Source organism: Cuculus canorus, chromosome 4 (assembly GCF_017976375.1).
Source record: "Cuculus canorus isolate bCucCan1 chromosome 4, bCucCan1.pri, whole genome shotgun sequence".
Taxonomy (NCBI): Eukaryota; Metazoa; Chordata; class Aves; order Cuculiformes; family Cuculidae; genus Cuculus; species Cuculus canorus.
Window position 1 is genome coordinate 62,065,055 of NC_071404.1, and position 113,396 is coordinate 62,178,450.

The window sequence follows — 113,396 nt, forward strand, 5'->3', positions numbered from 1 at the left end:
AAGGTATCTTAATTTTTCAGGCAATGAACCTAAAATACAGCTATGGCTTATCTTTCTGAAATGCATTTTGAGATTATTTTGGATGCACCCTCCCCAGAAAACATGCAATGATTTTCAAATTTAGGGCACAAGGACTATTTTATAGCTTCCATTTTTACTGTTTAGCTACAAGCACTTCTTCCTCTCACGCTAGAAGTCAAATACTTGCTTGTGATAAGCTGTCATCAGACACAGGACACCATCAGTGCCCTGTCAAAGGCAGTACAACGTGTGCTCTTCCCAAACCTAAGATACTTAAAGACACTTTAATATGTTAAAAATGGATAAGTAACTTTTGCCATGGCCTCTCTAAGGTAGTATTACAAGTATTAAGAAATTGATCCATACTAATTACATCACTAGACTTTTTTATTACTAGTAAATGCCTTATAAACAAAGTTCAATGTGAAGTTAGATACATTCAATTCTCCCTCTATAAAATACATAATTTGTTACATTATTATTCAGAAATCTATTATTTTCATTTATAAACATCTTTTCTTCAACTTAATACTTCCTCCATCCCAAAACTATAAACACTGTTCAAGAGCAATTTCTGCATAAGGACCAAGAAGGCCCTAAAAGCAGTTACAACTTTCTAACTTTTTCACGTATTTCCATCTTATACCTAGTCAGCCTAAAAAATCTACTCTTCCTAGTTTGCTCAAAATATATTTGATATCACTTGCTCAAATAGCACAAGAAAAAACAACTTTACAAGTTGTACGTTAAAAAGAAGTGTTCAGAACTCATGGAAGCCTTTTCCAGCCTCAAGGATTTCCTGTGACTAAAGCCGCTGACTCACTTTTACACTGCCTCATTTTACTGCAATGGGAACTTCTTCGCCTGTTCCCCATTATCGGTAATGCAAATTAGTTAGCAAACCCTGAAGCCATAGCTCTGGACTCCAATATCTGTCAGATATATTGGTTTAAATAACCTTAAACTGTGATACCCGTTTTCAGAACTAGAGCAGTTTGCAGCTTGATTTTTGATATGTCTGCACACACAGATGTGCCCCACCACTCAAGGAGCAGTGCAGACTTCAGGAAAGGTTGTTGGAATACCATAATAAGTTTGGCAAACACTCTGCATCACTAAGCCATGGCCCCACATGAAGGCATACACAAAGCTACCCGTGAAGAAAAGCATGCCTGCATTGTCTACCAGCATGTAAACTGAGGTCAACTCCATTGTATCATTTTCCTGGAACAGGCGTGTCTGCTGCTCCTTCCAAAATGCACCATACAAGCTCTTTAATGCTATGAGTCAAAGAAAAGGCTAACTATTGTGCAAATGAGATAACTGACAGGGCATAAGCCAGTTGAAAACATGAATGGTTTGGAGCACTGTAGTTGTTAACCTGCAGCTGCTATTCTTATTGTTTATAGGTGTGTGAGCAGGACACACAAACAACCACAAAGCCATGGATAAAATGCAAACAAGTACATTATTTCCATTACCTCATGTACCAGGGGAACTTGGAAACAGCACCTGGGCATAGGAACCGCAAGTGGGAACACAGATACCATAGAGCTTGGTCCTGGCCAGGAAATGTGAATCCCAAATATCATCTCTCAAAGAAGAGAGCTTGACCCTCATGATCATGAGCTTTATACCGAGTATGACATATATGGCATGGAATACCTAATCTATCAGTTTTGGGTCACCTGTCCTGTCCCCTTGGTGCACGTGCATCCCACTAATTCTAGGATGGCCTTGTTTTACACAGAAATAAGTATAAGCAATGGCCTCTCTACGTACCAATGTCCCGTTACCTTGGTGATAAACATCAGGCTTATCACTTGCAGAGGCAGACACTGTCTGAAAAGCATGTTATTAATTTTCAGAAATTGAAGTTACTTAGAAGAGGCTTAGCTGAAAAGTTAGATAATTGGTTCTGCTTTAGCTCAGACTTTGCATGATCCATTTGTAGCTCAGTCATGCACACTTGGTAACAGCTGAGCTGTTCTGGTTTCGTTTCTTGAAAGTCAGTAGTTCCTGTCCAAATCATTCTTGATAAACGAGCTCACCTCACTCTGTGCCAGTACCTTTGCAGAAGCCTGTCCTTTTCATGTGAAAAGGAAACGGTGTCAGCAATCATAGCAAAAGCACAAGGTAATTTTAAACACTTCTCTATTAACTTCTTATTCTGGACCTCATACACTCACAGAGGCCTGACTGCTTCTAGACATTCTCACAATAAAAACTTCTATCGAGATTCTTTCACACAAGCTCCAAATTAAGTTGAAAATTACATACGCAATAAATCAGAACATCAAACATGTACAGCCAGATTTTATTTACATCCTGAAATCACACTGTATTTTCCCATGTACCGTCATTTAGAGACATCTGTTTCATATAAAATCTTGGTTTTGCAGCCTTAAGAGCTTGACAGAAGTTTGCTAGTACTACACAAGACCAGCAGGGCAGCTTAACTTGTTGAAGCTTCTGTGGAGGTTGAAGTCATTTAAGGGTAATCAGAACTCACATTGTATGATAATCTCATTTGTATGTTTTTAGAAACAAGAACAGTTTCACTGGCTTTTGTAAATAAACAGTATAAAGCAGCTACAGTTATCAGAAGTGTTCTCTTTCTTACAGTACTTACATTTTAGTTGGACTAAAATACCAGTATTTACAGTAATTTCAACTACCTGTCTTCTAAAGGTCCTTCTAGATTTTCTGAGTCTTTTCGTTTCCACAGATTTCCAAGCACAATCCCTATGAAAAGCAGAACTCCTACAGTACGATTTGAAGCAAATTTCTTCCAACAGTCTTCAGGTTTGTCTATGTCCAAAGTGTAAATCTGCAAAAGCACAGTGTTACATTCTAGCATTATTATTCTAGAGACTCTTAAATACTTGACACCTCACAAAAGCATTAAAACTCTGTAACTTCAAAAACTGAATCACAAATTTTAAGAACTAAGAATCTTCCCCCACAAGAAACAGGAATACTCTGTGCTCACAAAGGATCTTTTTTGTAACTGGCATCTATGCTTACTTGACAGATTTATTCAACATACAGAAGAAAAGTCAAGGATTACATCTGAAAATGACACCTGGACCCTCTTAAAGAAGGACAGTATTAACAATCAAGATCCTGATGCATCTGGCTTGATATTTAAAAATGTAAAAATATCTGGGCCCGTACTTAAGTCTTCTTTGAGAATTAGGTAACCACCTAATTCTTCAACGGGAACTTTAAATAAAAATATTCCCCCCCAAAAAAAAACCTGCCTGCACCTTTAAATGCTGCATGGTGTTGCTCCATGTGTCAGTAGAGACAAGGCACTGTAAACCCAGCAGTGACCCAGGCTAACTGCAACGTATAAAAAATGCTCAGCACTGCCTGGCCACATGGTTTAGTCCTGTCGCTTGCTCTTACCCATGTCTGTTCAACTCTAGAACAAGGACACCTGCAAAAACACCCAGAAGCAAAGCTTGCCCAGCTTGACATCTGTGTGCTATGAGTCGCAATTAAAGGTGAAAAAAACCCACACAGCATGGCAAGAGTAAAATTACTGACAAGTATTCCTGGAAACAAAACTTAGTGCAAAAGTCTTGAGAAGGATGACAAGAGGCAATTTTAAGCAAAACAATTGAAAGCATTAATACACAAGTACCCCCAAAACCTCAAGCCTTGCAATTCAGCCTCTGAAGAAGTCAAACAGATCACAGCCAACTAAAAGGAGTGAAGCCTTCCCTGGGAACCCTGTTTCTCTGCCATTTGCAGTTGTACAGAAGCGACAGGGCTTGGTTTTGATCAAAGAATCTGAAATACTGTCCACCAGCATCTAAGACATGATTTTATCCACACCCTTGAAAGACTGCCAGCCTGTCAGGCATAAGGAACTGAAAAAAATGAACTGACAAGTAGAACCCAATAACAGCCAAGCCATGAGATATACCTTCAGAAACACAAAGCAAATAAAAGATGTTATTATTCTATCAGTGAACTTTCTGAGTGGGCTAGAAATTTGACATCTTCATGATCCAAATTCCTCTGTCTTGGGCACAAATTCAATGAACTAAGGAAAACCTAGCCCTCATGCACCTCACTCAGCTTTCTAAACTCAGTTGAGCACATGTTCAGAAAGCTTAAACAAGAAGATAAGTGTGACAATGTTTAGCCAGAACTAATATAAAAATAATCACTCAAAATAAAGCTACTCTGGCACAGAAAACAATGCTACTCTTACGACTTTGGCAATTGATACCATTCTTGCGCACTCCTCACCACTTACATTCAATAGGTTTGCGTTCTCGCCTACAAAAACCCACTCTGCAGGAAAGTAACTTCCATTTGTGGCAGAACTCTAATGTAAGGCCACTCTGATAATTCACACTGTAAATGATTACGCAGTGGAACATAGAATTCTTTTCTCAGCAGATTTCTAAGCACAACTGCTATGAAAAGCAAATACTAGTCTACATCCCTGGCAGAATTCTTACCCAGACGTATGTTTAATATGCATGACCTGCATGAAATCCCCACACTGAAGTGCCACAGAAGTCTAATGTGCTTTAAAAAGTTTCATGTTAACCACAGACTTCTGATACTGTTGACAGTTTGACTACTTGCAATGCACAAACTCCTTTGCTACCACTCACCTACCAAGACCAGTAATTAATTCTCATATAGACTGACTTGTCACTACAAGACTGAAAAACCTAGTTGCTAAGATTCAGGCAGAACAGGGTAACGAGATTCTATTTGCTTCTTTCACCAACAAAGCTAAATTCTTTCTTTCTGTTATTCATTAATGTTTCTAAACTAATAGAACTAGAAGACTGAACTGGATTGTCCTCTGCTATAAAAAGAACCGTGAATTAGAACTGTCAATTACCACAAAATTATAATATTAAGATCTGCTACAGGTAGTGAACAAGTCACGGAATGTTTCGTTATACTGTCAGACTGAAGCTCCAGACCACAGCACAGAATAATTACTAAGACATAAAACTGACCATCACTGAGAGATAGAGCATGCAACATTCATGTTCCTGTAGCTACCATGCAGCATATTATAAAGGGAGTCTACATGCGCCCTTGATACTGTATACTATATAATCTTTTAAAGTAAGTCAAAGATCACAGTACACTTCAAATGCCTCAGATCATATGTGCCAGGCATAGCAAGAACTGCATAAGAACAGTAAAAAAAGTGCAGTCTTGCAGGATATTGAGATGGATCTAGCTGCAGCTGCTACTGGAAGTGAGAAGAAAACCACCTCCTTCAGGTCACAGCTTAACATGAGGCAGTTCTTTTGGTTAGGAACAGATTGAAAACCAGTGCTCTACAGTCTGTGGACCACTGGAGATCTCTTCGAACAAAAGGTCTGCAAAGGATACTGAGGACAAACAAGCTTATGGTCAGAAGTCTTCAGTTCTTTTTACAAGACTTTTTTTTAAGATAGTTGGTGAATTGATGGGGGTTGAAAAACACTCTGATTTCTTATCAAGAATTCCCTCACGGAAGAAGTATAAATAAACCCATCAAACCTGATGCGCAAGGTGAGCCCCTATGGCAGCCACAGCTGAGTAATATGGGAACGTCTGGTCACAATTCATCCCTGCCATGCACAAACTCAGAAGCATTGCAAGACTGAAGCCACTAAGCCACTGCTTTGTATCCTCCTTGAATTGTAATGCTGTTGACTTCACACCAATGATGATGTCATCCCTCTTATCCTAGGATGAAAAGATGAATTAGTAAAAAGGCCATAACTTAACTGCCACTTTATAAGGAAATTAAAAAGAGGAGCCTCACTTAAGCTTTCAATGTGTCTTATTAGGAACCCAATTTAATTGCATTTGTAGGTCCTTACATTACACTGTACAAACATGTAAGCACACAAAGCACATTATACTTCCAGCTTTCTACCCGATATGTACGACATTTGCAAACAACAAGAAAAGTTCAAGGGCTGGGTTTTCTTTGAACCGTAACAGGTTCATATTTCAGTTTTGACAACAAAGTTGTAAGTTAAATACCCAAAGACAAACAGATATCTAAAATTTCCCACTCTACCTGATGTGCGTAAATGGTATCATATACCAGTGTCCACATTACTCCAGCTAGATACAAGGGCAGGCACACAGACCACTCACATGACCCTTTGATGGCAGACCAGCCAAGAAGGGCTCCCCAATTAAATGTAAGTCCTAAAAACCATAAAGAGAGTGCAAAATAAAAAAAGAAAATAATGTTACATTGTAGCTAAGAGCAATCTAATTATACGTATAAAATTAATTTTTTTTTTGAGCACATAGCATATCAGCAGGTTTTTCTACACTACTGGCATCTCTATTATTCTACCAGGTATTTTCAGTCAGGTAATAAATACAAGTAATTTGACATTACATACTCTGGACATGCGAGGAGAAATATGTATTGTCACATGCTTTTCCCCAATTTAAATTTTACTTCATTAGTATAGAGAATCATTAGCACAGAACTACTCTAGCTTACTCAAACAATGGGTCTAAAGTTAAAATGTTTAGATGTCAGTATAACAAAAAGATGTCAGTATAACTGACTGCAGAAGGGTACAGAGTACGCAACTATGGTACTTCAAGTCTGAAAATGACAATTTTGTTTGAAAAAGCTGAAAGGCAGCTGTAATGTAAAAGAGAAAATAGAAAGATACATTTTAGTTTCACCAGTTTCAGTTTCCCTACAGGAGTTATTTTAGAGGTTGAAGACTGAAATGCAGGACAAACACATGTTTAAGAAAGGTTTTGAGATAACCCTGAAAGTAAAGCCAGTTCTCAAATGACAAATATTTACCTTCTCCCTTCCTCCCTCTGCCAAAATAAAGAAATTATTTTTAACCCAAACCCAAACCTCACCTCTCATATATGTTATAAATTGTTTAAGAAACTGCTGATACAAGAGAATTTTGCTTACAAGGTATTTTTATTTTAATAGAAAGTTATATAAAATAACATTGCTGAAGTTCAGTAACTAATTTGTAGAACACTCCAAAAACTACATCTGAGGAAAAAAAAAAAACTGTAAAAATATTTCCAGCTCACCCAGAACTAACTGCGGCCAGTATGTTATTCTCTTCATCAGTGGGTAGGTGATCACAAGGGATAAAGAGGCTGCTCCCAGAAAGATACTGTAAAAAGTACCATGAGATTCATTGCTTGCTATTCTAAAGAGCACAAGGTATAGTGCAGCATTACAGGTGCTGTACATACTACTGAACTAATTCTTTTATTCTCAAGTACAATTCCATGGCTAACAACCTCCTTCCTCTGCCCTCAGCACATTTTCTGCTGAAAATGTCCATGCTTAACTCTGGACGAAAAATCAAAGTTCAAAAAACAAAATGTAACTTATACATCACCTATAGTAATTCAGGCACATAAGCACACAAAGAGCCAAGCTAAGCTGTCCACCAAGAAAAACAAAGGACTGAAAAGTGGAGATGTCTCCAGCTGCCAGGGGCCTACTTGCTGTCCTCACAACCTAAAAATCGAAAGAATAATGTTAAAACCAAATCCAAAGTAAAACATTCCAATGTATCTTAAAACTAGAAGTCATACCATTGGCATACAGAGTAGAAAAATAAACAGAAACAGGTCCCAGAATGTATGAGATGGAGTTCCTTCAACGACAGAAATCTAGCGTGTCATCACAGACCCAAGTTGTATTTCTAAGCAGCACTGCTTGTAACAGAAGCATTACAAGCTTTAACAACTAGAGCAGAAATAAAATGCCACTTGTGTGCAATGAGGCTGATTAGAAACACTATAGACGTCTTGCACCTAAATTTTATCACCTTAGAAAAAAAAATCAGATTTAAAAGTTGTGAGTTAACTATCCCAATTTTGAGCAGCACTTCTGTGCTTAAATGCTTTAAAGTGATTACCATGGAAACTATTGTAAAGATGCAGGGCTCCTCTAGCACACATAACCATTGTTAATAACAGTAAAAGGACAATCAGTTTAATCCTAGTTGGGATACAATGGTGTTTAGAACCTCCATCCAGAGCAAGAATTGAAGGAAGAAACACGTATCTGAAAAAAGTAAAACTGAAACGTATGGTGAGTTATTTGCCAACAGTGATGTTGATAAAAAGAAAGGAAAAAAAAGACAAAAGTTTGCACGTTGATGAAAATGGTGTAAAGTCTGTTCAAAGAGGTTTGAAAGCCTCAACTTTTTACACAGCACTATATAAACTGTTCTGCACGAGCTTTAATAATGTGAATTTAAATAAACACTTTTAGTTTGTTCTTCTCTGCCCCTGTAATAGGGATATGTTAAACTTCAGATACTGCTTTTCCAGTTTAAACATGCACTTAGCATACTGATAACCAATTCCACTGCACATCGTAACCTAACACAGGATGTTTCATTTAAATAAATGAAAGTTTATTAAACAGTCAATAATATAAAATATAAAACCCCAAACTACCGTCACCAACACAAGTCAATAACTTCCTATTGGCCCGGCCTCTATTACACTCGTTCTGAAAATCTCCTTTTAAGGTACATAAGAAAGAGCGGTGATAGGAATTGTTAAAACTTTACATCTAACCACAACACATTAATGCATAAATTAATTCATTATATGGAGAATTCCATCCTACTAATCACACATCCCACCCCATCAAATATTTTCAACATATGTAGTTGTTAACAACTTCTGAACCTTAAACCACCCAAAGCTGCCACACAACCTGTACTGATTCTTTGCCTGCCCAACAGCACAAATACAACAGTGCCATAAGAACTTTGCATATCGGATCAGCACGTTATCCTTTCTCTTGTCAGCACTGAAATGCCAAATGAGAGGAAGAACATAGGAACAGAAAATGGGACAAGCAGTGACACATCACCAGGACACTCCCCTTCGAGCCTGCGCTGTGCACAGTTCAACATCGGACAACTAGGCATTGCCTTTTGCTTACTTCCTTCTTCTGAACAAAAGGGAGATAAAAACCACAACAGAATAAGAGAGGATTAGCTCAGGGTTGGGCACGATAATCTTAACAGCCATTCTCATGAAGAAATCAAGGAAACCCTACTCCTGAAAATTTAAAAAAAAAAAAAAAAAGACGGTTCTTGGGTAGATCCCAACAGATAACCAACAAGTGTAGCAAAAAGCATTAAGGGTTATGTATCTTGTTCTGTCATGAAAGAAAAAGCTGGACAATAAACTTGTGCAAGCTGGACAATAAACTTGTGCAAGTCCTACCTACAGCTGACAAGATAAACTTTATCTTACACTGAGTTAAGTGCTCCAGAAGACTTATAGCCTAGACGCAAAAATTTTACACAAAACAAATTATTTTTACTATTCTACAAAGAAATTAATTGCATGCACCTCAAGACAGAAACACAGGAATTTCCGAACCCAGAGCCCTATGCCTGCAGAGAACAAGTAATCACTGGCAACACTGGAGATGAATGGATGTGTGCTTGGTTAATTAATCAGTGATTCAATTCCCTAGGTGTTCACAAGCCCAAGGGGGTTTGTCCACCTTTTTGTCATAGTCGCGGTCCCACATGTCATTGATGGTGCAGCCAGCTCCACGCATAAGCACTGCTCCAACGCCGAAGAGGGACAGCATGTGCCAGTCCGGGAGGCAGCCCGGCTCGGCCGCAAGTCCGATGCTCCAGGTGCATGGCAGGTATAGCAGCCACGTACCTGCGGGAAGACAGAACCTGCGGGTGGAGTGGGACACATGGAGCCAGGTGGTGCGGGGCAGCACGACAGCTCGCTGCTGAGCGGTGGCACTGCTGAGCTGACACATGACAAGCTGGAGAAGTGGGCCTGTGTGAACCTCATGAGGTTCAACAAGGCCAAGTACAAGGTCCTACACCTGGGTCGGGGAAATCCCCAGTTTCAGTAAGGGATGGGGGATAATGTGATTGAGAGCAACTCTGCAGAGAAGGACTTGGGGGTGCTGGCTGATCAGAAGCTTGGCATGAGCCAGCAATGTGCACTCGTAGACCAGAAGGCCAACTGTATCCTGGGTTGCATCAAAAGAAGCATGGCCAGCAGGGTGAGGGAGGTGATTCTGCCTATCTATTCCTCTCTTGTAAAACCTCATCTGGAGTATTGTGTCCAGTTCTGGAGTCATCAATATAGAAAGGATATGGAGCTGTTGGAACAGGTCCAGAGGAGGGCTACAATGATGATCAGAGGGCTGGAGCACCTCCTATATGAGGACAGGCTGAGAGAGTTGGGGTTGTTCAGCCTGGAGAAGGCTCCAAAGAGACCTTATACAGACCTTCCATGACCTGCAGGAGGCCTACAAGAAAGCTACGGAGAGACTGTTTACAAAGGCTTGTAGTGATAGGACTAGGGGAAATGGCTTTAAACCGAACTTCATGAACTTCTTCACGACGAGAGTGGGGAGGACTGAAACAGGCTGCCCCATCCCTGATGTTCAAGGCCAGGCTGGATGTAGCCTTGGGCAGCCTGGTCTGGTAGGAGGTGTCCCTGCCCATGGCAGGGGGTTGGAACTAGGTCATCTTTAAGGTCCCTTCCAACCCAATTTATTCTACGATTCTGCGGCACGGCCCGAAACCCGTGTGGCCGGGGGGGCTGCTACGGCCACCGGCACAGGACCGCCCCTTGCCCGCGCCGCGCCCCCCCCATCAGCAGCGCACCGCGGACCGCGGCGCCGCCATTGGCTGCCGCGTCGCCACGGTTACCGCGTCGCCCCGCTCACCCGCGGGCTGATGCAGCCGCATGAGGCGCAGGTAGGGACGCAGCGGACCCGGCGCGGCGCGCACCAGTTCTGCCGCCGAAAAGCTGAGCGACCGCGGGGGTCCCGGCGGCGCTGAGGGGCGGTGCAGCGGCGGCGCGGCGGCGACAGAGGCGAGGGGAAAGCGCGAAGCGGCGCGGAGGCCCGGGCAGCCCCGGCTGAGCCTAGCCATCAGCGCCGCCATCGCACCCCGCGCTTCCTCCTCGGAGGGAGGTCACGCGGCGCCGCGCGTGCGCAGGGGCCCCGTCCGCCCCACCAGCCGCGTGCGAGGGGGCGTGGCCGGAGCGAGAGGGGGCGTGGCCGGGGCGTGACCTGTTTGGTGGGGCGTGGCAGGGTAGGATTGGAACGGAGTTGCAGGGACCATAGAGTCCAGCTCGTGTTCCGGCGCAGGGCACCCCAGCATTCACACCGTGTGTCTGAGGGCCTTGTCCAAATGCTGCTTCAATGTTGTCAGGCTTGATGCCATGGCTGCATCCCTGGGGAGCTGTTCCCATGCTCCACCACCCTCGGGGTGAAGAACCTTTTCCCAATATCCAACTTATGCTGATACTAAGAATGCCGGCAAGTAAACCCCGTATGACTTGTTTTGGAGTTTTAGAAAGCAAGCATCCTTTATCAGGCCTGGGCAACGTGAGGGAGTGGTCTCCATCAGTCATGTGCAGCGAGACAAGAGCTGGGAACAAAATGTATTTCCCACTTACATGCACATGTATAAATTTTCCCAGAAATCTTATGCATATTCTATTACTTTCCAAGGACTAATTTTAATGTTATTATGAACTTCACAACAGTCAAAACTCTTGCTAATTCAGGCTCCGTCTCTGTCTGACCTTGCATTTGAGATGGGAAAAGATGGCAAACAGAGGGAATTACAGAAGACACATCTGTTCAGCAGAGATCATACTGGACACAAGACATTACCATCTGCAAAGAATGAGCAGTGTCTGGAAAAACACTGCTTGAAAAAACATGCTATCAGAGGGACATGCTATCTAACTTTCAAAAAATATAATTACTTAGATGAAACTAAACTCTGTTTTAGCTTAAATAAATATATTCCACTTTTTGTAATAGTAGCTATTTCTTGTATCAATCTCCCCTGGCACATCTTCCTGCCATTCGCACAGGTCCTATCATTGGTCACCAGAGAGATGTGATCAGTCCCTGCTCCTCCTTGTGAGGAAGCTGCAGACTGCGGTGAGGTCTCCCCTCAGCCTCCTCCAGGCTGAACAGACCAAGTGACTTCAGCTGCTCCTCATACAGCTTCTCCTCTAAACCCTTCACCAACTTTGTGGCATTCTCTGGACACTCTAGTAACTTTAGATCCTTTTTATACGTGGTGTCTCAAATGACACAATACTCGAGATGGGGCTGCACCAGTGTGGAGTAGAATGAGACAGTTATCTCCCTCAACTGGCTGTCAATGCTGTGTTTGATGCACCCCAGGACACAGTTGGCTGGGTGCAGCCACCCCACTAGAGCTGGAGCTGCCATATCCCGATAGGCTGCAGGGCCCGGCGTATATCAGCCACTATTCCTGCTATCAGTATTTGGTGTCCTGCAGTCCTGGCACAGGTCCGGCAAGCACAGCCGGGGCTCCTGGCATGAGATGTGAGGAAGGTGGTAGCTTTGCCTTCATCTCCTTCAAGCAGGGAATGCCAGAGGAGCAGCTGAGGGGGACCGATGGCAAAACAACAGCACGGAACTTCTGTTACCTTTAGTTCCTGTACTTCCGCATCTCAGTAAAAGTCTGTGGGCTGGGTTTACTATTACATTTCATAATCATAGAATCATGGAATGGTTTGGGTCAGAAGGGACCTTAAAGATCATCCAGTTCCAACCGCCCTGCAATGGGAAGGGACACCTCCCACAGACCAGGCTGCTCAAAGCCCCATCCAACCTGGCCTTGAACACCTCCAGGGATGGGGCATCTACAGCTTCCCTGTTCCAGTGTCTCACCACCTTCACAGTCAAGAATTTCTTCCTTATATCTAACCCAAATCTCCCCTCTTTCAGCTTAAAACCATTACCCCTTGTCCTATCACTGCAGTCCCTGATCAAGAGACCCTCCTCAGCTTTCCTGGAGGCCTCTAGGTACTGGAAGGCTGCTCTAACGTCTCCCTGGAGCCTTCTCTTTTCCAGGCTAAACAAGCCCAACCGTCTCAGCCTGTCCTCGTATAGGAGGTGTTCTAGCCTGCTGATCATCTTTGTAGCCCTCCTCTGGACTCATTCCAACATGTCGTTCCTGTCCTGAGGACTCCAGAACTGAATACATAATACCTGTCTCTATCTCAACCCATGAGCTTTTAGTTTCTTTTCTGATTCTCCTCACCATCCTACCAACGGGAGAGGAGTGAGAGAGTGGCTGTGTACCATTTAGCTGCTGGCTAAGGACAAAAGTACAACTGTCTCTTTTTGCACACAGGATGGGGATCAAAGAGGCCCAGCTAGCTCAGCCAGGAGAGCATTAGAATTTTACTCTGAGGGGCCAGGATTCAAGTCCCTGTTCAGGTTTGAAGCACTAAGATAACAACAGATCTGACCAGAGTGTATTAAAGGAAATTTATTATAAGCAATCATTATATTGTTTTGATCATCACTGGTGACATGGTTTTTAGTTGCTCTCAGAGTTGCATTGTGTAGCACCTTCCTTGACATATATGCTGTTTGCCAGTGGTTTTGTGCGGTTTAGCACCTCTGGGTGTTGGGTTAAGGTTATTTCTTTCCTGTGCTGTGTGCAGCTGGCTTATGGCATAATAAAATCATTAGTGGTAAGATCAATTTGGCATCTATTTTTAGCAACGAGAGTTGGCAGGGCAGAGAAGCGACAATGGCTTCCTCTCCGTACTTCCAGAGCCATCTGTTGGAAGCTATTAAAAATTACACGGTCTAGCTTTTCTTCTCGGAGAGCCACCAGGGGCAGGCTTCTTCCTTCATTTTCCCCTTCTCCTCCAGGCTGCGTATAATAGCTCTTGAGAATTTTGAATACCCTTTGGATGGTCAAACTAGCATGTGTATATTGCTGTGTCTCCTGAATGTGTGTCAGGTCTTGCTTAGGGGTAAATAACTGTTAAGAAAACTGTGGCTACTCCAACCCTGATGACAGGCACAGCAAGCTAGTTTTGCCATAAAACAAAGTAAGGACCTGCATAGGAGATCCAGTTTTTAGGAATAAAGTGGCAAGATGAATGTCATCAGATTCCAATAGATGTGATCAACAACATAACAGCTCTATCTTCACTGTAGCAAAAAGGAGAAACAGGCTTTCTTAGGCATTGTGAGATTTTTGGAGAATGCATTTTCCTATTTGCAGCCTGATTGTAAGCCCTCGTTATCAAGCCATACAGAAGAAGAACAATTTCAAATGGGGCCCTGAGCAACGAGCCTTTGAGCAGATTAAAAGGAGATTGTTAATGCAGTAGCCCTTGGGCCAGTCCAGGCAGGACAAGATGTTAAAAATATATTCTGTATTGCAGCCAAGGTGAATGGACCTACCTGGAGTGTCTGGCACAAAGTATCAGGGGAGACTCAAGGCTGACTCTTAGAGTTTTGGAGTCAAGGATACAGAAGATCTGAAGCCAAATACACTTCAACTGAAAAGGAGATATTGGCAGCATATGAAGGAGTTTGAGCTGCTTTGGAAGTGGTTGGTAGGGAAGCACAGCTCCTCCTGGCACCCTGACTACTGGTGCAGGACTGAATGTTCAAGGGAAGGTCCCCTCTACACATCATGCAGCTGATACTTCATGGAACAAATGGGTTGCTCTGATCACCCAGTGGGCTCCAATGGGAAACCTCAGTTGCTTGCGAATCTTCGAAATGGCCATGGACTGGCCAGAAGGCAAAAATTTCAGAATGTCACCAGAGAAGAGGAGGTGACCTGTGCAGAGGAGACCCCAACATATAATAAACCACCAGAAAAGGAGAAGCAATACACCCTGTTCACAGATGGATCCTGTCCCATTGTATGAAAAAGTTGAAAGTGGAAAGCTGCTCTGTGGAGTCCTACACAATGAGCTGCAAAAGCTGCTAAGGGACAAGATGAATTGAGTGAGTTTGCAGAGGTTAAACCACACAGCTGGCTTTAGATGTTACTGAACAAAAAAAATAGCCAGTACTTTACCTGTGGTAAAGCCAGTTTTGTGGCTCTCCTTTGGACCCATTCTAACGGGTCCATATCTTTCCTGAGCTGAGGACTCCAGAGCCTAATGCAGTACTCCTGGTGAGGTCTCACGAGAGCAGAGTAGAGGGGCAGAGTCACCTCCCTTCACCTGCTGGCCGTGCTTCTTTTGATGCAGCCCACAATACGGTTGGCTTTCTGACTTGCAAGCACACATTGTAGGCTCATGTCCAGCTCTTCATCCACCACTACCCCCAATTCTTCTCCACAGGGCTTTTCTCAATCCAGCCTGTATTCATACTGGGGATTGCCCTGACCCATGTGCAAGACCTTGCACTTGACTTTGTTAAACCTCATGAGATTCACAAAAAAAACCCTCTCAAATGTGTCCAGAGCCTTCTGGATGGCATTCTGTCCCTGACACATGTCAACCACACCACACGTCTGCAAACTTGCTGAGGATGTACTCAATCCCACTGTCTATGTCATTGATGAAGATATTAAACAGTATGGAGCCCTTAGGGACATGACTTCTCACCAGTTTCCATCAGGACATTGAGCAGTTGACCTGGACGCAATCATCCAACCAATTCCTCATCCACTAAACAGTCCACCCATCAAATCCATATCTTTCCCTTTTAGAGAGAAGGCTGTTGTGGGGGACAGTGTCAAAGGCCTTACAAAAGTCCAGATAGATGACATCCATCTTGGCCTTCCTTATTCTCATTTCTGATCTATATAATCCCGATACATAACACTTCACAAAATGTACCTGTGCTGTGGATGCAAACACTCCTTTGACACACTGAAGTTAAACATAACCTTTTATTGCACAACTTTTCATCACACTTCAAAAGTACATCCTTTTTAAAATCTTCTAAAAACGGTCCCCTCCCACCTGCCCTTCATTGAAACCCCATGCAGTTTAAAAGCAGAAATACAGTGGTGTGTTCTTTGGTTTTTTACCCCTGCTGTGCTCAAAATATCTTAAGGTGTTGACAGTGGCACGGGTTATATATATTTTTAAGAAAAGTAGATGTAAATAAACACATGCAGGAGACTACAGGTATTCTCTGAGGCATTTTGCCACCCCGCAGACTGACAGCCTGTGTGCCAGAGGGCAGTGGCTGGTGGCACACTGAACCGTGGCAGCGTGCACATGGGGAAGGCTCAGGCAGGGAGAAAAGCTGTCGACAAATACAGATTTCTGGCCAAAAAGGTAATTTCTGTAATGGACGGGATGTCAGCCTGGCTGGGCAGGTTTGTCCTTGGGATGTTCTAAGGCTGCTGAATGGCTTAAGGCCTTTATGCTCCTGTTTCCTTGAGGTTAGAAGAGACCTGAGCAAGTTAGGGAGGGTCACGCAGTGCTTCACCAGCAGATAGGCTCAGGAAAGACCTTTTCACCCAAACCACTTGCAGGGTGGTGAAGACTGAGGAGTTGCAAGCCCTCGCTGGGAAGCCCACTGACTAAGAAGGGTTTGCCAGAGTGCTGGTGGATACCTCTCCTCCTGAGGATGCAGCATGTCAGGATGGAGGTGGCCCACCCTAGCACACTCTGCAGGAACAGCCTACATTTCACATATTAAAAACCTCAGCTTTTGAAAGTACAAGGCCACAGCTCCATCTTGTGACTAAACTTCCCTAGCTTGGGGTGAAGCTTGGGGAAAAATGTGTGGTGCTGTCCCAGATCCCATACAGGACTTGGCTTCTTGGCAAGGCATGTTCCCCCACACGCACCCTGACCTTGATTTGCTTTGTGTGTCCCCACTTTCAACCCTGAGATGTCCTCAGCAACCACAACCCCTCCTCAGACTTCCCCCACATGGTGTGGACAAACCCACAGCTGTACAGCTAAAATAACTCCCCTACTCACCTTTCTGAAGGCAAGCTTTTGGAGGAACTGCTTTAAGAGTTGTACTTTCACCAATGAGAGGGAGAGGGGTTACAGTGTCTGGCAGTGCCCCAAGCACAGCATAAGAAGCTGATGCAGCTTCACATGTGGCGTGGAGAAGGGTCCTGCGTTCAAGCACAAATGACACAGGCTGGACTGAGAGCAAAACTGGCCCGTGCCTGGGCTTGCACCACCTGAAAAATTCTCCCAAGACCTTAGCAAGCATATTTCATGTACAAATTACCCAGTGGGACCTCATCTTTTCCCCAGCCCATAGATCATACCAATGCCTCCATATTTATATCCCTTGCTAGAAATAAAATCTCATGGTAGAACTGTGAATTTCTATGATTAAACTTCCTTACTAGCCAAGTGCTTTACATTTATCCTTTCATGTGTATTAACCATTTAAATGCAAGCAATAGCTTTGGCATTTTTGATAACATAAAAGCCATAAGAGAAGGCTGGAAGGCCAAGCATGCCACCAGGACCAAGGGGTTTTTCAATAAGCTCTGGCAGTGTTTTGTCATCCACCATCCGTAGCACACGGCCGTTCAGCTCAATAGACCTGGAGAGGGACAGAAAGTCTATTTTGGCAGATGTGCTCTGTTTGCCATTGAACACAAACAGCTCTGGGCCTGAGTGTAAACATTAACTCAGCCCAAAGCCAAAGTGAATTTCCCTTGGGAATTTAAATGTACAGACACACAAAGAGCATCTGCTGCACTCCCTCTGCAAGGACCTCTTTAGAATAGTAGCATTTTAGTAGTAGTTTTAAAGTACATGTTTCTTGCTCTTCTAGTGAGGTCAACAGTAGAACAAGCTTTGAAAAAATATAGATTTAAGCTGTTTTTTCTCCTACAAATATTAAGATATCTTCTTTGCTCACAAAGCAGATCCTTCCTGTGCTGATGTGTTAGTGGTAGCAACAAAAGAAACCATAAAAAGTCCAAGGATGTTGCTGTAAAAGCAGCACATGAGAAATACATACACTTGCGCAAAAGAAAAAGAACTTTAGGAGCTGATCCAGATCCCTAAAGCCCCCTAGGAAAAACCTTTCTGATTAACATCAAACATGTGTCATTGTATCTTAGTAAGCTTCTAGCAGCCTGATTGAAAGAAATCTGATTTAACAGCAGTCAGCCCTTACTGAAAAAAACCCTGCAGATGGCAGAACCATTTTCTTTTGGGTTTTTTTTTTTTTTCTTCCTATCTTGCAAGTTTAACAAGGTGAGGTTTTAGAGGCCATCTAACAGTACTCAAAATCCTTTCTAAAGGAACAGGAGGAATTGCATACTTACCTGGAAAGTATGTTCTCTTTGCCATGAGGCAGTAAGAGGTACTGATCCAGGTGTTTCCTCGATAAGTAATTAGGTAGCTGCAAATGTTGGGTAACATTGTAGAGGTTTAAGGCAAACAGCGTCACATCCCCTTCTCTGTACTTGGAGCTGCAAGGCAAGAGAAGATGATGGAGGAGATGCAAGAAAGAGGATTCACAGAAGAAACACACTGCTTTTGTTGGCCTGGGGGTGGCTATGGGCTTGGTTTCTGGGATATTTTGTCCTTTCTAGAGGCTTACTGGAAGGTGTTCGTGCAGTGGAGGTAGACGCGGAGCTTGCTGTCATCGGCTCCTGTCAGAGTGACATGCAACACCCTGGTACCCACCAGCTTCTTGTAGAGCAGCGAGAGCCAGTAGTCCTGGGAGGCGGAAAAACTGATATAAGCACTTAGGTACATGCCAGGGACTCCACATGGTGCTGGATATAACACTCATTTTGCTGGTCATTTCAGGGGTTGTTTTCCCCATAATTTTTTGCTTCACTAAATTTTTCACTGTATCAATTTAAATTCACATAAACAGTATAACTAAAAACAAAACTCTGCCTCCAGCCTGCAAAGCAGCTGTGTTTGCAAGGTAACTTAGAGTCATTTTCCCTTTCATATGCAAATCTCAGAGCTCTGTTTGTGCTGTATAGATTGTTTGCATTTTGGAAATGCCTTTCTGCAGAGCACAGAAATCTCAGAGCTCTGTTTGTGCTGTGCAGATCGTTTGCATTTTGGAAACGCCTTTCTGCAGGGTATAGGGCACCTCAGGGCTGAACCAGTGGGGGATGAGCTGCCTTTCCTGAAGGAAAGCCTGTGCCCAACCTGCAGGCACAATGCTGGGAACGAGACCCCAGTAACTTCTATGCAGTTCCCTAACACATTGCTTTTGAACAGGTCTTAGGACTAATTTCTGAACTCTAATCAAGAGCAAATCCTCTGATGCCTCAGGACAATGACCTAGAAAGAAAAATGTTGTGTTTCTCCCCTGACTTGCCATGAGCATGGGGAAGTGACTTCTCCTATTGGCCTGCATGCTCAGCCTCTCTGCGAGGAGGTGTAGCCTTCTGAGATTGCCGTGTTCCCCATTCATTTCCATGCCAACTAAAACTGCTTGGGTTTGGATTTCACTGCCTCTAAAGCATTATTAGCTTGATTAGCATCTGTACTGTCAGTAGGTGAGGAACAAAGCACATTCTTTCAGTCCAAATTAAATATGTTTTAAATGAAGGAATAAAAAGCCTAAAGCAACAAGCCTGACAATGCATAGGGAGCATCTGAACAGGCAGGACTGAAAATCTTCCTATACTGGGTTTCCTCTCACATGGTCTCTATGAGCCTGTGAAAAATCACAACCTGGAAGCAGGAAAATGAGAAGAAAGCTAAAAAGACAGATGCTGTCCTTTCACCCTGAGGTAAGGGCAACAAGCACAAAGAAACATGCTGCACGTGCAAGAACAAGGTGACATTCAAGTAACGATGTTTCACCACAGCAGAATGTTATTTCTAAGTAAATCAAACTATGCATGTTTTGATTTAATTATCCTTCAGCCACTACAGAAAGCTGAAGACGTTCATCACCTAAGAAAATCTTGAGTCTTGATTTAATATTGTTTTGATATTCAGTTATAATTATCTTATATTACTTCTGCCTAAAAGCTACTCATCACTCAGCTGAGCAGTACTCAAACCAAAAACTGCACTTAAATGTCTTGTGAACTCCAGAAAAGTGCCTACATACAAATGAGAGCATTGTGTCCCAGAAATCAACCTCTGCCTAAGACTACCTGCACCCCTGCAGCTGCAGTAAATATCACGCACATGTAGTACATGAACCCATATTCAAATATAAATGAACTTGTGGTGGAAGGACAGATAACTGGGGCTACCCTACAAAATCTGTCAATATCTTGCATTGTAAAAATAGCTGACTTGTCTCTCCGCATCCAGTGTTGCTTGTACAGAAATAAAAGCAGCATTCAGGTGGTGTTAGCAGGGTTGCATACATACCGGCAAAGGTTCAAAGTTGGCATCCACCAGGTGATAGGTCCCTGCGCCAAAGAAAACCTGTCTCATCACCACGTCAATCCCCTGCCTGGCTGAAAGCCCAAGTTTGTCCAACCACCTGCCAAAAAAATGAAGCAAACAACATACAGATGAAATGGCTGACCTAAACTGTATACCCTTGCCCTTCTCCAACCATATTGGGAAGCAGAAAAGCAAAAATTAGGGCATGATGTTGACTTAATTAAAATTAATTTCAGACCACCTCTGACTGGAGGTCTGAGTTGGAAGGAACACTTGTTCCGCTCCCCTAGTTGCCCCCCTTCCCCTGGGAGCCAAAGTGCAGATGGTAGAAACCAGGAGTGACAGCAGGTGCTCCTAAACTAGCCACGGTCTTGAACGCTGAGAGAAATCATCATAGCCTGCCACAAGGTTGCCTGCAATTACTGGCCTTTGACTGCACACTCACCAGGCCCTGATGAAAAGAGCATTATGCCTTATAGGAAGGGAAAAATTCTATTGTAACTGTGGTTTTGGTTAATTTTCAAAATGTGAACCACATATCTCCATACAATTTTTTTCTGCTTGAATCTGCAAATGGGTCAATGGGCTAACTGAAGCCTGAATTTCTTTATTCCAACAAAATACTTCAACTGGAGTCCTTGGAGAAAATTATTTTAATGACTAAATATCCCTTTTTTAATTATTTCATGGTGGCCAAAGGATGATATCAGAGAAGGACACCCATCTTGTGAATGGCTTTCCATCCTCACAAGTGGACAAAGTATGTGTTGCAGATTTGAGAGCAGAAATACAACTTTCTCATGCTTTTAATCTCCCATTTTCCATAGGAAACTGCTACTACCTGGGTGCATATCAAACCTCAGGCACGGGGGAAGTACACAAGGAGTGGCACAAGGGCTATGATCCTCAACCCACCCGTTGCCTGCGCTCCCCAGGAAGCCCAAGGGAAACATTCCTCCTGCGAGTCATTTAAGCAGCCCCCTTCAGCTGGGTAAATTCTGTAGTTTCCCTACAGGTGTGATATGTTACTCACATAAAGCCAGCAACATAGGTGTTGGAAAGCCTGGGAGCTCCCCCTCCGTAGGCAGAGCTGGTCTCTCCAAGCCAGACCTTCTTGCCAGGCACAGTCTCACCAACAATCTGGCCAGCAGAGAGGAAGAGAGAAAGACAACAGTTAAGTTTGTGCCTAAATTTTGTGGTTTAGCCAAGTGTCTACATATGAAATTTACATTTAAGGGATAGCACTGAATGAGATGAGATGTCACAAAAATTTTAATCAAAAGGACTAGAAGCAGCAGATTTATTTCCCTCCTGCCCTCAAATCACATCTACACAAGTAGAATGAGGCAAACATCACTAGAAGCCAGGTCCTGTAAGTCTTTTTGTTCTGAGCAGTGGTATACTTTAACTTATACTGTTCTCAAGATCTCAAAATACAAAGAAATTGAGGAGGGACCATAAATCACATCCCTGTAATTTATGTAATGACTACACCAATAAATAAGAACATTGTAAGTTTGTGATGTATCTGGCACTGTGCTTGCTGCATGGCAAACTATCAAAGCTCACCTATTATTAGTATTGTTAATTTTTTCTTTTGTTTTACAAAACAGCAGCACCCAAGCTTTGATGGTGCCTGTTTATTACTAGTGAGAAATTGTACTTTATTCAAGCTTCTCTGCTAACCCCCTGGAAACTGAGCACTGGAACAATTTAACAGGACAAAATACCTCCAGGACTTCGTGTACAGCTGTGGCAAAGGTATCCAGCACTTGAGGGCTCAAGAAATCCTCCCTCGTAGCACTTCGACCATTTACATAGTAACTGGAAATGGGGGAAAAAAAACCATAGCCAAAATTAAGGAAAAATATCACCAGTGGTACAGAACACAGTTGCTTGATATATTTATCCACAACACTGTTTTTCTGTCCAGTTCTTTTACTTTTTTTTCCCCCCTAAATGTGAAGATATGTTGTTTGTATTTAAGGGACTATCAGGTATAATTACTTTGATGGAGGCACAATATCACAGAAATTTTGATCAACAGATATAGTAGGGTTTTTTGCATCTACTCATTTAGAACAAGGAAAACATCACTGAATAGAACCAGGTTCTGTAAATCATCTGTTGCAGAGGATTCTGACAATCCTACCTGATTACTTGCTTTATTGTATCAAGTTATATAGCAAAAACATCAGATTTCAGCTTCTGTCCCTCTGTTGGAGTATTTTGGCAATCTGGAGGGGAATGGGATGGAAGCATTCCTATGGGATGAAGTTTGTCCTTAACCACAAGCAAAAAAGCTTTTAAGTTCGGTTTGTCTGAATAAAGAAAGGGAAATTGCAATCCCTGGGGGGTTTGCATTTCATCACGTTATCACTCAGTCCCACCAGAAGCAGCTGAAGCCTTCCAGCCACAAGAAGAAGCTAAAACCTGATAATCCTAAATTAGTAAAGAAAATGGCCTATGCCCATTTATAGCAAAGGCAGCCACCAGGCAAGAACAGCCCAGGAATGGGTGAGGACACGTGTTACGTCTTGCTAGCAGCTCAAAGAACATAGATAAGTCGTATATGCACACACATACACATTATAAGCATGTGAATATTTTCCCACTGTTACCAGAATGCTGCATTCAACTTCTTAAAGAAAACCACCTTTACATGAAATTCTCTTTCAACCATGTGGAGTTCACTGCAGGTTCCTTTGGGCCAGCTTTATCACACTGCCTACCTGAGCACTTTAAAACTGTATCTCTAAGCCATGGCACAGGAAGGAAGGGATGAGACTGCATTGGTGCTGTTTGCACCCACACCTGGAACTGACTTGGAGAGTAAACATGAGGGAGCAGGAGAAGCTGCTAGCACGTCTCTATGGGCAACAGTCAGCCAGACCTGCAGGGCTTTTTGCTTGCATCAAACAGACATAAACAGATTAAAAAGGCAGCATCAGCTAACAAGGCTCCTGCTGCATTGTTTACGAGGTGTTGTGTGAATTCGCCTGCAAAGTAATTGGTGACTCTCTGAATATGCTTTTAGGGAGTGAAATTTCACTCAAGCAGAAACAGCCTTTCTAATGCCAAGGAGAGCACCCATGTCATGGGGATCCGACTCCATTTCAAAGCCCAGACACTAACAGGTTATTTAAAATACTACACTAAACAGTTTCTGCACTTGCAGAAGTTCAGCAGTGCCATCTCTGCCAAGTGAGTCTGAGCTATCTTCTCGTTTTATACAACACCCCCTTCTTCCCATGGGAAAGTACATTTTATCTGCAAAGGCTGGCAGATCGGAGCTTTGAGAAAACCAGGACTGTCACTAAGATCTCACTAACTTTTGGTACACGAAATACAACACATGCAATAAGATTTGACCACTGCAGAAACTCTCCTCAGGCGGGGGAAAGCTGTGACCTATCCCCTCACGCCCTTCTGAGAAATATACTTCTATGCCATTTTAATCTCTGCATCTCACTGATGTTTTTCTCAGTTCACATATTTAGCAAGGAAAATGACCATCTTGCAGATGTTGCATTCCCTGCTGCCATGCCTACATTACAAACCCCTGCTACTGCTTTTGGGTCTGTGTGCCGAGTGTCCCTCAATTAATCTCTTATTCTGAGGAGTTTGCTGAGAGGCACCTGAGGAACAGCTGAAAGGGGTATTTCACCTCCTCCTTCTGGTTAAGATGTCCAAATTGCCATTTTGTAAGGAAAACAGGTGATAAGCAGAGTAACGATGGTATCCAAGCAGTACTTACTGATGCCACGTGACAGAGTCAATCACCTTCCCTCCTGATTTCAGGAAGCTGCAACCACAGGGAATGTGATGGAGAGCTGGTGGTTAGTAGGGATGGGTGACAGGTTGCGTCCCCTCATGAGCAAGCTGCCATGTACAGCCCTCCCCTCTCCCTCAAGCCAGTGTTAGTGACGTGAACTGCTTCAGGGCCACTCTTGTGATGGCTTTTAAACAGGCTTTGAGCAGCCGGGCTGCATCAGTGAGTTGCTGGGAGGATGAATTAATGCTCGTGCAACTCACAGAGATCTCTCTGGTGAAAAACACTTGTTAACACAGCACTAGAGCCAGCAGTCAACTGGAAGGTGTGTGGGTCACTGAAGTACTGCTAGCATCTTATTTTCAGCTGGCTGAGCCATTAAGCCTTGAGACCATTAATGCAGCTAAGATTTCAGTCATCCTTAGTCAAGAAAAAAAAGTCCATGTTTCTAATTTAAGCAAAAATACAGGAAATTAGTTCTCAAGTAGACTGGATGTATCCATTTGCACATCTTTACTATTGACTTGGAGCAGAAAATCCGTAAAACCCTGCCCAGGTGCCCACTTATGTCCCCCCCCATCCAGGTGCAAACAAGACACTGCTATCCACAACTGCCTGCCCCAGGGGTGCTGCTGGGGACCCACACCCCTACCTTCTCAGCAGCTTCTGTGTATGCTTTCGGGGCTGACCAACATCAGGACCGTAGAGCTTAGCATGCCGGTAGAGGGTATAGTTACTCAGGAGTTGGCGTAAGTGAATGAAATCTTGTCCCAGCTGGAAGCCATCTACATAGATGCCAGATTTCTTCCTGAAGCTGTTTGGCTCTGGCAAAGACACGTGAACATCAGCACCCAGCTCTAGTTCTGGAGCACAAAATAGAGCAGCTCGTTTCACATTGGGAGTACAAACCCCCTGTGGCTTCACACGATTTGATATGGTACTAGCAAGATATTTGAAGGCAATGAGCGTGAAAGCAGAAGTCCGGATAATGCAGCATGTTCTCCAGTGCTCTGTCCTGGCCTGTCCCCATAGGTGACATCTTGCACCTCATGAGGCATCATTCACCTCATCTCAGATCCCCAGTAGGAGCAGCAAATCAGCAGATTCATCTTAATTTGCTCATTCCTTGGGCTTTTTCTGAAATCCTTCCTCACAAATTAAGACCTTAATGTTTCCCATTAAAACATCATGCCTTTATGGGCTGTCATCCAAACTGGGCTGTCATGAACTTCCATGCTCTAAAAATTACCAGCCCATACCTTATGGTGTCACCTTTCCAGGTGGCCTCTTCCCTGACCCATAAGCAGGTTTTACACTTACCGTTCCCGAGCTCCCAGGAGATGTTGTACCTCTGCGATGCACAGTAGTCCAGCAAAGCCCAGGCATTCGAGCTGTCCCACTGCAAACCACCTTTCCGCAGCAAGGCGTTGAGCCCAAAGATCAGGTGAAAACCTGAGCAGTTTGCAAAGCTATAGAGAATATCCAGTGTATTTCCTGTGCAGAGGATAAGAGGGGGTGTTTATCTCAAGGTTATGGTGTGCTAGTTGAGCTACAGCCAACCAGCTCTACTACCAGTGTTTATTTAGCTTGGTGCTGCAGATGTGCCAAGCTCTCGCAGCCAGGCAAAAGAGACCAGACCTTATCACACACAATCCTTCAAGGTGTTGAGATCCTTCCAATTCCTGCAGCAGCTGAATACTATTAAATACGCGGTGGCAGATGGCAAAAAAAAAAGAGTTGTCTTAGCAACATTTCATCTACTTAGAAAAATATTAATTTTCAGTGGTTTCAGCTCCTAACAGCCTATGACCCTCTTACCATGGAATGGTGATTTGCAGCCCTCTGATTATAAATGCTAGCAGAAAAATCCAGCAAAATCATACCTGTAATGGTGGTGTTTTTGTTCTTTTTCCAGTCATGCTCTGCGAGTATCAGCTTCTCCTGGCTGGGCCACTGGGCCAGCAGCACCTTCTCAACAGCAGCAAACGCAGGCCTCAAGCCACAATCCTCTATAGGGCAGAAGAAGGATGATAGCAGCCAAGTCCTTGTCTTCACAGTGAGGGTCTAATGTGCAAAAGGCAGCATCCCTCAGGAGGAAGCACAACTGCATGGTGCCAGGCTGAGAGCCAGTCATGCATTTCTGTGAAACACACCCCTACTTTCACAATCAATATTAACCAAATAGAAAAAGAAGGCTGGCTTGATGCACAGGTATATATTATATATGTAATGTATATTTCCCAATTAAATGTGATGGAGATGGAGAGAAAAAAAAAAGAAAAAAAGACTGAGCTGTGCTTCTGGAGGCTGGTATCATGGTGGTCACATCCTGATAAACTATTTTAGCTTGGGCATCATTTGGAAACTCTCTTTCCAGCGAGGTGACAAAGCATGGGCTGCAGTGCCCAAGGAGCAGATAGGGAGTACAGAGGGTTCACAGCCAGTCTTGCTGCAGGCAGATATGGAACAACACTTCCTGCGCTGTCTGTCTCATGCAGGAGAAAGTGCTGACTGCCATGCATAGCTCCAACAGCAACGTCAGTAGGTGTCATAAGACATTTCTCCTTCTTCAAATATCATGGTTTTGCACAGCATGTAAACCAGGAACAAGTCATAACTAGAGAGGAAGGCACAAGCCGGTGTTACAGTTACCCAGAGAGGAGATGGCCACTCAGCAAAGCTGTACAAGGGAAAAAGTACCACTCAACTCCAAAACTGAGTAACACTGGTTGCACAGCAATGTATGATTGCACTAGTTTTCTATGTAACAGAGGAATAGATGGGAATTTTTTCATCTGAAACACTTCTAGAAGAGTTTAAGTGCTTCTGCTAAGTTTAAGAAAGAAATGGATTTAACTCAGTGGGAAGCCTCACACTCGAGGACCAAGCTCAAGCAGTTGGCAGTGGTCTGTCGGCTTTGCACTTGCCCTGTCAAAGTGATGGGATGGCATGGCCGCATGGCCAGCCTAGCTCTGTTCTCACCAGATTATTTCTTCTATCCATCACTTAATTTTCATAATGAAATTACAACCTTTGAGCTTGACTTTGACTGCCTCTTGAGTGATGGGGGAGCTCCCAAGGCTGCTGCAGGGAGTACAGGGCAGCAAAAGGAGGGGCTGAGTAGATGCTGGGGTGGAGATGAGGTCCCCCTCACCCTTCCTCACTTTCCCATAGCTGGCACAGCTCCTCTAACAGACCATGCTGAGGGACTACGGATCTCCTTCCCATGGAGGAGAACAATGCTGAATCTATGGAGGACCTCCAGCGCTGCAACGTGCCCTTGCAGCACCCACAGCCTGCATCAAAGCTACCTCCTAAGCCTAACATGCTGGCATCTGTTTTACCTTGATGGGCCTGAAGTTCCCAGAGGATTTTTTCTTCTGAAGTTGAATCCTTGTTGGGATCAAAGATAAGAAAATCCGTCTCAGTGCCACCGAACCTCAGGAAGCCTGGGGACAGGGCCGCTGCTAAGGCACGCAGTTTGGGGTTGCTGAGGAAGGGACACGAACAGAGAAAATGCTATATTCATGTCAACTATGGCTACCATGTAGCTAAACTTGTCAAGTTCTCAGAGGGACACACTTCAGTATGTGTCCTGGGGCTGCCCAGTAGCCTCAAGGTACTCCTGATCCCTTGCAGGAACTATGCCCCAGCCCTCCACCCTGTCCAACAGGGATGCTACCACAGGAGTGGGCCCAGGAGAGCATTGGCAAGGCAGTGAGATGGACATACCTCAGGGAACACACTCATGGACAAGGAATCAAGTTATAGCGGCGAAGTGAGCAGTGGGTTTTGTACCCAAGAGAGATTAAGAGTCCACATTGGGACAAGCACTAACTTTAGCAAAGCAGGTTTATAAAATAACATAAGCTCTGCCTCTGCCCCCCTGCCCCGCTCCGGGCAGGATGTGCAGCACAAACACCCAGCCCTTGCTGGGAGAAACTGCAAGGCATCGGAAGACATTGGGTGCATGAGAGCTATCTCTGCTCCGTGGTAACAAACTACAGATCAGAAGCCACCAAGTACTTCCTGCTCCTCCTGGGGCCAGTCCCAGCCTGAACAAGGTGTGTGCTGGGGCTGAAAGCTGGAGACCTGACTGCTCTCCAATAGAGATGGTGTCATTTTCTCCCCGTCTTGGTGAAGAGCAGAAGATGAAAGTGGTGGAAGGAGGGAAATCAGGACTGGAGAAATACTGAGAGGCTGAAAAATGGAGTTGGAGAAATTAAAATGAAAGAATCAAGATAGCTTACAAAACTGTAGACTCGAAAGGAAGAATACAAAACCCAGACAAAAGCAAGGAAGAAAAGGAGAGATCAGTGTCAAAAGGACAGGCAGGGAACACTGTCACTTGGCAGTCCAGAGTTTTTTAGTGGTGCTGAAGGGGGGAAAAGGGCTTCATTTTAGGACTTGTCCCTTCAGCTTTGATGGTGACAGACTTCCCTCAGCACTGATTTGACACTATGTTGATGCTGCCCCGGGAAATGTTTGGAAAGCTGCACGAGGACTCAGATGATTTTTATCTGGAGGAGCAGCACCCTAGCCCCACCATGCATAACCACACCACTTGGCAATTTCCTTCTCCTTTTTTATCACTCGCCAAGCAGCTCCTCTCTTAAGTTCACCACTGTGCTGCTCCCAGTGAGTATCATTTGAGCTCTGCCTTCTCTCCATCCCTCAGCCTTGCCACTCGTTCCCTCCGTGCAAATGAAGCAGTGCAGCTCAAACCCATAGTGGGTACCTCCTTGCTGCCCTGGGAGAATGAAATGGCCTCAGGTGGCACCAGGAGAGGTTCAGACTGGACATTCGGAAAACTTTCTTCACCAAAAGAGTTATTGGGCACTGGCAGAGGCTTCTCACGGGGGGTGGTTCAGTCCCTGTCCCTGGAGGGGTTTAAAAGATGGGTGGATGAGGTGCTCAGGGATATGCTTTAGTGGTGGACAGGTATGTTTGGACTTGATGATCTCAAAGGTCTTTTCCAACCTAGTGATTCTATGATTCTATGAAATGTGTGAATTCCAAAGCACAGGGGATACAGAGACTTCCAAGGATGGGGTCTCCCTGTTTCCCAGCCCTGTCCCTCTGGTCTTACTGAGCAGCAGTGCCTGTGTCGTCTCCTCTGGGCTGCGCGGACCCCAGGCACCCCTGCCATCCCGGGCACCCCTGCCACCTCGGGCACCCCTGCCAGATCGGGGACCCCTGCCAGCTCGGCGACCCCTGCGACCTCGGGGACCCCTGCCACCTCTGGGACACCTCTCTGCCCGTCCCTTGGGGCCCCTGCCAGGTAAGGGACCCCTCTGCCTATCCCCGGGCATCCCTGCCAGCTCGGGGGACTCCCTGCCCGTCCCCGGGGCCCCCTCCCAGCTCGGGGAATCTCTTTGCCCATTCCCAGGGTCCCCTGCCAGCTCGGGTGACCTTCCTGCGCTCCTCTCCGGGTCCCTTTCCGCTCACCTGAGCAAGGCGACGTATCGCGGGTTGCGGGCGAGGCTGGCGTCCAGGGTGAGGGAAAGGAAAGCGGGGCTCACCCGGCCGCGGGGGCTGCGCAGCCCCAGCCGCAGCCCAGCCGCCCCTCCTGGCGCGGGCAGCGGCAGCAGCAGCAACAGCGGCAGCAGCGGCAGCAGCATCCTCCGCTCCCGCCCGCCGGTGCCGCCGGTGCCTCCCCCGGTGCCTCCCCCGCGGAGGGCGGGCACGAGGAGGACGGCGGTGCCAGCGCCGAGACCACCGTTATCCTCTAAGCGGGGCTTCGAGAGACGAAGAAGCATCCATCCTCGCGGCAGCATTCTCGAAGGGCAGCCCTGTCCTCCCAGCTTCGGCCCCTCTGAGGTGTCTCAAATCGGCGCTAAGACACCCAAAGCCCTTGGTTACTCTTCCAACATTCCCATCTGCACGCTGCAGCCTCTCCTGGGTGACCCTGGGCAGCTGGGTGCAGAAACCGAGGGCTGGAAAGTCATAGAATAGATTGGTTGGAGAAGACCTTTGAGATCATTGAGTCCAACCATACCTGTCCACTGCTAAACCATATCCCTGCCCACCTCAGGTCACTAAATGCTGAACACGGCAGCTGCTGCTGCTCTAGAGATGAGATGTCAGCCAGACATTCCAGCCACAGGACTTCATGGTGGCAAACCAAGTCACAGACGGACACAGGAAGCCTGTGACAATTTCCATGCTGTGGGTCCCCTGCTTTAAGGCTAAAACCCACCCTTCCCGTACTGCCACTCAGTTGCAACAAAGATGTTTATTAATGGCACCCAACACACAGCCTGGAACTGCTGCTACAAAACAAGACTCAAGCACACCCTGGGTCTGCCTGCCGGGTGCTCCGAACAGTCCAGCCTGTGCTGCAACCCCTTCTTCTTTGGTAAAAGCCAGCCCTGCCAGAAAGCCCAGCTGAGAACAGGCTGCTGCAGCCATGGAAAGGTTATTGCTTAACACACACACTGTAAAAACATTAGCGACCTTCCAGAACCTGAAGGGGCTGTGAGAAAGCTGGGGAGGGACAGTTTACAAAGGCTTGTAGTGATAGGACTAGGGCCAATGGGTATAAACTGGAGAGGGGCAGATTTAGACTAGATATAAGGAAGAATTTCATCACCATGAGAGTGGTGAGGCACCGGCACAGGTTGCACAGGGAAGCTGTGGCTGCCCCATCCCTGGAGGTGTTCAAGGCCAGGTTGGATGGGACCTTGGGCAGCCTGGGTCTGGTGGGACGTGCCCCTGCCCATGGCAGGGGTATTGGAACTAGATCATCTTTAAGGTCCCTTCCAACCCAAACTATTCTATGATTCTATGAAAACATTTACATCTGCTGCTGCTCAAGAGATGAGATCCCAGTCACAGGCCTTCATGGTGGGAAACTAAGTCACAGAAGCACACAGCAACCTCGTGACAAGTTCTGCTATGCAGGTCTGCTACTTTAGGCTAAAACACGTTTCCCGCAGTGCCACTCAGCTGCAACAAAGATGATGACACCCAACACATAGCCTGGCATTGCTGTTATTTATAGAAGATACATCACATATGAAGCGTGTGATCCTTTTCCGAGTTAAGTTAAGGTGGCCCACCCACCTGTACCAAATTTGATGTGATGAGGTCATGGTTAGTAATCATTACGAGTTCCACACTGTTTGCCATATTTGTTCAATTTAAAACTGAATCATCTTTATTGAAACAATATGAATTACAAATACAACAGGAAAACAATTAGTCATGTGATAAACGTGATTTGCTGGTGAAGATGTGTATAATATCCACAGATGAGAATAACACTGTATTCGACAGACGTTTTGTAATTTTCTCTTGTTGGGAACAAGAGTTCCATTTCCAATAATACCTCAAAGCTGCCTGTACACCACTTTCCACGTGTACCTAGGGGGAAGCCTACAGATTTGACAGAAGATGTATTTGTTAATTCCCATATTTGTTTGTTCAGATGTTCATATTTTTTTATCTTTTTCATTTGCTGATTCCTTAAGAGATCTTATTTTACTTTCACATCTAATAGTCATAACAATTGCGGCATCTGCTTTAATTACTATCAAATCCAGTTTATATAGTTCATTTCACTGTCTCTTACAGATGGTTCTACAAACACCATCTAGCCTGTCTTTTCGGCTTCATTACTTAAGATCTTGCAAATTTGGTTGTGTCTTTTGATGCTTGCGTCTAGTACTATGTGGACAATATCCAACACCCAATGTACAGCCTGGGACTGCTTTTACAAAAAAAGACTCAAGCACATCCTGGGGCTGCCCCATGGGTTCTCCCTGCACAGTCCAGTCTGAGCTGCAACCTTCTCCTTTGGCAATAGCCAGCTCTGCCGGAGAGCCCTGGGAGGCAGCCATGGGAGGGTATTGCTTAATACACACACCATTAAAATATTTACAGAGTTTTTAAACAATTAGGCCTAACATCACTATGACACTTCCAATCTGCATCAGTTTTCACTTGAAACATCCATGTTTTTTACCAAGTTTGTTTTCAAAAGGCATCAGCTGCTGGAATACACCGCAAATTGTCCAGCCTTATCTGTGACTTTACTCAAGTGCAGCGCTTCCCACGCTCACCAAAGTCACAGCATTAATCAGTGAGGCTTGAGCGCTCGCCTGCCTGGCCCTTCCTGTTCCCACTTGCTCTACATTGTTGTACTATGAAGTAATTTGCCACCAGAACAAGAAGAACTAGACCAAATTAACCCTGTTTGTGATAAACACATCCATGACTCTGCCGGAAAGGAAATGTCAATGATATTTCCAACTGTCTCAGTATCTTAGTCAGGGTAACACTTCCTATTTCAGTGGTGCACCACCAATTATCTGCCTATGCCCACAGGAAAGGCTGAGGAGAATATCTGCTAGAGGAATAATTAATCTCTCTATCAGTGGATGACTGGAGTGCCACAGCAAGTACACAGCCCCACAAATGAATGGAGGATCTAAGGATGCAGCTCCAGGCACAGCAAATCTTTGCTGCAAACGAGGTTAAGGTCATTACTACAGGCACAGAAAATGCTAACAGCTGTCAGGTGAGGTGCAGCCCACACACCATTTTTTTCTGTTGGAATTCACTACTTAAGTTCATCGGAATGCTTCTTTGGATGGAGGTGCTTAGGGTCACTATGCTATATTTCAGATGGTAGAGGCATAAAGTAGGCATTTCAAATGGTCCATGCTACATTTTGGATTCAGATGCCAAGTGCAGAGCTAGGTATTGAAGGATCTAGCAGGTGTTGTGCTTTTATAAGTTGGTGCAAAAAGTAATTGCTGTTTTTAACCATCTTACCTTTAAAGCTGGATATCTCAGCTTAGAATGAAATGTATTAATTGAAATGAGAACCTTTAGAATCTACCCTATTTTTTGCAAATGAGTAACAAGCCTGTCTATTCTGGTAGCATAGAATCCTGGAGTCATGGAACTGATCAATTCTTCAAGCTGCTGCTTGGTTGTGGAAAGCCTTCTCTTGCAGGAAGTTCTCGAGGTGCTTGAACGTGTGGTGATTGGTGAGAGAGAGGTCTGATGAGGTAGAGCTTCATAGCACAGTGCATGCAGTTTCAGCAGAGTTCTTTTGTGAGGTGTGTGGTCAGGCATGGTCATAGAGAAGAACTGGTCTTTTTTGATTGACCAATGTTGTACATAAACATTGCAATTCTTGGTGCATTTGATGATTTCCTGGCAATATTTCTCTGCTGTGATATTTTTTAACTGGGATTCAAGAAATGGTAGTGGCTGATTCCACTTGCTGACCACAGCTTTTCTTTTGATGCAGCTTTGGTTTGGGGAAGTTGTTTTGGTGCTGCACCTTGGTCCAGCCACTGCATAGAACACTGTTGGTTGTTGTATGGAACACATTTTTCATCACATCACAATGTGATCAAGAAACGAATAGTTTTTGTTGCACAAAAGCAGAGCAGAGCAGACTTTGTAATGGTGACTTTCTTTATTTTCATTCAGCTGATGCAGCACCCATTTGTCGAGTTTTTTTGATTTTCCAGTTTGATGAAAATGCCAAACAACTGTTGAATAGTCAATGTGTAGTTCTTCTGCAACCTCTCGAGTTGTTTTGCATGCGTCTGTGTCAATACTGGCCCTCAACAGGTTGTCATCCATCGCATAAGGATATTTGTGACCATCCTCGTCTTCAAGGTTCTCGTTTCCATCACAAAGGTTTTGGAACCAATGTTGACCTATGTTTTTGATGATTGCCTCATTGGCCCAGGGGATGGTGATCCTTGGTTGATAGTGCTAGCAGCATCTGCCGCTTTACATCCCCTTTTGAACTCATACAACAAAACCACGTGAATTGCTCTTTTCCATCTTTAATTGGACAGAGTAGTTTAAAAAAAAATAAAAAGTGAAAATAAAACCCTTAGCATAAACAAGCAGAGTGAATTTTGTGCTTTAAAATGGTATATTACATGAACACACTTAAATAAAAGTTTCCAGCAAAATAAGCATCAGAGTTTACAATGACAAAAAAATGCAATTATTTTTGCACCAACCTAAGAGCTGGGAGAAAATATTCGGATTGCTTTTCGTAACTTGACCTTGGACTGGGCTGTGTAAGATGTGGAGCCACTGCTATGTCCTGCAGAGCAGGCTGCAAAAACTTGTAAGCTGGGAAGTAATGCTGGAAGAGCCACAGACATCAGATGGGAATTGGTAGCTTTTATCTGGGCATTTTTCACATCCTATCACACGTTTTTAGATCTTGCCATGCCAGGGAGAGCAACACAGAAGTATTTAGACTCTCAGAAAAACTAGGCCAGAAATAGAATGGTGCCCTGTGAGCTACAGGGGAAAGATGTCAGAACCAGGACTAGACTTAAACCTGGTTGTGTATTGTTTTGAAGTCAGCTGCATAGCAGCACCTCCTCCCAGTTCCTCATTCCATAGAAAGCCTAGCCCCTGCCTTGTGGTATTCAAATGCCTTGCTCACGCAGCTTCCACCAGTCAGTTCTGCTTCTCTCACGCCAGCGATGCTGTTCCCAGCAGTACCACGCTCCAACATCTTTACGAATACGAAGAACTGAAAATAAAGCTGTGTATTTCAGCTGTCCAACCACCACTGTTCCTGGGCGAGAACCAAGAACTGATGCATAGGTACAGCCCTGACGTATATATTAAGGGAATTCAGAAGGGCAGTGTCATTTGTACAAAAGGCAAGTGATTATTGTGACATGGCAGCATTTGGGCAGATGAACAAAGCTGACCCCCGTCATGTAATCACAGGATTATTTAGGTTGGAAAAGACCTTTAAGATCAGTAATTAATCTATGTTTCTATACAAAGAAGCCTCAGGAAGTTGACAGTAAGACAAAGCTGATGGCAAGAAAGCCTGGAAACTGGAAAAACATAGAAAGATGCCTATCAAGACATTTTTGTAAGCTATCCTTACACTCCATCCCCAGGCCCCCAGCCAGACTTTGTCCTGACACACTGCACAGCTCTCAGCACTCCCATCTGGTTTTATTTCTGAAACCAGATAGTTATGAGACTCTCAGAAGGTACATGCTGTTTATTTGGAGATGCAAATGATATTTTTGGTCTAGTTTTTAGTCCTTCTCTTCGAAGTGTACACAGACATTAGCAAAAGGCTTCATTCTACCAAGGCTACTGGCCAGTTCTGGCACCTCAGCACACCAAACAGAGCACTGTGAAAATTCTCAGCCTCCCTTCTAATCAGAAGACAAAGCTTTTAGGTGATAATATTTGGCTTTCATTACAACCAATACTCAGTGCTGGACCACCATGCTGAAAGAGATGAAATGAAGCTTTAAAACGAAGGACAAAGCAAGAGCTGCCTAAGCAGGAGCAGCTCACGTGGAAGCAGCTTTCCAGAACACAGGAACACAATGGGTTTTTCACACAATGAAAATTAACAGCTAAACGGTAACCTAAGCCTGACCCTCTTACCAGTCCTTCCAGAGAAACAGTTTTCATTAAGTTATGTACATTTCCATTAAGTTACGGAGTTTCCATTAAGTTATGGACTCCTGATAGTACAGGATTAGGGACTCAGGGAAGGGACGGAAGGGAATTACACAAACATAAGAACTGGTCCATACAGGTGAGTTGGGAAGTGGAGTGAACACACATAAAGAATAAGAAATACACACCAAGGTGTTAGGCCAGAACTAGCTGCAACCTGAAGAGACTTGCACACACCATAGCTCTGATCCAATTCACTCAGGGGTTATGAAGAAATCAGCAGGAACATCCTACAGAGCATATTTTTACGACCTACCTTAGCTTTGAAGCATCTGTTGTTATTTCATAGATAAGATAATCAGTGTTGTTTTTTCCCTTTTAACACAGGCTTTTGGAGGTAAACATCCCCTTGAACCAAGGGGGATGTTGGCCTTCCAAAACATCCTGAACCCGTCCTTAGCATAAGCACATGTAACAGGCATTTACCAAACCGATACACACCCATTCTGATACCTGCACTTTATACTGCATTTTATGAGCCCAGCACTGTATGGAAGCACCTGCGCATCTGCAAGCAGTGTAAAATTACTGTGACCGGCATCTGTTTTATCCATCTCCTATCTCCATACAGGGGAAAGCCCACGTAAGAAAGCTAGAAAGCTTTTTTAGTTTTTTTTTTTAAGAGCATTTAATCATACATGAATCCATACTGAAGAAAGAAATCATAGTGTACTGTCTTGCTTTCAAAGTTTGATTTCAGAAAAATAAGATGAGCTACACATAGAAAAGTTTTAGTGCAAATCATAGGGCTTTCATTCATTTTACTTCTGGTGTTACCAAAGGTCGCACAGAAAGTCGTGGGGGAGTCACATTCATCCCTCTGGCAAAGCACAGCCTGTATAAACTCAGAAGCAGAGATGATAAATGCCAACCTCAGTCTCTTTCTAGACCAGTTTGATGCAGATCTGAAGCGATCTGCTTGTTTCAAACCAGTTTTTGCTACCATTTTCCAAGGGGCTCCAGCACTCGTAGGGAATCATCAACTTAATTCCTGAACATGTGTCTCAAAACCTTTTCTTGCAACAGTGCCAGCTATTACCATAACGTACAAGTGAGAGGACGGGAGTTCAGTGACCCAGCGATGGACAGATGCATTGGAATAATTATTTTTCCAGCTCTCCTCCACAATATAAAAATAAAATTAATTAAATAAAATTAATTAGCATGGACACTAATGTGCTAGTAGTTAAAGGCTAACTATTCCCATAAGCACTCAAATGGACTATTTCCACATCAGTTATAGCAATAACTCAGTACTCAGTGAATAATTTTATGGTAATTTGCTGGGTTTTGCCCCCAAAACCAAACAAGACTGTTCCAAGCTTTCAAAGAATATTGTTGAACACAAATAAACTTCTAGAGCAGCTGGTTAGTCTTTAAAGGCATCACTAAGATTTTCCTACATGCATATGACATCAGCCTATTAGAAATTTACTCATATTTATGCTGGAGCGAGGATCTTCTGTCTTTTGAGGATAATTCAAATAAACCAATAGAGAATTTATTATTACCTATCATTTGGTCAAAAATATCTGTTGATTAGAAGGGCAAGGCATCAAAAGACAGACTTAGATAACTTCAAATCACAACAAATACTGCTTCTGCTCAAGGGCAAGTTATACCTTCTCATTAGATCCACCTTAATATGTTCTCATGATTTCAAACCCATTTATTTGTGCCTTAGGCACAGAAGTATCAGTAAGAGGATTCCCCTGCAGGTACTGAGTCTAGAAGTGGAAATGAGTCATGCTGCTTCTGAAAAGTGCTGGTTTTAAATTCTTGACCCTATTTAATATGGAATGAACTCAAAATATTTCACCTATCCAAAATTCATAAGCCACTATGAAGTCTAATAATTATGGTCTTAGAGGCATGGTTCTGCCAAATGAAGGCTTAGAAATAATTTGTTCATTTGCTACCTAGGATTTCCTTAGTGCAACAACAAAACAAGCAGTAAAATACTAAGCTTTTCATCAACTTTTCACTGCAGCCCCTTTCAGTGATGTTTTTGACCTCTAACACCCTCAGTGGACTTAAAAACATTCCTGTTTATCTCTAGAATCCAAACACAATTAAACCTAAGCTGAATAAAAAGAATTTACTAAGGATTACCTTACTTTTCCTTTACTGACATCTGATTTCACATAGAAGTGCCATATTTAAATGTGTCAATATACAGGTTGTCAATATGCACCATGATTTCATCCAGCAGTCTGTCACAGCTTTCAAGCCTTTCTTAATGTGCAGTGCTCTAGCATAGACTACATATCAGCTTTGACAAGGAATTTACTATGTCACAACCGAAGAAGTTTCAGGCATATTCAAAACACTACTTTCATGAAGCCTAACTTTAGATACCTTTAAAAATCTTAACTAGAATGACTGGTGTGCACACAAAGCCTCAGAACCGGATATGGCTTCTCAAAGAACAGTTCTTCAAGCCTTCATCTTTATTAGTGTTCACATTTAAGGAAGAAATTTATAAACGTTTAAAAAAATAAAACTTTCTATTCGGAAGACTGCTACAGAAGCATCCTGAAAGAATTCTCTGAAGGAACTGCCAGAGACGGAATACAAATTTGATATTTGCATCTTTTAATAAGGGTTAAACTAGGAATCATTGACCATTTCTTACACAACTCTGGGGCAACTTCTTTGTTACGAATTACAGCTCTCTCTCTCCTTCCATTAGTACTTCCTAGAGTACAAGGAACTTCAAATGTAAAGGTACTTAATTCAGCTATGATCATAAGCTCTAGGCAGAAATAAGCACCAGTCAGGCAGTCCAGACCCCAAAGCAGTCTCAGGGCTACGTCTAAAACCAAGAACTAATTAAGATCACATCTTTTAATTCTAATCTATCACTCAAGAGGTTCGTAGTGAAAACCTTCAAACTTACCAGGAAACACTCTGAACTCGGAACTCACACAAAACTGATGTATACAAAGACATTAAATATTTATTACAATTACAGCAGCATTACACAGGCAAGTTAAAAATGTAAAAATACCCTGATTTGGGGATTCATGATTAATTTAACCAGTTATTCAGTAGTTCGCTGGGATATCTGTAGGCACCTTTAGGAGTTCTTCAACTTCTTCTTGTAAAGCCTCAGCTTTTTCACTCAGCAGCATCTATAATGGGAAAAAAAAATAGTAAAAGAATACAGATACTAGCTATACCTGTTAGACAGGTTAAAACACCAATGTTTCTCTCCAAACTTGCATCTGGTCCATAAAAAACTTCTGTACCTGTGAAAGGACTAACAATTTCACATGTACTACCAACATTTTTTATTGTTTAGCATATAGCCATATGAAAAACCACTAACACCTGAAAACTACAAAAAAAAAATCATACAGTACACAGAAGTTTTTCTTATTTCTGCCACTCCATAATTCACAAAATTTAACAGAATATAACCAGTTTTGTCTAGAACTGTTAGCGAAAGCATTTTTAACCTTAAGCAGTTATTTTCCATGTTGGACTAAACATACCTAAGTTGTACCTGCAAAGTTGCCAATTTCTTGCTTTATTCAAAATTTCTTTTTACTGCATTTCATATCAGATATACAAAATGCAAGATTAGCAAATGTTCAGTCTACTGCCCTGAGTATTTGTTGCTGGCACCTGGAATGTAACAAATCCCCAGTAGCACTTTTAGCATAACACACACAACCACTCTTCTACTATTACTCCCCAGTTAGAGAGAACTCCTTCAGATGAATATATGAGTATCACAGACTAATCTAGATTGCTGAGTTTGGCAGTGATGTAGATGAAGAGACTGTGTATATCCCTTTCTTTTGGTTCACACAGCAGCCAAAAAAAGAAGTTAGGAGCATGCAACATTAAATGTCCATAAACCCCACAGTCAGCATGTCTATGCCATGTGAACATACAAACTAAGACTTCTTTATTGACTGCAGTATTTTTACACCAACCACCCATTCATTTATTCTAGGCATTCTAGACACTTTACCAAAAGCTTGCTGTTTTAGCAGAATCAAACGTGAAGCTGATGCCATTGCAACAGCATACGATTAACAGCAACTGAGGACAGAAAACATTGCTGCTTGATAAGTAAACCGCTTCCTATATTTTTGTTTAGGCACAACTCAATGTTCAGTACAGTTGCTGAATTCCTGATGGCTGAATGCCAGTTAAGTTAAGAGTAACTATCTTAGATAAATTCTATTATCAAGAAAACATTTCAATATATTCTTAATGAAGATCAGTATTTGGATCACAAGTATCAGCTACTGCCTTTACTAGTCTTTACAGCTTGTTTTCTTGTTGCACTAAAGAAATCTTAGGTAGCAATCAAAGAAATTCCTTTTAAGCCTTCATTTGGCAGAAATGTGCCTGTGAGACAATAATTATGATACTTTGTAGTGGCTTACAAAGTTTGGATAAGTGAAATATTTTGAGTGCATTCAGTATTAAATCAGGCCAAGAATTTAAAAATCCTTCACTCTTAGTGTCATTCAAATATCTGCTTTTGACATGCTTAATTTCTTAAAACTTTGTTTTTAACTTACCTTTGCAGATGAAATTATTTGTTTGGCTTGTCGTCGTGGCAAGTGTTCAATCATCTTGACCAGAGTTTCTGGATCCGCATTAGCCAAGTGCGCTAAAGTTCTGTATCCTGCATTATAAAGCTGTTTTGCTCGTGCCTGCAAGTCCAAGAATGTGTTAGATTATTAGAACAGCCAATAAGAATTACCATTAAATACCAATCCCTGCACCAAGCCCAAACATTTCAACTTTGCCTATCAATCCAATTCTCTTTGATTCATCTTTCTCTGAACACCAATACTTGCCGTAAGTGGCACTAACGTTCAGCTAGGAATCTTTAACCCTCAAAAAATACAGCTTCACACCTAAGACTTACCTTTCCTACACAATCTTACCAGCTTGTCAACCCATTTGTCATTATTTTCTCTGTGCCTAGATGATAATGACTGCCATCCTCCTTTGTCATCTTGTTTTTTGCATTCACCGTTACTGACAGGAATGACTGTTTCACATTCTTTGGAGGTGTCTTAAGTGAAAGGAGTGCTAATTTTATGTGAATTTTTTTTTTCAGAGTTTTCACAGATCGTTCACAAAAAACTCCAGAAAAACACTACACTTCCCTGTTTCAATCTTATTAGTATTTTTTCCTTTAATATCTCAGTATCATCTTTATATCTGAAGCTTTATGCAGAATCCTGGCTATAAGCTCACATATACAGGAGAGGGATATCACAGAGATTCTTTGATTATCACCAGCATAAGGGAGCGTGTGTTATCTGTTCCTCCTAACTTGGCTTGATCCTGTTGCGATGTAGGGCAGCCAAGCAGTATTTGCTTTACAGAGGGTGTCTAGGCAAAGGTCTCTTTAGCAAAGCAAATACTGCTAGAAGTTCATAAAGTTTAAATAAAAATGCATTTCTATGCTAGTAGTGGAGGGCAAATTAGTATGCCCAAGGCTTTAGTACCCTGAGTTTCAAAATAATTGATGAAGTGTTATACTTGCAAACATTTGGTCAATTGCCTTTTCTTGGATGTATTTTCCCCTCCTCTTTTAAATACAATGAAGACATTTATTTGATGGTATTCGTGGGGGTTTTAACATTCAACACATAATTGCTTACAATACATTATCATCCTCCATGGAAACCAAGGACTATGCATGTTCATTAATGTGCAACAGATGCCATTAATTTAACCAAAAATAACTACTAAGTGCCAGAAAATATTTTCTTGTGCTCTATTTTGCTGTTATATGCACAGCATGACATAAAATCTCTCCCCACCAATGACTGAAATCTCATGGAAAGTTTTTAGATTGTTCTTCGGAAACTGTGCAAGTAAGCGTGCAGGAAATAATTCTCTTTTAGTACATTAACCTTAAGACTGATTTTGATTTTCCTCCACAGAAATCTAAGCAAATCAAGTCTGTTCAAGATGTCAGTCCACTTGCTGCAAATACCAGCTGTCAGTATAGTTTTAACACCAATGCAGAAGTACCTTGGTAATAACAATAATTTTGAAAAGCCATCTTTAAAATACAAACTTCAGCAGAATCATGCTGCACAGGCTGGTTTTGTCCTTATGCTGAGATGTTCCCATACAGAGCAAACCACGAAAAAAAGAATTCCTTCACCTTTTGCAGGCAATTCAGAAAATTTTACATGAATACATAAAAGCATTAGGCTTTAAGTCTTTATGTAGCTTCTCAGAATAAGACCTTACTGCCACTAAATTCAGTGGTTTGCTGACAGATTCTACAATAGGCTGGGGAGGCAAACTAGATAAGGTCCAGTGGTTACTTATAACCTTGCACTGAAGCCCCCAAAAGATTTTACTCTTTAAAAGAGCCTTTGATTCAGAGATTGGTTTTCTTATTTAAAATACATGCAGCACCATGAGTGACTGTAAAAGCCTAAGTTCCCAACAGAACTTCAGATATTTTACTCCCATGACCTGAAGAATCCTTACCACAAGAGAAAACTGAACTCTTTTTTCCAACCGAGTATACAGCTCTATTGTGCAAATACAGCATTTTCACTGTTGCTGTGGCAGCAGCTAGAAAAAAAAATATATTGCCTCTATCTTATTTCCTCAACAAACCACCTTCCCCCCAACCTCCAAGATTATTACAGGGTATCTTCACGATGCCAAATTCTCAATAAAAAAGCTAGCTTCGTTTTCCAGACACACTTGAAAGGCACAGTTATCATACAATTTCACAGTAAAAATCTCACAAAGCCAGGTTAACTAACCTCTAGAACTCCTGCTACCTCCATCAGAGGGATGAGTTCTGTCTTAACACAGTATGTCAACTGCTTGGCAAGTTCTGCCAGCAAGGCTTTATAAACCCAGAATTCTTCTAGTTCCTGCAGAGACAAAGATAAAGATAAAAATCAGATCAACTTCTGTATTCAGGGGTTAAGACTGACAGAGGTTTGCTACAGCAGCAAGCATATATTTGGCTTTTAGACGGGAAGCGCTATTACTTCCAGTTATCCTCTCAGCTAGTTGCAGAGCTGTATTCAGCACTCTTCACCTGAACATCCCCAAGCTGGGGAATTTCCGAAGGATAAGCAATGCATTACTTCAACAGAGGAAAAAAAAACAAGATAAGAAGCAAAGAGAGTTGTTTTCCAGAGATGACATTCCACAAGCAGATAGACTTATTTCCAAGAGAAAGGTAAAATGTATATTATTTCACCAGCAGTTCTGACACTGAACAACACCCTGCTCATTTCCTATATTTTCACATTCGCAGTGCATATAGCTTACTTTCAATATAAGAAATGTGTATCAGTGCACGTGCCTGCTTTTCCAGACAGGAAAAATAATTTTGCAGAGGAAAGTGAAAAAATACAGTTTTGCCCAGGAAAGGTGAAATACAACACCTATGTTCAGTTCTAACTTAAGAGAACAAGACTGCAGATTTTGCAAAACCAGTCCCCAAGAATTAATTGGAATATATTTAACACACTACCTCACAGAAATGTAGAACACAGGAGGCGAATGATGCAGCAGAACTAAGTAGATTTTGCACATATCCCCGGGACATATTAAATTTCTCTGAAACACTCCACACATTCATCTCTTTCAGGAGGGTATAAAGCACAAACGACAGGTAGAGCCTGTTTACCACAGCACTGTCCACTTTCTAGGAATACAGCAAGTTAGAATTCAGAGCCAATATCATATTAATGATATTCTGTTAGTGCTACAAGGAGAATTTTTTTCATCTTTACTCCTTCACATCTCTAAAACATGTCTATGATACCCAAAGACATTAAACATTGTTAAGAAAACCACCCAAGGAGGTTAAAACAACCTTAATGAGTAGAACAGCGACAAGCACTAGCAGAAAAATAATCTAGAATTTGTAAATAATCAAATGTAATGACTAAACTGTCAACTTAGGAATGAGAAAACTCAAGCCTACCTTTCTGATGGCTTGACCAGAAGCCTTTTTTGTAATAAAGCTTTCAGGTACTCCCACAATATCTGCTACTTTTTGCTCTGCTGCACTTAGCTGACTGAACTGAAATAAGATTGATTACAGTAAAGATTATTAATTTATTAACAACTAATTAGAAGTTGTGTTACAAACCAAAAGAGCTGCAGACAATGTGAATATGCTCTAATTAGTTGTAAAAAATAATTCATGTCAAATCCACATTATACTGATACCACCTGCAGAGAGATAATTTGCTTTTCCTTTTCCTCCATAAAATCAAACTTTCATTCTTTTTCATCTCGAACTCCAGTGGTCTGGAAATACACTCACATATGTTCTACTGATAAACTTCTGGTATGCATACATATGAGGTTCTTCTTTTTATAAATGTGTAGTCTGCTCTAGCATTAACGTGCACAAAACGGTACTTCTATTACATCTCTCAGTAAAAATGTCTACTTGCATGTTTAAGATAAACAGGTTAAAAACCCTGGAGAACTTAGGAAAATTGAAGTGCTCAAATATTTTTTCCAAGAAATGTCATCAACCTTCAAATATCTCCTGGATTTAACGGTTTCCCCAAATGGTGATCAAAGTCTCTTCTCCAAGCTTACCAACTGCTCTACAGACTCCATGACAGTTCTATGAAGAATTTTCAGATATTGAGTTCTCTCAAAATTATAGAAAACACCCCCACTACTCAAAGTGCAGCAATTTTTTTCACTATCTCTATATAGTACTTAATCACTAGACCTGTGACAGATCTGCAGCTTCTTCGCCTGATGTGGACTATCTGTAACTGCCTATCTCTGAATGCCACATTTTAACAAAAAAATTGTGATATTAGTGCTACCCTTGGTATACAACATTCTGCAGGAAAGGGAGTAGTTGAACTATGAGTGGATCTTAAAGTGTGCAACGCTGAGCTACTGGCTATGCTTTTCAGGCCTACGTAAGCCTAATAATCTGTAGGAAGGTATTAGGCACAGTGCAATAATTGCAGTTACAACATAAGTATCAGCCTCAGATATGAAACAATGAGTATTAAGACTTAGTATTTTCTAGTGGATTTTGCTATAAAAAATGTAGATTAAATGAGTGAGCATCAGAAGGCAAATATGGCTTTTGATTAATTTAAAAGTAGTTTTCTTGTAAGACTACGATGATGTGGTAAATTGTTTTATTGTGAATTTTTTCAAAATTAACCATAACTCAGTGGTGGCAAGGCTAGCACAAAGGTTAGAGACAGGATTTGGAGTACTGGCAACTGAAAGGATGTGTTTCATGCCACTATTTCCTCCAAACAGAGCCAAATATTATAAACAACACAACTTAGTTATTTAATGCAATATAGGAAAGCACTCAACGCTAGCATACCTTATTTTTTCATCTAATCATCACTTTTCCTATGTGTAAAGCATTTTACTTAGAATTTAAACAAGATTACTTGATTACTATATGCCCCGATACAGGTTTGCTAGTGAATTCTCACCTGTCTCAAGTATATCATCCAATCTGGGCTACAGTTAGAAGTCAAATCATATGGAGTTGCCAGATAAAGAACATGAAGATTGCTCTCAAGTACCAGCCCTTCCAAACCTTTCTTCAATTCTCTGTAAAGAAGATTGCAGTATGCCAAGTCTATAGACCCTATAATAAGCACACAATGTGTTGCAATTTTAAACAGGCGTATAGAGTTAAGTGTAATAGACTTTAATACAGTCAATATTTTCTTTATTTTCCACAAGCCATTGTTATGCCATCTAAATTTAAGAGATATAACTGTAACCTGAATAATTTATCTAACCCAAGCAGTGAAATGGAACTGAGGAAAGGCAGTCATTCTTTTCCACATATGTCTCGTGTGTGTTTTTGGAGTGCTTGTGAATTGCCTGGGCTTTAATAAAATGCTGGAACAATCCTGTAGACTGAAGGAATCTTTCAAATATTCATCCTAGCCCAACTACGTTCTATGCTCTGTTTCTTTCGGTTATAACAGGAAAACAGAACTTCTTGACATGCTCTTTCTTCTTTATTATGATTGGTCTACCTGTCATATGCCTCCTTTCCCTCTTACTGCTTTCCTCCAGGTTAAGAAATCCCCTGTTCACAATACCTATATGTAACAATAAATTATAAAATGAGATCATGAGCCATTTTGATTATAATCACTAAATCAAATTTTTAAATATTTTTTGGGGGGTACAGTTCTGGTTTTACTCCCATTGTGACAAATGTTATTATGCTTTATTCCCATCATGTTCGGTTAGGCACTACTTGATCATTCTCACTTTCAGTTCAGCACATCATTTAGTAATCCAAACTGTCTCTCTACAACTTATTTTTCACCGCAGTTTTAGACCAAAGATGGGAAAAAAATATTGAATTAAGAGAAGGCTGAGGTGAAAGGGTTTGTTGAAGTAAAGGTTATAAAAACAATAAAAAAGAATTCTTACCTTTAATTGTAGCTTTACCCAACGGTGTAACTGTTATCGTGCACTTGGAATTGTGGTCCTTCTCAGATATTCTTCCTTTTAGGAGTCCTTTTTCTATTAGACTTTCTAGCCCATCTTTAATTATCTCTGAGAGGCTCTTGTCTTTAGACAGCAGCTGCTGCTGAACACCCAGCAATGTATTGCGCATAAAATTGTTGACTTCCTCATAGGTAACTGCTATCTGCATCAGTTTTGCAAGTGATTAGCATGTTTAGAGGTGTCATTCCACATAAGAAAACATGAGCTATATGAAATAATTTACGGAATTGAAAAGCAGTTTGATAGCCTTTAGGTTTCTATAGAAATACATGAAAACACATAGATTGACAGTTTATGATGGATCTGATGGGACTGCTCTCCATCCATTCTATTACTCTAGCTATTGCATGATATTAATTTCTTTCCACTGTTTCTATCTGTATTCTTTGAATCAAGTATTAGAATGGGAATCGTATCATAAGGCAGATATAATTTTGACTTTTATACATTAGAAAATTGTCATGGTACACGATTACCTGCAGCTACAGAATAAGTTTGATTAATTGTACTCTCCCTGAATAGCCTCGGTTAGTGTTAGTAGCTTAGCATCAGTGGCTAAAGCGGTTGAAGCCTTAGGCTGCAACAGCTGACTGAGAGTAAGCTTTTTGATTAAACTGATGCTAACACAGACTAGCTGAATGCATGTGAATGGAATGAAGAAGATAAGGGCCAAGGAGACATTTCTAATAGAATGAAGTAACTTCAGAAGGTGGCCAGCCCAGCAAGAAAGAAAACCAGTAGGAAATCCAGAGACCACTGACCAGAACTAAGTGACTGGTCTTGGGGATCGGGTGCTGGGTGATACAAGTAAAACTGGAGGGCATGATCTAGGGTAGGGGTCCCACTCTGGAGCACCTGGCTTGAGCTGTAACTGGAGAATCAAATAAAGAGGAATTGGAAACCTTCACTTGGACCCTACGTTAATCAGCAACATCCTAGGGTTGCACCCTGTTATGGTGACCAGCATGTGTAAATCCACAACACTTACTAAGTTAAATAAAATCACTAATCAAATCTTTGTCCTCCTCATGTGACTAGAAGCCATGCTGAATTTAAGGCCACCTGTTTTTCTAGAGAGCCAAAAGATAAGCTTTTCTTTGCATTGCCAATCACTCAAGTCACTCACAGAGAAGAGTTAACTGATACCTTCAGTCCAACCAAAGATAACAGCAGACTCTGCATTCCCTTGGTCAGCTCCAGCAAAAGATTGCTGTAACAGTTCTCCAAAGGACTGTGAACTAGATCCTGAACCTAAAGACAGCAAGAAATACATTAGTTCAGTGAAAATATTTATGCAATAGTTTTACACTTTTAAAAATACTGATATACATGGTTCAGCTTATAAAGAAAATTAATGTAGACATCTGGAGTTTGCAGTTCATGTCTGAAAACTACATGAAGGTAATTATAGTTATTATTACATAGGTCAAAAATAAAGCTAGGCAATTCAGCTCCCCACATTTATCCCACCAGCTTAATCCAACAATGTAAATTACCAACAGCTTTGGTAATTACCAGGCGCTTGTCTTTTTCTTGCACTATGAGAATACTTTCTCCAGCACTGTCAATACCAGCTCGACCAGCTCTGCCAATCATTTGCTTATACTGGTTCTTCTTCAGGAAGTCACTAGCAACATAAGGAGCTCTCAGAATCACCCTGGAAAGAAGTCTTTAGTAAGTTATGCTTCATATTATTAAAGCAGCAATAAAATTTTACAGATGTGTCCTTTGGATATGCCTCTCGCTTAGTAAATAAGATAAAAACCAAACACACCTGTTTGAAAACGTGTAAATCAACAGAAAAACATGTAACAATTTGAGGTTTATTGAATGATAAGCCATGTTAGTTACATCTTGCAGAGCCTTTGGAAGTAACTAGCCTTTACATCTACTCAAAGGCCTGCGTTTAAGACTGAAAATCACTGAGATATAAAATAAATCCCACTAAAACACATAAGCAACACTGACTATACATCAGACAAATGTTGTCTTTCTGGAAGCACTAAGAAATGGGGTTTTTTCTCCCCTCAGATGCATTATTCAAACATACATGCACAGAAAACTGGATTCTTAGCAAATAGTCTTCATGCGGAATATGACAGCCATATCATCAGCATTTGTGCAATAAAAGCCAAAACGTTTTTGAGTTAAAAGGTATTCAAACTATATCTCCTTAGAAATGATGTATTTTACAATTTAAACACTGTTGTTAGGACAACAGCTAAACAAACCACCATTAATTTCTTATTTTTCTGGATGAAGTTACTAAAATTCAAAGCATTTCCTCAGTTTATTTACATTTCCTTAATCCATTCAGATAAACGTTCTCCTACTCTGCCTTCTGAGGGACTTTGTACTGGTTCACATTTTCTACATAAAACCTTTGCAGTCTTAACTGTGTCCCAAGTTGAACACAAAACCCCTTACACTTCCAATCTGATAGTAGAAGCAGAAACCTACTTTAAACAGTACCAATGCTTCCAACTTGAAGTATAGTACTTTTTTACAAAGCAGAAATTAACAGAACAGTGAAACACATTTCAGTTACTAACCGTCTAGCTGGCAGGTTCACTCCAGCAGCTAAAGTCACTGTGCAAGCAATTAGACACAGGACACCTGCAGAATAGGCTTCCTCTATGCTTTTTCTTTCATCATTTGTAAGGCCACTATGGTGATAGGCCACACCAAAAGGGATCGTTTGCTTCAGAACAGGACAGATACTTCCATTTCCAATACTCTTTAGGTTCTTGATAAGATCTTGTTTCTCTTTCTCCCTGAAAACTCTAAATTCTCTTGGAGGAAAAAAAGCATTACTTCATACTTTGAATAACTGTTAACTACTTTGAAAAAAATCAAGACAGACATGCTTAATATTTCTGTTGATTCCTATAACTAGACCTCTGAGGTTGGAGAAACAGCCCTGGTAAATTTAGAAATAGCAGCATCCAAGAGACTAAAGTTGCATTTCGTGCTTCTAAGCACATGTACAGAAGGGATCAAATACTGACTAGGTGTGGGTATCGAGTGCATTGAAAAATAGAAAGGGGGCAAATATCAGCTTGTAGTGAAGATTATAGATACATCAAAAATAGTTTCAACTGTGATAGCAAGGGATGGATTTTTCTATATTTCTTAATATATTTTCTTTCTATATACAATGTAACTTTGCCAGACTGTTAGGAGTGTATCAAATCACACTTAAATGAAAGGAAACATAAGTCTTACTCTCTTTTCCTTATTAACTAAACATGGTTTGGAACTCACAACTTACATTTGCAAACTAGGTATGCAACAGAGATACTCAGTCAAGCAGTAACATACATGGCAAAACATTAGGCTATAGAGAAAACATTTGTTCACTAAGCTTGCAGAGATCAGCCCCAAAGAAGCCTTGAATAGCTTCCCACAATTTATGCATATACTAACTTTACATGATTCCATATTCTAAGTATTTACTTCTGATCACCAGGGAAAGTCACTTATGAATGAGTGAAGATGAATCATAAATTCCGAACAATTATTCCAGGTATAATAAAAAAAAAAAAAAAGTCATAACAGTAACTTACTTGTTGAGGTACTTGCACACCATTGAAGCCACATTTTCACAGTTCTTTTTAGTAGGACAAAAGATTAAGCAGGAATATTTAGGAATAACCTCAGTAACCAGTGCAATGATGTGGTCAGGATCTGCTTTCTCCAGATTACTGGAATACTATCATAAACACCCATTAACAAACATTTACTATTAAAACTTCGAGATTAAGTCTTAAACTGAGTAAGCATTCACTACTTTCTCTCAGCCTTCACTAGAGCACTCCTATTTGCTTTAACATGACATAACGGCAAGTAGCTGTAGGATAAGCTTTTGCCTCAGTCCCTAATTTGCAAAAGTTTATTACCACATACGGTTTGAACTGAGGGATACATGGATTTAAGAACTGAATGGTTTGCTTTTTCCTCTTAGTACTTCAATTTCTTTCAGTGAAACCATACTGTTGTCACCTGTGCAGTCTACTATAACTCACATTTTTCTTTCTAAATGTTGAAATGAATCCCTATGAGGCATTAATAAGATGACAACAGACAAAAAGATGCCTTCTTTTAGTATCATTTAAGAGTCATCAAGTGTTGAGAAAATCTACTGAAAAACAAAAAGCACCAGGTATCTGGAATACTCAAATCCATTGCTCTTTGCACATCAAACCACTGAAGAAACCACTACCTTAAAAGCAGTGAAAAAGTTAAAATGAAGTTAAACATTTGGTATTTTCAAGGGCTTTTTCTTCCCCAAAGCCTATGATTTTCTCTCTCATAGGTATTACAAATGAACTATCATGTTTAAGTAATTGCTTTGGTAAAAGTACTGTAAACAAATCAGTGTAAAATAAAATATTTCTTCACAAACTATAAGCACTTCTGTTCTACCTTAAAATTAAGGAAATGTGAAAAAGTAAAGCCATTTTCTGTTTTGCTGTCCACTGCATAAATGGTGTCTCGTATCTTTACATACTCCTTCAGTTCCACCTACGGACATAAAAGCCATAAGCAGAAACTTCAGTTAAATTACCAGTTGTTCTCTAAAGATGAAGCTATTACAGATGTACAGCTAATGCTTTTTTCTAAGCATCACATTTCACATACATACATACTTGCTCACACACAAGTGCACACTCCTCTCTAAGAATGTCTTAATTGTTTTTATCATATGTGTCAAGAAAATCTCCAATTCTAATGAAAAACATGACAAACGTATCCCATAAAATACTCATAAATCATTGCCATGACAGCATTCAAGCACCAGTGGTTCAAATCATATGTATGTCAAATGAATTGTAATAACTTATCACAGTAGCTGCAATTTAGAAACTAGTGTAGTTAAAATAACACAAAGGGCAGTCCACAGGTATTTGGATTTTTGTGTTTACAAGTGCATAGTGCTATTTATTATAGTGGTAGAATTGCACATAGTAGCAGGCATTATATTACGTTACACCATGAAATTAGGCACAAAAGCCATGATACAACCCTGAACAGATTTGCTATAATTCTATAACATTTGCCAAATATCTTTCCTACTAGTTGATGGTATCTTGTATACAGACCGGTCTAAAATTATTAGTATAGTACTCCGCTTGCAGGAACTTCTGCAGGTCTCCAACATTATTTAAAGTTGCACTCATTCCAATGATTTGCGTATTTTCTGTAAAACAAAGTCAACATGAATTTACTGCCATGTTTACAATTTTTAACACTTCCTCTCAGAATTTATTTCATAAGCCTGCTTCTTCATTGTTAGTCTTTTTAAATGCCAAAGTGACAGGTTTGAAGCGGGTACAGCTTATTGCTTGATATGTAAACATAAAAAAGGAATTCTTCTCTGTAGAAGAATTTAATTGGAATGGCTAAGGGCCTCCTACGAAGGAATGGAAGACATTTGGATTTCTCAGAGAAGTATCAGAAAGGGTTCAAAAACACCCAGCCCACTGCTACAGGGTAAACCGACTCTAACACTTCAATGAGTAAGCACTGTTACTGGGAGTCACACCATGCTTTTCAAAACTGGCCAGAATCCAGAAAAATCCAGAAAGCAAAAGTACAACTTCCCTCTAGAGAAGGTGCAATCACTACAATATTTCAGTAACATTAACTGCAGCCTTCACTTACTGCTAGTATAAAGAATTTTCGCAAGAGTAATTTCCAGTGTTGCCCCACGACTTCCCTCGCCAAGCATATGCAACTGCACAGAAGGGAAAAAGAGTGAAAATATTACTGAATTAGGAGTATTTCTACAAACCATCCTTTACCAGTCCTAAGCAATTATTACAGCAATGTCTTTGTTGGACTTCCTCATGATATCCTTCTGTTAAATTTTGACTGCTAAGCTCCTGCAGGAATTATGGCCTCAATGAAACAACATTGAAGAATCAAGGAAAAAAGAGAGCCAAGAGCAATATATTTAACAAGATTTATCTTTCATGTAGCTAGACCATAACTGACACACAAACAGTTAATGCCTGACAGTAAAGTCAGTGCAGAGATCTTTGTATTCATCAGCCTATTTTTAAACCAATTGAAAACAAACTATATTTTAAGCAACACCAATAGTGGAAATTAATACATGAAAATGTCTCGTAGTCAGCTACAACCAGAAAAAGCAGAAATTATTGCTTAAGACTTCTTCTGTTTAGACACTACCATGTTAAAGTAAGGTAGGGCAGCTTACGGCTATTCCATGAAATAAACGCCCCTGTTAGGTGTTACACACACTCCAACCTCACAACTAACCCTTAGCAGCACAACTCAGTCACCCTAATAAAAAGCAGGATGAGGGGCAATTCTCACAGTCAAATGTTACTTAATATTTTTCTTTTTTAACGTTTCATTTAGCCATTATTAATAACAGACAAAAAGTCTCATGGTTCCAAATTTAGGACTTGAATTTTGGGATTCATAAAATACAATCCATGTGATAAAAATTATTTCTTTATTTTTTTCTAATCCATTAGACATGTCTAACTGATAAGTGGTTACTAAGTAATTCACCATCAACCACTAATACAGTAGCTCTCCTACTACACAATCTATTGCCCCAATATAGCAATCAATATTTCAGTTAAAGAAAACTAACATTCAATATCATAAAGTTATGTACCAATACAGTAACTAAGTAGTAATAATTTAATAATGCACACTTAAAGCAAAAACAAGTATCAAAAACCTGCTCTTTGCTAAAAATTGCATATATGGATATAAAAAGTTGTGTATTACAAATTCAATTAAATCTTGTAGCATACCTCATCTACTACAACCAGACCAAGGTCACCAATTCTTTCTGTTTCAATCAAGGAATTCACTAGAGCATGTCCTTTTTCTATAGTAGCAATATAAAGAGACTTTTTTATCCTTCTCTTGATTGGCGGAAATCTTCCCTTACTTCCTGCATATTCTTCAACCAGGAAACCCAATTCTATCCCAAAGCTTGATAAAGCCTTAATCTGTAAAAAAAACAGGGATCAAATAGAGAACAAACACTCATTTTGGATTTCAGAGCTGCCTCAAGAACTCAACACTCATATAAATGACCCACACCACAAACAACTGTTTGAATTAGTGGAAACATTAACTATGACCATGTTTTCCAATTGCAAAGCTGAAGAGTGTAGAAATAGCTAGTGTAGAGCTAGCTTAGGTTTTAGAGAACATCTGTTCTCTAAAATTCACTTTCTCTCTCTCTATAAAAAAAAATCAGTTTTATTTCAAAGCTATTTCTTTAGTAAGACTGGCAGTACAGATCTAAGACTACAGAACTATCCATGATACTGCAAAAAAAGCTACTATTTCAGAATTTAGCATGTTTTATAACTCAGTATAACTCAGTATTTCCATCTCATAATTTCAGCCTGCTTTACTACAAAATTATTAACCCTCAGAACAGCATTTATGAGAGAGGTCTGAGTGACCTATCTATTCCCACTATCTATTCCTACCATCTATTTATGAAAATCATGGACTTTGGCAACATTTGCGTTAAAATCAACCGAGTAATAAGGCATATCAGAAAAGATAAGCAGTATCAGACACATGGTATGCAGACCTTTTCTTGGACAATGGCAACATATGGCAGGATCATCAGAACATCTTTCTGCCTACAGAGTAATTCTTGGAGAATTATTATTTCAGCTACAAGTGTTTTTCCACCACTGGTCGGCAGCGAGTATATTAAATTCTTTCTTTGCTGTAGAGATTCTAATGTTAAGCAATCATGCTGCCATTCTGCAAAATTAAAAAACAGAATTATTAGCAACCCTTATGGGCAGGTTTATCAATATCAAAACGCCTATGTTTCACATAGAATACTTCAAATCTAGTGTTTGAGATTTTTTTTTTTAATAAACCACTAAAAAGCTTTCAGAGATCGAGCTTCCCTAAGTATGCTATAAACTATATCAACCTTCCGCACCCACCAAAAAAAAAACTACTTCATAAAACAAAACAATCATTTTCCAAACCGGTTTACATTAAATATAATCTTAACTTAAACACGTTTACAGTGTAATAGATAAAATGGGAAACACTTTACTAGCAACTTTTTCTCTGAACAAACAATTAGTTACACTACCATAAAGTGTTTCGATTCCTCGAAACTGTCTGAGTAGATCTTTAACTTTACTAGGTAATCCATAAAAGGGGCCTATATCAACAGAAGAAGATTCAATAGTTTTACTAGCAACAAAAATCTCCTCTATTAAAACAGCTTCTTTAAGCTGCTTGGTCTTAGAGACCTGCAGAGTCTGGGCTTTGGCATTTCCAGTCATAGCACTTTTCAGATGGTCTTTAAGACTTTCAGTTTTAAGTAAATCACATTTGGAGTCTGAGGAAAAGTCAGTAGTTCTGTTCTCGTGTTCAGCATCAGGACATAAAAATGATGGACTCCTGACTTTGTCTGAGGAAGAACTTGTGCATTCAACCCTCCTATCTGTGCCTGCATACATTCTAGAACCAGAAGAAAGTTCATCCATTTTCTCAAAATACAAAAGTTGTGATGATGGCAATTCATCAAAAACAGATTCACTTGATTCTGGACAGATATCCACATGGTCCTTTTCATTCATTTGGAAACCATGCTCTTCCTCAGTTTCTGAGGTAATAATGTTATTTTGTTTCTTCTGGTGAATTCCTGGCTGAAGATTCCCAGGTATGTCTTTAGCTGCTGTAACATCCATATTCTCATCCTGCAGGTATTTGTGCTCCGCATCATCCATTTGAGCCAGCAAAGAATCCTTTCCATAAAAGCTTTCCATGTCATAGTCACCGAACAGATCATCTTCACTATCGTTACTGCACTGCAAAAGCATAACAAGTATTACAACTCCAAAGTAAGACCAGAGAAGGCGGTGCAACGTGTACAGCATACGCATCAGATCATAGAATGGTTTGGGTTGGAAGGGACCTTGAAAGCCCATCTAATTTTCAACACCCCTGTGGCAGAGACACCTCCCATCAGATCACCACTGCTCAAGGCCTCATCCAAACCTGACTTTGAAACACCTCCAGGTGATGGGGCAGCCACGGCTTTCCCTGGGCAACCTGTGCCAGTGCCTCATCCACCCTCATCGTGAAGAGATTTCTCCCCAGTATCTAATCCAAATCTTGCTCCTTCCAACTTGAAAGCCATTCCCCCTTGTCCTATCCCTACATGCCTTTGAAAACATCCCTCCCCAGCTTTTCTGTAGCCCCTTCAAGTACTGGAAGGTCACTATAAAGTCTCCCTGGAGCATCTGTTCTTCAGGCTGAACAGCCCCAACTCTCTGCCTGTCCTCACAGCAGAAGTGCTCCAGCCCTCAGATCATCTTCATGGCCTTCTCTAGACCCATTCCAACAGATCCTTGGCTATTATTTCCTAATAGCCAATCTAAACCTCCTCTGGTGCAATGAAGCCATGGAACAGTCCTCCTTGTTTCTAGCATTTACCTTCCTGTGGATTTTATCATGCTTTCGAATTTATGCATAACTTACGTTATACTTCCTGAAGCAAAAGAAAATTTTAACACCGTTAAATTCCTTTGGAAAGATGGACATTTAGGACTAAATTAAAGACGCTAGTCGAGAGAGAAAAACCTAGTTTGACTCGTAAAGAAACACAGGCTTTAACCTAGAGAAACCAAGCCTACAAGCGGATCCTGTTTATGCCCGCGGAATCACGCGTCAGTGACGATGATTCGACTCCGTTCAAGCCCTCACCCGCCCGCCCCCGCCCCACATCCCCGTACCGGCGCCTCCGCCGCGCCGGCCCCGCTCGGCCTCTTGGATTCTACAGGCGAGGCGGCGGCACTGGGCTGCGCCAGGGTGACGGTGCGGCTCCGCTTGCGGGCAGAGCCGTGGTGGCTCTTCCTCCGCACAGCGAGGCCAGGCGAGGCCATGCCCCGGCTCCGGGGCCGCGCTCGGGGACCGGCACCGCGCTCGGGGGCGGGGCCGGAGGGACGCGCCAATGGGGTGAAAGGAGCCGTCGAGCGACGGCCAATCGACTTTGCCGAGTGGGGCGCGGCGCTATCTCATTGGCTAGATGGCCGTGTTTGTGCGGGCGAGGGCCAGTGGCGGCCGGAAGGAAGGGTCACGTGGGGCGGAAGTGGTACTGTTCGTGGGCACTGCTCTGCGCAGGGCCGAGATGGAGCGGTGCGGAGACGGCCACGGCTGCGTAGGAGGGCCGTGAGGAGGGTGGGGCTCAGCGGCTCGCGCCGATGAGGGAAGGGAACGGGATGGCGCAGCGGCAATCGCCTTGTCCGAGTGTGGCGGGGCGTCGCCCTATTGGCCAGTAGGAGGGCGGGGCCAGCGCCTGCGGCTGCCGGAAGGAAGGGTCACGTGGGCGGAAGCGGCGTAGATGGCAGGGGCTGCGCAGGACGCGATGGCGGTGATGGTGGCGGCGGTGGAGATGCGGCCTTGGCGGCGGCTGCTGCCCAGTGCGTTCCTCTTTCTTCCTCGTTTTTCCTCTGGGCGGTGGTTGTGGGGGCGATCCCGGCCCCTCCCACGCTAACCCTGTTGCTTTTGCCATTGCAGCGGCGCTGTGGGCGCGGCCGCGCCGCTGGCAGCACGAACGGGAGCCCGTCCGGTCCGACCAGGTGAGGCTCCGTGCTCCCTGCCCGTCCTCAGTTGCCAGGAGGGGCTGTGGCCAGGCAGCAGACGTCGAAATCCTCGTGTTCGGTTACTTAGTGTGTCGTAGAGCGGGAGCCCGGCGCTGAGGAAAGGCACCAGGTGTTGGTGTGCTGGTCGTATTATCTCTATTTCAATAACATAACTGTGGTCACTTAAAGTAGCTGTCTCGAGAGCTCAGAGCTGGGACAAAATTTTGTCAGCGCTGATTTCTGGTCTGGGTAGACCTTATAGCAGCCTTCCAGTATTTAAAAAGGAGCTGAAGAGGGGATCTCTACCAGAGAAGGTTAGGATGAGTTGTAAGAGTTCTAAGCTGGAAGAGGGCAGACTGGGATTAGATATTAAGAAGAAATGCTTTCCTGTGAGGGTGGTGAGGCACTGGCAAAGTTTGTGCAGAGAAGTCATGGATGCTCCATCCGTGGAGGTGTTCAAGGCCAGGTTGGATGAAGCTTTGAGCAGGCTTGTCCAGTGGGAGGTGTCCCTGCCCATGGCATGAGGGTTGGAACTGGATGATCTTTAAGGTCCCTTCCAACCCAAACCATTCCATGATTTTTTATATATATATATATATATATATATATATATATGAAGAAAAAACTTCAGGGAACAGACTAGATGTAGTTGTTATGTCATAAAAAATGTGGAGTTGCCAGTAAAACTTTTCAAAGTATTTTTTCTCTGCAAACATGAAATTTCTCCTTCCATTTATGTCTTGCAAGGATTTGGTGGTGGGTATATTCTAAAGTGTTTCAGGCTTGGGAGATATTTGAGAATCTGTGGTAAAAAGTGTGTGAGCAGACAGGAGCTCTCCTAAGCCACCTGCTTTGAAATTGTTTTCAAAGAATTCTCTTGAAACTTGTCAGACAGAACTACCTTACAACCAGTATCTGTAGGTTCTGCCTAAGGGTGTAAGCACTATCTTACTGATTACTTGATTTGTTACATTATCATTGTTACTATGATATAAAAAGTTGTGCAGCTGTGAGAAGTCATTTTTAGATGACAAAGATACCAATCCATATATTAGAGAAGTAGAGATAAGAATGTTCTTGAAAAGCTTCAGCAATGCAGCAAGTACTTCTTTGGGTTTCAAGGCAAGCTTTGCCCAAAGTATAAAATAATGAGCGTTACTGATTTTGTTGTGAAGCTCATAGACGTTAATAACTTCCTAATTTCAGCCAATACAAATGGAGAACCCCTATAAAGAGCCTCCGAAAAGGTGTGTTTTATGTGGAATAAATGTGGACTACAAGAATGTGCAGGTGAGTTTGTTGAAACTTCCTGTCTTTAGGTGAAGGTAACTGGATTACCATTTTTTATATTATTTTACATTTATTAAAGTGCATAGGAAGCCCACATGGTTTTAAAAAAATATGAAAAACTCACGTGTAAGGGTCTAAAACTTGAGTAATAATCTGTGTGCAGATAAGTGTCAAATAATGTGGTTGTGAGAAACCGTCCTGTGTGCAGTGTTACAACTTCTGTTATTTACAAATCAAATTCCCAATTCTAATTCTGCTGTCATATAGCTTAAATGTAATGGTATATACAGTAGTCTCTAACTCCAGGCTATACTCTTTCTTGTCTCTAAGGAGAACTGAGTTTTGCAAAACCATATCAAATAATAAAAAGTAGAGTGTAAGTAGTAACGTAAACTGAATCTAGAAGTTCTTAAACTGACTTTGGATTTCTTAATTTTAAATAGCTTCTGTCCCAGTTTGTTTCTCCGCATACTGGTTGCATTTATGGCAGGCACATAACAGGTATGTGAAGCATTAAATAATAACTGCTTAGTGTCAATATTCTTGTGAGCTGAAGTAACTGTGTATCAGCCATCATTCCAAAAGGAGCTACTACCAACTGTGTATCTTTTGTTAACAGTATTCCTCTGACTTAGTAACCTTCATCAAGGAAAAAAACTATCCCTTAATGATAGCTTTTTAGTATTTCAGTTAGTATAAGCACGCATGCGTTTTTCTAGGAAGACTTAGACAAAGCTAGATGGAATTGGCAATATCATCACCTCACTTTAAGCTAATGGTTTGGTTGTTAAGATTGAAAATAGTTTCTCTTTAGGCTTGTGCAACAAGAAGCAGAAGGAAGTTACAAAAGCCATTAAAAGAGCTCATATATTTGGTAAGTGTAATTATACTCTCAAGTTTTGTAAGCCAAGCCTACATTTTATTTAAAAAATGTCGTCTTGTCTTTTTACAGGATTTATGCCGGTTATGTATAAGAACCCATCGTTTCTCACAGACCCCAAGATATGCAATGTCAAGTATCCAGAGTAATATACTGTGAAGAAATAAACAATAAAACTATTGTGTTTATATTCTTGTTTAGCTATCATAATTCATCACTGAAGTGTGCGTGTCAGTTGCTTTTTTATGAAGTGTCACGTCTCTAAAATTGCCTGAATGAAGTATAAAAGATGAGAGCAATAGTAGAAATTGACAGCTGCATGGGTCACTTCCTCTGCTACCAGATCTTGCTAAAGTTCAAGTGGCTTTTTTTTCTGTTGCTGGATTGGAAGGGGAGAAATAAACAACTACTGGATAGCTAATGATAAATTATTTAAATTGTATTTATGTAGACAGCTAATTCTGTTAAGCTAGTACTGCTTCAACAGCAGCATAAGGTTTTATTACCCTGAGGCAGTATGTGACATGTCTGTATGGCCACTAACATCCCACCAGCATAATCTTGGAACACTGAGAGAGAATACTAATATAACTCTGGGAGGCAAAATGAGGGAATGTGATCTGGACTTATCTCTATGCCAAACGCGATTCATGCATGGGGAGGAGGGGAACAAAAATGGTGTTAAAAAAAATGCAGTTACTTTCATCCCTGCAGTGCTATAAATTGAAATGTCACTTGAATATGCTGGCAATAGCTTTTGGTGCAGAGTCATCTTGACAAGTCATTAACAGATCAGAAAGTAGGGGAGTGTGAGTATTCATTTGTGTCTCTATTTTTTTCCAACACATCCTCATCTGTTTCAGTGCTACTCGGCGTAAGCTTCCTTTCCTGATCACTGCCCTCTTGATCTTGAAGTAATTTTTGGTGAAGCTGCAGTGATCTGGATTTCTTGAATGACTTTGATCCTATCGTAGTCTCTCTGACCTTACGCTTGGTTAGGTGTCTTGTCTTGGTGAAGTCTCTTTCCTCCACCATGAGAGTCAGTTTGTCCATGACATTAATATTATGGTCAATGTTACAGCAGTTCTTGGAGATCTGTTGGCCTTTGAAGGAAACAATGCATGTCTGAAATCCAGAATTGGGGAAAAATGTTTGCAGCGCCTGACAAAGGAAAACATTCTCCTTTGGCTCTCCTGGGTAGTCTCTCTCTGTTCCTGAAAAAGAAAGTGAGACTTGCAGTTACTCTGGTACAATTCTACCATTGCTTCTTCGATTGCCTTAAGTTCTGAAGTGTTTTGTGCTTCTGCCAATTGAATAAAATTCAGAAGTCCTTTCACTATGACTGGCATTGCATTTATTTAACTTACCTGAACAAATTTGTTGCTTTTTCCTCTTTATTTCTTCTTTTAATTGGCTCACCTCTGCTAAGAGTTTCTCCACAGATCGTTCACTGACTTCTACTGTAGAGCTTATCTTCTGCAAGGAAAAGAGCATTTGATGGAATTGGTAGTATTCACAGAAGCTGACTTTAACTTTGCTGCAAAATCCTTGAAGGTACTCATGACTTTAAAAACTGGACCCAAAAGTGTTAGAAAGCTTCAATAATAATTTGAGGTGGATTTTAGAGATAAATTTAACCTTGTGTTGAATGCAGTGTGAGACGTTTCATTTGCTTCCAGCTAAGCAAAGGAGTTTTAACAAACTACAGATAATACTCATTTGAAATAATCCTCTTGTAAGAATTGTTGTTAGTGGACTTGGATTTATCAGTAAATTTTTGTTCAAATGGAAACCTTATGTGTTTGACTTTGAGAACTGACTGTACAGCTACCAACTAACTGCAAGTCCCTCATCTTCCAAGACACAGCTTTTTCTTATTTAGTGCAAGACAGTATACCCTTTGCTTGACCTGAGTCTTGTAGTACTGCTGAAAATAATGGCAGGTATGCCCAACTTGCCTTCAGTTCCTCTTGCAAGGTGGCATACATCTCGTTTATCTTCTGAACCTCTTTTAAGGATCCATCTTCATAAAAGAATTCTGACCTGTGGATAAAGAATGTAATTATATAATTGCAAGGTAATGATCCTAGTGCTTACTTAGTAGGAATTATAGTGAAGAAAGAAGCATTTTGAGCTTCAACAGGACGTGCCCATGAGGCAGACAGTTGCTCTCAATGGAAAGTATGGGACTGAATTAATTTCCAGGTACCTTGAGAAGGTAAATAACTGCAAGAAACAGTCAGCGAGCAGGGTATGACTGTAACATTTGTGAAAGCACTTAAATACTTCTATAGAAAGGTAACTACTTATCTTAAAACTATAGTGGCTGGTTAATATGGCATTTCCTGTACCTGTGTTGTCTCACTGCTCTCACAAAAACAGAAGATACGCAGGAACCAGACACTGTTTTGTAACCTTGCTGTTCTGCCATACCCAAGTTGGTAACCACCAAAGGAACTTTCTGGAAGAGACTTAAAAAGCAGAAGTATGAACGTATGATTAATTAACGTCCAAAGGCCTCTCTTTGATAAATATCCTTGACGATTAAGCATCCCAGATGAAGGTTTACAGTGCAGTTAGTTCTTGCTAAGTATATAATCACACAGATGACTGCTTATGGCTAAAGGCTAACTACAAGAGCAGCAAGACTGAGCAATGCCTGTAGTTCTCACCTGTTTCTGGGTATGAGTTGCATGATAATGCAACAATTGCTTCTTAAGGCTAACCTGTGAGCAGCTTGTCTCTGAGGATAGCTGGAAGTTACAACCCATGTAAGTATTTCAATAATACGTGAAGATGAACACCATACATAGCTGAAGTCCTATACGCAAAAACAAATCAATCAAGAACAACTGATGTGCATAAATGAAATGACAGGGTTCTGTATGTTGACATTGGCACTACTGGTAGTTACAAAGGCAAATCCCTGAACAGAACTCCAGGGGAGATTTCAACTGGACTCTATAAATATAAGGAATATACTTTTTTAATGTGTAAGTTTCAAGGGTAAAATTAACAGTGTTAGTAGTGCAGTTGCAACAAAGCAGAAATGATTGCTGTACAACTGCTTTAATCAAGCTAGAGAACAAACCAATTACCCTTCTTGGGGCCGATGCAAGGCGTGCTCCAGTCTGTAAGTCGAACAGCTTTCTGTCATCACGCTAGATGTTAGTAAAAGGAATACAAGGCCTTGATTTGATAAGTGTGACTGTAAATTCTTATGAAGAAGTCGTTCCCGGAAAGTCATAATCTGGTCTGTGTTACGTCTGAATTTGTACCATCCTATTACATTCTGCAGGCAGAAAAACATTTGTTACTCCTGTTGAATCATGTCCCTGTGAGTCATATTGAAGTTAGAGGATTCAGTACAAAATTATAAATCTGAATTGTTCAGCAATGTGTATGAATTCAAACAGTTAACTTGAAACCCTTAAAACATCCAAGCCTAATTCCAGGATGACAACTTCTCTCTTTCTTTCAAACCCATCTGTTGAACTGGTCTGTTCTCGAGGCTTGTGCTGAAACTCTGCAAACCTGGCTCTGCTGTTTTGCTATTTGTCTCTTTACAGCTCCTACTTTCCCCTTGTGAACTTTTCCTCTGTGATGACTGTAAATTTCTCTGGTCAGGCGGCACTTAACCACTTGAGTGGACTGACCTCAACTGATCTTAAGCTAGAAATCAGAGTTCATATGGGATATTTGAGCTGTTCACTTGAGAAATTAATAAGAAAAAATAAAGTGACATATATGTAGGCAAACCCTAGCCAAAGAAAACCTAAACAGGTACTGTTTTTTCAGGGGGAAGCGATGCAGCTGCTTTGATGAACTGTGTGAGGGACTATGTGTAAGATTTGAAAAGAGAAGGGAAAAAAAAACCCAAACCCTTGATATAACAGCTATCCAGAACACCCCTCAAAGTGAGCCCCTTGGTGTGGTTTATGTTTGAAAATAAAATACCTTCTTGCAGCCTGACAGTATTTTCTTCAGGGCGAGTTCATTTAGTTCTCCTGCAGAATTATAAAAGCTAGAAGAAAATTAGGACAATTAGAGAGAAAAAAAAAATGCTACTGTAGAAGTAATTATTCCCTAGTGTTCTGACAATCATCTTGCTTTATGCTTACCAGGTGGAACAAAAGCTATTAGAGATATGCTTACACAGCCTGTGTGCCAGGACAGTGCAGTTAACTTCATCACTTAAAGAGCTATAGAGATGGTCTTGTACAGCCCAGATGCTATGCTGACATCAGTGCTACTGGGACAAGTGTTACAGGTAGCATATGTGTTCTCTCAACTATGAAATAGTAAGAGGTCTTCAATTTCATATGAAATTCCTTTCTAAAAACATCTAGGTTTATTAACTTCCAGAAAGATTTGAGAGGGAAGCATGTTGATTCACCCCTTACAGGGGTGTAAATCTGCATATCTACGGTGGCACTCTAAATATTAGTCCTTGAAACTACTCCTATTTGGGGGGGGGGGCTATCAAGTGTTTCTTTTTCTGACCTTCTTAGAAGTCTTTTTTTTTTTTCCTTGAGGGTGAGGGGCTGGGATGTATGCTTTTAGAAAGGCAATGCTTGTTTTTCAGTAGGTTGACATTTTCCTGTAGTTTATATGGTACCACAGCTTACTAGATGGTGCAGTATCTCATATCTCTATTCCTATTATGTATGGAAAACACCAAAAAAGACAAAAAGCACCACAAGAGGAATTAAAGAAAAGGCATTATCCTTCTGTAATTCCAAAGGATTGATATAGCATCTTGAGTTACAGCTGGGTGACCTCAGTAATGTATTAGAAGTTTAACTCTTGCAAAGTTCAAGTTAGGGTTAGTTTTCACTTTTTCATATCTGCTTGCTTAAAATTCTTACCTGAACAACTGATAGCATGGAATGTGCTTCTGTATATCTGCAAAGAGAAGATAATATTACTCTGGGTTCATCAGTTCAAGATGCATATTCTTCTGTACACTATGATCAGAATTAAAGTGGTAGAAGAACAAAGAAAGAATTCTATATAATTTCTTATAATAAAATGCATTAACTTTTAATGAAATAAGTTTAAGAAACATTTTTTTAAATATTCTAATTAATTTTTAAAATGTAAAGTGAACCACTTATATAAACTGGTTTTTATACATTTTCTCTTCTGTCAAGTGAAAAATCAAATCAGGCACTTTCCCTCCCTTCAGTCAAATGCACAAGCAGTAAGTAATATGAACAGTTTCCCTTGTGTTACTCTGCAGAAAAGCATGGGTGCTGCTAGTAAGAAAGATGAGGATGGAGAACAAAAACCTACAGGGTAGATGATGAGAACTGGAAGACTTACTACCAGAAAAAAAATGGTCGGTGATCTAATAGCATTCTAAATAATTTACTTTACCTATGTTTGCCACTACTTTCATTTTCACAAGTTAACTAAAAACCCTCAAACTTTAGAGCAACTAACTCTGCCTATGAGAACGTGATGACAAGACACTTTTGGTTCAGCCCCGAGACTCAGTGGTGGAAGAAAGCGTTACACCTTAATTGTATCCTAGAGTAAGAATATGGGATGCAAATTCCCCCTACTATATCTTCAGGAAAATTGGTAAGGCGGCACGTACTGTTTTAATTTCTCATCTTTCTTTTTGAATAACTGCATTTTAAAAGAATGGAGTTAGAAGTGTGTGTGCAAGCATATGTATGTTTTTGTTAAGGGCTAGTATAAAACACCCACTCCAATCCCACGAAGGCTATAAAGAAAAATATATCTGGCATCTGCTCAATGAAATACCCAAATAGTTTGCAGCCTTTGCACCCTGTACTTTATAAGCTCCAATATATGTAATACATGCTAACACATTAAAGTTCATTTCACTGAAAGAGGACAAGTATTTCTAGAGCATCTCTAGTCCAGGAGAGTTCGTGACATGGCTGAGACAAAGGAGTCTTAAGCCCCAAATGACCTTTAGTGTGACAAGATATTTGGCAAACAGGAGATACTCAAGGAAATAACTACTATTTCTGTTAAATTATTTTATTTTCTACAGTTACATTTTTTTTCAGTTAAAATTACTAAAACCTTCCAGCTGTTCTTTTTACAGCAGCATGGACCTCAGGTTCTAGAAGCTTTGATCATGCTGTATGCTGTTGCATGCCCCTATTCAAAACTGCAAGCAGTTGCATACTGCCTGAAATGAAGGGCGATATTAAAAATGTGGAGAGACTAACCAATTGTATAAACAACTTCCACATCATCCATCTGTGAGTCTGTAATGCTGTTCTTGGCTTCGCCTTTCACATCTCCAAGGAGAAAACCTTCCTTTATAAGAGTAGGAAAAAATAAAAAAGTTAGCATCGAACAGGATTTTCTGTCTACTATTAGCAGTGAAAATGCTGTCTTCAGGAGAGAAGAAAGCTGTCAAAATTAACTGGGTTGTTTAAACTGTAGGTTCTTATTCATTTTTCAGCAGTCATCGGTTTTCTGTTCCTCGTGTTTTTACTCAGAAGTGAAGTTTGTCATAGAATGTCCCAGGTTGGAAGGGACCCACAAGGATCATCGAGTCCAACTCTTGTCCCTGCACAGGACAACCCCAACTTTCACACCATGTGTCTAAGGGCCTTGTCCAAATGCTTACTGAATGTTGTCAGGCTTGGTGCCATGGCTGCTTCCCTGGGGAGCTGTTCCTGTGCTCCACCACCCTTGGGGTGAAGAACCTTTTCCTAATATCCAGGCTAACCCTTCACTGGCACATCTTCCTGTGATTCCCTCAGGTCCTATCATTGGTCACCAGAGAGAAGTGATCAGTCCCTGCTCCTCCTTGTGAGGAAGCTGCAGACTGCGGTGAGGTCTCCCCTCAGTCACCTCCAGGTTGAACAGACCAAGTGACTTCAGCTGCTCCTCATGCTACTTCTCTTCTAAACCCTTCACCAACTTTGCGGTGTCCTCTGGACATTCCAATAGCTTTATATCCTTTTTATACTGAGGTGCCCCAAACTGCACACAGTACTCAAGGTGAGGCTGCTCCTTGTTTGTGGCTGTACACGTGAGGATTTGGCACTTGGTTATATGCGTTAGTGGTGGACTTGGCAGTGTGAGGTTCACAATTGTAGTTGATGATCTTAAAGGTCTTTTCTAATCTAAATAATTCCATGACTGTCCACCTCCAAAGCCCAACCAGTGTTACGGTCAGTCGTTGGCAGATAGGTGCTGCTGCTGCCACACCGGGCCCTCTGTGTCTTCCACACACATCTCGTCAGTTTAAAGAAGGCAAAACATAACTTCCATGCATGAAAATGAGCCCCCACCACAGTGGGGTGCAGTGAGGAGGGACAGAATCATAGAATTGCTAGGTTGGAAAATACCTTTGAGATGATGAAATCCAACCATACCTATCCACTACTAAATCATATCTCTAAATCATAAGCACTTCATCTACCCATACTTTAAATACCTCCAGGGATGGGGACCCAACCACCTCCATGGGCAGCCTCTGCCAGTGCCTGAGAACCCCTTCAATAAAGAAATGTTTCCTACGACACGCTCCTCAACCTCAATGTCCTTCTTGTAGTGAGGGGCCCAAAACTGAACACAGGATTCGAGGTGCCTCCCTGGGCAGCCTGTTCCAGTGCTTCACCACTCTTCTGGCAAAGAAATATTTCCTAATATCCAATCTAAACCTCCCTTGACACAACAAGGCCATTCCCTCTCGTCCTGTCGCCTGTTGCTTGGGAGAAGAAACCAGCATCCTCTTCACTACAACCTCCTTTCAGGCTGTTCTAGACAGTGATATGGTCTCCCCTCAGCCTCCTGTTCTCCAGGTTAAACCCCAGTTCCCTCAGCTGCTCCTCATAGCCCTTGTTCTCCAGCCTCTTCACCAGCTACATTCCCTTCTCTGGACACACTCCAGGACCTCAATGTCCTTCTTGTAGTGAGGAGCCCAAAACTGAATACAGGATTCGAGGTGTGGAAACTCTACCACCTCCCTGGGCAGCCTGTTCCAGTGCTTCACCACTATTTCGGTAAAGAATTTTTTCCTAATACATAATCTGAACTTCCCCTGGCGCAACGAGACCATTCCCTCTCATCCTATCACTTGCTGCTTGGGAGAAGAGACCAGCATCCTCTTCACTACAATCTCCTTTCAGGTAGTTGTACAAGAGCAAAAAGGTCTCCCCTCAGCCTCCTGTTCTCTAGGCTAAACCCCAGTTCCCTCAGCTGCTCCTCACAATCCTTGTTCTCCAGCCCCTCCACCAGCTTTATTCCCTTCTCTGGACGCGCTCTAGCCCCACAATGTCCTTTAGCGAGGGGCCCAGCATTGCACACAGCACAGCAGGCGCGTCCCCGCCATCTCCGGGCTCAGGCTCCAGCCGGCTCCGCAGTTTCCGCCCCCCCCCCCCAGCACGCGCGGCGGGTAGCAGCGCGCGCCCGGCGGCTGCGGGATACGCCCCTCCCTCCCCCCCCATCGCGGCACCCACCGTGTCCGAGTCGGTGCTGAGGTGCTGGAAGGCGAGGGCGCCGAAGACGAACCCCGAGAGCAGGGCTGAGGTGCTCTCGCCCTCCATGCCCTCGCACTGCCGGGCGCGGGCGCCCCCAGCGGCGCCGCCGGGAGCGCAGGGCGGGACCGCGGGGCTGGGAGAGAGAGCATCGCCCCCCGCGTCCCGAGCGGCTCGCACACCCGACCCTGAGCACCTCTGGAGGTGGGGGCTTCGCCGCCTCCCTGGGCGGCCGCACCACGGTCTTGGTGAAGAAATTATTCATAGATTCATAGAATGGTTTGCGTTGGAAAAGACCTTGAAGCCCATCCAGTTCCAACCCCTTGCCACGGGCAGGGACAGCCCACTAGACCAGGCCGCTCAAGGTCCCGTCCAACTTGGCCCTGAACACCTCCAGGGATGGAGCAGCCACAGCTTCCCTAAGCAACCTGTGCCAGTGCCTCACCACTCTCATCGTGAAGAGTTTCTCCCTAATGCCTAATCTAAACCTTTCCCTCCCCAATTTAAAGCCATTCACCCTCATCCTGCCTGGAAGAGAAGGACCTGGGGGTGTTGGTTGACAGCCAACAGAACATGAGCCAGCAGTGCCCAAGTGGCCAAGAAAGCCAATGGCACCTTGTCTTGTATCAGAGACAGCATGGCCAGCAGGTCCACGGAAGTGATTCTGCTCCAGTAGTTGGCACTGGTGGGGCTGCACCTTGAATACTGCGTTCAGTTCTGGGCCCCTCACTACAAGGAGCACATTGAGGTGCTGGAGCGTGTCCAGAGATGAGCAACAAAGCTGGTGGTGAAGGAGCTGGAGAAGAAGTCTTATGAGGAGCGGCTGAGGGAATTGGGGTTGTTGAGCCTGGAGAAGACTGAGAGGAGACCTTGTTGTTGCCTGCAACTGTCTGAAAGGAGGTTGTAGAGAGGTGTGTGCTGGCCTCTTCTCCCAAATGTCAGGTGATAGGACAAGTGGGAATGGCCTCAAGCTGTGCCAGGGGAGGTTCAGATTGGACATTAGGAAAAATTTTTTCACCAAAAGTGTTATTAGGCACTGGCAGAGGTTGCCCAGGGTGGTGGTTGAGTCTCCATCCCTGGAGGTATTTAAAAGACAAGAAGATGAGGTGCTTAAGGATATTATTTAGTGGCAGATAGGTATGGTTGGAACTTGACGATCTCAGTGGTCTTTTCCAACCAGTTGGTTTTATGACTCTATCCCTACATGCCTTTGTCAAAAGTCCCTCCCCAGCTGTCCTGTAGCCCCTTCAGGTACTGGAAGGTCACTCTAAAGTCTCCCTGGAGCGTCCTTTCTCAAGGCTGAACAGTCCCAGCTCTCTCAGCCTGTCCTCATAGCAGAGGTGCTCCAGGCCTTAGACCATCTTCATGGCCTTCGCTGAACCTATTCCAACAGTTCCTTATCCTTATGTTTTCCTACTATCCAATCTAAACCTCACTATGCACAATGAAGCCATGAAACAGTCCTCCCTGTTTCTAACAGTAATTTTCCTGTGGACTTCATCATCCTGTCAAATTTATGCACAGCTTATGTTCTACTTCCTGATATAAAAGAAAATTTTAACACTAGTATATTCCTTTGGAAAGATGGGCATTTAGGACTAAATTAAAGAAAAGAAGGCACCTAACATTTTCTCCTGAATCGGACAAAAGGCTTTTTGCACAGGAGAGGAAACTTTCTCCAAGCACAGGCTCCCATCAAGGAAAAAAAAATCCAAACAACCTTCTGCTTTAAATACAAGATAAGGACATTTCTTGGGAGAAGAGACCAGCACCCACCACGCTACAACCTCCTTTTAGGCAGTTGTAAACAGTGATAAGGTCTCCCCTCAGCCTCCTCTTCTCCAGATGGAACAACCCCAGTCTCCCCAGGAGCCACCCACAGGACTTGTGTGCCCACCCTTCCGCATCTCGGGATGCTCCCCGTTCCTGCACTGCGAAGGCTGAGCTGGGAGACTGTCCCTTCGGTTCACCCTGGACAGTGTGGTTCTTCCATCCAAATTCCTGTTTGGTTTTCAATCTTTAAAGTGAAATGCTGCCCCAGCGCGGCAGCTAGGAATCGTTCCTGAGTGCAGGGCGAAGTATCCTGGCTTCAGCCATTGCCTGCCCTCTGTTTGCTTCCTGCCATTCACTGCCTGCCATTGCCTCCAAGCCATTCCCTGCCCACCATTTCCTACCTGCCATTTCCTGCCCACCACTCACTGCTTCCCAGTCCCTGCTCACAATTGCCTGCCCACTATTGCCTGCCTGCCATTCCCTACTTGCCATTCCCTTCCCACCATTCCCTACGGGCCATTGCCTACCCTCCACTGCCTGCCCACTGTTCCTTGCCTCCCATTCCCTGCCCACCATTCCCTGCCCTCCATTCCCTGCCTGGCATTCTTTGCCCACCATTCCCTACCCACCATTTCCTGCCCACCATTCCCTGCCTGCCAGTGCCGGTGCCTGGCTGAGCTCCAGGCCCAAAGCCAGGGGCTGCGCTTCTCCGAATGCCTCTTTACCCTGTGCTCCGAGCCACTGTAAGCATCAAACCAGCACTTAAACCAAGCTGCCCATCCCACATCACCCAGCTGGGAGTGTGGGTGGACCAGGCTTCATTCATGTCCTTGGAGTGGGAGGATTGCATCAGGCCAGCACGCAACACAAAGAGGCGCGGCACTGGCTGAGTGCCTATCTGTGAAAAGGTTGTGCCTTTTGGAATAGGAGAGGCAGCTGTGAACATACTTGGAGATGCACAGTACTGCTTGGGATTGCAGTGAGAAACGTCTGAGTTAATAACCTGATCAATTCTAATAATGAAGTAATAAAATGGCAATGCCCACTCCTTCTCAGGATATGGATGGAGTCTGGGGAATGTTTTGTCTCTTTTCCAATAGTCACACTTTACTTCTTAATATTTGTAGTAACATATTTTTTCACACCCCAGCAGCTGGCCCTGACCACATCAGTCATAAGAAAACTCTAGGAAAAAAAAAAAAAAGAGGGAGGGAGAGGTAAAAGTAACAACATTCTTTGAAACATGGCCAGAGATCCAGAGGAAGGGCCACTGCAGTTTTTCTGCTTCACTTCAGGAGAGCAAATGTTTGATTTGATCCCTCACCAGCACTATAGGTCAGCATATTCTTATCTTTAGACATTCATTTCCTGACTCTTGAAGTAGGATGTGCTCTCCTATGGTCTTGCAAGAGATGTTTCCATGAACTTGGGCTGTCATATGTGTATTTTTAGGTTGCATATAAAATTAACCTTTTTAGTGCAGTTTCCTTTTCTTAAAACTTGTTGGCACAATTTAGAAGGAGAATAGCATTCTGGCATTTTTACATTGAATGTAAAAATTCCTTAAGTATTTTTTTAAAATATATGCTAATGTTGTCAATATTTAGAAGAAGAAAATTGTTGTGATTGTTAGCTATTCTCACAACAGGCAAAGGGACCAGCTGGGACTTTTTTTTTCAACATATTCATAAATGATCTAGATCTCTGAATAGGAGAGTGCTGAGTCTACAGATAATACAGAATAATTGTTGAGATTGATGGGGAAGAGCTAGTGTCCATTTCTTGCAGTGTGGGCCACGTGGCATTAAAATAGTAAGAACAGCACAACTAAAATGATACATTGCAACAAATAACATTATGGATCACATTTGCCACAGTGAAGGCAAGAAAAACATATAGATATGAGAAGCTTGCATAGCTGTTTGTGGAGAAAATAGTGAAAGCAGACATGAATGCTGACTTTTTTAAGAAATTGCCCAAAGTACAGTGTACTGTGGTTGTAGACACTCCTAAGCCAGGGATAAGAGAAAATTTTATGCATTTAATCAATGCAATGAACATTGGGAATTGACAAATTATTCTATTGAGTTCACTGTTGATGATACGCAACCCATATACAAGATGTATATTGACAATATATGAGATATATATCGGCAGCCCTGTAATAACCTACACATCTGATGGGTATGTATACATTGCTGAGGCAAGCAAATGTAGTCAGAACATGTAGTGGATTCCATGGTTTTCTAATACAAAGGCAAAAGTCTGTTGTAAGCCACTAATATGATAAAGTTCTTAATTGTTGTGGAACATTCTGTAAATGTTCCCCACCTTTATCTTGTGTGGAAACAATAACGCTTGTGTGGTCAGAGCTAAAAGTGTTACAGTCATCCTACTGAGTGATACTTTACCTAATTATACTTCAGTGCTTTCGTAATCCAACTGTTGATGGCCAAAGATAAATCATAAATCTTACAAAGATAAATGCACAATCTTACTGCAGTCAGATATAAAACCGGATCAGTTTTGTGGTGTAGATGGGATCCATGCAGACCTAAAGAGCAACAGACAGATCAGTTAGAGTATGAACACAGAGGAATAGATATTTGTGGTTTAGAGCATTGAAGACAGTGTGGTTTTCTTAAAAATGAAATATTCCACCTGCCATTGCTTACCATGCAACAGGTGATCTTTAAGATTATTCTGGCCTTTTGGAGGGTTTTTCACAAGTGAGGCATGAACCTCAGTCTTGATAAAACTTGAAACAAACCCACCAGAGATTATTTCACTCCGGACTAGTGATCAGTTGAGGAGTTTGCCAAATGTGAGGTTTAATCTTTGAGAAGATATAAGCAAAACCCCAAAAGGCCTTTTTTGTCTTGTTGCTGTTAAAAGTTTAATAAAAAAGAGGTATTCTTAGTAGTTTTCACATGTTAGTACACACATCAGAATTACTGGAATGCAGAATGCTCTGGTCAGTCCCATTTGAAATACTTTATTATCCTGCCAAACATAATCCCAATACCCCTGGATGTTAAGAGATACTGAGAAATCCACCTAGGTTTGCCGTCTTGACTTTGTTTCATTGACTTAAAGGGCTTTTCTAAATAGATCAGTCTGCTTTGCTGTCTTTGTAGTGTTGCAAAACTTTTGTAGAAACAACAGGGAGCCCTATCAGTGGAGTCAGAGGAATTTCAGCAATAGTAACACCTTTGTGTGTCTACTGTATGTGTAAGCAGCCTTTGATCATACTGCAGCTTAAAACAGGTAAACAATATGCCTCATATATTTACTAGAGAAGAGAAGATTGGCTAATAGAAGACTGACCATGATTGAGTCATGGAGCGTATTGTTATTCCCCACAGGTAGAAATATCTCTTTGTTAACCTGTAGAGAATGTATTACTTCAAAATCTGATGCACTGCCTGGCTGAAACTGGTGTGTCTGTGGGGTTTTTTTTGGACAATATTTGCTAGGGACATAGGATGTTGTGGTACTCTGATCAGAAAGGCATTACAAGAAAGGCAGCATGGTGTTGGCTGCAAACTCTCCTCTTTGACATCCCTACAGGCACCTTTTGGAGTCACTGGAATAGTTAGTGTTGGATAGCAAAGAGGCGTACCTGGAAAGGGTGGTTCCCAAAATTTCTGTGTCTTCATCATTCTTTGGCTTTAGAGGCCAAGCCAAGTGTTCTTTCTAGTCAGCGTCCGCAGTAATATATCAGAGGGAAAGCAAAACCGTAGCAGCACACTTTGAAAGCTCTTATATCCTGTTGCAGTTTATATCTGCTTACAACATATATGCATCTGCTTGAAAGATGACTGCTGTATGACCACTCCTGTGCAAGAAAGGGCTGGTTTCACTTGATTTAACCCTTCCATATAAGGCACTGCAGATAGGCAGAGGTCAGTGTAGTGTTAGCTTCTTCTTGCAGTGAAAAAATAAGTGTGTCATAATTCTGGTTCCCTCAGACAATTGCAAAACTTGACCTGGGAATGAGAAATTGGTAGAATGACCTCTGGGATTGAGAGCCAAAAATAGGCAGCTGATACCTATTCTATCTCCTTCTCATTTCCCTAGGAGACCAGGAATACCTTAACTGTTTCAAGTGACTTTCTTATGGTTGTAGCTGTCAATTTGATATTCATTAAGTTAAAGGGAACTTTGTTCTTGAAATCCTCTTGTGTCACCAGCATCCTTTTCTTCTAAGTTGGATTTCATTCTTCCATATGAAGACTTTCATTCTTCCATATGAAGACTTGTGACTTTTCCTGACTTACAGGGAACTTCATCATAAAGAAGTGCTTGTAGTTATTTGCTATTAATTTATCACCTCTTATTTACATGGACCTTGCAAATGAGTGAAGCTACTTTCTGTTGCTGCATGTTTACTTTAATTTTTTGCAATACCTTCACACTTGGATAAAGCATCTTTTCCATCTTCAAAATGGACAAGAGTGCAGCTGGCTGGCTATTGGTAAGAGGAATAGACAGTGAGACGGGCAGAAGAATGGCATCTAGAGGCTGTATTTAGTGAGTGGATGGCAGAGCTAATTTTTAAAGAAATTAAATTTTCTGGACCCCCATCATAAACTGCAGTTATTCAACTCATACTGTTGGATGTCTAGTTATCCTGACTGGAATTTGACAAATGTGTACATTTCAGAGTTTGTTTTGAAATAGTATAAAGAAAAATCACTGATCGTGATGGTGGTCAACTCTCTGTCAACTTTCTGTCTGGAAAACAGGAAGCTATGTTATGAATGGCCTGGCGGAATAAAGAATTTCCTTTCTTCTTTGTATGACAAGCAAGTTCATCACCTTCATACAGGGCAGAGATATAATTCAAGACCATGTTTAGTCATAGCAGTCTATGCCATAGCATAGTCATAGCCATAGCAGTCTCAAATGTCTTTGAGTTAAGAAGTAGACCTGCTTTGACCAGTGTGTCTCAGTTGTTTCCATGCTTTTGATACCAAGAGCAGAAAGATACTTTCAAAGATTTGATAGCTGCTTTGGCAGAAAATTAGCCAAGACTTGACTCCTTGGCCATGACTGGAGCAATTCCAGTACTCAAGCTCATTCTTTAGTGATTTTGGTGTCAATTTTCCATTGCATTAGAATTTTTATTCCATACTAATACATAGATGCTCCTCTGGTGTTCCCCGTTTGGGTGGGTTTGTTCTTCATCTTCTTTCACTTTATGTGCAAATGTCATCCCTATGGCCTCGACTTTCACAACTCTGCAAGGGACTTGGTTTCCCAGGCTGGTCCATGAATTCAAGATGATGCTTTCACTGCAGTAGGCTGTGGCAGTGCTGCTTGTCCAGGGCGAAACTGCATGGAATGGGTGTAGTAATTGTCTTTTGCTATGTGGCAGATGTGACTTGCTGGGTGAAAAGCAATAGACTGCCAAAGCCTCTCCATTTTATGTGTTCCCCCTACAAACCTGTTCCGTTTTTTTTTTTTTATATGGCTGTGATAACTGTCTCAGCAGCCCCCAGAAAACCTCATATGTATTGAGTGGTTTGCTAGGGAAAATTATAGCTGACAAAGGTCTGCAGTCCCATCCTTCAGCATGATGTAGAGGTGAGCATGAGAGGGGTGTGCTTGTTGTCTACTTTTTTAGAAGGTAGCAGGGAAGAACTGCAGATTCTGTGCTCCTGGTATGGCAGGAAATATGACTTTGTAAGGGTTAAATAGACAGGCAAATGATAAAGTCTCCAATTCTCCCTATTGCAGGAGAAGAAATCTCTTCTTCCTCCCCACCAGGGGAAGGAAGACTGTCTTCTACTCTGATCTTTTAAGAAACGTTGTGTGCCTAGGCTTCTTGCTGAGGCATCCTTAAGAGTTGCCACTCCTTCCTGTTACTCCCTGGTGTGTTCTCAATACTTCATGTATCCCACCTTTCCTGCTGCAAATCAGGTCCCAGAAACTACCTCTGCCCTCCCGCCCACAAAGGTTTTAGCACACAGGCGACATGCATAATAATCCTCTGTGTCAAGGCGGAAGGTAGCTATTCAGAGATGCACTGTGTTGTGCTAGAGGACCCATACAGCGCTCATCCAGCTTCAACTATATGCCACCCTAAGGAACGTGTGTTAACAGGGCAAGTTGCACGAGGAAGAGATCAGAAATAAGAATGTTAGGAATGACAGCTAAACAGAAATGGGTGAGCAAAACTGTTTTACTAACAGGGCAAGATTTTTCCTAGAGAAGCCTAAACTAGAGCTGTTTGGTAAGAGAGGCAAGAAGTAGTGGGTAATTATGTGCCTGGCTGTAGCAGTGTAATAACAGAGTAAGTAGCTTGAGGTTGCCATTGAAAGAAAAAGCAGTGGAAAGGCAAAAACAATTAAAAAACAAACCAATGAGGTTTTGTAGAAGTTACAGAAGGCTCAGAAAGAAGTCGACATGGGGAGAGAAGCTAATGCAGGTAAATAATGAAAAGAAGATGCAAAAGAAACTTTAGATTGCTGAAGAAGATGCAGTGTAGTTACAAAGACCCGAAAGATGGCATTCAGCAGCAAATCTGAAGATACAAAAGCTGCTTGACTTATTATTATGTGGCACAAGAAGCATGTCATGGTATAGTGTGAGCTTGTAACATATCAAGAGCCTGCTTCTTGTTGTCTGGGTACATGGGATAAACCAGAGGACTTGGTGGTGGTGCAGCCCACTCTGATATCTCTGCTTCTGTTACTGACGAGAATATTGGGTGCACTTTCTGCAGATGATCTTTGGGTCTGCTTTAATTTCTAAGTAATCCAGTTTGTGTGTATCGCAGCTGCTTCACAACATAAAGCAAACAATGGTATGTGGGGATGGGAATATTTTGAAAGGGTGGCCCCAGCTTTAGACAAGCATGAATGTAAACACATGCAAAGGAAAGGTCTTTCATGGACCAGCACGTTACTATCTTGGAAGTTATGCCCTAAATACTTATTCCATGAACGTTAGTTAATTTATTGTCATAAGGTTGTAAATGAGCAGCTGGTGGGATGCTCTTAGGCTCTAGAAATGCAGTTACCTCTGTTCTTTCTGTGATGCATTTGAAAAGGCAGGAGAGGGGACAAGGGTAAGGGGCTAAACCGTGTTTTTCCTAAAAAAACCCCAATCCTGAACTAAATTACAGGCATTTGGTAAGATAGAAGGAGAAACCAGCTTATCTAGTGTATTCTGTAGTTGAATAGATGCAAAAGTAGGTGGCTTGTTACTTCACCACAGTGTATTTTGTAACCCTGCAATACAATTTGGCTAAATTCTTGTAGAGCAGTGGAGGGAGCAGGTTTTATTGTGTTGTCAGTTCCTGCCTGCTGAAATTTGCATCTCTGTTTCACAGGTGTTATTAAAAAAATAAATAGCCTGACTTGAACCTCAAGCTTCAGTTTGGTTCCTGTGGTCAAATGGCAAAATGAGGCAGACATTTCACCATGAAGTAGAAAGTCTAAGTAAATAAGTCACCAGTGAATTTTTTAGTTAGACTTAAGCACATGTCAATTGGAAAAGTGCTTTGTGTGTATTAAAATTGGTTTAGAAGAGAAGATTTTAGGCAGTCTGAAAACCACACCTATGTGGTTTCTGTATTGTAATTTATTGGTGGGATGCCTTATAAAAACTGGTTGCCACATTGACAAGTTTACTTATTGGCAGCATCTTGTTACTTAACATACATTGTTATTTATCATGTTTTTCTTTCTTGTCCTCTGTATCATATCTGATGAGTAAATTATCAGTTAAAAGGAACTGTGTGGAGTTAGGGTGGGACAAGGGATAGAAATTATATTATCATTGAGAGCACCTGTGGTGTCAGGTTTCAGAGGGCAGCAGCTTTCTCCTACAGATAGCTTTGGGTCTTAGAATGTGTAATTTTTATTTGGCTCTGTCTCTTGAGGCTTGCTGGATTCCCCACTACAGATGAGCGTATATTCTCAGAAACACAGTAGGCCGGTGTTCTGAAGGACCAAGCATGGAAGAAAATAGAGAGGACCACGGTCTTGCAGATGGCAAGATGTTGTCTACCTGGATGATTTTATTTGTGGTGTTAGTCTTGTTGCCTTCGATGTTTAGAGTGTCATTGGGGATTTTGCACTTCTATGTGAAAATTGTAACAAAAATGTTAGAGGTAAGTTCAGAATTGGGTTAAAGAGGTATGTGTTTACTACTGGACATATTTAATAAAAAATTCACACATTTGATATAGATATAAAAGTCAGCAGAAAGAATTCTATTAACTTCGATGTGTTGTTTGTTTCTTTAACTCTACATGATATTTCTTCTGAATAGTGTCTTTAATGACATCTACTTATGTGCTGGGTTATAACTGGTACTAGTTCCAGGTTTTCTTGGGTTAAGGTAGAGGTTCTATGATATGTTGCTTCTAATTCATGCTGATTAGAATACTTCATATTGTACTCTTGCCAAGTGAAATGCAAATAAAAAGATCTATTAGTTAATGGGAGTTGGTGAGTAACAAGTATTATAGATGTACTTAAGTTTCAATGGCTTTCTTTGGATTATTTTAAGTACATAGTATTAATGAGCACTGTTCTAGGTAAGACTGTGTATTTACTTCGAGTTAAACAGCTGGCGGATCCTACAGTGAGAAGTTCTGCTAGATGAGACTTGAGGAATCCATGCAACCTTCTAAAAGAATATTTTATCTTCTGCCAATACCAGTAAAAGTTATCTGGGGCTTTCAGTAAGCCGGAATTGCATTTAATTTTTCAGGTCTGACTTTTCACATCCATCAGTGGCCAAAAGTAGGTGCTGTGAATTCATCATATTGAATAGTGAAACATTTGTTTTTCCCAGCAGGATAACTTTGTCTTTCTGGCATAAACGAGCTTTTCATGAATATACTTTCTACTTGTGGCAGAAAACTTATTACTAGTATTGTTACTATTATTAAGCTATTAGAGCCATCTGCTTGTGCAGTAAAGTCTGTGACAATGTGATACAGTTAATATCATGACCAGCTTACCTTGCTAATTCTGTATTATAATTCTTCTGTCTCTTCTTTTTCAATACCCATTAAGAGCTTGGGCACAGACTGTCTTCAGCTGTATGAGCATCATTGTCTGCAGATTTTAGGGGTTGCTTGTTTTTTCAGATACTGATGTCAGCAGGAAATGACTGCCTGCAGTGGCTATGCATAATATTGGCTTTTATGTGTTATCAGCCAGTGGTATGTTAATGAAATCTTTATTGGAACCCTGAGTAGGAGGCATGCGGCACTTAGACTTGATATTGTCAAGTTGTCTTGTGTGAAACATAAACTTAAGGAGGTCTTTGGACAGATTTGTTGCTGCAGTGGGCAGACATTAAAATAATTTAATGTGCATTTTCCAGCTCTGAAGGACAGGTGACCCTCCTCGGTGGGTGCTTTATGCAGGGAGGCACTTCTCTTTGGAAAAGCACGTGAAATGTTTTTCCTTGCACAGTTTTTGTGACAAGTTGTGTACAGGATAATTTTGTGTTCTTAGTGTGGAGGATTAACTTATCAAACAAGAAGTAATTAAGCTAATTGTTATGTGATCAGATGTAGCCTCTTATGTCTAGTTCCCCATTGCAACGTCAGCTAGTAACAGGAAGAGCACAGCTTCGCGTACTGCAGTTGTTCTGTTCTATAGTCAAAAGTAGTTCCTGAACTGTCCTGTCAGCAAAAGAGGAGCTTCCTCTGTTCTCGTCTTATGATTAATTTCAGTTGTTTGCTTTGAAGTATTGTTCAAATGCTTCTCATCATGCCAAAAGCATAACTAGGAGCTATCTTGTTGGGAAATGAGTGGGGGAGATGATGGAAGATATCTTCAGTCCCTTTCCCTTGTGCTGTGGCCTGTTTGGCCCTTCAGAAGGAAGGGTAGGGCTGGGAAATGCTGGGTTAAATCTTGTGAGTGCAGTTGCTGGGCCTATTCTTGTGGACTTAATTCTCCAGAAAAGGTCTGAAATTGCTGCTTGGAATACAGCTATTATTAAAGCAGGCTTATATGTGCCCTTTGTTTGAGAAACAAGAAACTTGACCTTGGTCAGTTTGTTTGCTTCTTACAGCTGTAAATGACTATGCAAATTGAGAGGCAGAGGGAAAACTTGTTTTATTTTCCTCCATGTTTGCTCAATTTGAAAAAAATAAGATTACAGACTGAAATCAAGGACCTTAAAGATTTTACTTTTTTTTTTTTTAAGTTATGCTTTCTTTGAAAGCACATCTGTAGCCCTTACTGAATTTTCTTGGAGCTCTAGGAACTGCAGGATAAAGCCCAAGTGGCAGATGATCTGTTATTACACAATGAGTTATGGAGTTATGTGATGAGATGAGTAATTTTGACTTCACCGAAGAGTTCTAGCAGTATGAATAGTGAGTGGGACAAGCGGGCAAGACATAATTTCTGTATGGAAAGAATTTGTACCCTTTGATGGTTCTCCATTAAGGAATCTAGACTCTTTTTTAGAAACAAAACAAACCTTTTTACGAAAGAACGATTAATGGTTTGAAAATTTAGGGGGTTGGTTTTATTTTTTTGTTTGCTTTGGTGTAGCCTTTTTTTTGTTTGAGGACATATGGATAATATAAAAGGAAAAGATCTCCAAGACAGTAATTTCTCAGTTGCATAATTGTTAGCCCATAATTACTATTATTACTATTCATTTATCCTGAAAATATTTCTGGAAATAGTAAAGATTAATTTGTTTTGGTTTCAGATAGGACTATTCTTTCTCATATGTTTGTAAGCTTTTATTTGTGAAATAACATGTTTTCTCTAAGCTTTCTATTTGCTTGTCTATAATGGGGTTTGGTGGAATGACGATAACTAGCAAAACTGTGCTGGGAGCATTATTCCAGCTCTTTAGTGTTGCAGCTTCAGAAGAAAACATATTTGCTAGACTGAAATCTACACCATGCTCTTGCAGTCCTGTGGAGAATCAAATAAACACGTGAAAGAGCTGTAACTCCATTAGTGGTCAATCTGGAATTTTGAGATCTGAGCTTTTATATAAAATCGGAGAGAAATACATGTAGAGAACACACCAGACAGCTAATAGTTGTGGATATCCTTTTAAATTTGTAACTTACTTGTATATTGAGGTAGGCAATATGCTGTAAACTCCCACTGGAGTATGGGTGGATGTTCTAGCCACGTAAGCCTCTGGAAGAAGCTCACTCCAGTGCTTTCAAATACGTGGTATCCTGAGCTAGCCACTGCGTCAAAAACCAAAGATATGCTACTTGTGGATTTATCCCAAACAAATGTTTGGGACTATTCTCAAACTTTTTCATCCACCTTCACTAGAGCAGCCAGGGTTTTTGTGTTTTTCACTGTCTGGTTGTGGACAGCTGCTGTTTGCACATCTTCTCAGACCTGCTATATAATATGCAGATCACTTGATCTGGGTTCTTGTTTGGGGCATGAAAAGGGAAATACGGCCAGAAAGAAATGACTGTTGGATTAATAGGTTGTAAGCGCTTGATCTTAGACGGCAATTTTAGCTTGCAGTAATAACCTATAGATGAAGACTTTTGCATGGAGTAATTGCCCCAAGGCCTTTATCGCACATAAGAACAAAGCCAAGAGGATTGAAAAAAGGCAGTGTAATGAGTCATTAGAAAAAGCTTTCATGAGAACACAGGAGAAAAGTTAGTAAAATATGAGAGCACAGAAGAAGAGAGGCAAAAACCATATTACTGCACAGTATGGAAAAATCTGTACTGAACAACACACTGAACTGTACTTGAAAGGAAAATGGGAGGAAAAACAAGTGAGATTTTAAAAAATGAGCATTCCATATTGCATAGCTTTTCACATTGTATACTATGAAGAAAAGAATTAGTATAATGAAGTATCAGGCAGCCTTATTTTGTTCAGAATGTAATTACAGGAAGCCTCAAACAAATAGGGTCTTGGAGTTAAGCTGGCAAATCCTCAGTAGTCCAGCTGGGATCACCCAGTGGATGTTTGGACTCTGTGTCCTCACCCCTTCAGAAATGGTAGGGATGAAAGCACAGCACCTGAGGTCTCATTTGGACAGCAAATTTAGGAATGAAGTTACTCCATTTAACAGTTAAATTCTGTATTAGTTGCAACATCTGTGTTTTTGTATTTGTATTGCATTTAAAACATCCTTTAGTTACTCTTTTGCAACAAAGACCAGCATGACTGCTCTGTCTCAATACTGTGCAAAACAAAGGTGAATGCAAAGCCTTATTTCATATTTTGAAAACAAATTAAACATGCAGATTTCACCAAATACATAGAAACTGCTTTGCTGGGTCAGTTCAGAGTTTGACTCACACATATAGCTTGGCTTTGAGAGGCATTAACTCAATTGCTTCAGGAAAAGCCTAAGAGCTGGGTAACTGTATAGCTGTATTGCCAGGAATACCCTCCCAGCTGCTTGCTGAGTCAGCCCCCTGTGTTGATTCATGAGTTAAAATTTTCTGTCCCTTGATTTTCATCCATGTTTTTACATAACCACTCCCATTTCGGCAGATGTCTGGCAATATGTCCTGGACAATGAACTTCACAACTGTGTTTTGTGGAAGTACATTGCCTTTTTCTTGCTCATACACTCTGCCCAATACTTTCAAATTGTGCTCTCCAGTTCTTGTATTAGAAGAGAAAATTGATAACTGCTCTTTATGCACCTACTCTGTGCCAGTCCACACTTTGTCAACCTCTGTCATATGTCATCTCAGCCTGCTCTTCTCCCAGCTAACAACCCTGTGTCACTGTTCACCTACTGAAAGCTGTTACTTATCTGCCCGGTCCTCTGTTTCTGTAGCCTTGACTGAATATTTAATTACAGACTGCCACTTCTGTCCCACCCTTTCTCTGTGCTAAGAGGCAGGACTTTACTAGTAAACTTTATAAACCTTTTTTGGCTTTGACTTGTATGGCTCTTTTTAATTAGTTAACGTATTTTTGTGAGTCAGCTTGGTCAGAGATTATCACTCCTTTTCTATCCTAGTATCATAGTATAGTAAGGGTTGGAAGGAACCTTAAAGATCATCTAGTTCCAACACCCCTGCCATGGGCAGGGATATCCCACTAAATCAGGCTGCCCAACACCCCATCTCTTCTCCAGGCTGAACAGGCCCAACTCTCTCAGCCTGTCCTCGTAAGGAAGGTGCTCCAGCCCTCAGATCATCTCTCTGGACCCGTTCCAACAGCTCCATATCCTTCTTATGTTGAGGATTCCAGAGCTGGACAGAGTATTCCAGATGAGGTCTCACAAGAGAGGAATAGAGGGGCAGAATCACCTGCTGGCCACGCTTCTTTTGATGCAGCCCAGGGTACGGTTGGTCCTCTGGGCTGTGAGCACACGTTGCAGGCTCATGTTGAGCTTCTCAATGACCAGCACCCCCAAGTCTTTCTCTGCAGGGCTGCTCTCAATCATGTCACCCCACATCATGTACTCACAAGTACTACTATTTATGTGTCTCTATATGTATGATGAAAACATTCGAACACTCTACTCTGCTCTCATGAGATCTCACCAGGACTACAATGTTCAGTTCTGGACTTCTCACCACAGGAAGGACATGGATCTGTTAGAGTGAGTCCAGAGGAGGCCACAGAGATCAGAAAGCTGGAGCACCTCCCATATGAGGACAGGCTGAAAGAGTTGGAATTGCTCAGCTTAGAGAGGAGAAGACAAGGCTCTGGGGAGACTTTATAGTGGCCTTCCAGTACTTAAAAGGGGCCTTCAGGAAAGCTGAGGAGAGTCTCTTTATCAGGGAAGTATAGGAGAAGGGGTAATGGTTTTAAGCTGGAAGAGGGGAAATTTAGATTAGATATTGGGAAGAAATTTTTTCTTGTGAGGATGGTGATGCGCTGGAACAGGTTGCCCAGAGAAGTTATGGATGCCCCATCCCTGGAGGTTTTCAAGGCCAGGTTGGATAAGGCTTTGAACAATGTTATCTAGTGGAAGATGTCCCTGCCCATGGCAGGGGTGTAGGAACAAGGTGATCTTTAAAGTCCCTTCCAACCTGTTCTATGAATCTATGAAAACGTAAAAAATTAAGCATATTTGTATGTTTGGTTTTGATAATGAAGGAATTTTATGCTAGAAATACTACGGCTATTAAATGGTCCCTTCTCTGTTTTCTGTTAACAGAACCTCCATGAACACCCCAAAATGGGAGTAATCTCTTTTATTCTTTAAAATATATTTTGGATCTGTTTTTCCAGCACGTCTCTAATGTCAGTGATAGTATTCTGCAGCATCCTATTGCCTGAAGTTAACTGCGGAAGAGAGAGTTTGGACCTATGGACCTCGCAGGTTCTTAGGTAGCTCAGTAATTTGTGGGGCCCCAGGACAAAAACAACCGCCTCTGTCCTGAAAAGAAGCTTGAGCCAAACAGTTTTTCCTCAAAATGGCAAAAGGTTATCTATATAACAAATGAAACAGGAGGTGTGCAGGACAGCCTTCAGGATGAATGTGAAAAATTAAGATCTAAGACTTGTCTTCAGTAAAAGAGACTCTGACACAGTAATTACAGTTTGCCTGGAAATGATGAAATGAAAACCATCAACATGTACTTTTCTTGTTTTGGGAACAGTGGGCCACCCTGCAGATTGAGGAAGGAATAAAAAAGCAGAAGGCGCTGGCACTCGAGAACTTAATCTCCACTGGTAAGATCTCTGAATGAAGTTGACACAGCACTATTCTTTTGTAAAAGGGCAACTATTTTGATATCTTGCCTAGAAAAGAGTTAACAGAAGCATAACTTGTATCTAATATTAACTAAGAAAACTGGAATGGCCAAAAAGGAGTTTGATGGGCAAATAACTGCTGAACTTACAAACCTACAAGGGAGACCGTAAGTAAGTTCTTAGCAATATAATATGCGAATGATTGACTCTTCTGAATAAAAGGTGTTAGAGGCTAGTGTAGGTATAGAAGGATGTTGCTGATAAGTGTTTAGGAAGCTGTCCCCATTTTCACGAGTATTTTGTACTTTACAAATCCATCAGCTCTCTGTTTACAGGATTAGGAAGAAGGCATACTCTTTGCCCTTGGCATTGCTCTGTATGAGTTCTCTCTTGCTTGTAACTCCTAGCATGCTAAAAGACAGTGTCTCTCAAGTAAAGGAGCTATGCCACTCCACAGATCACAGTTACTATTTGTGCTCTTCTTTAGGTGTGGGGCTAAAATCTGAGTATGTAATTTTTCCTTTCTTCTTTGACCAAAAGTGACTGCATTAAATTCTCAATCCTTTTACTTGTAGTGCCATTCTTAGTAGTTAGTCATGTAGACTGCTTGGTTTGTCAGCTAATGAATTTTGGACCTGAAGATTTCCCAGATGTTCAAGGTTTGACCAAAGTGCAGCTGGAGGAAAGTTTTGTGATGCCAATCAGGGGGTAGTATGGTGTTTAAGATAAATTAAATGTATTTTATTGAATAATGCATATTTAATGCTATGAAATATTCCCCCACCACAAAAACCCAAACCAAAACAACAACCAAACCAAACAACTCACCAAACAAAAAAGCCAAGTGTTAGCTGGTGTGAATCAATACAATTTTAGTCACTGTAACCAGCCAGGTAAGAATCTGGTCTTGGAGTGACCTCAGCAAACTCCCTGCTGTGTTACACTATATGTCTTGGGGGAAATATCTAGATGCTTTAAAGCTTCTTGGTAGTGAACTAACTCTTAAAGGAGAAGGGATGAGGGAAGAGAAGGCTCTGAGAAAAAATAGCAGAGTTAAAAATAGCTGTTTGTAACAGCTGGGAAAGAAAAGTAAAACTAATCGACAGCAACAAAAGCAGCAACTCTACAAACACTGCCTGAATTTGAGTCAAGGCATCAGGAGGGGCTGCAATCTTGGCAGTTCACTGTCAACATCTCTAGGTATGTTGTTTGGCAAATGACAATGAAGTAGGAGATGTGCTCAAGGTATTATTTGCAGTTTGCTCTAAATGCTTTTCTGCTTTCTTCAAAAATTTAGTGTTGTATGACATAGGATTAGAGGGGTAACTTGTGGAACTAAATGCCAGTATGTAAATGAGGCATAACAAAGCAATTTAGGTGCTTGGAGTAGGACGAGAGCTATTTCTAAGAAACACATGTATTTTACTCTTTTTGGAATCCATTTTGTCCATTCCACTGTGTGGAAGGAAGACTGATTTCCTCATGCAGGGATCATCGAGAGAGATGAAACCTCCATGGAAGAGGAGATTTCCAGCCAGTCCCAAGGATGCTTCAACTTTGCTGATGTTATGTACTTCTCCAAGAAAAGCTGTGAGGCAGTTGCAGAAGATGAAGTCACCTGATGGGTCTCCTCTGAGGAGCTGGCGTCCTGGAATCTCCTCAGCAGAACCAATGCTAGCTTGCACCATGTCAGCTGGCAATTAACTATTGTGTGGATCACTGGGATCCTGATTTGGTATTGTCTCCTGTTGCCCTTTCGGTGAGCCAGATGTGCTTTGCTGGGATTGTTTTTTCATGTTAGTCTTTTGAAAAGATGTGAAATAATATGCTGTTGACTAGTGCAGAAAGGAAAACGTGGTAGGACTTTGTTATCTACGTCTCCATCAAAACACAAACATCCCTAAAAGAAAATAAAAAGGTACCAAAGAGATACATTTGTTTTATATTCTGTGTATTTTCTTAGCAATTAGTTTGTTTTTAAAATCCAGCAAAACTTTATAGAAATTATCTGGATATCTTTTTGTTATGTAAAGCAACAATTGAACCAAAAGGATCAGGCTTTACCTGTCTAGGAGACAGGGATGCTGTCTGCTGGACACTCAGCATTTGAAGCAATGCTAAAAGGAATCACAGGGCTGGAAAAAGAGGCATCTATTTGGAATGTATTTGTTTTTTCAGACTTCTAAAACTTTCTTTTAAGCAAAATTGGTCTTTATCATATTGACCAAACAGTTTAAAATATTCATGTATTCCTGTAAAAAGTAGGAGCTTTTAAAATTTCTTCTTCCTTTGATGGAAGTACAATATAAATAAAACATAGCTGCCGTGCATTGAGGGATTTCATACCAGTCAATGACATAGCAGAGTATGTACGCCTGTGTGTAAACTTAAATACGCAGCTTAAGAAGACATTTATGTAGAAATGTCTTCAAATTGGTTTTGCTCAGCCACTAGTAAATAACAACATTTTATTTTTCATGATTATATAGTAGTTTACTGCCTGAGGTGGAAATATGTACTGAAATCTCGGGATAGGTTTTTAAAGGTGATATGATGAGTCCCTTTTAGCTCTGAAATCTCACCTGCATTAAAGAACAGTGGTCACAACTCACTGTCCTCTTTGAACACGTTGGCTTCTTTACCACATGATAGTGTCAGATCAGGGCATGGGTGGTTTTTGGAAGATGGGCTCCCGACAGCACAACGTTTTGTACTTAGTGCAGGATTAACTGAGTGAAAATGTGCTTGTATTATCCTCTTGGCCTTAACTGGTTTGTATTGTTAGCTTCATGCCTTTAGTACTAGAGGGAAGCATTGTAAAATAGATGAAAGTGTTAAATAAAAGATTTTCTTGCTTGCTTTTCTCTTTTTTCTTAGAATTTAATCAAGATTATTTTACTTTGTAGCATCTGCTTGGCTGTTTTCAGCATCCTTTTGCTCATCTCAGCCACTACATTAGTAGGACAGTTTCCACATGGCAGGTGAGTGTTTACTAAGGACCCTTTCAATTTTGTTTTTTATTCTTTAAGGCTTTGAATTAGTATGTTGGAATATAAATCTGCTTGAGTCTGGAGGATTAATGTGGACTCTCACGGGGGACTTTTTATCTACTGTAAATTCACAAAGCACTATGACAGAGTATGGCAATGACATCTGAAAGTGGACATGCAATGTAAGCCAGAGAGATATGGCTGGAAGTATGTCTTAGAGTGGAAAATAAAGTATGCCCTACTTAAGTCAGAATAGGGCAAGCAAATAATCTGTCCTAGCAATTCCTTATTAATAATGTGAGACTGTTACATTCTGTCAGTGCAAAAAATCTCAAACGTGATTCAGCAGCTAAGTATTTTTATATTAAATTAATGTTAATGAACAAATCAATAGCAGTTGCTTCCAGAGAAAATCTATAAAACAATACCCTGACTATTATCTTCTCTGCTTTGAATCCTGTGGGTTTAGAATAGATTACAGTAGAAGATTTGCACAAGAATATCTTTGATACCTGAAAAGCTTCTCCTGCTTGTTAGTGCCATGAATCCACTTACTGTGGTCTTACCAATAACAGCTATTGGGAATGGGAATTGTTCAATGAGTGAATACATAGAACTGCAAATGTATGTGTGGTTTCATTTCTTTTAGAGTTAAATGCTGGCTAAGCAACCAGATTCAGATGATATGTGCTGCATTGGGTGTTCGATGTCTGGGTGGTCTTGTTTATTTCCACAATGGGTGAGTGGTTCCACTGGTTTGGTATTGATTTCTTATAGTACTCAGTGTCTGAAGTTTCAGAGTGGGATTCTTATTCCATTACTGCACAGCTACTGTGATGGTGCCCTTGGATCCAAGAAGCTGTTTGGATCATCAAGAGTCTGTCAAGATGTTTGTATGCCCCATTGCGTTTGCTGTTATGTATTGGCAGGTTATGCGAAGGTGAAGTAGTATTGTGTTCTAAATACATACTTGGACACTTCTCTCAATGTTTGCCATGAACACGTTACAATCGCATGAAAGAATATTGCCATAGACTGTTCAGCTGTTCCATTAGAAGATTTGTTTGGTAACTATGATAACTCTTCACTGTCCCTCCTTAAGTTAGTTATGGATGGTATCACAGTAAGTTTTTCTAATGTCTTGCTTGCTTAGTGGTAGAGAATTCTGTAATGGAGACTTAAATATTTTTTTTTTTATTTCTGCTTTAGAAAAGAAGAAAAATCATGCTCTAGTGTCTTTGCTTTTGGAGTTTTAGTGTCTGAATATTCTTTGATATATGCCTCTGTGGATAGTAATACATACAGCTAAAGTGCCTGCTCCATGAAGTCTCATATTCCCAGCTAAAAGGAAACTGGTTTTGGTGAAATGCCAAAACTACTGAAAAGTGAAGGGACTCTTGAAAGTGTGAGGAAAGATGACTTAACTCTGGCAATGTACTGCCAGAAGTTTAAAAAATATAGTAATATTAGTATTTAAAAAATGTTTTATATTCTTCCACATCCTGTGGATCTGCACGTAAGCTGTGTGTCTGAAATGCTTCTGTCAATGAGTGTCGGTTGTGGGTATATGGTCGCTGGATGGGTTGCCTGATGGGGCTGTAGTTTGGACAATAAGCATTGTTGTTCCTTTTATGGTTGTCATTGCAGGGAAAACAGACCACAGAAAGGAGGCATCTGTGTAGCCAACCACACATCTCCATTAGATGTTCTAATCCTGGCCAGTGATGGATGCTATTCCTTGGTATGAACAAGAGATGTTAAATGTAGGTAATGTTGAGATGCCCACAGATGCAGTGTTGGACAAGAGGAAAAACTTACAGGTAGCATTCAGATTTGCATTCAGGACTGCAAAATAATAAACACAGCTGTGTGCACACTTTTGACCAAGAGAATTGGTACAATTAATGAATAAGCTTAGAAACTGATGCATCTGTGTTCAGTATTTTATCATTTACATGTGTGTTTGCATAGTAACCAGTTTCTTTTGGGCTTGCAGGTTGGCCAGGCACACGAAGGGCTCCTGGGACTTATTAAAAAATCTTGCATGCAAACCTCTCAGCATGTTTTGTTTGAACGCTCAGAAATGAGAGACCGCCATCTGGTTAGGAAAAAGTAAAGGAGTGAGGCATTTACTTGATTGTCTTATCAGATCTAGTAATTGTGAGGACCTGGCATAAGCCAAGACTATTCTCACCCTGCATCTCTTTGGTGAGCAGCTGCAGGCTGTCGTCAGTGTAAGGTTTTGAACTGCTCATCAATGAAGATTCAGGGTGTAGCAATAGTCTACTGATTTTTTTTTTTAATTTTTTTTTTTTTTTTATCATTTGCCCTGTAACCTCTGGGGATTTCCATGCTGACACAGGGACCCTGCCTGCCACAGGCAGGAGCATGTTCATTTATTTTTCAGGCCAATGTATTGGGATGTTAGGACAGAAATTTGAGTTCTGTGACCACATTTGCTTCCAAGATCATGCCTTGTCTTGGTATGTTTTTCATCAGCTCTGAGCTGGTTATATCTGCTATGACTACAGCATAAAGGGAGGCTGATTATAGGGGGAGGAGAATATCCAAGTTACCACCTAGCTGCTAGAAGTGCATCCTAGAGAAGTGCCTTAATATGTTTGCTTAATGCCTATACTGTTCTCCATGCCTGCAGTATGGATTCCTGGCAGGGACAGTGCATTGGACTGTCCCTGTAAGCACATAAAAGTGATTGACTCAGTACGGCAGATCTTATATACTCAGGTGTTTACAGAGACTGTTCTTAGTCATCCTAAATCTTCATGAAACAGGGTGCAACACAGCTAACATTAAGTAAGTGCCTATGACTGTCCCCCGATGCTGGGTTGTGCTTTTTTTTTTTTTTTTTTGGATATCTGATGTTTTGTTTTCTTCTTTAATGCAAACTGGAGAGGCACTGTTTATTCTGGAGTTGTAGGAAAGACAGGTATCTCAGAAAACAAATGTTGTGTCTCACTCTGCTTAGTAGTAATACTTTGGTTTTAAATGATGCAGCGAATGTAGTAAATAGTAGCCTACCTCATAATTAGATGTGGAGATTCATTAGAAAAATATAAAAATGATGTTACAAACCTAGAAGGCACAAAAACTTGACTCATGGAATATATTTCAATCAAATGAAAAGTTCAACCTTCTTCATAGCTGGAGCCTGTCAAATGGGAAGTAATTTTTACATGCTTCATGTGTTAACTGCGTTAAAATGGTGAAATAAAACTGCTTACAGAGTTGAAGAAAACTTACTTTTGCAATTAGCAAGAGAGAACCTCACAGATAAAGGCCTGGAACTAACATACATCCCGGTTGAGGTTACTGACAGTCAAAGGGCAATTGAGCAAGGGCTTTTCTTGTCCTATGTAAGAGGTAATGGATGTTTAGATTCTTGGCCAAATACAATATGAAGTATAGACTGAGATTTTATTTTCTCTCCACAGAATTAGAGAACACATTGCAGATAAGACCAAATTACCCATTTTAATTTTCCCAAAGGTAGGAGGAAACATCTATATTGATTTTATTGCTCTTCTCACTTCTCACCACTGAGTGCAGTTTATTATACCCAGTCCTTACAGTGAGGTGTTTTGATTTTAGTCTGTAGAATTAATTAGCTCTTGTGAGATATTAAAAGTCAAATTCTTGTATTTTAGAAGTTTTATGAGTCTGTTTACTTTAGTAAACACAACACAGTGTAGTGCAAGAGAAAACAGGCTCTAGAATCATATTTCAGAACTAAAGCTTACTTTCTCCTTTAGCCATTTAGCTTCTTAAGACAGTTTAGGAATCATCCGATGATACTTTTCTTGGAGTGGATTAAACTCTTCATCTCTTTTAATTCTGACCAGGTACGTGCATAAACAACACATCAGTAATGATGTTTAAGAAGGGAAGCTTTGAGGTAGGAGGGACCATCTATCCAGTAGCAATCAAGGTGATGTATCCACAGTTTTCCAAACGTGGTAGGATTATTTGCAAAAGAGAACGTGTCGGAGAAGCTGTTCATGTGTAAGCCTCAAAGGGTTTTTTCCCTGTGTGAATAAGGTTCTTAATAAGTCCTGAGAAAATGGAATATTTTCATGGTGTGCAATGTGCTACAGCTCAACATTTCACTGAGTATCTTTACAACTGGTTAGGTGCAATCTGAAAAGCATGGTTCCAATTGTTATGCTGTGTGTTCGGCTCTGCCTGTTCTTTTTATCCTAGGGCTCCTGGCTCTTTTGTGCTCTGGGGATCAAGACACTTTTCTTGACATTTTTGGGGCTTTCTGTGTAGCTCCAGCCAAGTCACTCTAGCTCTAGATATGTATGTTAGTTACTTTTTCTGTAACTATAATGTTGCCTAATCTTACGGAAATTGTTAAAACCAGTGTGTTTTCAAGGAAGCCTTTGTAGTCACCACTTGTGGATGAGAAGTGTTTACATTTTGAGAAGCTTTATCTTGTTATAGTTGAGGTGTGTTTCAATGAGTTGGTTGGTTTGGAGTCTTGCATTGCTTGTAAAGGTTTACTGTTATAAACTTGCAATAAATGTTGAAATGCAGAGCTTTACTCTGAATTAACTGCTGCTTTTGGGAGGTGTGATTAGGTTTTCCCCCAATTTAACAAGTTGAACTGTGACTTCATGGCCAAAAAGAAGCATCTTATGTGATTTAAACCAAGGTAGCAGATTGTGCCCTTTTGCTTTTTCTTCTTGTCTTCCACTATGATCCCTGCTTTGGAGATGCGTTCTGGAACAGCACAAAGTTTTCTATGCTAACGTATGCTTTTAATCTGATGACCAGCTGGGCTCTCGTCTGTAATGTGTGGTACCTGCCACCAATGATCAAAGAGGTATGTACAGTTTTGTATGTCTATAAAATGCTTGTAAACTGTTGTCTGGGAGGAAGTCTGCATTACTACACATGTAGCGTGTTGGCATTTTGTTTGCCAGTCTTTGTTGACAGCTTAATGGACACAGACCAGAAAGCAATGCTATAGTCTAAATTTTAAATAACACATGGATTTATGTGGGTTCGTTATCTTCAAGGAAAAACTGCTCTTGTAGACATTCAGACACTTCTGCACCATGCTCCCTATTGCTCACAAACAGCTGATTTACTTGGATGCAGCTACCTTGTTTTCCATTGCTCCTAGAGACTAGAAGAGATGTTAAAATGTGGTTTTATGATGCAGGAGTCCTGTTCCTCAGCCTAGCACAGACCTTCCTTTTTTACTCCAGAGGTGATACAGAGATTCAGGCTTCTTTTCTCTCCACAGTGATGTTATTCTGCCTTCTATGTCCCCCCTTTACCTCCATCTGCACAGCTTCCTCCCACCTCCTTGTTCCTCAGCCCTGTAGAACATCCAGCTAGTCCATTGCCCAGCAGCTTTTCCCCACAACTTGGAACAGCCCCTCTGCCCCTGGATACTGACCCAGTGCTGATAAGTGGTCTAGTCCTCCGCTCCAGCAGTGGCCTAGTTTGGCCCTGCCTACCCCAGTCTTTGCTCCACCCTAGTCTTGGCAGAGAGGCTGCTATAATGTGTATATCTTCAGTCCTCTGCAGTCCAGGCAAAGAGACTCCTGTGAACTTGCAATAATTTGCTGATCCTGAATGCACCTGGCCTCAACGCTGTTCAAGACACCTGTCTTCTCCAAAGGTGATCCTGTCAGTGTGTTCCCAGCTTCAGACTGGTGTTGAAGTACTGGGAGCAGCTGCGTTCCCTGCTCTGGCCAGAGCCGTAATGGCATGCTGCACATTGTTTGAGACTGCCCCAGAAACCACAGAGCGTCCTACTCCGTTCTTTTGGCACTGAATGGTGGCAGACTAGGCAGCGTTCCCCAGGACCAGCTGGAACTGCTGTGCAGGTCCCATGGGCCTGGCATAAACAGAAGTGCCTGCTGTCTGGCAAAAAAGTAACCCTTTAAGCAAGACATGGAGAAAATGCTTAAGTTGCAAAGCCAATCATTCATATTTTTTTTTCAGGAAGAAGATGATGCTGTTCACTTTGCCAACAGAGTCAAGGCTCTCATTGCTGCTCAAGGAGGAATGTCCGTGCTTCCTTGGTGAGAATCAACACCTCTGAGGTTGGGTTTAAAGCATATTTAAGTGTTCAGTGTTCTGAAACGTTAGCTTGGAATCTCTTAAAGCTTCTTCCAGACTTGCTTTGCTTAGGCTGCAGTCCATCATCCTTACTGACTCCAAGCCTGAAAATATTACTTTATTCCTTGAACAGTTCCACTAGAATAAATAGAGTAATATAGTATAAAAGAGAAATGGAGCTGACAGGTGGATCTGGCTAGCAGGTGGTATTTGGTGAAAATAAATTGCCTGCTAAATGCTGGATGAAAGGAAAGGCATTGTTTGTGTGGTCTGGTAAATCTTGGCAGCACAGATCTAGCATTGTACTGCAAAAGCCAACATCTAGGGTGAAAACTGCTTTGACTGCATAATCTAAATATTGTAATGCTTTTCTGCCTTGACCCTGAAGTGAGCTTAAGGCTGCTTCTTTTATGTATCTTTCAGGGATGGGGGACTGAAAAGGAAAAAGGTGAAAGAGTCTTTCAAGGAGGAGCAACAGAAAAAGTATTGTCAGATAGCAATAGAGAATGAATCTATGGAAAATAGTAATGTTTGTTAAATGTTATTTATTTTATCTCATTTTTTTTTACTTATCTCCACCAGAAAATGGGCTAATTTTTATATTAAAAGCAACAAATTTTACTTCTGTCCCTGTAAGATATTTTGCATATGACACAGCAGGGTAACCATAAAGGTATAGTATTTTGTATTAAATAAGTACATCATTTTATAAATAGGAAGATTTACAATATACTAGTAAAATTCTCTCTGATGTTGAAAGAAAAGAATCTGCAATAAAATTACTTAGGTTCATTAAAATTCCATTTTAAAAATCTTTGCATTACCCTGAAGACCCTGAAGACTTCTTAACTTGTAATAAAACACTTCTGTACTCCTAGCCTCTATTAATGGCTTGGACTAGCAGTTTTTAATGTGAGCCACAGTCATTGTGTTGCTGTACAGAGAAATCTCCTGATGTCAGAAGACATTAAGCAGTTCACCAAAATAGATTTTCTGGATTGCAAGTTGGAGAAGAAGTGTTGGATGTCAGAGGGAAAGAAGCAGGCACTGACTCTCCCTTCAGTGTCACAAGACCAGAGGTGGCAGTGTTGGAAGTTTCCAGGGTTCTGCTGACAAAGAGCAGAGCAATGTCCAAGGCAGCACATCCCTGGTGTCTGGGTGTGTGATACTGGGATAAATTAGTCACAGCCAAGGACTATGTCACAGAAACACGTATTTTTAAATTATAATGTGTCTTCTGATTATGCTACATCCCTTTCTGTGTCTTTTTTAATGCATTAGTCAAATTAAAGAAAACCTATGATGTGATCTCTGTTGTGTGTAATTGATTTGCTCTCTGACAAGTCCACTCTCCAGAAATGAATACAGCCAGTGCACTTAAGGAATCTGAGAAGGAAATATTTCTGCCACCTACAGTATTTTTTGTTGTATAAAAATATTTATTCTTCTGTTAAGTAGCCTCATGGAGAAGAGAAGGCTCCGAGAAGACCTTATAGCGACCTTCCAGTACCTGAAGGGGGCCTACAAGAAAGCTGGGGAGGGACTTTTTACAAAGGTTTGTAGTGATAGGACTAGGGGCAATGGCTGTAAATTGGAGAGGGGCAGATTTAGGCTAGATATAAGGAGGAATTTCTTCACTAGGAGAGTGGTGAGGCACTGGAACAGGTCGCCTAGGGAGATTATGGGTGCCTCATCCCTGGGAGCGTTCAAGGCCAGGTTGGATGGGGCCTTGGGCAGCCTGATCTAGTGGGATGTCCCTGCCCATAGCAGTGGAGTTGGCACTGGATGATCTTTCAGGTCTCTTCCAACTCAAACTATTCTGTGATTCTATGTGGAGGAATCTGAGTTCTTTAAGGATCTGAATGTCACTAATGAAGCACACATGAACATGTGTTAGTTTGCCCCAGTTGCTTTGAGACAGGTGGGTTGGTAAGGACAGTTAATAAGGTTTAAATGACAGCAGCCTGCAGATTGATGGCTCTGCAGAGGTGGAGAACCTGCTACAGTGATCACAAATACAGCCTGCAGAAAGACAGGCACAAAGGCATAACATGGCCCAGAGCAGGAGTGTCTAGAAAACTAATATTCGGGGGGGGGGGGGGCGGGTGCTGACAGAGGTGATAACTGCCATAAGGCTGCATGGCACAAAAGTTGCACAGAACTGACCTCCTCTCTCCTGTGGCCAAGTCTGGTGTATCATTCCTAGGTTTAGTTGCTACAGGTATATGAATTCTCTTGGTGAATCAGTCAGTCCAAATTTTGGTGTCATAGTAAGCAGTAGGAGAAACTGCCCTTCTAAAAAGCTGTTAGCCTCCCCAACCTTCCCCCCCCCCCCCCCCCCCCCCCCAGCAGTGAAAGTGCTAGCAGTATGCCTGCAGAGGAAAATTGCTTCAGGCTCTCCTGTTGTGAAAGAGGTCTGTGTGCTCCTGACTGTAGTAAACTGTGCTTCCATGTCTGTTGAAGCTGTTGGTTTAGTTTCCAAGTATAAAAATCTAAAGAAATGTGACAGGCTATCCTGATAACTGTCAAATCTTTTCACTATGCCAGTTTAAAATGGAGTTCTTTCCTTACTTGTGACTGATATCTGAGAGTTGCTAACAGACTGCAGTTGTATGCAAAGGGTTAAGACAAATATTGGGAGCATCCTTCCCAGACTATTGTGTGCTGTCTTCCTGCTCAGATGTAAAAGGAGAGATGGAGCATGCAAAAAGATGGGCCAAACAGAAAAAGATGGGAAGATGAACTTTTAGAACAAATTTTCTTATTTGTTTATTTCTTATTTGTGCTCCCTTCGGTAAGACACTAGGAGATGATGTGCCTTTTTTGGTCTTTTGCAATTCTTCCTCAGGTCACCAACAGAAGAGCCCTTGAATGTGTGATCCTCATTACGGTTATGACTCAAAGTCTTGTAAAAGAATAGCTCAGACCTCTGAGTGTGTGAGTATTATATGTCACCTGTTGAGCTGTGGAAGGAGTAGCAGGGTTGTCAGTACTTTTTTTGCCATTTTATGGCTATCTTGACAAAAGAAGGTAAAAACTCTGCAGTAGGTACTTACATATAGAATAGGGAACTTTTAACATGAACAATGAACCCGAGAACTTGCCAACGACAAGACTAAGGTGCACTTTGTTAGCTGCCAGTAAAGATGCCAACCTGACTTGAGATAAAGACTTCTTTGTCATGCCCTGCTTTATAGGTTTTGGTGGTGTGTGCTTTACCTGCCTTCCATCTCCCTCTTTCCTTTCTCTTGATATACTGCATTTAATTTGCATGTATCATCAGTGGACTTGGCAATTGCTTTTAACTGAAATTGTATACTGCCCTTAGAATGCTGAGGTTGTGGAGAAAATGTTTTCCAAAAGGATGCTATAGATGACTGCCTTCCTCCTTTAGCTCAAGGGCATGAAAACAGTAAAAAGAACACATTCTCATGATAATATGTGAGTGGTAAGCTGGTAAACTGCAGTTTATTTTTCACAATCAGAACTTGCACTTGTGTTGCTCCTCTTTGTTTATCTTCCACTGGTCTTGCAGGAACCAGGCTTCTAAACTGTTTGAGCTCTCTTTTTACTCTGTACCTTTGCAGTATCAAATGTAGCAGTCTTATGCTAAATTGTGCAAGGAATATTCAAGGAATGAATATTTCAGTGGATCAGGGACTTAAAAAAAAACCCAACCAACCAACAACTTAAGACCCGGTGTAAGTGATGCTTGGGATTTTAATTTTTTTTTTTTATTTATTTGCTAGCTGTGCAAGCCACATAGACAAGACTTATTATTATCTTGGAGAAGCAGGTGGCTCCATCTTCAAGAGCACGAACTTCTTCTACTGTTTACCCTTTGTTTTTGCCTTCAGCTCCTTACCCAACAAGGTCTGCACTTTAACTGAGTGGCCTCTTCTCCCAATAAAATATGAGGGCCTTCTGATCCAGCTAATCATTGTGGGAAAGACCTACACTGTAAAACATAGCCTTGCTTTTAATTTGGTGCTGCTGCTAGCTGATACCTATGTATGAAGCATCTAAGCGATGCTAACTTTTGCTGTGCTGCTAATGCACAATGTTGATGAATCTGAAACAAAACAAAACAATCCTAAGTGCGTTCATCCTGAACTCCTGAGGTCCCTAAGACAGTTGCTGTGAGTTAAAGATAAATGCATGTTGGAATGAGTGAGTAAAATTGGGCCCTCTCACTGTGGGACAGTCAAAACAGCTGCTTATGCTAACTTTTGAAGACATGACTGTTTGATTAGCTATGTGGATGGAAAACTTTACATACTTAGTAAAACTCACACAGCATGCCCGAGGTGCAGTGCAGAATCTTTGCATGCAGTGTGACTCCTGGGTGGCCTGGGACCTTAAGTCACTTGGGCACCATCCTGTCTCTACACTGGACAGAAGGCTGGAGCTGCCCTCCCTGTATTTAGAGTCCTGAAGCCTTGAATAAGTAAGAGCAACTCTCAGAATGCCATAAAGGCTGGCTCACTGTGTCTAAAGTGCCTCTCCTTCCTCAGACAGGCTTCCAAAACTGGAGCTTGAGTGGTCCTCTAAAAGCACCTTTTTGGATCTTTGCATTACTTTTATGCAAGTTCATTGTGGCTGGGAGTAGAACTTGTAAAGATGATTTATGCTTTCAACTCTTTAAACTAAATGTGCAGACTGAAATTGCTTCAACATCTGGCTCATGCTTCTGGGTTTTCATCTCTGGACTAAGAAGAGGTTATTTGGGCATTATGACTATTCACGGTTAAAATATAGTGCGCTGCTCTGCCACGAGGTAAAGTAGCCTGCAGTGCGCTGTAACTATGCAGTGTTAAAGCAGTGTAAATGAGCTTCTGTGTCATTTGAGTCAGTTTTTAGACAGGTTCTCTAAATTTCCTGGTTCTCCAAGAACATATGTGACTCAAGTACAAGATAGGACAAGAAGTTATGAGGTCTCTCTCTCAGGTACTTTTTCTCTGTTTGGAGAGGGATGTATATATATACTTTGTATGTATATAATGGGATGCCTACTTGGCCACTATTGGGAGCAGAGCACAGACATAAGAAAAAGTTTAGTTATAACAATAGAAACGTTACATATTAGAAGATGTAGTGATAAGCATTTTAATGTCCTCTTGTACCTTGTGAGAACTGAATCAGAGTTTGTTAAAACATCTAATAATCTTTCATCGTAGTGTACCTGCATGTTAAGGCTGATTGATGTGCGACGGCCGAGGGAAGCAAGCAGATGACTCAATATGAGTGATAAAGCAAGCTTCGACTTTATTCAAAATCAGCCCGGATTATATACCCTAACATTCAAAAGATGCTTTGTGCTTTGTTATAGTTTATACATGATTAGTTACTAAAACTATTTGTTCTTTATTAATTCATTGTCCCTTGTTAATTCATTGTTGCTATGTTGCTACTTCGAGCTCTGTTTACCTTCTTGCAGTTACAATTACAGTTGCAGTTGGGCTCGGTGCTCCATCCTGTTCCCTTGGGAAAGATTCGCTTGTCCTTCAGAAGTTTCTTCTTAGAGATTCCTCCTTGCATGCCTTCTTGTTCTTTTAGTCCATATCCACACTCAGAGTTTAACAAGGTTTCCATTTATACAATACGTGTCTCACAAAGCTTTTCTATTGAATCATGTCCTTTTTCACTTAACCATTTCCCAACATTTCCCCCTTTTTCTTTTTGCATAAGCAGAGCATGGTGATTTTTTGTTATGCTGCGCATAATACAATTGTAGCCTATCTTAAATGCAGCTATAAGCAACAGTATTAAGCCTATCCAACACAATATTTCTTTGATCATAGAGAGGAGCCAAGGTGATAAAGAGCCAAATATTGATTGTATCCAATTGTCTATTCCCCATCCATCTTTTTGTTTCAGTTGGTGAAGGCCCTGCTGTAACCTTTTTATTTTAGCCTGTATGGACGTGGAGTGATCAGACAGGTTCAAGCAGCACATACCTTCAAACTCCTCACACCTATGGCCTTGTGCCAAGAGCAAGAAATCTATGGCAGCTCTATCTTGTAACACTGCATGATTGACGCTTTGTACATCACTTGTGAGCAGAATTTCTGATGTCATGTTCAATTCGTTTTTTTGCCCAACAACCCAATTGTTTTGCTAAATTCATTGCCTTATTAGCTGGAGCTCCAGGGAGAATGGTCGCAATTGCTACCTGTTTGAATTCACTCCAAAATGTAGGGTCTCCTATCTGATTGCAGTCTAGCTCATGTACACTACGTTTTCTCCTGCTCGTTTTTTGGCTCCACTGCATGATCAAAGATACATTGGGGTGAAACAGTGATAGTCTGCCAAGATAATAAGGCCCTCCTTGTGGTTGTGCCGGTATGCCATTCCATGCTCTATCTCCACAAATCAAGAAGATGCCTTTCGGTAGCCTTTTTGGAGTGTCGATTTTGCTGGCATTGCATTTATCAAACATTTGGTCGAGAACACTATGCCAATCTAATTTAGAGTCCAAAGTAGCCCAGGCGCCCCTGTGTTTTAACCACGGTCGGGGCGCTGTGTCACTTACAGGAGTAAAGTCAACCCAGCCTCCTGAGTTGTTTCCTGACAAATTGGCATTAGCGCTCCCAAAAAGGTCTAACTCTTCAGGGGGTGATTGCAAGGTGGTGTTAAGTGACAGTATTGACACTGCCGATAGGCATCATGAAGTGGTGGAGTTCCATTAATCGCTCCATCTAAAACCTTAACTGCAGATAGATTTCAACACAATGTTTCATTGCTCACTAAACCATAAAACTCCTCAGGCTTCCACACTGGTAGACCTATTAAACAAGTTCGAAAAGGATTAGTCACTCCTCCTAAGCTAGGACAAAGCGAAGACTGGTTCAACTGATTTGCAAATGTTACCCAAATATTGTCCTTTGGTTGATTGAAGCGCGTTATTCCTAAAGCAGCAGTTAATAGTACACCAAGCCATATAATGTGATTAAAGTTTGCAAACATGATTACAAATCTTCTCTTGTAATTGCTTCATACAATTTCCTCTTTAAATTTCCCTTGATAGGACCAAACAGTGAATGTCTTGTAAATGATACTTTCTTGGAACAACAATAGGTTAAAATTTTTGAACTTAACTGAGCCTGAATCCTTCTTACACAGGCCTCAGTCTCAAAACGATAAAAGGCCAATATTTTTTGTTCTGGTGATTCAAACAAGGCTATGGAAATGGACAAAGGTAATTTAGTTTGTCTCCGCAGCTCTCTCTGCCAATTATAAAAACCAAATTTAAATTCACAAGTTGAACACCATAGTGCTCTCAAAAATTTTTGCCTTATCCAAAATATTTCTTTACACATTCCACATTGTAAAGCTACCCATGCTGCACATTGTGGTTTTTTGCATCCAAGACAGTCCTGTTTAGCTGGTCCCTCAACTTTAAATGTTGCTAACTCTTCTATCCCATTTACAATATTTTCAAAGGATGTACAACTTTCAACTATGTCGTCAATCTCTTTTTGATAGCCTCTTAACCTTTCAATAATAGGTTTTACAGTCAACAAGAGTTTGTCATTGACCCTCTGCTTGTCTTCTTCCGTCAGAAGAAACAATCTGTCGGTCATTGACTTCTTGAGTTATTGCTGCTTTGGTCCATTTACTGGGAATCCATTTAGGACCTGTGGGAGTAAGTACACACATGTACCCTTTTCCCATGTATTTTACTTCAGCTGGTCCCATCCAGGTTCCCGTTGTTAGATCTCTGTACATAACAAACATTGGTGGATTCTTTTGCTCATCACTATCATGACTATGGATCCATGCTGATGGTTCTTTCTGATCTCCAAATATACATAGATGGTTTAAAACAAAGAGAGTCTTTGCTAATCGTTCTTGAACATCAGATAGATCCATAAATTTTTGAAGATATTGCTTTAGGGTTTGATGAGCCCTTTCAATAATAGCTTGACCTGTGGGGGAGTGTGGAATACCAGTAGTATGCCGTACTCCCCATGTTTGTAAAAATCGTTGAACCCTCATGCTAGTATATGCTGGACCATTATCCGTTTTTATCACCTGAGGCACTCCCATAATGGCAAAACATTGTGTTAAGTGTCTTATAACATGGAGTGCCTTTTCACCCGTTTGTGCAGAGGCCCATACATATTTGCTATAAGTGTCTATGGTGACGTACATATTTCCATCTGCTAAATGCAGCAAAATGGGTCACGTCCATTTGCCATAATTCTTGAGATTTGAGACCTCTTGGATTTACACCTAACCCTAAACCAGGTCCATGATGACTGCATGTAGGGCAGGCGCGGACAATTCCTTTTGCTTCCTCCATTGTAATGTTGAATTGTCGATGTAGTCCTCGTGCATTTTGGTGAAAGGCATTATGTGCTTCTTGTGCCTTCACAAAATCACTCAGTGGTGCAGCCAAAGATACGAGTTGATCTGCTCTATAATTTCCTTCTCCAAGTCCTTCTGTCCACATATGACTTCTAATATGTACTATGCAAAAAGGGCACGTTCGTTGTCAGATAGCTGATTGTAGTTGTCGAATTAAATCAAACAAACGTTGATTGTGTATTTCTTTTATTTGAGCATCTTCTACACGATTCACTATATTGGCAACATACATGGAGTCCGTTACTACATTCAGATCATGATGCATCCATTGTAAAGATCCATTCGAGTACTCTAATCTCCCTTTTTTTTTTTTTTTTTTTTTCGTAAGGGCTCCGATAAATTGGGATCGCTCTTGGAGAATTGTGAGGTCCACAGGCAAGTTGGGATCTATACGGTCCACTGTGCGGTCAACAAGAGTTTCACTAAGGCATTGTATCATTTGTTGTTGTTTGATTGTTAAAGTAATTTTCCGTGCTGGATCAGTTCCTTTTAAAGGAGGACGCAAAACATCTAGTTCATCATTGGTGATTCCTGCTATAGGTCGTAACCATTGCAGGTCTCCTAAAAGTCGTTGAGCATCATTAACTGTTGTAAGTGAGGTGCAAAATGTTAATTTTTGTGGTTGTACTTGAGAATTCGTTATGTTACATCCTAGATATTTCCAAACAGGGGAACGTTGAATTTTTTTCCATTGCTATAATCAATTTATGTGTGGTTAGTTGTGTCTCCAAATATTTTTCTTGTTGAGTGGTAAATGGCTGGTTCTGTGCAAAAAGAATATCGTCCATATAGTGATAGATCATGGTTTGTGGCCATGCATGCCTTATTTCTCTTAAAGTATTATCCACAAACAACTGACACAAAGTGGGGCTATTTTTCATGCCCTGCGGCAATACTGTCCATTCAAAGCACAAATCAGGTCCTTCCCTATTGATTGTGGGTAAAGTGAATGCGTTGAGTGTCATTAGGATGTAACTGAATAGTGAAGTAACAGTCCTTTAAGTCTATGATCAGCAAATGCCTGACACAGAATAACAAAAACATACATATTGGATGACCATCAAGTCGACTATAAGCTTTTCTCTGAGTAATGGCTTTTCCAATTTTGCTCAAAGTTTGTTGTGCATCACTCCTAAAAGTACGAGGTGCTGTTAAAGCCATGTCCTCCCTTAAGAAGATCAAATAATGGACTTAGTTCTGCATTAGTTATACCCAAATAAGGTTTAACTCGATTGATTGTTTCTAGGAGCTTTTGTAAGTTGTTTTAACTACTATTTGCAATTTGGCTTGCTGGGGTTCAACTGTGGCATTCAAAATTTTCCACTCAAAATATTTCCAGGTTTGAATTTTTTCAGGTGCGACTTGAAGGCCTATTTTCTCTAATACAATCTTTGAAATGGTAACACAACTGCTTTGGGTGATATACACAGGTGGGAAAGGAATATAAACCATAGCTTGTATTTGTCCAGTAAAATCAGAATTAATAACACTAGGTTACACAAAAAGACTTTGCAAAGTGACACTCGAATGACCTACTAACCAAAACACTTAAACCGTTACCAATAAGACCAAAAGCTTGGAGCAAAACCTTGTGTGCTTTTCAATCTCTTCTTACTGAGGAGGCTGTGAAGAAGATCCAAGCAGGAGCATTTACTGTTGTCACACGTCTCCACTGCATGCTGGGTTGCTGGTTTCCTTGGTTCTTTAATGTTAACGGTTTACCCTTCTTTTATCTGTTTTAACCTGTATGGGAATTCTCAAGGCTGCAAATGCATTAACTTTTCTATTCTTTTGTAATTTTTTACTCTCAGAGGATACTCCTTTTGGACTCTTAAATCATGTCTTCATTAGTGTCTGGCTAAAATTCCCTTTACGGTTGTCTGCACTGGGACCCAGCAGCTGCTGATCTGATAAGGGACACTGGAATGCAGTGTTCTTCATAAACTGTTACTCCCCTAGAGAGAGATAGAAACTCCCAGGCTGAAACAAGACAAAAAACCTTACAGGAGTAAGAGGGGGGGCGATGGGGGAGGGGGAGGGGGAACTCACACACACAGCCACAGGGCTGGGTTTTTTTCCATTTGTTTTGTTTTGTTTTGTTTTCTATGTTCTTTTTTCTATTTTTCTATTTTTTCTTTTTCCGTTTTCTTTTCTGTTTTTCTTTCTGTATTTCATATTTTCTTTTTTTTTTCTATGTATTTTAAAATCTTGTCATCTGTAGCCTTTCACTTCAAAGGTCCCAGGTAAATCTCCCTGTTTGCCGGCTTAGTGGACGTTTGAGATTGAAAGGTTTCAGAGTTGCATTTTAAAGATTAATCAAAACAGAGGCTCAATATAACCAAAACCCAATTTGCAAGTCTTACAAATGTTTAAAGCGCTTTAAACACACACACGCATACACACACACAGAACCACTCTTTTGAGAGCTGGCTTAATATACCTATACAACATTGTTTACGACCGGTCAGTAAGAACAGCATGATGGTATGAATATTTAAACTACACATGGCACCGAACACACACAACACTCAAAACATGCATATATATCACAAAATAAGGCTTGTATCAATTGTTTAACAGGTAACAGTCCTTGGTTGTTACAGCATTTTCGTGGCATCTTCTTCCTCCTCTGATTCCTCGCTACCTTTTTACCTTGTAAAGTTTTATACAATTTGTAATCTCTTTCCAAGCTTTCATTAGTTTCTTTGCAGTTTTATCATCATCTGTAAATGCCTCCCACGGGATGTTCCCAAATTTGCGCCATTCACTTTCCTCAAATATCTCATTTGGATCCTTAAAACATCCCTTAGTTTTTCCTAAGGTAATGAGGCCCGCAAGTTGTTTGAGATATTGTGAGTCAAGTCCTCGCTTCTCTAAGAAGCTTTGTAATATTTCATAAGCCACTTCTCTATCCATTTCTGGTCAGAGAAAAAAAACCCTTATAAATTTATAAAGTCTTACGTGTAGCCCTGTTCTGTCTTATCTCTCCAAAGCCTTATGATGTCGGGCGGCGGATCCCTTTTGACGATTCAGGTGTTTGGACTAGAGTGCAACGATCCCTAACGAAATCATAAGCTCTTAATTTTCGCCTTCCGGTCGCTGTATCCCAGCACTTTTCCCGACTTTTACAAACAATCTCCATAATTTCTCCACTCGTCTATTAAGTCCTTAATCGGACCTGCTCCCCGCTTTTCTAAAAAGCGTAAAATTTCAAGTGCTACCTCCCGCTCCATTGCGCGCGCTTTAACGGACCCTCTTATGTTAGCCAGTCCGGACCCTCTTATGTTAGCCGGTCATTAAAAAAGGTGCAGCCTTACGTATTGTGAGTCAGGTAGTCTTCTTACTCGGCCGGCGAACCCCCTTTTTTGTTATCCGGGTTCAGGCGCGGATCGTAAGTACTGATTCAGTGTTGCCGATCTTCCACCCCCTGGTCACTGCTACCAGTGCTTCGCCGAGCTCGCCGTCCGGTGGAAACAGGGATTGGGGGTCCCTGTTCTTTTCATGTCCTGTTGGGCGCCACTTGCGACGGGTGAGGGAAGCAAGCGGATGACTCAATATGAGTGATAAAGCAAGCTTCGACTTTATTCAAAATCAGCCCGGATTATATACCCTAACATTCAAAAGATGCTTTGTGCTTTGTTATAGTTTATACATGATTAGTTACTAAAACTATTTGTTCTTTATTAATTCATTGTCCCTTGTTAATTCATTGTTGCTATGTTGCTACTTCGAGCTCTGTTTACCTTCTTGCAGTTACAATTACAGTTGCAGTTGGGCTCGGTGCTCCATCCTGTTCCCTTGGGAAAGATTCGCTTGTCCTTCAGAAGTTTCTTCTTAGAGATTCCTCCTTGCATGCCTTCTTGTTCTTTTAGTCCATATCCACACTCAGAGTTTAACAAGGTTTCCATTTATAGAATACGTGTCTCACAAAGCTTTTCTATTGAATCATGTCCTTTTTCACTTAACCATTTCCCAACATTGATGTAACTTTATTCTCTTGACTCTAAATGTCTTTTTCTACAGCTGTGCCTTGTCTTTGGGAGCGTCGGAAGCGCTCTTCTCTCTTTGGCTTCTGCTGAGTTATTGGGAGGCACCTCTTTTTCCTGACTCTTTTTCTCCTCTGCACAGTTCTCAATGTTTCACTTAATGCAGAGTTGTCCTAAATTCCAACAAATGAGTCTGTTATTTCTCCTATGTTTCCAGGAAACCATGAAAATGTAGAAATAACTCTGCATATCCCAAACAGATTTTTTTGATTATGGGTCATGATGTACTACCAGCAAAGACACTGCTTGTTCTGAGTTTCGGCAGCATGTGTTGTATGTGGCTTCCCTAGCCCATCTCTTCCCTGTGACAGACCAAAATCAGAAATACTTCTGTCCTTTAGTTCTTTCAAAATCATGGGTCTAACCCCTGAGCTTTTATTTGTATTTTAAAATTCAGTCCACGCGTCTAGGCTGGGATGTTCCTAAAGGCAGTACGACACTTGCATCTGCTGTGATTAGTTTCTTCAGTACCTTGATGCTGTTTGTCTCTGATCTGGGACTGGAGACACTTTCACAAGAAAACATGTTTTCAGGATAATAAGGCAGATGTTCTGAACTTGTTGCAGCATGTGTTTCCTTGAGCTCTAGTGAGAACAGCGAATGTTTAATGCTGAGTTCAATGACCCAGTGTTTTACACAAATTCTTCCTTGTGCATCCTGCCCTGAATGAAAGCAGCGAAAGCAGCCCTGGCAGCTCTTTACCCAATGGTTGTTTGTTTTTAGCCTCAAGGCACTCTAAGAAACATAATTTTGGTTATGCGTGCAGTTTGAGGCCTGATTTCAAGTCGGTCAATTGAGACAGGTCATAGATGCATTATAGGTGGGACCTCTTTTTTTTTTTCCTCTTTGCAGGATTTGCTTTTGGAAATACTTGTGCTGAAGTGAAGTATCTGTTTCTCAGGCTCTTTTGAGCGTATTTCCCAGCTGTGGTGCAGATTGTGGAGATGACCTGTGAAGGGTTCGCATGTTCATTTCATTTTAGAAAAGTAGGCTTAGAAGTTAGTAAATGTATGGTAAAGACAGGGGCATTACTGCCTCTTTGCTTTTTTATTGTTGTTGTACAGACAGGAAGGACCTTATCTTTGTACCCTTTCTGCTCTCCCCTTCTCCTTCTCCTCCCATATTTATTATTCTGTCTAACGATGGCTCCTCAATTAGTGTACCAGGCTCCTTTGTGAGCAGGGTTCATCGTGATCAATTGTCATCAAGGATAGCGTTTAGTACATCCAGTCAATGATGTTCTATATAATGGCTGTGGTATTGACCAATTTCTAATTTTACAATATGTTGAGCCCTTTTGAACTCTTTTAATATGATAATTGCTTTACTAATCAGTAGTTATGGTTTGTGTGCAATTGCAGATTATTGACATCAGTTGATATCCCTTGGTACTTTTGACTATAGAAAAGATGCATGTGGTAAAACACATTTAATGTCTACATGGTGGATATTAAATAGAATAATATTTGGAAAAATACTATATCCTTGCATATTGGACTTCTAAGAAATAGGTTATTCATTTAGAAAGGCATATTTCTTTTTATATGGTATACTTATTAAACATTACATTTTAAATTTACATAGACATCTATTGAACAGCTTCTTTTGTAAGTACATCATAAGCATTCATTTGTTCATATGTTAAATATGATGTTTATCAATTAGATTTTTTTTAAAGAAATGCTCATCATACATGGCACAGGCAGCCTCTTTTACTCATATAAATTTATATAAGATGTAAGCATGTACAGACAGTCTACAAAATAAACTTATACTTCAAATAACCGCTGTTTATGTTTTATTAATATCATTTTATAAAACACACCTACAAGGGACTATAAGGAGAGATATCTATATTAAAAATACATTTATATTAGATTTGATCTGAGGCTGATTTCTATCCAGATGTTGTCTTATACTTTTGGACTTTTAAGTTATTCTTTGCATGTCACACTCTTTGTGCGTGTGACACAGGAATCTGGTGGGTGCATCCAGTGAGTACATCGCACTGCACAGTCTGCTTCAGGTGTAAAACGGGATCTCTCTTGCTCTTGGGACCAGGAGGTGGCAGCGCTGTACGTGTGTCCAGCACTGCCATGAGGACTAAAACCTTGTGCGTGGTCTTTGGGGAAGTACAAGCCTTAAACAAAAATAAAGATGAAAAGGTAAGTCAGTTTACTGGAGCTCAGCATGTTTTGACGTTCCTTAAAATAATGGCAACAACACTAACGTACAGTCTCATTTTCAGTGGTAATTTTGTTATATTGGATGCTTAAGTCATTAAAAAGATCATGAAGTTCTAGAGTAATATACATATAATTTTCCTTCACCATTTCTTCTCTAAGTGCAGCAGAAAGCCAGGCCACCAAACATCAGGTCACAGTGGACAATAAAAATTGCATTGATGCCATACATTCTCACATATCCGCTGGGTTGTCTGTTTGTAGTAATTTTGCTCTCTAGATGGTGGCTGCAACTCCCCCCGTGCTTGATGCACAGGACCACTCGATACTCACAAAACCCATCCAACAGTAACACAGTGGTGAAGGTTTCTAGGTGGTCAGTTGCGCACAGATGCTTTTGAGGTCATGAAGGAAAAAATGTTGCTGAATTGCCTTCTGATGTTCCTCTACCACTACAGAACCAAGCTTTAAGTATGTACCTAAATATTTTATTGTATAAAGGCTTTAGCAACTTGCAGGAACAAGCACTGAGACATCTTACTGAAATATATGCTTGCTAGAAAGATCTCAAGGTCCTGTGTCATTTCCAAGACTAATGGGGAGGCTCAGCTCTTAGGATCCAGGTGATAACATCCTGCTGTAGATGGGAGCCAAGTGACTACAAAGCCTGTGCTTAGGGTACCCAAATGAAAAAGGCTGGATGGTGAACACCTGGGAACGCTTGCTCCTGGGATTTATTCATACGACCATTAGAGAAGATCCCTCTCTCCCTTTTCCCCCTCCAGCACAAAACCCTCAGTTTCTCACTGAGTCACCTCAGCATAGGCACCTCTGAGGAACTCGAGGCCATGTGGGATGTGTGCAGTTTGTGGCCTGCCGCTGTCTCCCCTGCAGGGTGTTTCCTGTAAGCTGCTCATGATAGAATCCCCTCCATTTCTGCTTGCTTCTGTTAATGTCCTTCTTGGGTGTTTGCATTTCCCCACTTCTTATAAAGAGAAAGTAAGCTCGGGGCTTTTAATGGGTATTTAATTGTAGATGTATTACTGAAATCCTAGAAACCTAAATTTCTAAATTATATAAGTTAAATCTTTGAGGTGGGGCACCCCTGTGTTCTGTGTTTATGAAGTGTGCTGTTGCTTATGAGCCCTCATCCTTGCTGGAGAAAACACACGAGGCTGCAGCTCCACCTATACACACTGCAAGGCTTAAAGGCTATGTAGAAGCCAGGCTACTTGTATTCATTTTCACTGTAATAAGAATCGGAAGTCCCTGACAGCAGAAGGTAAAATTCCAGTTAGGTTCCTGGGTACAAAGTAAAGCTGAAAACCTCTGACTCCTAGTACAAATGGTATAAATTTTTACAGTGAGTTATAGCAAATACAGTAGTGGAGAGAAAGCACGGACCTGCCTGCAACCAGAAAAGATGAGAGAGTGCAGAATTCCCCCAAGTGGTTTGCTGGCTATCTGCCATTCCTCAACAGTGCAAGATGAAAGGGAGTACTGTGATAAGTACCCTGACCCCACTTCTTTCCAATAAAATACAGATATTATTTACATGAGATGAAACTGTTTGATATTCTGAAGCTGCCTGGCTCTAGTGACCTACCAGAAGCCAATAATGCATGCAATAACTTAGCAAAAGGAGACTGCAACTGCCACAGGAGGTGACACCATCAAGACTTTCTTCCTGAGACGCTTCAACAAGATTTCCCTCATCCTGAAAACCAAGTTTGCAGCCATGCTCCGCACCACCAAAACATTATAGGTTCCAATAATTAAGCGGGGTAAAAAAAGTACAGCCAGAGGAATATAAAAATAAATAATTCAGAAAAGCAGTGTGGTAAAATATAAAAGAATTTTACATTTGCTTTTTCTCAGTCTTTGATTCAGTCCAACCTCCTGTTAAAATCATGCATTAGGTTACATGCATAGTAAGAATAAGTAAGAATACATTTACATTTATTGCCTTACTGCAGACATAAAAATACATTATTCCTAATGTTTATAGGAGAAAAATTAAGAATCTTGATAACTACTGTCTAAGTCAAAAAATAAACCAAAACTTTTTGGGTTAATTTGGAGCGTCTGGTTTAGATAAACTTGAATAATAACATTTAAACTGAAACCTTTTTTTTTATTCCCTGTATCTTGTGAAATAAATTGAAAAATAAGGACATACGAAAATGTTTACTTCCAAGTTTCTCAACTCTGATATATTCTTATGTGATACTGCTTTCTTATGGTTTGCACTTTTATTGGAAAGTACTCCACTAGAAAGCGTGCCTACATATAGCCTTTGTAAATAAAACAAGCCTTCAAAAAAAGAAAGACTAGAAAATTGTTAAAATTAGCACTTTTTCCATGTCTTCAGTGGAATCATGCTGTCTTACCCATGAAATCATGGCCCTAGTCCTTGAAAGAAAAAAGTTCTCCTTGCTTAGGGAAACAGGCTCACTGGCAAAAGTGAGGCAGAGAAACTGTTATGTTCTCACAGGCTACAGAGCAAACAAAGCGTAATGATGGCATTGATTTGAAATGAATGTATCAGTAGACAGGTGATCAGTGGTTCATAACTGCGATATCTTTTTAAAAGACAAAGGCCACTTGGCAAAGAGAGCAAGCTGTTTTTTTTTCAGTAAGTCAGTTTTTGCAGTTAACAGCCCGCTGTTCTTTGATGGGAGGGCAAGATGCGTGCAAAGGATGGACTTCAGCACATTCGCAATAGGTCCTTGCCAACAGCTCAGTCTCTAGGAGGAGGCCATCAGGTTAGCAGGCATGTTTCCTTCCTGCTGTCCCAGACAGAGAAGGTAGTTCTTCAAGCAACTCAAGAACACAATTTATTTTTTTCCAATTTAACATGAATAGCTTTGTGAAATATTCATGCAAGCATGGAGGGGAAACCTGGATGCAATAAAATAAGATTTTCTGTTTGCATGTGTGTCTTGCCTCTGTCCTGTTTCCGTTCAGCTTATACAGAACAGCTCTCTGTGTCTGAAACTGCCTCCCATCAAACTAGATTTCCACCAGTGGTTTTTTTTCCCATTGGTGTGTAATGACAGCAGGGATCAAACTAGTCACCTTTCCCTGCTCTAAAACATAAATCTTGGTAGAGACTGGTCATTTCCTACAGTTTGTTTAGGGAGCCTGTGGACAGCAGCAGTAGGTCCAATAGTCAGGCTATTGCAGCAGAAAAGCGATGCCTTAATTCCACGTGATGAATATTACAGGTAGAGGTGTCCAGATTTTTCTTTTGATGCTTCAGGGACACTGATGGATTTCAGCCCTCTGAGAGTCAGGAGTTTGCCATATGCCACCAAATTTGACATTTGCTGCGCTGAGTAAAGACTTTTTTTTTTGCATTTTACTAAAGCAGTGGTTAATGAGCATATGGTATAAGTCAAACAAATTCTTTATTTTCTGTTTTCAAGGTTTTGTTAACAAACACAGAAAAGTTTGCCTTGTATAGGATTATGTGAATTGCAATTCTTGCTTCAGATGGCAATTTTAGATGTTACTATCTAAATGAAGATACTGAAATGTAACAGAGGTGAAATTTGTAAGACGTTACTGTGAATATTGCAGTGTTTTCCTCAAGAGCCAGGCAAGTGCACACTGTGGCTACCTGGGCTACATCTGCCGCATGCACGGAGAATTCTGCTCTGTAATGTCAGGTGAAGACAAACCAACCAACCAAGCCGTCTGCCTCTGTGATTTTACCCCAGATGAAAATTCATAAACAAGTACTAAATGCCCTATATCACCTTCTGCTTGTGAAGTATGAGACAGAATGTGGATTTAAAATAAGCCACACACAGGTCTATGTGTTGTGAATATCATCCCTCTTGGAAAGTAATGTTCTTTTGATTTGTTTCTGTTCCAGTTTTTGGGCACTCTTAATTGACTTGGATCCACATCCCTCTGTAATATTTGAAAACCACTTGAGCTACAGCTCTTTGGAGCACGGATTCTTGCATTAATGGCACTGACAGGCTGCTGCCTTCAGTCCTAACTGGGCTTTTCAGGGATGATCACAACTAAACACTTAGAGGGATGAAAACACTGAAATGCTGGCTGGCAATCTCAGCTCTACCTCTACGACTGTTTCTGTGATTGTTGTGCCCAGAGGCTTCATCAGGGATCATTTTGTCTCAGATAAATTACCTAGCCTGATGAGGCAAAGAGTGGGAGGAGAGGTGAGATGCCAAGTAGACTTGTCCAAGATGATGCAGTGCCAGAGCCAAAAATAGAAGCCAGAATCCAACACCCTTGTTCCACATGACTGTTCTGGAAATAGTTCTTAAGGCTTTGAAATCTAATTCAGGTTTTTCCTTGGATCCTAAGTACTTGGCTCTTGGATACATTTCTGACCTCTCAAATAAGGACAGAGAAATCACACGACCCTTTTCTGCGCAACACCTATGAAAGATGCATGAAGACATTATGTTGAAGGCCTTTTTCCTGGTGGAAAATGTTCTTCCCTTCCCCCAAGATGCTTCAACAAGGCTGCCATCCCTTTTCTCCTCTAGCCTATTTCTGCTAACAGCCCTTTCTTGGTACAGAACATGTCATGCCAAGTGCTGTATGAGTGCCATGAGCAGGCCTGGGCAGATAAACCTTCCTTAGCTATTTTCCACAAGGTTTTGTTTCTTTTAGCGTGTGCCTCGTGCCTGGTCAGGTACCCTCGGGGCTGGCCCCTCTTCCCTGCTCCAGGCAGGAGACACAACACAGACCAGGGGTGCCGTAGGCTGAAGTGTACACCTTGTCCCATTTTGCCTTTTTAGCTGTCCGTATCTACTCTACGTTCACAGATACAGGAGCTTTCCCCAATTTTCCTTTTCTCTTTTACTTCCTGAGCTGCTATTTTTGGGCTCTCTACAGCATTCCTGTGTTCACTCCGCCAGGAATCACCACTGTGCACTGTGGCAGTGCTGTTGCCATTTTTCTCCTATGAGTTTTTAGGGTGGACATACCCTGTCTTCACCTGCTTTCTGTCTCCCAAGCATCGCCTCCCAAGGTGAAGCCCCAGTTCCCTAGTCCTGTGCTTGATAGAATCATAGAATGGTTTGGGTTAGAAGGGACCTTAAAGATCATCTGGTTCCAACCCCCCCACCATGGGCAGGAACGCCTCCCACTAATGAGCGAAAGCACACAGGGGTGTTGGGAGTGTTTGTTAGAGCTTGGCGCTGTTTGCCTTGAAGACCTTGGAAGTTGATAATGAAGGAGCCAGCTATCAGAAGTTTACTGATAAGTGGGCATTGGAATGCAGAAAGCTGGAAAACAATCAGAAGAGCTGCGCTTGCGCACAGTTCAAGGGGAAAAACTTTTTTCATCCTGAGGAAGGCTTCTTACTTCATCCCTAAGACCCCGTCCCACGACCACCAGGAGGCACTATGCAGGTGCAAGACTGGAGCAAACTTTCCAGAAATAATTATAATACGAAGCAGGGAAAGGTTATGAATATGTAGTCGGCGCTTATAACTATTCATGTCTTTACACTATAAGGAGCTGTTTGTGAAGTTATATGGTATGCAAGCTAGGAGGAGAACCTCCTTGCACCCTAGCGCTGGAAATAAACATACCTACTTGATAACTCATTTTGGGTTATAGAGTTTGATTCCGCAAAACACCACCACACCAGGCAGCTCAAGGCTCCATCCAACTAGGCCTTGAACACCTCCAGGGATGAGGCATCCATGACTTCTCTTGGCAACCTGTACCTGTGCCTCACTAGTCTCACAAGAAAAAAATTCTTCCTAATATCAAATCCAAATCACCCCTCTCTCAGCTTAAAACCATTACCTCCATCCTATCCGTGCATTTTCTGATAAAAGAGCCCCTCCCCAGTTTCCCCATAGGCCCCCTTTAAGTACTGGAGGGCTGCTATAAGGTCTCTCTAGAGCCTTCTCTTCCCTAGGCTGAGCAATATTCCAACTCCCTTAGCCTGTCCTCATATGGGAGGTACTCCAGTCTTCTCTGGACTTCTTTTGGCCTCCTCTGGACTCACTCTAACAGATCCATGTCCTTTCTGTGCTGAGGACTCCAGAACTGAACACAGTACCCTGGGTGAGGTCTCATGAGAGCAGAGCAGAGGATCAGAATCACCTCCCCTGCGCTGCTGGCCATGCTTCTTTTGAC

At 41.4% G+C, this 113,396-nt stretch overlaps 6 protein-coding genes across 12 annotated transcripts; 2 read left to right on the forward strand and 4 right to left on the reverse strand.

The window, feature by feature from the left end:
- Positions 1-392: 392 nt before the first annotated feature.
- COQ2 (coenzyme Q2, polyprenyltransferase) lies at positions 393-11,015 on the reverse strand. The gene is made up of 7 exons (XM_054065359.1): positions 10,742-11,015; positions 9,545-9,711; positions 7,404-7,525; positions 7,087-7,172; positions 6,080-6,213; positions 5,551-5,739; positions 393-2,851 (listed from the first exon to the last, which is right to left on the reverse strand). Exons 1-7 carry the CDS (start codon positions 10,959-10,961, stop codon positions 2,696-2,698), a joined length of 1,074 nt encoding a protein of 357 aa, XP_053921334.1. The 5' UTR covers positions 10,962-11,015; the 3' UTR covers positions 393-2,695.
- Positions 11,016-15,704: 4,689 nt separating this feature from the next.
- On the reverse strand, positions 15,705-29,849 carry HPSE (heparanase). 2 transcript variants are annotated; one of them, XM_054066247.1, is made up of 12 exons: positions 29,360-29,849; positions 27,256-27,401; positions 25,795-25,920; positions 25,232-25,405; positions 24,564-24,735; positions 23,897-23,944; positions 21,870-21,963; positions 21,173-21,279; positions 20,122-20,236; positions 18,368-18,486; positions 18,090-18,236; positions 15,705-16,913 (listed from the first exon to the last, which is right to left on the reverse strand). In XM_054066247.1, the coding sequence occupies exons 1-12, from the start codon at positions 29,686-29,688 to the stop codon at positions 16,763-16,765; spliced, it is 1,728 nt and encodes a 575-aa protein (XP_053922222.1). In that variant the 5' UTR covers positions 29,689-29,849; the 3' UTR covers positions 15,705-16,762. The 2 variants fall into 2 exon arrangements, with proteins under 2 accessions (XP_053922222.1, XP_009557841.2); XM_009559546.2 differs by having other exon boundaries at positions 16,771-17,356; positions 29,360-29,837.
- Positions 29,850-31,111: 1,262 nt separating this feature from the next.
- On the reverse strand, positions 31,112-55,959 carry HELQ (helicase, POLQ like). 4 transcript variants are annotated; one of them, XM_054064401.1, is made up of 18 exons: positions 55,666-55,936; positions 54,015-54,738; positions 53,490-53,668; positions 52,690-52,890; positions 51,560-51,632; positions 50,998-51,095; positions 50,321-50,419; positions 49,462-49,607; positions 48,448-48,687; positions 47,411-47,552; positions 47,042-47,146; positions 45,818-46,037; positions 44,854-45,011; positions 43,347-43,445; positions 42,891-43,064; positions 42,166-42,279; positions 39,937-40,071; positions 31,112-38,529 (listed from the first exon to the last, which is right to left on the reverse strand). In XM_054064401.1, exons 1-18 carry the CDS (start codon positions 55,813-55,815, stop codon positions 38,443-38,445), a joined length of 3,144 nt encoding a protein of 1,047 aa, XP_053920376.1. In that variant the 5' UTR covers positions 55,816-55,936; the 3' UTR covers positions 31,112-38,442. The 4 variants fall into 4 exon arrangements, with proteins under 4 accessions (XP_053920376.1, XP_053920379.1, XP_053920378.1 ...); XM_054064404.1 differs by having other exon boundaries at positions 54,015-54,733; positions 55,666-55,807; XM_054064403.1 differs by lacking the exon at positions 42,891-43,064 and having other exon boundaries at positions 55,666-55,959.
- Positions 55,960-56,130: 171 nt separating this feature from the next.
- Positions 56,131-58,872, forward strand: MRPS18C (mitochondrial ribosomal protein S18C). The gene is made up of 6 exons (XM_054064408.1): positions 56,131-56,352; positions 56,450-56,511; positions 57,721-57,804; positions 58,248-58,305; positions 58,619-58,678; positions 58,757-58,872. The coding sequence occupies exons 1-6, from the start codon at positions 56,274-56,276 to the stop codon at positions 58,831-58,833; spliced, it is 420 nt and encodes a 139-aa protein (XP_053920383.1). The 5' UTR covers positions 56,131-56,273; the 3' UTR covers positions 58,834-58,872.
- A 138-nt stretch (positions 58,873-59,010) lies between these two features.
- Positions 59,011-67,292, reverse strand: ABRAXAS1 (abraxas 1, BRCA1 A complex subunit). 3 transcript variants are annotated; one of them, XM_054064405.1, is made up of 9 exons: positions 67,141-67,292; positions 64,894-64,984; positions 63,553-63,589; positions 62,642-62,708; positions 61,783-61,976; positions 61,036-61,155; positions 60,643-60,727; positions 60,052-60,160; positions 59,011-59,898 (listed from the first exon to the last, which is right to left on the reverse strand). In XM_054064405.1, the coding sequence occupies exons 1-9, from the start codon at positions 67,225-67,227 to the stop codon at positions 59,477-59,479; spliced, it is 1,212 nt and encodes a 403-aa protein (XP_053920380.1). In that variant the 5' UTR covers positions 67,228-67,292; the 3' UTR covers positions 59,011-59,476. The 3 variants fall into 3 exon arrangements, with proteins under 3 accessions (XP_053920380.1, XP_053920381.1, XP_053920382.1); XM_054064406.1 differs by having other exon boundaries at positions 64,894-64,980; positions 67,141-67,243; XM_054064407.1 differs by lacking the exon at positions 64,894-64,984 and having other exon boundaries at positions 67,141-67,249.
- Positions 67,293-83,443: 16,151 nt separating this feature from the next.
- Positions 83,444-93,953, forward strand: LOC104058074 (glycerol-3-phosphate acyltransferase 3; the record flags this gene model as incomplete). The annotated part of the gene is given in 11 exon segments (XM_009559530.2): positions 83,444-83,558; positions 85,068-85,338; positions 86,486-86,560; positions 87,219-87,308; positions 88,217-88,310; positions 88,566-88,681; positions 90,022-90,075; positions 90,428-90,515; positions 91,284-91,412; positions 92,546-92,625; positions 93,086-93,953. Coding segments are annotated over 11 exon segments (1,227 nt in total), but the record flags the coding sequence as incomplete, so codon positions are not given.
- Positions 93,954-113,396: the final 19,443 nt, after the last annotated feature.

Excerpts from the sequence above, each read along its gene's own strand:
- COQ2 (XM_054065359.1), bottom strand. The coding sequence starts at position 10,961 with ATGGCGGCGCTGATGGCTAGGCTCAGCCGGGGCTGCCCGGGCCTCCGC. Across the intron at positions 9,712-10,741 it reads GCGGCTGCATCAGCCCGCGG|GTACGTGGCTGCTATACCTG; the intron begins GTGAGCGGGGCG and ends GTCTTCCCGCAG. Across the intron at positions 7,173-7,403 it reads ATGTGCCTGAATTACTATAG|TATCTTTCTGGGAGCAGCCT; the intron begins GTGATGTATAAG and ends TACTTTTTACAG.
- HPSE (XM_009559546.2), bottom strand. The coding sequence starts at position 29,688 with ATGCTGCCGCGAGGATGGATGCTTCTTCGTCTCTCGAAGCCCCGCTTA. Across the intron at positions 20,237-21,172 it reads ACCTATGTTGCTGGCTTTAT|GTGGTTGGACAAACTTGGGC; the intron begins GTGAGTAACATA and ends TTTTTTTGGCAG. Across the intron at positions 17,357-18,089 it reads AAAGAGAACATACTTTCCAG|GTCTATTGAGCTGAACGGCC; the intron begins GTAAGTATGCAA and ends GTCCCTCTCCAG.
- HELQ (XM_054064401.1), bottom strand. The coding sequence starts at position 55,815 with ATGGCCTCGCCTGGCCTCGCTGTGCGGAGGAAGAGCCACCACGGCTCT. Across the intron at positions 42,280-42,890 it reads GTGTTCTACATTTCTGTGAG|GAACTAGAAGAATTCTGGGT; the intron begins GTAGTGTGTTAA and ends TTGTCTCTGCAG. Across the intron at positions 40,072-42,165 it reads AGGTAGCAGGAGTTCTAGAG|GCACGAGCAAAACAGCTTTA; the intron begins GTTAGTTAACCT and ends TTGGACTTGCAG.
- MRPS18C (XM_054064408.1), top strand. The coding sequence starts at position 56,274 with ATGGCAGGGGCTGCGCAGGACGCGATGGCGGTGATGGTGGCGGCGGTG. Across the intron at positions 58,306-58,618 it reads TTATGGCAGGCACATAACAG|GCTTGTGCAACAAGAAGCAG; the intron begins GTATGTGAAGCA and ends GTTTCTCTTTAG. Across the intron at positions 58,679-58,756 it reads TAAAAGAGCTCATATATTTG|GATTTATGCCGGTTATGTAT; the intron begins GTAAGTGTAATT and ends GTCTTTTTACAG.
- ABRAXAS1 (XM_054064405.1), bottom strand. The coding sequence starts at position 67,227 with ATGGAGGGCGAGAGCACCTCAGCCCTGCTCTCGGGGTTCGTCTTCGGC. Across the intron at positions 61,977-62,641 it reads TACTGTCAGGCTGCAAGAAG|AATGTAATAGGATGGTACAA; the intron begins GTATTTTATTTT and ends TTCTGCCTGCAG. Across the intron at positions 60,161-60,642 it reads CCTTGCAAGAGGAACTGAAG|AAGATAAGCTCTACAGTAGA; the intron begins GCAAGTTGGGCA and ends TTTTCCTTGCAG.